The sequence below is a fragment of the Kogia breviceps genome, chromosome 2 (genome assembly GCF_026419965.1).
Source record: "Kogia breviceps isolate mKogBre1 chromosome 2, mKogBre1 haplotype 1, whole genome shotgun sequence".
Lineage (NCBI taxonomy): Eukaryota > Metazoa > Chordata > Mammalia > Artiodactyla > Physeteridae > Kogia > Kogia breviceps.
This window is the reverse complement of record NC_081311.1, coordinates 166,672,384-166,816,562: the sequence shown is the minus strand read 5'-3', so window position 1 is coordinate 166,816,562 and position 144,179 is coordinate 166,672,384. Positions and strand designations below refer to the sequence as shown.

Sequence of the window (144,179 nt, the reverse complement as noted above, 5' to 3'; positions counted from 1 at the left end):
ATTATAAATCAACCTTGCATTCTTCATATAAACCATACTTGGCCGTGATGAATTATTGATTATTATTGATTATATATTGTTGAACTCAAATTGCTAAAGTTTTGTTAAAAATTTTTGCATCTATGTTCATGAGGGATTTGGTCTATAGTTTTCTTATAATATCTTTGCCTGGTTCTGGTATCAGAATAATTCTGGCCCCATAGAATGAGTTGGGGAGTATTCCTCTCTCAATTTTCTGGAAGATTTTATGTGGAACTGGAATTATTTCTTCCTTAAATATTTGGTAGAATTTGCCAGAAAGCCATCTGAGCTTGAAGTTTTCTTTATGACAATTAAAATTTCTTTATTAAAAATGCAACTTATTTAATAGCTACAGAATAATTTTGTGATTTATGTCTTCTGTCTTTTTTTCTACATTGGTTTGGTTAGACATTTATCAATATTATTGACCTTATAAAAGAACAAGTTTTTAGTTCCTTCATTTTCTTTATTGCTTTTCTGTTTGTATTTCATTGATTTCTGCTTTGATCTTAAGTATTTCTCTTTTTCTAATATTTACTACTTACTGCTTCTACTGTATGCGCTCCTATACTAATGCTTTTTTCCTTTGCTCTTGATTTTCTAGTTTCTTAATATGGAAGTTGAGGTCATTGGTTTGAAACCTTCCTTTTCTTTAACATAGACATCTAACACAATAAATTTCCCTCTAGGTACTAGTTTTAACTGCATCTCACCAATTTTGATATGTTGTGGTTTCATTTTCATTTAGTTCAAAATACATTCTAATTTCCCTTTTGATTTCTTCTTTGACCCATGAGTTTTTTAAAGAAATGTGTTATTTGAAATCCAAATATTTCAGGATTTTCCAGAGTACTTTGTACTATTGATTTAAAATTTAATTCCACTGTATATAAGATACTTTTTAACCTACTGAGACTTATTTCATGGTTCAGAATGTATATCTTAGTAAATGTTCTATATATACTGGAAAAGCAGTATTTGGCTGTTAGTGGTGGAGTGTTCTATAAATATCAATTAGATCAAGTTTGTTGCTAGTATTGTTCAAGTCTTCTATAACCGCTTTTATTTTCTATTTGTTCTATCAATTATTGATAAAGGGGTGTTGATATCTCCTAGTATAATTTTGATGTGTCTAGTTGTCTTTCCAGTTATATTTGCTTTTGCTTTGTATATTTTGAAGCTCTGTTATTAGGTACATAAACATTAGTTACCAATTGATATGTAACAAATTACTCTTAAACTAAGCCTGTTAAAACAGCAAACATTTATCATCTCACAGTTTCTGTGCATCGGGAATGCAGGTGTAGCTTAGCTGGATGCCTCTGTCTCAGGGCTTCTAATGTGGAAAGAGATATCTAATTCTTGATTTTATAAAAAAATACTAATCAATCAATCATTTTGCTTTATATTCTATATATTCCATATAGGTCTAGTTTTGACTGTTCAATCAAGTTAATTAACTTGAAATTCTACCATCAATCATATTGTTGTAATCTTTCTCATAATCCTTACTTTTGACTCACTTCTGACTCCACCCAATAATTTTTCTGAAAACTAGAGACACGAGCTGCCCAGCAGCAGAACCCCCTGCCCCAACCAAATATGCAGAAGTCTTCACTGTAGAGCTCACCCCTTCCACTAGAGCAGTTGAAAAGGCAGATATTCACTTTCCTTTCCTGGACAGCTGAGATATGCACATGTGACCTTGTCTCAGTCAGATATATGCACCCACTGCTCTCTAACTTGGGACAGTGAAGAATTCTGATTGGGTGGAGGGGGCAGCAGCCATGCCCTTTATTCAGAGAAAACAGATGGCAGCAGTAGCATTCAGAGTCCAGAGCCTGCTGAGCACTCAGTGAAAAGTGGCAGCAGCAGTGGTATCCTATCCCTAGGCTGAGTCTGTGGCAGGATTTTGGCCATGGTTCTAGCTGACTATCCTTCCAATGTTTCTCACTAGTACACTGAGTTACTATCTCATCCTCACCCCCCATTTTTTTGTAATCCTTATTATCTTTATCCTCTATATCACATCTGGGTTATAAATTCTTTCATAATAATGATTCTTTGGTTCCAAGCACCAGAAATCTATTCTGGTTTATTAAGCAGAAAAAAAAAAAAAAATTAGAAAGGTAGTAGTAGCTCACAGAACTGAAGGGAAGGTTGAAAAGCCAGACTGGGGAAAAACCAGACTGAGGAGGGAACAGCAATCAAGGTAGCTCTGGTGGTAGCAGGAATTAGTCTATAGCCCCTAATTAGAGCTTAATTCACCAGGGTCCCAGCCTGGGAATGAAACAGTGGCAACCATCTTATTTTCCAATCAGTTAACTCAAAATTGGTCTAACCTAGCTCGTGAGCCTGTCCTTTTGCTTGGGGACAGTGACATGCCTTGATTGATGGTCATACCAAGGGCCCACAAAGGGAGGAAGGGTAATTCACCAAAAGGACATCAACAAAGGAGGAAAGAGATTCTAGGTAGACAAAAATATAAATAAATAACATGTCATAAATTACATGTACAGATACACGACACTTTAAAAATATTATATATAATCCTGGGTATCTATCCTTTTGTTTCCAGTGTTGAAACTCTCACAAACAAGTTTATTTTCCTCCGATTAAGAAAAAGAACGTTGTTGAATGAACTTCATAACAAGATGAATGGGCTTGTAAAGGGCGAACCATGACTCTCTCTACTCATGGGCCGGGAGGGACAAGAGTCAATGTCACAGATGCCTAAGGTCACTGCAAGACGCTGGGCATCCCCATGTGTTTTGCAGGAGCATGGCACAATCTGTAGTGTGGGTCAGAGAGAAAAACAGAAACGCAGCAAACAGGTACATACCATGCATTTATTTTGCTGTTTTCAATCTCAGGTAGCTTAGCAGAAATTAAATTTTGCAGTAACTCACCTGAGGCTGTAAAGGGATCGTTAATTTTTCAAGGATTCAGTAAATTTTCCTAAAGCCCTTTGGTTCCATTTGGAAGGGGAAAAAAATAGCATGAGAATATTTTGATCACTGTCCTGGAGCATGAAACCTGATTTAATACCCAAAGGTCACTGCACTGTTTTATTGTAGTAAACATTTCACTTCATGTTAAGAAGTTACAGGGTAAACTGAACAGCAGTTGGGGCAGCCCTGATTGTTGGGGTCTGCGATTTAGGTTCTCTGTCCTCCACGATATTGTTTGTACTGTACTAAAGAGTTCTGCAATGAAACCTCATGACAGCTATTTCCCCTGAGGCTTCTCTGGAAACAAGATACACACCTCAGGTGGCAGTCCCAGCAAAACGCATTTAAAATAACTAAATATCCCATCTGTTTCCATCCATCCGAGTTCTCTAATCTCTTGTGCTTTCTCCGTGTCCTTCTCACACTGGGTACTGGCATGTCCAGGGGTTGAATGTGTGTCTGGAGCACCCTGGCCCATCTCCCCTGACAAAGTTGGACGTTAGGGCAATGCATCTCTTTTGTACTATTTTGAGCAAAGTTGTGAAAGCTGCTGTTTAAGGGAAGTTACCCATCCAGGATTTGGAGAGGAAGCTGCTGGGAGGAAGGGATATTTAAAATGGATCATAAGGGACAAGTGGGGTTCACTGGGAAAAGCTAGAGCAACGGGGATGGAAAATGGGAGAACTCTGCAGAGGGGGAAGAGGGTCCTGCTTGTGCTTGAAACTGGACACGAGAGAGAGCGTGGCCCTTTCTGCAATTTGCAAAGGCTCAGAGTGTGTGTGAATGTATATGTGTGAGTGGTACACGAGTGTGTGTGTACGTGTGCGCATATGTGTGCGTGTGTGAGCATATATTTGAAGGTGTATCTGGCGGGCGCTGGCAAAAGGTGAAGCTAGAGAGATGAGAACCTTACTGTCACCTATTTGGTAATGTCTGTGATTTTAGTTCTTCATCCATACATTAATAAAGCTTCCCACCCCCCAGCGCCCCTACCCAGAGGACAAATGAGGCATTACAACTGGCTTCAAACAGCAAAAGCCTTTTCAGAGAACACTTTCCGGTCTGTCTTGGGTCTGTCTTGTTAGCCCTTGTTTTAAAATCAGACTTTAAAATAAGACCACCCACTCACTCATCTTGAATCTGAAATCTTGAGCCTCCTAGCAACTCAGAGCAGTAATTGTGGGTTCCTTCTCTCTGTGACAGTATGTTCCAGCTCCCTGCAGGCCTCACCCTCCTGAACTCTGCTCCCCTTTTAACTGACTACACTATGGAATTGGAATAGGTTGTTTCCTACATGTGCTAGTTTACTGAATATTTTTATATGTAAGGTGGCTGCTCTTAATTTAAAAATAAATGTATAGAACAATTATACATATCGCTCTCAAAAAATAGAGTTGTCTTTGAATTAACATCCTTGATTAAATTTTTGGAGATCAGTGGTCCTTAGAAGAAAGAAGATTTTCCACACTTGCTACAGATACTCTAATTGGTTGCCTTGCTTACAGGGAGAGTTATGGAACTTTCCTTTCATACGCCTTATCTGGGTTTACACACAACTGAAACATTTTCTTGAAGCAAGAGGGCAAGATTTGAAGGCACGTCTGGACGCGGTAGCCATAGCCTGGCTCATTTTATGTCCTTTCTTTGTTTTTCCCCTTTTGTTCTTCACATATTTCTAATTTATGCTATCTTGCTATTTTTTATGTATCCTTTCAAAGCCCCTTAAATCCATTCTGAGACAAAGTAGAGTATAAATTTTAAAAAATAAGTAGTATGAAAAAACATAAAATAAATCATGTACTACATATTTAAGCATAACATACTGGTTTTTCAGCACTGTGAAGGATTTTCGTTCATTTTATAGTTAAGGGGGCTTGAGGCTGAGAAAGGAGGGGCACAGCCAGGTCTCAGGAATATCAGTCCTGTATTTCTTTCACTACATCATAAATTCTAAAAGATGATTTTCTTCTGGAATTTGGAAAAATATCTATCGGGTTGGCCAAAATGTTCATTTTTATGGAAAAACCGGAACAAATCTTTTGGCCAACCCAATACAAACATCCCAAAGTAGATTCCATAGAAAGAGGTTTCCCTCTACTCTGTTTTCATTCCTCAGGGACCCATGAGTGCTTCAGTCAAATTCAACCACAGACAGGAAAGGGGCCGACATGTGCCTGTGAGCTCCCAGGAAAGCTAGACCCCAGACCACGCCTGCAGTGAGGGGCCTCAGGCAGCCAACCCTCCCATCAGGCAAGTTCAAAGAGAGACAGAGAGAGGAGTTTGGCTCCAGCTCTGGGAGATTAAGTAGCCCCTTCCAGGCTTCAGGGTGGCCAGGGGAGCAGCCATTAGGAGATGCATGTGCATTTGGATTATGAAGTGGGGTAGTGCTTAGGGGATGAGGCTGTGATGCATATAAAATAATGCTATTGTGAGACAGGCAGGTTTGGAAATTACAGGACAATTAGAAAAAGGGTTCTACTTCTTCTTACGGGTTTACACTAGTGTTTCTAAACTTATTCCCTCTTTTGTTTTTAAAGGCAAAAAATGTTCTCATGAACCCTTGAGAATAGGTTCATTGATGGCATTTTGAAAAACATTGATTTAGGTTGTACTTTCTCTGAGAATCGATGTTTGTCCTTGGGAGAGGGTGTGTGTGTGTGTGTGTGTGTGTGTGTGTGTGTGTGTGTGTGTGTGTACGTGCGTTCATGTCACACCACACTGATTCCCTCCTACGGAGTGATTTCCTCAGGACCAGAAGCTGGCTCCATAGTGATTCCATGCACTCACAGCCCTCCACCAAGGATGTCACAGAGGATGCAGCAGCAGGTGGAGATGACCGCCCACTGCCTTGCTTCCATCAGGAAGTGCGGCGAGGCAGGTGTTGCAAGAGGAACATGCCAGGGCTGGAGGGATAAGGAAGAGGATGACTCCAAAGCAGAGAGCAGACCAAGCTTGCGTAAACACATCTCCTTTTAGGGTACAAAGCAAGAGAGGTAAAGATAGGGTGACTGGGCAGTGGGGGAAGCAGATCTGCACCTTGGACAGCAGACAGTGAGACAGGTGACCCTTCGTCATTCTGAAGGCAGTGAGGGGTAATGGTGCAAACTGAGGCGCTCATTCGCTCTTTCTGCAGTGTTTCTAGGTGGTCTCTTTTACAAAGGATGCCCAAGACAGTCAAGAGAAAAGAACATAAAGTCTAATTTTTATGGGCGATATAAAATAAACTAGATATATCAGCATACCATTCAATATTATAACCTGAAAACAAAGACCAATTGAAAAACTTAGCTCCTAAACAGGATTTATGTTTAAATAAATGGGCATTAATGTACATAGGAATAACCTGGGTGTCTTGTTAGATGGCAGGTCCTGAGTGGGTAGGTATGGGCTGGGGCCTGAGACTCTGCATTTCTAATGAGTTCCCGGGTGAGGCTGATACTGTTGGTTCATGGACCACACACTTGGAATAGCAAAGTATTTTCCAGTCTCAGTTTAAAAAAAAAAACGAGAAACCTGTACCCTTCTAATAGATTACCTAACAGATTCAGAATACCTACCTTCTTCAGAAATTTTTATTTTTCTCTCTTGTGTACAATATTGTTTATCCGTATTTGCAATTATTAATAACAATATAATAATCCAACATTTATTAAGTGCTTAGCACATGCCAGGGACTAATTTAAGTACTTTATTTGTATTAACTCATTTAGTTCTCACAACAACCACCTGAGTAGCTTCTCTCATTATCCCCATTTTACAGATAAGGAAACTGAGGGAAGCTGATAAAGGAAGTATATTCCTAACAGTTTTTTTGGTTTTTACTAAATAAGATTTATTTTAATCTGCATTTACAATTCAAACACGATAGATGTCTATAATCATTTTGAAAATAAAATCCAAGACTTTTGTCCTTCTGAGACAGTCTATTAAGCTATAATTATCTTCACTTTAGAGGTTAAGAACCAACAACTTTGCCTGATTCATCCAGATAATTGAGGGAAATTATCCAGCCTCGTTTCAGCCCGCACATGTATTGAATAAACCATGAAGTTTCCAAATGATCATCTGTTGTCACTCTTTCTTGCTAGGGAAAAAATTAAAGTATCCAGAGGTATTTGCCTGCATTCCACATTCTGGCCATTCTAGCCACAACAATACAGCCACGGATTGGTGCATGGGCTCTACCTAGAGAGGACAACTGCCTCTGAAACAGCTTGACCTGAAAGATTGCCCAAAGGGCAGGTCTGTATAGGATGGGGTAAAGCATCTCCATCATATGTTTAATTTGGAGAAATGTAGATGCTAATTACAAAGTAGGTCACATGGTCAATCTGCATTCCAAATGAAGAAGAGCTTCCCCTTTTGCCTGGTGTTTTTTTCTGTTTGGGAACGTTTGGAACAAGGAGAATCTGGGTGACTAAGAAGATAGTTATTCATTTGTTTCCATCACGAATCCACATTACTAAGAGTAATTACTAAGAGTAATTGGTGCTCTCTTTCTTCCAATCTTAAAGAGTCAAATGAATACAACACACTAATAGAATTAGTTGGGTTATATCCAGTGCCTTGCCTACCACTATCCTTTAGACTTAAGCTGGAATAAGTCTTAAGGTGTTAATATATTTCTGTTTGGAATTACCTCTTGTGCTACATAGCACCTCCACCTCCCAATTTGTGCAAGACAGGTACAAATTTTTGCCTATTAATTGCTCAATTTGGTGGAAAATGTAAGGTATTTTATAAGGTCACTTAGCCTCTCAGTAATGGAGCCAGCAAATTATGAAAGACACAAAAGGAACTTTCAACTCCTGTTTTCAATACACATTGTTCGCATCTAAAAATTTATGTAAGCATATTTTATACATAAGTGAATGTTTTTAATTGCTCAGAAATACACTCTAGCCCTATAACTGAATTCAGAAAAGTCCTCTAATGATTATGAAACTTTAGCAAACATTTCAATATATTAGCTTAATAAAGAAAAGGCAATTCATAATTCTCAAACCTTTAGTTCAGCATCTACAAGCTACTAAAACTTTCTAATATGGTCTCTATAGGACAAGTTATTGAGTGTATTTTTGTTCATTTATTTTTGATTCCCTGATGGAAATGTCATCATTGTTTTGTCAGCATCAACAATGTAAAGTCACTAGGTAGCATCAGATTTGCAATAAGATGAGTTACTTATGCTAAATAATTTCAATATAGTAATATAAATCTATGTTTTACTTTCTTTAATTACTCAGTCATGACTATCTTGTTGTGTAAACCACAATCTCCTTTCTTTTTGTTCAGTCTGTATAGGGTAAAGGTAGATCTAATTAAAATAATTTATCATAGTTTGTATACTAGTCAGCAATCACCTAGATTTTTACTTCATAAGTTACCTAAAAAACCAACTTTCAAGATTCTTTACTTTGAGCAGAATGTTGATAACAACATTCACTATGTCATGCCAATCAGAAGCTCTGAGAGGTGATTATATATCTTTGATGAATTTTTAAAGGGGCAGGAGGAAGGAAGGAATGTTTACCTAAGGGAAACTTAGTAGACAAAAAAAAGAAAAAAATCTTTAAACATGGTATTCAGGAAGAGAAACCATTTTTTAATTCTTTGTAGGTAGAAAAAAGATATTAACACAACTGACTGAAGGACTACTCAGATAAAGCTAATAAAGTTCTTTTCAGAATTAAATTAAAAAAAAAAAAAAAGAAACTGAGAAGAAAAAAAGAAGACCAAAGAAAGAAAAGCTGCGGAGATAAAAATGGAAACGAGTTAAAGAAGGAGAGGAAAATAAAAATGAGGAAAGGCTATAATAAAAAGGGGAAAGGATCCAGCCTGTCACCACTCCTTCCAAATTGCCTTTCTAGGGATTTCCCTGGTGGCGCAGTGGTTAAGAATCCGCCTGCCAATGCAGGAGACGTGGGTTTGAGCCCTGGGCCGGGAAGATCCCACATGCCACGGAGCAACTAAGCCCATGCACCACAACTACTGAGCCTGTGCTCTAGAGCCCATGAGCCACAACAAAGAGAAGCCATCACAATGAGAAGTCTGCGCAAGGCAACAAAGAGTAGTCCCCACTCGCTGCAGCTAGAGAAAAGCCCGCATGCAGGAACAAAGACCCAACACTGCCAAAAATAAATAAATAAAACAAACAACAAAAAAACAAATTGTCTTTATAGACATGAGTTCTTAGATTACCATCTTTGTCTGAAGCCTTTTCATCATCGAGTCTTTTTGCGGCATGCGGGCCTCTCACTGTTGTGGCCTCTCCCGCTGCGGAGCACAGGCTCTGGACGCGCAGGCTCAGCGGCCATGGCTCACGGGCCCAGCCGCTCCATGGCACGTGGGATCCTCCCGGACCAGGGCACGAACCTGTGTCCCCTGCATCAGCAGGCGGACTCTCAACCACTGCACCACCAGGGAAGCCCTGCTACCTGATTCTTTATCATTGATTTTGAAGTCACAGTGAAGAGGGTGCACCATGAACACTGAGTCTAACTGGGAGCAGCAGTCATGATAAGTATCCCTAATGCACCTGTAGAAAACACAGGAGTCTGGATGCTTCCCCTTTCAAGTAATAAAATAGCAGAGCAGTGTGACAGTGCAAACATCCTTTGGTCAATTTGGAAGAACCACAAAGATGGATTCGTGTGAGGATTTATTTGCCTTTACCATGTAGCTTGGCTTTACCATACATGGATATGGTATTCCCACAGAGAGAAACCTGTTTGCTTACGATAGTGAAACGTCATTCTAGCACTTTGACGGTTTGAAAGACATTTATGTTAGGCTGTCCTGTTCATACATGATCATAATAAAGAAATTAGGCAATTATCCTTAGCACATTACAGTCAATGTCTCAAGTTTAGCCAAATAACTGTCATTGGCTCATTCATTCATTCAGCAAATATTTATTAACTGCCTGCAATGTGACAGCTGCTACTCTAGGAAGTAGAGATTTAGTCATCAACAAGACAGACGAAGTCCCTGACTATGAAGTATTTGCTACACTGAAAACCAATGAGGAAATTGCTTTTTTAGTCTGATACACGCTAGTTGATTTATTCTCTTATTTACTGATGAAGATTTTTCACTTTTCACAGAGTTTTTTTAACTCTCAAATAGAGAAGAATAGTGGGTGAAGAGAAATGATCCTGGGTAAGGCAAAAAAAAAAAAAAAAAAAAAAAATCCCAAAACCAACAACAAAAAACATGATCCTACCGGCCAACTGTAGCTAGGAGCCAAATTCCCTTCATTCAAGACTGTATGGCTTTCAACATGGGCAGTTCCCCAGCTAATCAAAATTTCAAAGGACACAGAAGACCATTTAATAGGATTATACCTAAACCTGTTATAGATTAAATTCTCTGGCTGTTTGACACCCTAGTAACTAGCACAGATTTGTATTTACAAAAAAAAGAGATGAGAAAAATTCCTTCTTGATTAGGAACAAGAGTGCAGAATATCCTGGCCCTCCCCCTTCCTCAAAATAAAAAGGGGGAGGGGGAGAACGAGTGCCAGGAAACAGAAATCCCACCTCCACAGTACTGTTGTCAAAGTTCAAATGCACCAAGAAAGCACACAGAGCCATGTCCCTCCTGATGCAAACCCACAGGCCCTTGTTTCCAAAGGCCTGTGGCCAAGACCTAACATTTCTCCCAGAACTGCAGAAACAATAAATATCCACCTCTAGGTGACACAAACGGTTAAGCATTGACAGAATTTGAAGCAGAAAGTACTAAGAACCTTGCCACCGTGTTGCAACCACTAATTTAACTGTACCTTCCAAGTTTGAGGACAGCTGCAACTGACACTAGAGACCCACCAGCAGGAAAGTTATGTGAAGAGAAAAAAATACAAACTCGCATTTCTACCTTAAAATGGATGGTATTGGAGGAGACGCAGACGGGATAAAATGAGAAGTAAGCAATATTCTTTTAAAACATGATAGGTAATACCTTTACCTAGACATGTGTTCACCTCCAAGCTAATTAACTTTCAGATGAAGCTGTCGTTCTAATATCGATTCAACAAAGATGTTCATAAATAGAATACTATGTAACTAAGAGTTTAAGCAAACAGCTTTTCCTGACACCCATGAAAAGTCTTAAAACTTATTTCTCTGTTGACTTTTACCATCTGGGAAGATGTTCTATGGCTAATAAAGCAGTTTTCCAAATGATTTGTTAATAAGATCAAGTCTCCTAGAAGGTTGGAGAGAAATCTTAAGAGCTAATTCACTTTTAGCTAAGATTGCTGATTCCTTCCAGATGGCTTATGTTTATACAGGTTTATTAGCTGATTCCCATTTGCAGCATCTTTTAACTTGACTTTATACTTATTTTTAGTAGACACTTCTAAGTCGACTTATTTACTACTCAACTGATTCTGTGAGCTACTACTGTAAGTATAGATTTTAAAATACAGTAGAACTGGGGCTTCCCTGGTGGCGCAGTGGTTGGGAGTCCGCCTGCCGATGCAGGGGACGCGGGTTCGTGCCCCGGTCTGGGAGGATCCCACATGCCGCGGAGCGGCTGGGCCCGTGAGCCATGGCCGCTGAGCCTGCGCGTCCGGAGCCTGTGCTCCGCAACGGGAGAGGCCACAGCAGTGAGAGGCCCGCGTACTGCAAAAAAAAATACAGTAGAACTGCCATTGAAATGTAAGATGGCAGCTGGTGTTTAGGCGCTCTGATGGGGAGAGAGGGGTGTGCTCTGCTCCGCCATCCTCAAGGGGACAAGACTTGACTGAATCTGTCACCTCAGAGGGTGCTTTGTTGCAGTCGTACTGGTTGGTGGACATACAGCTCTACAAACACATCTCCCATTGTAAAACAAATATTGGCATTTGACAGGTCACGTTTGTAACAGACATTCATATTTATTATTTATAAACATGACTACACGCTCACACGTGCTTAATTTGACTTTCTCATAATTTTAACAGGACAGGCACTAAAATATACTATTGTGTACCTGGGAAATTTTCCCCCAAATCTGAGGCATGATAAAAATGTACATGTCCTAAGAAATTGCTGTTGCTTCTTCATGCAGTGATTAACAGCTTAGGCTCTGATTCACTCAAACATTCTAGTTCTGCCAGTAATTAACCTCTCTAATTCTCAGTTTAATTAGCTGTAAAATGAGGATAATCATAGTCTGCCTATAGAGTTGTTATAACAATTACATGAGATTTTGTACATAAAGTGCCTCGGATAGTGCCTTGGAAAAATAGGGTTCAATACATATTAGGTGTTATTATTACCATATTTTATCAAATCTAATATGTCAGTGACTGCAAGATGTACCATTATGGAGTATACCACTATGAAAGAAAAAAAAAACACTACCAGTTCAACTATACAATTATGATGTAATGCTTTTGCTTTTTCATCACGTAGAATTTTTATTTTATATTTATTGAGATAGGCTTTTTAGATGGAGACAGATTTTATTTTACAGAACCCTTATGCATGTATGAAAAGGGAGATGTGAGTGAAAAAATGGTTATTTCTAAGGTTCTTCACACTCTGAGTCTGACTCCCTGAATTGCTTTTTGACTCATAATTGCTGATGGTCATGTTTTTCTTACACAGTATCCTCTGAGCATCAAAAGCGTTGGAGATGCCAGATCATCTTTTAAGCCACTGACACTTTTTCTACAAGTTTTCATGCTGGTGCTTCTTGGATCTCACGGAATGACAAGAAGAGAAGGTTTTCATTCAACAGCCAGAATGGATAGTTCTTTCTCAAATGACAATTGAATTGCTTGTTGACAGAAACATCAAGGAATTGCCTTTGTGTCGTCACACCACCAGGAATAATAATCCAGTTGACATATGCACGGCAATGTCACCCAAAATTGGTACATTAGAATCAATTAAATACAGAATTTTCTGTTACTTTTTTCCTTTTCTCATATGAGTAAAATAAGATGTGTCAACATCTAGAGTCAAAATGAAAGTAAGACACTTTCCTATAAAATGTAGGTATTGATTCTAACAGTGTCCATGAAGATCCAAGATTTATTTGTTATTTATTAATTTACCAAACATTTATGGAATATCTGTTCTATGGACACATATTCGGTAAGATATCAGGAATTCAAAGAGATTGTTTACATCACTAAGACCAAGTGATGGATGCAGCCCTTGGGCAATGAGAGAAAGCAAACAGGTAAGCACACAACAAATGCAGTGACTGAGGGTCATAAGAGATGCATGCACAAGGTATACTGGAGGCAGGAAGGAGAACTTGATGGATTCTGCTTGGACCTGAGCTGGGAAAATACAAATGAGTTTCCAGACCAGCAAAGGAGGAAAGGGAATTGTAGGCAAAGGGGGCTTTCCTCAACGGAAATGCTGTATCTTCTGATTTTTTTCAAATTTTCTATGTCCTGTCTGTGTTCCTTGCACTAATGGGTTGAAATGAGCATTTCTCTTTTTTCTTCTGGGAATTGTCTATTTATAACTTTTGTCTATTCTCCTCTTGGGTTATGTTCACATATGGACCTGTAGAACCTTTTATATATTATGGACCTTAGCTCACTCTAAATTATATATTTTGCAAACATATTCTTCCATTCTGTCACTTGTCTTTTAATTTTGCTAATAGCAACTTTTATATTCCAACAGTTTAAATATTTCCCCAGTCAGATCTGTTGATACTTTCCTTTATGGTTTCTGGGTTTTCGATTTGTTTGTGAAGCCCCTCCCTACCCTAAGACATATTCTAATACTTCTCATATATTTTTCTCTATCTGAAGGTTTTTTTTTTTTTTAACAACAAAGTCTAAAGCTAAAACTTATTTTTAAATACTGCATGTGGTTGGTATAACATTTTCCCCAAAAATGCATATTGAATTTAAACCTACCCTTGGATTTTCTGTTAGTTCTTACCAGATCATTATTAACTTAGAAAATTACAAGCAGGCAACTTTCAATAATCCATGCCAACAAAGAAAAGTAGCGTCACAAATGAAATAAAACTACTTTTTTAGTTTCTTTAAAAAAAAAAAAATTATTTATTTATTTATTTTTGGCTGTGTTGGGTCTTCGTTGCTGAGGGCGGGCATTCTTTAGTCGAGGTGAGCAGGGGCTACTCTTCGTTACGGTGCCGGGCTTCTCATTGTCGTGTCTTCTCTTGTTGTGGAGCACGGGCTCTAGGCACGCAGGCTTCAGTGGTTGTGGCACGTGGGCTCAGCAGTTGTGGCTTGTGGGCTCTAGAGCTCAGGCTCAGTAGTTGTGGCGCACGGGCTTAGTTGCTCTGCGGTATGTGGGATCTTCCTGGACCAGGGCTCGAACCCGAGTCCCTTGCATTGGCAGGCAGATTCTTAACCACTGTGCCACCAGGGAAGTCCCTTTTTTAGTTTCAAGTGTCAGAAATTTCTATCGAACTAACTCTGGTAAAACAAGATATTTTTTTGGCTCGCATTAAGCAAGAAAGGGCAGAGATAGATATGACCTCAGGAATGGGTGGATCTGGGGATTTAAAAGTCATAAAGACCAAGTCTGCCAGTTGTTTCTGCTTCTCTCTTTGTGCTGCTTTTTGTTTTTTGTTTTTTTTTTCCTCCAACTACAGACAGATTTTTCCCATATGGTAGGAGAAATGGGTGCAAAGCATTCCAGACACATATTCCCACAGTTCAACAACCAGAGAGGGAAATGTGTTCCCCACCAGCTCTAATAAAACCCATATCTCAGGATAGGAGTCTGATTATACTACCCTTTAGTCACTGGTTATTTCTTTCTCAGGCAATGACCCATCCCCAGAGCCACTCCTGTAGCCAGGCGGATCGAGCTCTATGCTATGGCTGAGCAGACCTGGGTCATGTTCCCAGCCCAGATGCCAAAGCAGCAGGATCTGATAGCAGAAGAAAGAGGGTGGTCACAGACATAACTGCCAAGAGATTCACTAACAATCAGTCCCTCTAATCTGTGATTTGCTACAATCAATAATCATAAAAGCAACACAAGCATTTACATTTCCCTACTGACTACATTAGACTTTTAGACATACAAGTTGTCTTTCTCTTTTTTTGATTATCTTAGGCTCATATTAAAATTAATTTCCATAACCTCAATACACAATAATTGATTTAAAACTTGGATTTTCACCCTTTGATCCCCAAGACAAGTTGTTTAACTTCATCTTGTTTAAGGTTTTTTTCATCTGTAAAATGAGGTCTTTGGTTTTATGATGTAGGGAAATGGAAAGAAGACAATACAAAAGAGAGAAAGGAGCCTGGGAGTCAATACTTGCCACAAATGGTTCCTAAATCTACAAATGCATGATAAGAGGTAAGCTTAGCTCATGGTATCATACACCTCTATCCTGTACGCCCTTCTCTATTCTCTATGTGTTACTTAAGGAAAAGAATCAGAATTCTCTATGTATGAGTCAGAAGCTCTCTCAGGAACAGGTAATAGAAACACAACTCAAATCAGGTCAATGGAGTAAAAAGGGATTTACCAGTTCCTACAACTGAATGGAGAGTACAGAGCACCGAAGGAAAAGCTGCAGCAACCAGTGTCTCAGAAACTGTAACTGGGACTCAAAGCTACCAGTGTTCTGTGTCTATTTTCTTCACTGCTTATCGCTGCTTCTCTTTGCATTTTTACTCTCATTATTTTGTAACGGGGGGCATGGCTGCCAGAAACCTCAAGTTAGCAGCCATGGCCGAAGGGTGTCTTTCCACCCCAAGAAATGAGTCTGGCCCTAACTGGGTTATGTGTACACGACTTGCGCCAGCCTCTGTTGGAATGGGAATTGGGCATATATTTATTCCTGTGGCCAGGGAGATGGCAACTATTAACTGAAAAATGGGGTGGATGGGGAGTAGTGTTGCCAGACTTAGCAAATACAAAGATGTCCTATATTTAATCTGGCAAGCCTAGGTGGGAGAGCTTTCTAAACAGGCAAAATTAATAACCACCACAGTTTACTCCACTGTTTCCTCAAGAACCTGCCCTTGTGTCCTTTGCCATTTTGCTCATACCAGTGGGCAGAGTCACAAGCAGAAAGATAACAGCTGATATCTCAGGAATCTGGCTCAGCATTAAGTGTGGAGGGGATTGGTTATATTATTTAGTCCTTCTTGAAAAATTCTTCCTTGGCTTTTCTTAAAGCTAACATGATTCTTCCATAAGCATCTTGGTGGCTGTGAGCTGTGCATTCTGTCTAGTCGCAAGATCACAGAGCTGGAGGGAGGTCTGGAGGTCCTGGCTGATCCTCTTGTGATTTGTAACTTTGGGTAACTTGGTAAACCACCCAAGAATTTCACACATGGTCATTTATAGATGGGGAGTCCTTACCAACTATGTTTCTGGAGCATAAAGGAGAGAGGCAGGAGGAAGGAGATGACTTGAGAAGCAATGAAAAAGATCTTAGATCAATGAGGAGCCAGCAACTGTCTCCCATAGAGGAGCAAAAAAAGTCAGGCTGCATTTTAGACAAACACATGGTTTAGAAACCATGAGTGGAAGGACCAGAGGGAAGTAGCTTGCATTGTTCCCATTGAGGGGTTCGGTTAGAGCAGTGGAAGAAGAGCCGGAAAGAACAGAGGGTAGAGTAGACCCGTTTACACAGTTCAGAGTGAAAAATCAGAGGGAATTAGTGGCTTGTATTTTCCATATTTAAATTCACTCCTGCTTTTAACTTTAACCAATGACATATCGTCAGTTTCTCCCACTGTCAAGAACCAACAAGCAGCATACACATCGATTTTGTAAAAGACCGCATTCAATATTCGCTGAAGATATTGTGCAATCTGCACATTCGTCATGTTCTCACTATTTTAATGATGTTTTTAAAGGAAAGTAATTCTCATATGTCTGTCCTCTTAATGTTTATTTTTATTGAGGGAGTTGTGTGCACAAGGATGATTCTACTGTGGTGTCAGTTTAAGTGATTTTTTAAAAATATGCATGATCCACATTCATTATTTTAGTTTACATGATTCCCATTTTGACCTTACCTTCAGTGAGGTGAGGTGGGAAAGTGTCAGATCAAGGGTTAGCTGACCTGTTCCAGACCTGCCTCTCACTTGCACAGGTTGGCCAAACGATCACAGACGTGGGCAGAACCTCAGATTCCCCACCTACAGCAGGAGGGCTCTTGGGCCAAGTGATCTCTCAGCAACCTTCCAAATCTAGTAACATCGGATTCGGTAGCTGAGGAAATTATAATTGAGACCATGGAAAGATAGTGACCTTTTGCTGAACGTGACCTCTTGTTAATTAAGCAGCACTCTAGGATGTGGGTTAAGAACATGGGCTATAGAATCCAGCAGACTTGGGTTTGAGTTCTGGTCCTGACATGTCATATCTTCCTTAGTCCCCACATTTCTGAGACAGAAATAGAACTACCTGCTCTGTAGTGTCATTGTGAGGAATTCATGAGAAGGAGAGCTGTAGGAAGCACTCTACAGAGGGCTAAGACCCTATGTAAATCCCCAATACTTGGGGGCTAGCACTACTGTTCATCACAGGGTGCATCACCAACTGGGCCGACACAGAACTAGAGAAGTTATTCCAATCATTTGTTCATTCACTCAGTTATTCATTCAAAAATACTATATCTGTCCAATAAATATTTGCAAGGGTCTGCCAGTAGGCATGGCCTCTGGCTACAGAATTCCATCCAAGCATTTTTATATTCTTACTTTCTGGCTCCCCCCAGAGAGTTTCTGCAATTGCAAGAAACATTTTGGTATGGTTATCATTATGGGGTCTTTAAAAGTAACCAGCTCTTGGCTTTAATTAATCTTGGCCCTAACTTTTTCATGAGAAGAAAAGTCAGTGAACCCGTGCTGCAGCATCTATTTCCAGAGCTGACGTGTTTAGTCATTTGCATGTGAAACTGTCAAAAGCAGGCTGGGTTACTGTCCCATGGAACATCTGCACGGTGTTTATCATTTTGGCATTTGAGAACTCCATCAATACGTGCAGACCCATGACAACCTCGAGATTTTGTTTCCAAATGTGTCATCGATGAATAACAGTCCAAACAAGCACAATCATCCAGACAACAATTTGGGTGAAACGTGAGGCTGGGAATTACAATGTGTTTCCAGGTGCTCTGGGGGTAAAAATCCTTTGCTATCATTACAAAACAATACAGTCTTTGGAAGTACAATAATGTAGGAAGGCTTTAGAATCAGACAACTTGCCTTTGTTTTGGAAGCACAGATTCAAGTCTGGCCTATGATAATCACTGGCAGAAGCAGCTTTCTTGATTAAGTCAGTCCCCTGAAAGAACATGTGTCTTTATTACAGACAGTGCCTTCTCCTAATCCCCATCTTAGATGCAAAGGCCAAGTTCCCCTCAGCTGAGCTCAAGGCTCTCTCAACCCAGAGCACAGTGCCTCAATCTTGACCACTGGTAATCTGAGATAAATTCAACTTATGCTGTCTCTGTTAAGTGCCCCAGTGGTTCTATCTCTTTTCAAAGGACTCGATCTTTTGTCTCCAGATGGTACGTTGGAGGTGTACAAAGACACTAAGGCGATTAGTTTTGACTAACCTCCTAGAACTTGTCGAGAACCTCCTTCACAGGAGGTTGAAACCATGCTGGTCATTTAGTCTGACTTGACTGAAAGAGGCATAGGATACAAATAGATTCTGGGAAATAAATCAACTTTAGGCCTTTTACTGCTGAAGGCTTAAAATAATTCCCCCAAAGGCTAATTATGTCTTTCTTTGCTCAGTAGTTGGGCTTAATAATAAGCACCAAGCATATGGCAGAGATTGGGCTGCATAACCCATCACAGCCTTCTGTTCAGCAGTGGAAGTGTTGGTCTGAAAGGAAACTATATACAGAAAGCTTATATATATTAATAGTTGTAGTATGTATTATTGCTGGAAACTATAAATGCTAACCTGACTTCTAAACATTCCTTTCAACTCACTAGTAATCAAAGAAGTATAATGTAAAATAACACTAACAATCTATTATTCATCTATCAGATTAATAGAGATTCTTAAATGATGACAATACGGAGGAGGATTTGATGAAATAAGCACTTTCATGCCGCATGGTGAGAATATAATTTAGGACAATCTTTCTGGAGAGCAATTTGGCAAGAGGTACAGGGGCCGTAAAAATATTCATATATTTTGATACCATCATTTCATTCCCAGGCATCTATCTTATAGTATAAACCATGGACAAAGATTTAAATGAAAGAATGTTCCTTGCAACACTATTTATAATAGCCAAATGTACAATGAAAAAAGAATGATTAGCAAATTATGTACATCTACCACATTTTATGAGATATTATGCAGTCATTAAAACTCATGTTGACAAAATCACATTCAAAGGCAGATGGGGAGTGAAAATAGGATACAGAACAATGGATACACCATGATCTTAACTGTCCAACACACATTGCAAACGAAATGATGTTATGTTTAAAAATTCAGCCATTTCTGAATTCCTAGATAGAAGCTGAAATGTGTATTAGTTAGGGATTGGGAGGGTGGGGAGGGGAAGTGCCTAAGCCATTGTCCTGGGGAAGCTCTGAACCAGCAGAAAAATCCAAATCCAATTACTAAAAATATTCTGTTTAATATTATCAAAGTCTGGAGAGGGCAGAAGCAAGAAGAACTACAACTCTGCAGCCTGTGGAAGGAAAACCACATTCACAGAAAGTTAGACAAAATGAAAAGGCAGAGGACTTTCTACCAGATGAAGGAACAAGATAAAACCCAGGAAAAACAACTAAATGAAGTGGAGATAGGCAACCTTCCAGAAAAAGAATTCAGAATAATGATAGTGAAGATGATCCAGGACCTCAGAAAAAGAATGGAGGCAAAGATCAAGAAGATGCAAGAAATGTTTAACAAAGACCTAGAAAAATTAGAGAACAAACAAACAGAGATGAACAATACAATAACTGAAATGAAAACTACACTAGAAGGAATCAATAACAGAATAACTGAGGCAGAAGAACGGTTAAGTGACCTGGAAGACAGAATGGTGGAATTCACTGCCACGGAACAGAATAAAGAAAATAGAATGAAAAGAAATGAAGACAGCCTGAGAGACCTCTGGGACAACATTAAACACAACAACATTCACATTATAGGGGTCCCAGAAGGAGAAGAGAGAGAGAAAGGACCCGAGAAAATATTTGAAGAGACTATAGTTGAAATCTTCCCTAACATGGGAAAGGAAGTAGCCACCCAAGTCCATGAAGTGCAGAGAGTCCCATACAGGATAAACCCAAGGAGAAACATGCTGAGACACATAGTAATCAAATTGGCAAAAATTAAAGACAAAGAAAAATTATTCAAAGTAGCTAGGGAAAACGGCAGATAACATACAATGGAACTCCCATAAGGTTAATAGCTGATTTCTCAGCAGAAACTCTACAAGCCAGAAGGGAGTGGAATGATATAGTTAAAGTGATGAAAGGGAAGAACCTACAATGAAGATTACTCTACCCAGCAAGGATCTCATTCAGATTCAATGGAGAAATCAAAAGTTTTACAGACAAGCAAAAGCTAAGAGAATTCAGCACCACCAAACCAGCTCTACAACAAATGCTAAAGGAACTTCTCTAAGTGGGAAACACAAGAGAAAAAAAGAACCTACAAAAACAAACCCATAAAAATTAAGAAAATGGTAATAGGAACATACATATCAATAATTACCTTAAACGTGAATGAATTAATTGCTCCAACCAAAAGACACAGGCTTGCTGAATGGGTACAAAAACAAGACCCATATATATGCTGTCTACAAGAGACCCACTTTAGACCTAGGGACACATACAGACTGAAAGTGAAGGGATGGAAAAAGATATTCCACACAAATGGAAATCAAAAGAAAGCTGGAGTAGCAATACTCATATAAGATAAAATAGACTTTAAAATAAAGAATGTTACAAGAGACAAGGAAGGACACTACATAATGATCAGGGGATCAATCCAAGAAGAATATATAACAATTATAACTATATATGCACCCAACATAGGAGCACCTCAATACATAAGGCAACTGCTAACAGCTATAAAAGAGGAAATTGACAGTAACACAATAATAGTGGGGGACTTTAACACCTCACTTACACCAATGGACAGATCATCCAGACAGAAAATTAATAAGGAAACCAAGCTTTAAATGACACAATAGACCAGATAGATTTAATTTATATTTATAGGACATTCCATCCAAAAAGAGCAGATTACACTTTCTTCTCAAGTGCACATGGAACATTCTCCAGGACAGATCACATCTTGCATCACAAACCAAGCCTCGGTAAATTAGAGAAAATTGAAATCATATCAAGCATCTTTTCTGACCACAATGCTATGAGATTAGAAATCAATTACAGGGAAAAAACTTAAAAAACACAAACACATGGAGGCTAAACGATAGATTACTAAATAACCAAGAGGTCACTGAATAAATCAAAGAGGAAATCAAAAAATACCTAGGGACAAATGACAATGAAAACATGATGAACCAAAACCTATGGGATGAAGCAAAAGCAGTTCTAAGAGGGAATTTCATAGCAATTCAAGCTCACCTCAAGAAACAAGAAAAATCTCAACTAAACAGTCTACCTTACACCTAAAGGAACTAGAGAAAGAAGAACAAACAAAACCCAAAGTTAGTAGAAGGAAAGAAATCATAAAGATCAGAGCAGAAATAAATGAAATAGAAACAAAGAAAACAATAGCAAAGATCAGTGAAACTAAATGCTGATTCTTTGAAAAGATAAACAAAATTGATAAATCTTTAGCCAGACTCATCAAGAAAAAGAGGGAGAGGACTCAGATCAATAAAATTAGAAATGAAAAAGGAGAAGTTACAACGGATACCGCAGAAATACAAAACATCCTAAGAGACTACTACAAGAAAGTATATGCCAATAAAATGGACCACCTGGAAGAAATGGACAAATTCTTAGAAAGGTATAACCTTCCAAGACTGAACCTGGAAGAAACAGAAAATATGAACAGACCAACCAGAAGTAATGAAATTGAAACTGTGATTAAAAATCTTCCAACAGGGCTTCCCTGGTGGCACAGTGATTGAGAATCCGCCTGCCGATGCAGGGGACACGGGTTCGTGCCCCAGTCTGGGAAGATCCCACATGCCGCGGAGCAGCTGGGCCCATGAGCCGTGGCCGCTGAGCCTGCGCGTCCGGAGCCTGTGCTCCGCGACGGGAGAGGCCAGAACAGTGAGAGGCCCACGTACCACAAAAAAAAAAAAAAAAAAAAAAAAAAAAAAAAAAATCTTCCAACAAACAAAAGTCCAGGACCAGATGACTTCACAGGTGAATTCTATCAAACATTTAGAGAAGAGCTAACACCCATCATTCTCAAACTCTTCCAAAAAATTGCAGAGGAAGGAACACTCCCAAACTCATTCTATGAGACCACCATCACCCTGATACCAAAACCAGACAAAGATACTACAAAAAAAAGAAAATTACAGATCATTATCACTGATGAATATAGATGCAAAAATCCTCAACAAAATACTAGCAAACAGAATCCAACAACACATTAAAAGGATCATACACCATGATCAAGTGGGATTTACCTCAGGGATGCAAGGATTCTTCAATATATGCAAATCAATCAATGTGATTCACCATATTAACAAATTGAAGAATAAAAACCATATGAACATCTCAATAGATGCAGAAAAAGCTTTTGACAAAAATTCAACACCCATTTATGATAAACACTCTCCAGAAGATAGCATAGAGGGAACCTACCTCAACATAATAAAGGCCATATATGGCAAACCCACAGAAAACATCATTCTCAATTGTGAAAAACTGAAAGCATTTCCTCTAAGATCAGGAACAAGACGAGGATGTGCACTCTCGCCACTATTATTCAACATAGTTTTGGAAGTCCTAGCCATGGCAATCAGAGAAGAAAAAGAAATAAAAGGAATACAAATTGGAAAAGAAGTAAAGCTGTTACTGTTTGCAGATGACATGATAATATACATAGAGAATCCTAAAGATGCCACCAGAAAACTACTAGAACTAATCAATGAATTTGGTAAGGTTGCAGGATACAAAATTAATGCACAGGAGTCTCTTGCATTCCTATACACTGACAACAAAATATCAGAAAGAGAAAGTAAGGAAACAACCACATTCACCATTGCAACAAAAAGAATAAAATACCTAGGAATAAATCTACCTAAGGAGTCAGAAGACCTGTACTCAGAAAACTATAAGGCGCTGTTGAAAGAAATCAAAGATGACACAAACAGATGGAGAGATATACCATGTTCTCGGATTGGAAGAATCAATATTGTGAAAATAACTATACTACCCAAAGCAATGTACAGATTCAATGAAATCCCTATCAAGTTACTGATGGCATGTTTTACAGAACTAGAACAAAAAAATCTTAAAATTTGTATGGAAACACAAAAGACCCCGAATATCCAAAGCAATCTTGAGGGTAAAAAAAACGGACTTTCAGACTATATTTCAGACTATAGTACAAAGCTTGATGACTGTAGTCATCAAGACAATATGGTACTGGCACAAAAACAGAAATATAGATCAATGGAACAGTATAGAAGCCCAGAGATAAACCCACACACCTATGGTCAACTAATCTATGACAAAAGAGGTAAGGATATACAATGGAGAAAAGACAGTCTCTTCAATAATTGGTGCTGGGAAAACTGGACAGCTATATGTAAAAGAATGAAATTAGAACACTCCCTAACACCATACACAAATAGAAACTCAAAATGGATTAGAGACCTAAATGTTAGACCGGACACTATAAAACTCAGAGGAAAACATAGGAAGAACACTCTTTGACCTAAATCACAGCAAGATCTTTTTTGGTCCACCTCCTAGAGTAATGGAAATAAAAACAAAAATAAACAAATGGGACCTAATGAAACTTAAAAGCTTTTGCAAAGCAAAGGAAACTACAAACAAGACAAAAAGACAACCCTCAGAATGGGAGAAAATATTTGCAAATGAATCAATGGACAAAGGATTAATCTCTAAAATATATAAACAGCTCATGCAGCTCAATATTTAAAAAATCACACAACTCAATCCAAAAATGGCAGAAGACGTAAATAGACATTTCTCCAAAGAAGACATACAGATGGCCAAGAAGCACATGAAAAGCTGCTGAACATCAATAATTGTTAGAGAATTGCAAATCAAAACTACAATGAGGTATTACCTCACACCAGTTAGAATGGGCATCATCAGAAAATCTACAAACAACAAATGCTGGAGAGGGTGTGGAGAAAAGGGAACCCTCTTGCACTGTTGGTGGGAATGTAAATTGATACAGCCACTATGGAGAACAGTATGGAGCTTCCTTAAAAAACTAAAAATAGAACTACCATATGACCCAGCAACCCCCCTACTGTGCATATACCCAGAGAAAACCATAATTCAGAAAGAGACATGTACCCCAATGTTCATTGCAGCACTATTTACAAGTCAGGTCATGGAAGCAACCTAAATGCCCATCGACAGAAGAATGGGTAAAGAAGATGTGGTACATATATACAATGGAATATTACTCAGCCATAAAAAGGAACAAAATTGGGTCATTTGTAGAGATGTGGATGGATCTAGAGACTGTCATACAGGGTGAAGTAAGTCAGAAAGAGAAAAATATTGTATATTAACACCTATATGTGGAACCTAGAAAAATGGTACAGGTGAACTGGTTTGCAGGGCAGAAATAGAGACACTGATGTAGAGAACAAATGTATGGACACCAAGGGGGGAAAGTGGCAGGGGTGGTGGTGTGATGAATTGGGAGATTGGGGTTGACATATATATGCTAATATGTATAAAATGGATAACTAATAAGAACCTGCTGTATAAAAAAATAAATAAAATAAAGTTCAAAAATCCCATAAATAAATAAATAAATAAAATTTAAAAAAAGAAACCTAATGAATCTCAAACATAATAAACAAGATGAAATCCCCCCCCCAAAAAATATATATATATAATCAAAGTCTGCCTTCACTTTGATAGGCAGTGAGAACCTGTACAGAGCACCTCCATGCATTCAAATAACAAGTATTTATGGAGCCTCCACTATGTGCCAAAGCACTGTGCTTGGTGAAGTGGAGACAGTATTAAGCAAAAGAGACACCGTTCCTGCCTTCACAGAACTTACAGTCTGATCAGTCATCATCATGATGCTGTCTACTGATATTTTTTTTCTCAATAGTAGCAACAAGTCAGGGAATTGGGAAAGAGATGTCCGGTGGGATATGTGTGATTAATGGATGCTGGACACAGCAATGTCAGCTACTCCGCTGTCAGTTTCCTTTCCTGCACTGAAGTTCCCTTGGGGGATCCTCAAGACATTTAAAGTCTGTTAAACACGACTGCCTCATGCTAGATAGGCTACGGGGAATAACAGGATGGGCTAGTCCCTACCCTTTGCGGCAAAGCAGGCATAAGTGAGCAGAAGAACCTTAGCAAAGTGCTCACGAGAGATGCTGAGAGAGAAGCGCAGAGAGGCTGCCAGTCCAGAGCAAGAAGCAAGGAGAGCAACTGGGGTGTGTTGGTGGACCATGCAGACTGGAGAACATATGAAGCATCTCTAGAACACATGAGACAGATGTAAAATCCTGGAAGGGAATATACCAAATATATCTTCGGGTAAGGAGGGTTCTAGGTATTTTCTTTTTTTTCTTCAGTCCACATATATTATTATTATATGAACGAAATAGAATTTTCAAAACCTCAGCCCTTAACGCCCTCATATCGTTTGTGTTCCTATTATTCTTTGTCTTCTTTCTTCATCTTTCATATTACTTTTCTTTTTCTTCCTTCCCTCCTTTTCCTGCCCACTGATCACAAGTCTTGTCAGACAGCCACATGTGTAAGCAGACTCTTTGGGGCATGACCTGTGTTTGGTATAAAAATAGCAATGCTCATCATGCACCGCTTAAGCATTTCACGTGTACTGACTCCTCTAATCCACACGACAACCCTCCTGGGTGGTAGTAACACTATCCTTCTTTAGCAGACAAGGACAAGAAAGCACAGAGGCATCAACCAAGCTGCCTCGTCACACGAGCAGGACTTCAATCTCAACACGGGCACTCAGGTTCCGGAGCACACACACACACCTAGCCACTTCACTGGACAGCTTGGGGGAAAACACAAAGCACCACAGTTACAATTCTTACCCCAAGACTGCTTAGTATCTCAGCTTTTATATGAAATTGAGGGTACAATTCCTGGGGTCCTAAGCCCATGTATCTGATAAGTGGTGTGACACAAATCTCAGCTTAGTGCTCTAGAGGGCACACTGTACCCACCAGCCGTGCCATACCCTCACCAACAGAAAGGCAGGCCATGGGACACCACTACTTAGCCATGTGATCCCAGGTAAGTTACTTAAGCTTTCTGACCTTCATTTCTCAATCTACAAACCGTGACAGTAATACCCACCTCATTAAACAAAGTTTATATATCCTTAGCATGATGCCTAGCACATAATTAGTTCTCAATAATGTTAGCAAACTTTGTGTGTTAGGGGACTCACGTGTCCTCATGTAGCTTACCTTCTAGGGGTCAGCAATCTGCAGCCTATAGATTAAATCTGGCCCACTGCCTGTGCTGTAAATAAAGTTTTATTGGAACACAGCCACGTTCATTTATTTACGTATTGTCTAATGGCTGTTTTCATGTTACAATAACAGAGCTGACTAGTTGCAACAGAAACTATATGACCTGAAAAGCCCCAAATATTTATTCTTTGGTCCTTTACCAAAAAAGTTTGCCAACCTCTGCTATAGACACACTAACTAGATGGGGTAACAAAACAAATATACAAAATCACATATTTTTGTCATGTTTTAGATCTATATCTCTGTTTTGTTTATTTTATGGAAAGCTAAAGTAAGGTTTACATGCTACACACATAGCATAGAAAATATATAACATAAAAACTTTAAAATTGTCATCTTAAAAAAAAATCACAAATACACAAAGTCATTTGGCAAGATGTGAAATGGTTTACAAGTTCCCCACATCATTTGTCCTTTCATGTGTCATTTCAACGTTGCTGCTGAAGGCTTCCTTCCTAGGCACTGATATTCTTATCAGGGAGGCAATGATCTATGTTTCAGCCTCTTGGTTCATACGTTTGGGTATCATCTGCCTTGCCCTGAGATGAATCAGAATGAAACATTACAGGCGTGAGAATGGGGAGGTTGTGGCTTCCAGAATAAAACAGCAGCCTAATGATGTATAGAATGTCTCCAAAGAATATTAAATTAATCACCCAAGATTGTGTATTATTGTATAACAATAATACATTATTGTGTGTTTTTCTGAACATCTGTGAGCTCTTTCTTTAAGGTGTTTGGATGGAGTTTCTACGATGAGGTTGTAGCAGGGAGAGCACTGCTACTGTCACACAGATGGCATATGGGCATCAGATGGGCACCAAGGACTCAGCATTCAGAGTTCGGTGGATTCTCTGGAATATGAATACCTGCTTCCCTGAGGAAAGGACACTGGGCTCTGTGGTTTGTTGAGAGGAGGCTTAGGTTGGTAGGAATGAAAAATCTGTTTTTCCTGTTGTGCTCTTTCAGAATCAAACAGCAGCCAAAAATCCCAGAGGAAAAAAATAAGATCTCTTTTTAGAAAGATAATTGAGGGGGAGGGGGAGGGGACCCAAAGTGTAGCGCAATCATACATAGTTACCAAGAAAGCGAGGGATTCCTCCAAAATTAAATTTCACATTGAGCGATGAAGATTACAGATCCTAACTAACCAGGGACTTGGGGGAACGTGGTTTGGAGGCAAAGAGATGACTGTGGAGAAGTGGAAACAATTTAGTCTAATGTAAAAAGCTGTTGTGTCTCAAGCATCCATCAAATTAATTGTGACAAAAATGACTTTTCAAGGAGGGTGCTTAACAGAAAGGCATAATATCAGGGTTTGGTTAGACAATACTGCACAAAGACAAGACAGTGAATCAGAGAAAGAACAGGGACTTTGAACTATGACAGACCTCAGTTTGAAGCCCAGATCAGCCACTCACCCTTATAGAAGCTCAAAGAAATTACTTCGCCTCTCGGAACCTCCCTCTCCTTTCTCTGCAGCTGGCCATGACTTACAGTCCACTCCAGAGAGAAAATGGCAACCCTCAGTCCCAACCCCAGGCTACTGCACTCCCTCCAGCTTCAAGCTCATCTACAGCCACACCTTTTCATGCCATTTTTCTTTTTTTTTTTTCCTTCTGAAGCCATGCATGTTGTTGTGGGTTTTTTAAAAACATCTTTATTAGAGTATAATTGCTTTACAATGGTGTGTCAGTTTCTGCTTTATAACAAAGTGAATCTGTTATACATATACATATGTCCTCATATCTCTTCCCTCTTGCATCTCCCTCCCACCCGCCCTATCCCACCCCTCTAGGTGGTCACAAAGCACCGAGCTGATCTCTCATGCCTTTTTTCTTCCAGCTAATGGAGGGCCTCTCCTCCGGTTCCCTTTAAGACCACCTGTGTTCCTGCCCTTCTCCCCTTCTCCCTCCCATCTCCTCTGGAACCCCAGTCTCTGTATCTCTGGTCTGTTCCTCCCTACCCATCTCCTAGTAACACAAGCAAATATTCCTCCTCTCTCCCCTAGAACTCCTTGATTCTCCAGTTGCCTCCAAATTCTGAAGACACACTGGGCTCCCAAACTCATTCTCAATCCCATTACTAGATCCAGAGTGGGGCCTGGGGAATTTGTGTTCTGAAAAGATTCTCCAGGCCATTTGAATATTTCCTTCCACTCCAACCTGCTTCCCAGATGAAAATCTCTGCTTTGAACTTAAGCATCTTGTGAATGACTAAGCCAGGCGTGGTCATTCACAAGATGCCTGAAGTCGCAGGTGTACACCCTTTCAGTTGTATTAGCTCTGCGCCCTCTTGGGAACCAGATGCATCTCTGAAAACTTAGCTCTACCAGGTACCTTCTGTTCTACCTAAGGAGTCATGCCAACTGTATTTGGCTGGGCCAAGGACAGAATTGATAGTACCCTTTGGGAGATCCTTTGCAGATTTCTATGGCAATTAAGTATTTTGACGTCTAACTTCCCACTCCGATGCAATTATACATATGCAATCCGCGTTTTCAGGTGCTGACCCTCAAATCCCAACAAAATCTCCACCAAGTATTTCTGGGAGTTCTCAGAGGTGACTCATTAGTGATTTGTGATATTGTCATTCTTTTTTCTTGCTTCATTCTCACTTCCCTGGGTGCCGCCATGTTCATCAGTCCCTCCTGAACCTGTTGGACCAGCTAAGACTTCTCCATGACTCTGTTTCCATCCCCTCTTCCGGATGCCACTGCCTTAGCTGGATACCACTTTGGCCAGACCACTCATCCAACAGGTTCTGCTGCCTCCTCCAGGAAATCACAGGCTTCTAGTGTTGATTCAAGCGGAACTTGATGCCCAGACTGCTGTTGGGAAGTAGGGAAAACGTGTCTTTCTCCTTAGATTCTCTTAGAGGGACATCAGAGCAACATGACTTGATTCATCAGCATAAAAGATGTTAGAAATAGCTTTTCGGGGGCTTCCCTGGTGGCACAATGGTTAAAAGTCTGCCTGCCAATGCCAGGGACACGGGTTCGAGCCCTGGCCCGGGAAGATCGCACATGCCGCGGAGCAACTCAGCCTGTGCGCCACAACCACTGAGCCTGAGCTCTAGAGCCTGTGAGCCATAACTACTGAAGCCCGCACGCCTGGAGCCCGTGCTCTGCAACAAGAAGAGCCAGGACAACGAGACGATGCTACGAAGAGTAGCCCCCACTTGTCGCAACTAGAGAAAGCCCGTGCACAGCAACGAAGACCCAATACAGTCAAAAATAAATAAATTAATTAATTAAAAAAAAAGAAATAACTTTTTGTAGTGAAATTAGTGGTATTCAAGATGGGTGCTTGGCTAGATTTTGATGAGCGTATCTGAAATACTTCTTAGCTGTTTTTGGTGTGTGGATTGAAGATCGGGGGATTTCCAGTGCCAACCAAAGATTATACTAACCCTTAGATGTAGGTTAAAATTAATTTACACACATATATCACATTGTTCATACTGAACTGTTTCAAAATAAAATACTACACAGGCAGTACAGCAGACTTAGACATGTTTCTAGTGGAGATCTGGAACAGGAGAAATATCCAAGGGACAAACACTCTGCTACCCACAGAATTGCCCTTCTCATCCATATTTAAGAATTAGTAACATTCTAATTCAAAGTATTGAGCCAGATTCCTTTTTCTAGAATGAGTTCTTTTTCTCTCAGGAAGTTGCTCAAACTCATTTAAATAGACTCTGGGTGGCCCATCCAATATTTCCCCAAATATGCCCAAACTTGGCATTCCACCTCAATGTAGCTCTTGAAATTTTGCTACCATGCCAGCATATGTATGTGTATGTATATATATATATATATATATATATATATATATATATATATATATATATATAAAGAGAAAAAAACATGTATGCTATGTTCTTTTTTCCAGTCATATTTCTTTCCTCTCAATAACTGAGTTGCCCCTCCTTTCTTTTTCAAGAATTGTTTATCATGGGGCTTCCCTGGTGGCACAGTGGTTAAGAATCTGCCTGGCAATGCAGGGGACAGGTGTTCGATCCCTGGTCTGGGAAGATCCCACATGCCACGAAGCAACTAAGCTTGTGCGTCACAACTACTGAGCCTGTGCTCTAGAGCCCACGTGCCACAACTACTGGAGCCCGTGCACCTAGAGTCCGGGCTCCATAACAAGAGAAGCTACCGCAATGAGAAGCCCGTGCACCGCAAAGAAGAGGAGCCCTCTGCTGGCCGCTGCTAGAGAAAGCCCGTGCGCAGCAACGAAGAACCAATACAGCCAAAGATAAATAAATTTATTTAAAAAAAGAAAGAATTGTTTATCGCATTTAAGGTTCAACGATACCCTTGTTTTACTTTGCTGTTAGAAGTGGAGAGGACCCATCACTCACTCCTCATTTATTAGTTCTAACCTATTTATAACGAGATTCAAGGAGTCGATGAGGAAAGTAGTACGGTGCTGGCAAAGTTGATTTGCATAATGTGCAGAGACACTCAGCCTCTCACTCCAATTTGAACTTATCCACTAAAGAGACTAAAAAGCTGGAGAACTTCAGACCTTCCCAGCAGGTGAAGGTCTAAAGCAGCTATAGAAGATCAGGCTATATGAAACAATTCCATCTGAAGTCAGGAAAACCCCAAAGGGGGGGAAAAAAAGTGACCCAAGGATTAGCATGAGCCATTGGCACATTGGACCCATCCAGGAAAGACCCCATGGACATGGGACTCTCATCCATGTCCTGCTCCAGGGTGTTGAGGTATGGACAAGGGGGTAGGAGGAGAATGCCCCCTCCCCATAGACTCCTGATCAAACACTTTGACCTCTAGGGCACAGTCATAACTTCCCTTCTGCCCAAATTCACTTTTCAAGAAGACATAAGGGGTCTTCTGTGTGAAGGAAATAGAAATTTCAGAGGGGGAGCAAAATGAAGTTAAACTCCCTCTTTTTGGTTCTCTCTAGCTTTCTTTCCTCCTAGGCAGCTGGAGGGTAGGATGGGAGTAGATGAGGGTCTCCTGCTTGGGAAGTGCTTCTTTTTGAAGACTTCACAGACAATGGTGGCAGGGGGGACCAGAAACAAGGGGGCCTGGAGATATAGCTGTCAGGACTGTCTATCTCAACCTTAAGTTAATGGGGTGAACAGAGTCCATAACTGTCCCATGTATCTGCCCACTTCCCCAGCATTTGGGCCTAAAGACCTAGGTGGATATTAAAAAGTCAGTAATAACTCTTAGGCATTTGTGCCTTCAGAACCAACTGAAGCATCTCCACCAGCCATTCAGATAACAGGGAGCCCAGGCATCTCTTTACTTTCCTTGGAGACCAGCATTTGACCACAGATAAGCCTTTCCCAAAGCACCTGCTTACGTTTCCAAATATATCCTGCATTAGCATTAACCCCAACTTCATTATCATAGGATGATTATTCTTCAGCAAAGCCTGTGTGCCATTTCCATCCCTCGCACTCACGTAACAGCAGTGGAGTTTGGACACATGCTTGATTGCTTCTGATACAAACCTGACAGTTGCTCATCAAATTCTTTTCTAATGGCCTAATGTTAAAGCCTTAGCAGACCTTATTAAGGAATGATTACCTCATTTGAATCTTTAATTATCTTCCACCTCTTTTTATGGATATAAACATGCAACTCCCTCATAGAACTATCATCATACTAGTATGTTCATTAAGTCCAACAGCTGTCCTTTACCATCGAGGCCCAGAACATTTAAGCACTACTTTTCTGAATATCTCATCAGTTGAATTATCTGATTTATTTTACACTTTTCAAAACAGTAAGCCCTAAGTTATGAGGTTTTGTCATATTGTTTACATTGAACTCTGCTCTTTCTCTGGTTATCTCAAAGCAGTGGATGCAAATTTTCATTTGGAGGTGTGAAATTCTGACTATTGGTCAGTTTTCAGAGGTGAGAAGAGCCAAATGATTGCTGATTATAAATTAAGTCCTGTTTAGTAAAATCCATATTCTGTCTTGATAAACTTTCTGCTAAACATCTCAATTAATAGCAAAATGGTTCTGGAGTTTATTCTGAGGTGACAAGTTTACTTTCCAAAAGCAGATTAGAAATTAGTTGGGTTTTTATTTTTATTTTTTCTTTTGCTTCTTCGAATTTTTAACTTTTCTGTAGAGAAGATGAATTTCTCGTATAACTTAATAAAACTGTTGTAAAGAAGTGAGTAATATTGTGAACACTTCAAATTACCATGAAAATGTTAACCCCAAGGGAGGACTGTCTGGATGGAGTTGCTGCCCAGCACTGACTCTGAGTGCAGCCTTTCAATGCTTCTATAGTTCGTTAAAGTGAGGTCTTCTGGGCTCATATGGCAGCATGAATCCAGCTTTGAAAACTCACTCTGCTCCAAACACGTACATGGATAAACACATGGATCAAATACAGAAATACAGAAAAAGAGTACTAAGAAATTCGACTGACATAAAAGGTGAGATTAATATCTTACTGGGCCAGTCATGGAAGAGAGATTTTTTTTTTTCTCTAATTCTCTGTATTTAAAAAAAAAATAATGGGGGGAAGGGAAATAGGTGAAGGAGGTTAAGAGGTACAAACTTCCAGGTGCAAAATAAATGAGACATGGGTATGAAATGTATAGTGTGGGGAATATAGTCTATAACTATATAATATCTTTGTATGGTGACATATTGTAACTAGACTTACTGTGGTGATCATTTTGAGATGTATAGAAATATCAAATCACTATATTGTATAACAGGAACCAACATAGTGTTGTAGGTCAATTGTACTTCGAAAATCAATAAACTCATCTAGAAATCAGATTTGTGGTTACCAGAGGCAGAGGGTGGGGGGAGGGGAACTGGATGAAGGCAGTCAAAAGGTCCAAACTAAAAAAAAATTATGTTTTAAAATTTGAGATAATTGTAGATTCACTTGCAGTTGTACGAAATAATATAGAGAGACCTTATGTACCCTTTACTCAGTTCCCCCAGATAACACCTTGCATAACTATAGTGCAATATCACAACCAAACTATTGACATTGCTATAATTCAATGATCGATCCATATTTCATACGTTATATGTGCACTTATTTGTTTGTGCATTTAATAATGTGCAATATTATGTTGCATGTATAGATTCATGTAATCACTTCCACTGTCCAAATAGATAAGAGGTCCATCACCATAAGGATCCCTTCTACTGCCTTTTTTTTTTTTTTTTTTTTTTTTAATGAAACCAAAGAGAACACGAGAGATGTAGAAAAATGGTTGTGTGGGGTTTCCTTTGCCCTTCCTAAAACACAGCTGCCCTGTGGTGGGTCTGCCTCTTTGCTCTGAAGGCCAAGAAGCTCCTAAGGCCATTCGTGGCGGGATGGTGGCGGATCATAGTTTTGGTTCTGGAGATTGTAGAGGAGATGGGACATCAGGGCAGAAGATGGGAGAGAAGAGCAGTCTTGTGAAAAGAGGAAGTCAGTTCCTGGCCTTGTCCCTCAAGCCCAGTGAGTCCAAATGGTGAAGGCGTTTTGTGCGTGTGCTCTGTTCACATTTTTTCCTTGAACCCTGTGATCCTTCATGAGACACTGGATTTCTGTTTTCTTCTTCTGCGGAATCCCTAGACATGTCGTCAGGCTGCTTTCTTGGGGGTGGTGGGTGAAGCAAACATATATTCTCCCCTCGTCTCAGTACTCGGTCACCTGAGCCAACTCGGGTGTCAAACTGACAGTAATGTTTTTATACAAGGCGTCGTATGTGATGTTTGCAAAGTAGTTCAAGTTGTTGAGGCCGTCCAGCCCCTGCCGTTCTTTGGACTTCCTCAGCAACTCATACCTTCTAAGAAACTGGACGTCTCCTCGGTGGTGATGAGGAATGGACTTGTACTTCCCTGTGTCACCTTCCGGCCGACTCACAGAATAGCCTGCATTCTGTACTCTGTTCCACAGGTCGTCATCTTCTCCACCCCAACCCCAGAAAACATTAGGAAAGCCATTGATCTTCCGAAACTGTTCCACTGTTAAGCCGCTCACTCCACCAAAGAACTCAGTATAAGGAAGCAGATACATATACTTATCCAGTTTAGTTGCAAAGTGCCTTGGCATCTGTCCACATCCATAATAGTTACAATCGCTTTCTGGTATATGATCCACATCACGAAAAATAAGACAGTCCAAGTCCTTCATTGCTTCTTGAAAACCCACATTAAAAACATGGCTCGATTAAAGGGTTGGGTGCCAACTTGCTCCACCACATAAAATGCAAACTGTAGGCGCTGGCGCCAGAGCATTCGAATCAGGTGTCGGAGCAGGACCGGGAGGTGCTCATGGCGGTTCTGGAAAGGGATAAGGATTGCCACCTTCCATCGAGGAATGCAATCCGATGGCTTCCAGTGACCTCCGAGCTTGATGGTTGGGTCTCTAGAGAAGAGTTAATGAATGGATGGCATCCATTCCAATTTCACTCATGTTTATGGCTATGGGGCCCTTCATGGAAGGGAGCCTTTCAGGGCCGGTATGGTTTGCAAAGTAGGTGAAGTCTTCAGGAAGAAAAGTTGTGGTTTGTAGGAAGGTTTCGCTGTGGTTCAAGTCAAGAGGATAATCTGAGTCATTCACGCTGCTGTTCCTCTTCGCGTAAGCGCTCCGAACTACGGGCTCGTAAACCTGAGCGCCGATCGTTCTCATGTTGTCCCGGATGAGAATGCCTTGAGTCTGCATCGTGAGGAGGTAGGTGTTCACTGCTAGTGTTGGAGGGTCTCCTGCAGAGGCGGGGGATGGCTGTGGCTCACCGCGGGGACCAGGACACTGGCAGCAGAAGCCCTGGCAAGCACTCCCTGGCGTGAGCCCTCCCAGAGTCCCATTCTACTGCCTTTTTATGACCACAGACACCATCTTCCCCGCCCATCAATATCCCCTGGCAACCAATAATCTGTTTTCCATCTCTAAACTTTTGTCATTTCAAGACTGTCAGATAAATGGAAGAATCACAGAGTATGTGACCTTTTTGAATTGCCTTTTCAAACTCAGTATAATTCATCTGAGATCCATCCAAGCCATTGCATGTATCACTTCCTTTTTACTACTGAGTAGTATTACATGGTATGGATGTACCACAGTTCGTTTATCCATTCCCTCATTGAAGGATCTTTGGATTATTTTTAGTGTTTGACTATTACAAATAAAGCTACCATGAGTTATGTATATTTTGTGTGTGAATGTTAAGTTTTAATTTCTCTGGGATACATGCCCAGAATTTTTTTCAATCTCCAAAACTGAAAACATAATAGGATGAAATCATGTATCTCATACAGTTCTCACAACTAGTCTTTGAGCCTGATCTGGACTACTGTACTCATGTTAGAGATAGAGAAACTGGAATTATAAAAATGATTCATCAGATTACTCCAAATGTAAACTTTGAAGTTGGAATTCTTTCTCATTAAGGCCTTGTTTATTCTTTAAGGCAGCCCTTTTAGAAAGGCAGTTTTCTCCATACCCTGAAACATGATGTTATCTGCTATCTCTGAGATTTTTCATCGTAGTTTAGGTACTGATACTTAAAATATCCAAATTCTGCACACATTTAGATGTCTGTGATTTTGAAAATCGATCCCTATCGCTTTTCTCTTAATGAAGAGAGCAGCCCAACCACTGCAGACAATGAGGAATGCATTAGCACCAACTGGGGAAGAGCAGGAATTCTGCAAACCCTTCATCTGAAGCTAGCTAGCAGCCAGAAATTCCTCCTCCCCATAAGCTAGAAAACAGCTGTCCCTGAAAATTGTTGCTCCAAAGAAGGAATTACTTACACTCTTTTCTTTAACTCAGAAGATCAAGGCCTGGCAGAATGGAAGACCAAATCATTTGTGTGTTTATTCACAAAGGGCAGATTTAGCATCCCTGACCTCTAACTGGCTACAACCTGCAAAAGCAAAACTGGAAACCAAGAACCACCGAAACCTAAGCGTCCTTATAGCTTCCTTTGACTGTTTCATTTTATTCAGTTGGGCTACTCACTGATTACATTTTTGTCAGTGTTTTTCTGTGTAAGAGGAGATGAAAAGACTTAAAGACTTAAACCTGTGATCAGCAAAACCTAAAAAAAAAAAAAAAATTCTAAATCCATCAATCCCAAAATGTGCATTTCAGAAGATAGGGAGCCGGTCTAATTTAACAATATGCTAAATGGGTAAAATATTTTGCCTTAGAATTAAACTCGTCAGCAGTGAAACATGAAGCTTCTACAGTCTGTCTGGAAAAGACAAGAAGTGGTCGGGCTCTGCTGTGAGAGCCATGAACTCAGCTCGGAGTGGGCAGGGGACCGAGGGACCTGAATATGCCACTTACAACAACTAATTCAGATTAAGTGAATTAAATCTATATCTACCTTTCCTGGATTCTGGGTTTGACTTACATATGAACAGAATTGATCCTTGCCAATGAGATGGGATTTCACAAAATAAAACAAAAATGACAATAACAGCCAGCATAGGGCTAAATGCTTCACAGGGATTATTTCCTTGAATCTTCATGATACTCCTATGAGGTAGGTATTATTATCCCTATTTTACAGTTAAGAAAACTGAGACTTAGGATAAGTAACTTGCTTATGATCTCATAGCTATTAAGTGATGAATCTAGGCTTCAAATCTGTGCATGTCTAATTGTTGGAATTCAAGTTATAAACCATATGCTCAGGTTTTTACTCTTAAATTTTACCATTAGAAAGCCATTTTTTTGGCATAAGACATAGTCCCTTGTTAATTGCCAATCTCCTTTGAAGGGATTACATGTTGAGGCGTTATCAATTACCAACTCCATTGTCAATGAGTTCTTCAAACCCTTACAGCTTGATAACAAACTGGGAGGAAGTGCTTCAAGGAAACAAAGGGGAGTGGGAGTGGGAAGTCTAAAGGAGGGCAACGAAGTTGTAGAGAGGCTCTGGGACTCTACAAGAAGGATGGAACCAGAGTCACTATGACTGCCAACAAGCCTGTCTGAAGAGACAGATTTAGAGCCAGCCCACTTTTATCCTTCTATCTGTAAAAGATATTCACACGCACACAGAACCAGCCCTACTCACTGCCCATTCTTTTATGCTATAATTAACATTATTGATACTTTTAGGAGTCAGTAGTACGTATCCCCCAAAACTGCCCATATGCTTTCATCTACTCCTTTGGGTCTTACACTCCAATCTTCTTGCCTCTGTTGATATTCAGTAACCTTTGATGAGTAAGGAACCCATTTACAAATTAAAAGGATAGATAGGAGTGGAAATGAACGTGAGCTGAGGATTTGTTATGCACCAGACACTGTGCCAGAGATTGACATACATGACCTCATTAAATACTCTCAGCAACCCACCCAGGATGGTGTATTATCTCTGTTTTACATAAGCGGAAACCAACAACCAGAGCCCACCCACAGTCTCACAGTTTAGTAAAAAACCAAGCACAGCTCTTTCCAGACTCCAACTTCCATTTTTGAGCCACTACATGATAAAGTAAATGAACTACAAAATAAATATCTTTGAAATGAATCCCATATTAAAATTAAAACAATATTCAAAGGGGAGCAGAAAGAGAGCTGATATCTCGTATGGATCTTAGTAGTCAGGACATAAAAGAAGGTTGGATTGGCCTGGAGGGGGGAAAAATAGTGAAAGTGATGGTAAAGAAAAATTAGCCAACCAAATGCCTCGGTTGACAGTCACTTGTTTGGTGTGGTTGAAAATAGCACACACTGGTCATGATCAACAGAAAGATGGCCGAGATTTCGAATCGTCAAATCCTTACCTGAGAGGTGGACATGTGCAGTTTACATTCTAAACAAAGGTACATTTCTTGTTACAGTGATGGTTGGGGCCCCAAAGCCCAATGTGGTCTCCTGGCGAGGTGGGATAGGCCACCGCGAGCCCTGGCTCCCAGTTGGCCTTCTAATAGCAGCCAATCAGGAGACAGTCCTGGCCTTCTCATCACCCTGTTACAAATGAAGCTTTCCTGGTTCTCTGCCAAAAGTGAGAGCTTTTAGCTTTTGCATCTCTCATTGGAGTTTTCCCTCCAGTCCTTAGCATTACTTTCTAAATGAAGGAAAGGATGCACAAGAAAGTGGCCAAATTATGTCCTTGTCTCATTCCCAAGTGCATTTCTCTTGGCTTGAGGAAGAAAGCTTTGTTCTTCTCTTCAGGTAAGTGTTTAATCCCCCCCCCCACCCCTTCACCCTACTGGTGAAAAAGGGATTTCTATCCTAGGGTTATGGAAATGGCCCAAAGCATGACACCTAACACTGCACAGCAGTTTTTCAGTCATCTATACTCATAGCCCGGGAGAGGAGGACACAACATACCACACATTGTCATGTGGGGACTTTGGAACAGAGTGAACGGTCGGGGGCTGTGGGAGACTGCAGTTGTAATATCAAAAGGGTAGTATCAAATCAGGTCCCTGCTGAGTTCCATGTGATTGGCTTATTTGAATAATTCCATGGGCAGGCAGGGAACTAAAGCCTGCTACTCAGGGATGAGCAGGCTCTGTGCCTGGTTCCCATGATAAGGCTAGAAGACCTTATCCATGGGAGCTGAGTCGGGTGGGGAACTTGTGGTTAGGCCATTGGAAGCACTCTCAGTTTCCCTCAGATGTCAAGGCACATCTGTTGGGCCTTATACCACAGTAGGAATATCATTAATGGAACAAACAAAAATAGAGAAGGAACTATACAAGTTTTGATTTGTGTATGTCCTTCTTCAATTCACATGCCCTAGAAGTAAAGAATCATACTGTTCCTCCCCTTTTGTTCCCCTTCATGAAGTCTTGAAAAATACTTTGTCCTTTTTTTTTTTGTAATATTTATTTATTTATTTAGGCTGCTCTGGGTCTCAGTTGCAGCATGTGGACTTCTTAGTTGTGGCATATGGACTTCTTAGTTGCAGCATGTGGACTTCTTTGTTGCAGAATGTGGACTCAATTGTGGCATGCATGTGGGATCTAGTTCCCTGACCAGGGATTGAACCCATGCCCCCTGAATTGGGAGCACGGAGTCTTACCCACTGGAACACAAGGGAAGTCCCTACTTTGTCCTTTTTGATGGAACACATCAGTAACTGGACACTTAGTTAGTGTCATTGTTTGAGAAAGCTAATTTTTATCTGAGCAAATGCTGCCATCCAAGTTTTTAAAATTAATTTATCAAATAGTTATAGATACTCTAAGTACAGACCATTTGTATTGGAGCTGTATCAGTCAGAGTTCTTTGGTTGCAGGCAGCAGAAACAGAAGTTGGTTGATTTTAGCGAGAAGTAATTTATTGGACTGGATTTGAGTAGCTCAGAAATGCACCCCCCCAAAAAAAAAGCTTAAGGAACCCAGATTCAGAAAGAGCAATAATTTGGGCAGCTCTGCTGAACTTCTCAGCAGGAACGAATGGACACTCTATTGAGGGCAGCATAGTAGGAATGAATTAGCTCTAATACCGTCACTGGCTTTAACATTCACATTCCAGGAAGAGTCTGACTGGCACAGCTTGAGTCTTGGCCAAGGGAAGGGGGACACATTGAGTGAACACTGAACCCAATCTGCAACAGGCTGCGGATGGCTTCTCAAAGGAAAATCAAATGACTGTTTACCCTAAGAAAGGAAAAGGGATTCTGAACAGACAAAACAAAACAAAACAAAACAAAAAGAGGTATTCATTTCTAGAGATACTTTATCACCTTATGTGAATTAGAAAATCAATGTTTATGAAATGAAAGAGGTAAATCATATTTTGGCTCATTTGTGGTGCTTTCTACTGTGTCATTTCTGTTTGTGTATATACTTTCTCATTTCATCAAAATGAAGCATTTTCAGTGCCTCAATAACTGGTTGTACGGTAGATTTGTTATGAATTTAATCCTCAAATGGGTCAATCTGCCTTTAAGCCTTACCTCTTAGTCCAACCACAAGAATGGGTCTTTTAAACTTTTTTCACAGAGAAGTAGGGATAGGAGTGGATCAGTGGGAACTCAACATGTTGAGTGATTTAAAAACTATTTAGGGGCTTCCCTGATGACACAGTGGTTAAGAATCTGCCTGCCAATGCAGGGGACACGGGTTTGAGATCTGGTCTGGGAAGATCCCACATGCCGCAGAGCAGCTAAGCCTGTGTGCCACAACTACTGAGTCTGTGCTTTAGAGCCCGCAAGCCACAACTACTGAGCCCACGAGCCACAACTACTGAAGCCCGCATGACACAACTACTGAAGCCCGCGTGCCTAGAGCCCATGCTCCACAACGAGAGAAGCCACCGCAATGAGAAGCCCACTCACAGCAACGAAGAGTAGCCCCCTCTCGTCGTAACTAGAGAAAGCCTGCACGCAGCCACAAAGATCCAACGCAGCCAAAAAAAAAAAAAAAAGTTTAATGAAAGCATTAAAAAAAAATTTTTTTTGGCCACACCACCTCACAGCATGCAGGATCTTAATTCCCTGACCAGGGATTGAACCCGTGCCCCCTACAGTGGAAGTGTGGAGTCTTAATCTCTGGGCTGCCAGGGAAGTCCCTAATGAAAGCATATTATGTGCACATTGCAGTGCTAGACTCATGCACAGTAAAAAGATAGATACACACAACAAAAAGTACAACTGCCTATACCTAAGGAGTTTACAATGAGCAGATGCACACACAATTAAGTGAAAGTTCAAATAATAAATATGTAGCCCAGATGCCAGCAGAAACTCCACATTCCTTTCCCTCCCAAAGTTACATGAAGAATCCCACGGGACTTCCCTGGTGGCGCAGTGGATAAGACTCTGTGCTCCCAATGCAGGGGGCCCGGGTTTGATCCCTGGTCTGGGAACTAGATCCCACATGCATGCCGCAACTAAGAGTTTGCATGCCACAACTAAGGAGCCCGCGTGCTGCAAGTAAGACCTGGTGCAACCAAATAAATAAATAAATATTAAAAAAAAAAAAAATCCCAGAGGCTTGTATACTCAAGGTCACTTTTGAATCTTAGTATATACTACCTCTGGAATCTTATTTTCACATTTATTTCTGCCCTACAATTGCTTCCTTTCTCTGATCTGTACCAAACCAGCAACACTCACACTTTTTTAAAAAAGGCATATTTGAGTATAGCAAACTTCACTCAAACTTTGGAGAAAAGAAGAGGACTCACATCACAGAAGAGTTAATAGGTTAAAAAGTATTCGATTTCTATATTTTTAAAAGTTCTTTGGATATTTCCAACAATTAAGTCCCCAGCATCCTGCTATGTATTTTAGCGCTCTCCTTCTCTCATTCCTTGCCAGTAATTTGTCCCATGTTATTATGCAAAGCAATTCAGCTCTCCTTAATTCAGCCCCAGTCCTCTCTTGGCAAATCCCAAGCTGTTAGACTCAAGCTCTAAGAAGAAGCTGGCTATGGGGTGGTAGGCTGGGTGAATAATTAAAGTCTTGCAGAACAGCGCACCAGTCCTCTGCTCTCAGAGTTGCAGGCTCTGTTCTTTGCCCCAGGACTGTGGCCCAGGATACAGTCTTCCATTGGCCAAGTAACTGAAAAATCTGATACAGAGCTTTCCAAAGGTGGTTGCTGGGACCAGAAAATCAGGATAATTTAATGCCTAGGTAATATATGATCACTATGCAATCCCCGATGGAAAAAGAAACAACTTGTACATCTTTCCTTCTGCTTCCCTTATCAATTATCAAAAGAAAGTTTGCTCTATTCAGAACCTGCAACTGCCAAAGCAGGGATTTTCATTTGAGCTAGGGAAATGCACTCCAGCTCCCAATCCAGGTCATTAATAAATATGAATATACAGCCAACAATCACCAATTATTTGAAGGAAATGAATAACATGAAAGAGAGGGAGCAAACTCAGAGAGTGGAAGAACTAATTCCTAAAGAAACAGAGTTAATAGAAGAAACCAGAAATCAGAGTTAATAGAGTCAAGAGTATGTCACATCCAAAGGAAGAACAGATGGCTGTGAAAAAGAATCTATCAGAATCCTTGGAAATTAAAAATATGATCACTAGAATAAACAACAGATGGCCCAAATAACAGAATTTACATAGCAGAAGATAAAGTTAGTAAATTAAAATATCTGGCCAAGGAAATCTCTGAGTGTGCAGTAAAAAATAATAAGATGAAAATAGGCACAAAATTAAGAGACAGGAAAGAAAGACACAGGAGATCCAACATTCACCTAACTGGAGTTCTAGAAGGGGAGAAAGACCAAGAGAGAATAACCAAAAAAGCAATTAGGTAAGCTCATGAAAAATGCTCAACATCACTAATCATTAGGGAAATGCAAATCAAAACCACAATGAGATACCACTTCACACCAATTAGGATGGCTATGATAAAAAAAAACCAGAAAACAACAAACATTGGCAAGGATGTGGAGAAATTAGAACCCTCTTGAATGCTAGTGGAAATGTAAATGATACAGCTGCTGTGGAAAATGGTATGGTGGTTCCTCAAAAACAATTAAACATAGAATTATCATATGATTCAGAAGTTCCTCTTTTAGGTATATATCCAAAAGAATTGAAGGCAAAGATTCCAACAGATATTTGTATACCAGTATTCACAGCAGCATTACAATAGCCAAAAAGGTGGAAACAACCCAAATGTCCATCAATGGATGAATGAATAAACAAAATGTGGTATATCCTTATAATAGAATATTAGCCTTAAAAAGGAATAAAATTCTGATACATCTACAACATGGAGAAACCTTGTAAACATGCTTAAATGAAACAAGCCAGAAACAAGGGGACAAATATGGTATGATTCCACTTATATGAAGCCCTTAAGAGTAGTAAAATTTGTAGAGCCAGAAAGTAAAATGGTGGCTACCGGGGGCTGGAGGAAGCAGGGAATGGAAAGTTATTGCTGAATGGTTCCAGAGTTTCATTTTGGGATGATGAGAAAGGTCTGGAGATAGTGGTGATGGTCACCACAATGTGAATGTACTTAAGGCTTCTGGATTGTGCACTTAAAAAGAGTTAAAATGGTAAATTTTATGTTATGTACATTTTAACACAATAAAAAAATTTAAAGCAAAACAAATATATTACAGATTGTGTTTGCATTTAATTAATAAGACATTTTTAAAAAGAAAAAAATTATGTAAAATTTCTGAAATAGTTCATTGAGCACTGAGCAGGAATAATTTAAACAAACCTAGACACACCATGGTGAATTTTCTGAACTCTAACACTAAAAGAGAATCCTAAAAACCATGAGAGAAAAAGTAGATTACCTACAAAAGAGCAGGAATCATATTTGCATATTCTCTACAGTACAAGATGCTAGAAAACAATGGAGTGATGCCTTCAAAGTTTTTGTTTTTTAATATTATCTTTCTCCACATCTTTATTGGAGTATAAATGCTTTACAATGTTGTGTTAGTTTCTGCTGTAAAACAAAGTGAATCAGCTATATGTATACATATATCCCCATATCCCCTCCCTCCTGAGCCTCCCTCTCACCCTCCTTATCCCACCCCTCTAGGTGGTCACATGCACCGAGCTGATCTCCCTGTGCTATGCAGCAGCTTCCCACTAGCCATCCATTTTACCCTTGGTAGTGTACATACATCAGTGCTAGACTCTCACTTCATCCCAGCTTCGCCTCCCCACGCCCATACCCTCAAGTCTGCTCTCTACGTCTGCGTCTTTATTCCTGCTCTGCCACTAGGTTCATCAGTACCGCTTTTTAAAATTCCATATATATGCGTTAGCATACAGTATTTGTTTTTCTCTTTCTGACACTTCACTCTGTATGACAAATTCTGGGTCCATCCACCTAACTACAGATAAATCAATTTTGTTCCTTTTTATGGCTGATTAATGTTCCATTGTATATTTGTGCCACATCTTTATCCAGTCATCTGTTGATGGGCATTTAGGTTGCTTCCATGTCCTGGCTATTGTAAACAGTGCTGTAGTGAACATTGTGGTACATGACACTTTTTGAATTATGGTTTTCTCAGGGTATATGCCCAGTAGTGGGATTGCTGGGTCATATGGTAATTCTATTTTTAGATTTTTAAGGAACCTCCATACTGTTCTTCATAGTGGCTGTATCAATTTACATTCCCACCAACAGTGCAAGAGGGTTCCCTTTTCTCCACACCCTCTCCAACATTGATTATTTGTAGATTTTTTTGATGATGGCCATTCTGACCAGTGTGAGGTGATACCTCATTGTGGTTTTGATTTGCATTTCTCTAATGATTAGTGATGTTGAGCATCTTTTCATGCATTTGTTGGCCATCTGTATGTCTTCTTTGGAGAAATGTCTATTTAGGTCTTCTGCCCATTTTTGGACTGGGTTGTTTGTTTTTGTGATATGGAGCTGCATGAGCTGCTTCTATATTTTGGAGGTTACTCCTTTGTCAGTTGCTTCATTTGCAAATATTTTCTCTGATTCTGAGGGTTGTCCTTTTGTCTTGTTTATTGTTTTGTTTGCTGTGCAAAAGATTTTAAGTTTCATTAGGTCTCATTTGTTTATTTTTGTTTTTATTTCCCTTACTCTAAGAGGTGGGTCAAAAAGGATCTTGCTGTGATTTGTCATAGAATGTTCTGCCTATGTTTTCCTCTAAGAGTTTTATAGTGTCTGGCCTTATGTTTAGGTCTTTAATCCATTTTGAGTTTATTTTTGTGTATGGTGTTAGGGTGTGTTCTAATTTCATTCTTTTACATGTAGCTGTCCAGTTTTCCCAGCACCACTTACTGAAGAGACTGTCTTTTCTCCATTGTATATTCTTGCCTCCTTAACCAAAGATAAGGTGACCATATGTGTGTGGGTTTACCTCTGGGCTTTCTATATTGTTCCATTGATCTATATTTGTTTATATGCCAGTACCATACTGTTGTGATTACTGTAGCTTTGTAGTATAGTGTGAAGTCAGGGAGCCTGATTCCTCCAGCTCTGTTTTTCTTTCTCAAGGTTGCTTTGGCTATTTGGGGTCTTTTGTGTTTCCATACAGATTGTAAACTTTCTTGCTCTAGTTCTGTGAAAAATGCCATTGGTAATTTGATAGGGATTGCATTGAACCTGTAGATTGCTTTGGGTAGTATAGTCATTTTCACAATATTGATTCTTCCAGTCCAGGAGCATGGTATATCTCTCCATCTGTTTATGTTATCTTTGATTTCTTTCATCAGTGTTTTATAGTTTTCTGAGTACAGGTCTTTTGCCTCCTTAGGTAGGTTTACTCCTAGGTATTTTATTCTTTTTGTTGTGATGGTAAATGGGATTGTTTCCTTAATTTCTCTTTCTGATCTTCTGTTGTCAGTGTATAGGAATGCAAGAGACTTCTGTGCATTAATTTTGTATCCTGCAACCTTACCAAATTCATTGATTAGTTCTGGCAGTTTTCTGGTGGCATCTTTAGGATATTCTACATATAGTATTATGCCATCAGCAAACAGTGACAGCTCTACTTCTTCTTTTCCAATTTATTTATTTATTTATTTATTTATTTATTTTTCTTCTCTGATTGCCATGGCTAGGACTTCCAAAACTATGTTGAATAATAGTGGCAAGAGTGCACATCCTTGTCTTGTTCCTGACCTTAGAGGAAACACTTTCAGTTTTCACCATTGAGAATGATGTTTGCTGTGGGTTTGTTGTATGCAGCTTTTATTATGTTGAGGTAGGTTCTCTCTATGCCCACTTTTTGGAGAGTTTTTATCATAAATAGGTGTTGAATTTTGTCAAAAGCTTTTTCTGCATCTATTGAGATGATCATATGGTTTTTATTCTTTATTTTGTTAATATGGTGTATTACATTGATTGTTTTGCGTATATTGATGAATATTTGCATCCCTGGGATAAATCCCACTTGATCATGGGGTATGATCCTTTTAATGTGTTGTTGGATTCTGTTTACTAGTATTTTGTTGAGGATTTTTGCATCTATGTTCATCAGTGATATTGGTCTATAATTTTGTTTGTGACATGTTTGTCTGGTTTTAGTATCAGAATGATGGTGGCCTCATAGAATGAGGTTGGGAGTGTTCCTCCCTCCACAATTTTCTGGAAGAGTTTGAGAAGGATGCACGTTAACTCTTCTCTAAATGTTTGATAGAATTCATGTGTGAATCCATCTGGTCCTGGACTTTTGTTTGTTGCAAGATTTTTTTTTGTTTTCAGTATGTGGGCCTCTCACTGTTGTGGTCTCTCCTGTTGCAGAGCACAGGCTCTGGACACGCAGGCTCAGTGGCCATGGCCCACAGGCCCAGTCGCTCCACGGCACGTGGGATGTTCCTGCACCGGGGCATGAACCTGTGTCCCCTGCATCGGCAGGCGGACTCTCAACCACTGCGTCACTGGGGAAGCCCTTTTGGAAGATTTTTAATACAGTTTCAATTTCATTACCTGTGACTGGTCTGTTTATATTTTCTAATTCTTCCTGGTTCAATCTTGGAAGGTTGTACTTTTCCAAGAATTTGTCCATTTCTTTCAGGTTGTCCATTTTATTGGCATATAGTTGCTTGTAGTAGTCTCTTATGATCTTTTGCATTTCTGCAGTGTTACTTGTAATCTCTCCTTTTTCATTTCTAATTTTATTGATTTGCATCCTCTCCCTTTTTTTCTTGATGAGTCTGGCTAAAGGTTTATCAATTTTGTTTATCTTCTGAAAGAATCAGCTTTTAGTTTTATTGATCTTTGTTATTGTTTTCTTTGTTTCTATTTCATTTATTTCTGCTCTGATCTTTATGATTTCTTTCCTTCTGCTAACTTTGGGTTTTGTTTGTTCTTCTTTCTCTAGTTCCTTTAGGTGTAAGGTTAGATTGTTTATTTGAGATTTTTCTTGTTTCTTGAGGTAGGCTTGTATAGTTATAAACTTCCCTCTTAAAACTGCTTTTGCTGCATCCCATAGGTTTTTGATCGTGTTGTTTTTGTTGCCATTTGTTTCTACGTATTTTTTGATTTCCTCTTTGATTTCTTCAGTGATCTCTTGGTTATTTAGTAATGTACTGTTTGGCCTCCAAGTATTTGTGTTTTTTACTGTTTTTTTTTCCCTGTAATTGATTTCTAATCTCATAGAGTTGTGGTCGGAAAAGATGCTTGATACAATTTCAATTTTCTTAAATTTTCCAAGATTTCATTTGTGACCCAAAATGTGATCTATTCTGGAGAACGTTCTGTGTGCACTTGTGAAGAAAGTGTACTCTTCCGCTTTCGGGTGGAATGTCCTAAAAATATCAACTAAGTCCATCTCGTCTATTGTGTCATTTAAAGCTTGTGTTTCCTTATTTATTTTCTGTGTGGATGATCTGTCCATTGTTATAAGTGGGGTGTTAAAGTCCCCCACTATTATTGTGTTACTGTTGATTTCTCCTTTTATGGCTACTAACATTTGCCTTATGTATTGAGATGCTCCTATGTTGGGTGCATATATATTTATAATTGTTATGTTTTCTTCTTGGGTTGGTCCCTTGATCATTATGTAGTGTCCTTCCTTATCTCTTGTAACGGTCTTTATTTTAAAGTCTATTTTATCTGATATGAGTATTGCTACTCCAGCTTTATTGTGATTTCCATTTGCATGGAATATCTTTTTTCCATCCCCTCACTTTCAGTCTCTACGTGTTCCTAGGTCTGAAGTGGATCTCTTGGAGACAGCATATATACGGATCTTGTTTTTGTATCCATTCAGCCAGTCTGTGTCTTTTGGTTTGAGCAATTAATCCATTTACATTCAAGGTGATTATTGATATGTATGTTCCGATTACCATTTTCTTAACTGATTTGGGTTTGTTTTTGTGGGTTCTTTTTTTTCTCTTGTGTTTCTCACTGAGAGAAGTTCCTTTAGCATTTGTTGTAAAGCTGGTTTGGTGGTGCTGAATTCTTGTAGCTTTTGCTTAGCTGTAAAGCTTTTGATTTCTCCATTGAATCTGAATGAGATCCTTGCTGGGTAGAGTAATCTTCTTTGTAGTTTTTTCCCTTTCATCACTTTAAATATGTCCTGCCACTCCCTCCTGGCTTGCAGAGTTTCTGCTGAAAGATCAGCTGTTAACCTTATGGGGATTGCCTTGTATGTTATTTGTTGCTTTTCCCTTGCTGCTTTCAATATTTTTTCTTTGTGTATAATTTTTGATACTTTAATTAATATGTGTCTTGGTGTATTTCTCCTTGGATTTATCCTGTATGGGACTCTCTGCACTTCCTGGACTTGACTGACTATTTCCTTTCCCATGTTAGGGAAGTTTTCGAATATAATCTCTTCAAATATTTTCTCAAACCCTTTCTTTTTCTCTTCTTCTTCTGGGACCCCTATAATTCGAATGTTGGTGTGTTTAATGTTGTCCCAGAGGTCTCTGAGACTGTCCTCAATTCTTTTCATTCATTTTTCCTTATTCTGCTCCCTGGCAGTTATTTCCACCATTTTATTTTCCAGCTCACTTATCCGTTCTTCTGCCTCAGTTATTCTGCTATTGATTCTTTCTAGAGTATTTTTAATTTCAGTTACTGTGTTGTTCATCACTGTTTGTTCGCTCTTTAGTTCTTCTAGATCCTTGTTGAATGTTTCTTGTATTTTCTCCATCCTGTTTCCAAGATTTTGGATCATCTTTAATATCATTACTCTGAATTCTTTTTCAGGTAGGTTGCCTATTTCGTCTTCATTTATTTGGTGTTGTAGGTTTTTACTTTGCTCCTTCATCTGTAACATAATTTTCTGTGGTTTCATTGTTGGTTTTTTTTTTTTTTGAATGGTGGGGCTGTATTCCTGTCTTACTGGTTGTTTGGCCTAAGGTGTCCAGCACTGGAGTTTGCAGGCAGCTGGATAGAGCTGGGTCTTGGGCTGAGATGAGGACCTCCTGGAGGCCTCACTCTGATTAATATTCCCTGGGGTCTGAGGCTCTCTGTTAGTCCAGCAGTTTGGACTCAGAGCTCCCACCACAGGAGCTGGGCCTGACCTCTGGCCTGGGAACCAAGATCCTGCAAGCCATGTGATGTGGCAAAAAAAAAAAAAAAAAAGGAGTAATACAATAACAAAGAATAAAAAACAAAACAAAATTAGAAAGATAAAAAAATATATAGGAAAAATAAAAATATAATTGAAACAATTGCAACAAGATAAAACAAAACCACAGCAGAAAAAAGAAAAAATGAAAAAAAAAGGGGGGGGAACAAGCCAAAAGGAGCAGAACAATAACAAGGTATAAACAATAAAATAAAATTAGAAAAATAAAAGATTTATTAGAAAAAATAAAAATATAAATGAATCCACAAGGTAAAACAGAACCCTCCACCTCCAATCTAAATGAGGAGAAAAAAACCCAGCCTTGCCTATGTGGGGTGGAGTTTAGGCAGGGGTGGAACTTAGGCAGGGGTGGAGTTCAGGATGGGGCAGGACCTAGGTGGGTGGGGGGTGACAGTTTGAATGTGGGGCAGGGCCTAGGTGGGGTGATGTTCAAGTGTGGGGCGGGGCCTCTGCTTAGTACCTGAGTGTGGGAGGGGAGAAGCAGTACATCCAAACAAGGGCCTCCAGAGTGTGGAGTTCTGGAGTTTGGAGGTAAGGTCCTGGGTGAGGGTGTGTGGGTGGGGTTTAGGCCCAGTGCATTGGAGGGCGTCTCAGAGGATGTCTCCAATTGTAGAGGTGGGGCCCTGGGTGGGGGTGTAGGGGCAGGGCTTGGGCTCTGCACAGCAGGAGGGAGGCTCTGAGGGCAGAGGATTAGACCCAGGAGCCCAACAGGCTCCCCAGTGCCTAAGTGGACAGGGAAACCACTGGCCCTGTTCCCTTCCATTCCTGCGTGCCCCCTGCCCCATGTCTCCTCCAGGGTCTCCCCCGTCCCTGCTGGACCCTTAACCGTGGGTGGGTCCCGCTGGGTGTAGGAACTCCTCCCCTCCCCCAGCCACCCCTCAGGGGTGCCGGTGCCAGAGGTCCAGCCTTTACTTTTGCTCCCCCTTCCCTCCCTCCCACTCCCTCAGGACCTGCACGGCTGGAAGGGGCCTAGGTGGGCAGAGTATCAGGCCCGGGATCTCAGCAGGCTCCCAGGGGCCCAAGTGGGCAGGGGAAACATGGTCATGCTCCTTTTTGATCCTCTGCCCTCCCAATGGTCCCCCAGTTTCTCCCTTCGGGCATGGGATCCCTTCCCTTCCCCCAGCTGCCCCTCAGGGTTGCCAGTCCCCTCCTGCCTCCACTTCTCCTCCTCCCTTGCTCCCCTCCACAACGCATGTCCTACCCAGTTGCTGGAGGTTCTTCCCATCCCCTTAGGTGTCCATGGTCCCCCACTGGTGCCTGGTAGGTGCCCTAGTTGTGTGGAGATGAGAATTCCACATCCTCCTAGTCTGCCATCTTCTGCCTTCAAAGTTTTAAAGGAAATTATTTTGAGCCTAGAATTCTTTCTTCAGCATAATTGTCATCCACATATCCATGGAGGGAGGGAAAGTTTAGACATTTATGGTATCAGTTTACCACTTAAGAATCCTTCCTAGAACAGTTGTTAGAACATAAGGCAAACTAAACAACTGATTAAAAAAAAAGTACAATTCAAGGAAAAAATAGATACTAATAGGAGATTTAATTAAAAAGTAAATAATCGTTGATAACATGGCTATAAAACACTATAGTTTTTTAAGAAAAGATAAGAATGATAGAAAATAATTCATAATAATTAGAATTTAAAATTCAGAGTAATTTGAACAAAACCTGAGAAAGGGAAAAGGATATAGAAATTAAGTTAAGAGATTTGCCTTGTTTGAGGAGAGTGAGATTTTAGATACAGATTAAATATCAATTTCAAGAGATAATGTAAGTTTAAATATAGTTATTAAAAACCTAAGAATACTGAGACAATAAGCATAAGACTTAGAACTTTCAAATACCATGCATAAAAAAAAAAGAGTCTTATTAGCAAAAGTGGAAAAACAAGGACCCCAAACAACACAGGCAAAACAAAACCAAACCAAAAAACAATCAAAACCAAAGACAAGAAAGCTTTTCAAACAGAAAGCACAACCCAAGAAGGCAAGAATAGAATAGATTGATTGACTGAACAAGCATATGAAGCACTTGCCTTGTCCTAGGGACTGTTCTAAGTGTTTTACAAGTATTAGCTGATTTAATCAAGCAATCAAGCATGCTGGTATCTCAATAAATGTGAATGGATTAAATTCCTCAATTAAAAGAGATTCTTATGTCTTAAGTTGTGTTAAGGCAGAGAGAGAGAGAGAGAGAGAGAGACAGAGAGACAGAGAGACAGAGAGAAAGAGAGGAAAGAATACCTTAAAACTGAATTAAATTTTTGAAGATGAAAGGTAGGAAAATTACAACAAAACAAGACAAACAAACAAAGCGGGAATGGCAATATTATTATTGAACTAAAATTCAAGTTGAAAAGTATTAAATGAAAGAAAAAGAATTATTTTATGATGATAAGAGCTATAAACTATTAAAAGCCTTGGGAACACCTACTTATGAGCCTCAGAATAATATCAAAACATTAATCTAAAGCTATTAGGAATACCAGGATTTGAATTGATTCAGGGGGTTGAAAAGGGAGGGAGAGAGTTTTGGTAAAAAAGAATTCCCCAACAGTACTCATAACCGAGCAATAGCAAGGCCACCTCCACCAAAACTGAGGGTCAGTGGAGAAGGAGGCTGAGGGGGAAATAAGATTAGAAAGATAGAGCAGGTTGAATGGCAGGTAAAGAAGTCTAGATTTTACCCTCCAGGAAAGGTGAAGGTGAAGAGGAGCAGAAGAGAGAAGTGATGAAAGGTGATCTTTTGGAAGTTGGGGCAGGAAACAGTGTGCAGGTCTGGCTGAAGAAGAAATGGAGTATTCACAAAACAGGCCCAAGTGCCTGCTTACTCTTGGTAAATCAGTAGTATATTTTCTTGTTATCCTTAGGTTCCTAGCCTATCACAAAGTCTTTGGAAATTGAATTCAGTAAAGTATATGAGAGCATGCTGAATATTGAGGTGCTATAAGTATGTAATATTAATATTAATTATTCTCATTCATTCTATAGTATTATGTTTAAATACTTAGAGTCCTCTAAATTATGATCAATGTAAATTGGTCCCTATAATCCTTATCCTGTAGGTAATTGGAAGCTTTGAGGAAATTGATCAAAGTGAATTCTTTCAACAAGAATCCAAGAAAAGTCAGAGTATGAGCAATTACAGAGGCTATCCAAGCATATCTGCTTTTCCTCTCCTTTCTTTCTGTGTACTCTACACAAGGCAGAGTTAAGATCTGGGAACTTGGGAAGGGTCCTACCAACTAGGACGACATTTTTCTCCTGTGGGAGAACCTTTCTTTTTTTAGAATATTAAATCAGCTTTATAAATTTAAGAAAATGTTGATACCTACATTTTTAAGGAAATATAATTCCTGACTCTATAGTGCTTAGGATATGTGGAGAAACAGGCTATGGAAAATAGATTTGCCTGGTTTTAGAAACTGTTATCAGAGATGGTCTCCCTGTCAGTCACCTGCATCAGCGGAGGGGAGCCAAAACAGAGAATCCCAAAAGCAGATCATTCAAAAACACATTGCTCTTTAGTTCAGGAGCACAATCAATTACTTTTTCTTCTTGCAGCTAGTTCTTCTAATTGCATATTCCCTAGGCTTATGTTCAAAGTCATTTTCTATCCCTGACCACGCACTAATTTATAATGGGAAGAATGGCCCCAGTATGCTGGTTGGCAATGGTACATGAGCCTGGGATTAACTAGTTGCTACAGATAATTACAAATGGGTAATTCACAGTCAGAAAATTGAGAAAGCTTTTTTTTTTTTTTTTTTTTTTGGCCACACCCCACAGCTTGTGGATCTCAGTTCCCCAACCAGGGATTCAACCCAGGCCACGGCAGTGAAAACCAGGAGTCCTAACCACTAGACCACCAGGGAACTCCCAAGAATTCTTAAACATATATATTTGTTAGGAGCCAACAGTAAAATTTCTTTGATATCTGTGATTCTGTGTGTGTGTGTGAGAGAGAGAGGAGGAGAGAGAGAGAAATGAAGAAGGATTTTATGATAATTTTATGGTAATCCTTTAACACTAAAAGGCAACTACTAAGGTCTTGCTTTTAGGAATTGAAGTAACTCCCTTTAGCTACTTTCTAACTTTGAAAATGTGAGGATATTTATTTTTAAATGAAAAAGTTCAATGATAATCTTTAAGTAAATGATTTTAATGTCACATACCAGAAAGAGAAATATTTATTAAATACGAGGCATCGTTTCTTAACTGGTTTCATCAAGAACAATCATTTTCAGGGTTTTTTTTTTTTTTTTTTTTTTTTTTTTTTTTTTTTTGCGGTATGCGGGCCTCTCACTGTTGTGGCCTCTCCTGTTGCGGAGCACAGGCTCCGGACGCGCAGGCTCAGCGGCCATGGCTCACGGGCCCAGCCGCTCCGCGGCATGTGGGATCTTCCCGGACCGGGACACGAACCCGTATTCCCTGCATCAGCAGGCGGACTCTCAACCACTGCGCCACTAGGGAAGCCCCATTTTCAGGGTTTTTATCAAAACCTCACATTAGTACTGGCAACAAAAATAACACAGTTTAGAATCTTTCTGACTTCACCAAGCACCTTTGTGAGCTACTAAGAGTATTTATTAAGATAGATATAATTATTATTGAAGGGTATGAGCTATTTATCTATTTTTCCATAACATCTATAAATATAATAATGTAGAAGGAATTGCTATAATCAACATGTATACACAATAACATTTTCTTGGCAGGTGGGAATAGGTGGGTAACCTATTCTTTGTGAGTCTTTCTCAAATTATAAGGCTAAAGATAAGATGGCTATTGATACTTGGTAATAGCAATTGAGAAATTAAATAGATACCAGCTCATAAAACCTTATATTGGAGACAACTGTCATTCCACCCACCTCTCATTTTCTTGCTGTTCACTTCCCCTTCTCAGAGAGGATGCCTGGTTGTGACTGGCAGGGACATTAGAATAATGTGTCCTTGCCTGTCGGACCATGTGAGCTGAGTGGACCAAGGTTGAAATCTCACCAAAGCTGAGGCCATCGCGTTCTCTTTTCTGGTTGTGGAAGTACAGGCTAGAATGCCATTTGTAATCAGAAATGGAAGCTGCTGTTTTAGGGACATTTGTAATGGGATATTTTCCCAAAGACAAAGTATGAAGCAGGTGCAGCAGAGACAAGGGCCATGGGGCCAAAAGGACAGGGAAAGAAAGAAAGTGAGAACGAAAGCAAGAATTTTACTAATACCTCTCTGGTTCTGTAAAATTCTGCTGGACTTGCTAAAATCGGGCACCTTGAGATGTGTTTGTATCCTTACAGTAAACCTCTCTGTAATTAGCCCAGCTTAAGTGAATTCCTTCTTGCAACTATGCATAAGAAACTGTTCAACTACTATGTTAATTTTCAAGCTTCTAAAGCTGGCAATAACTTACATTTTCCTGCCAGAAGTTGAGAGAAGCAAGCAAATCTGACACCAGAAATGCAGTTGCCTCACTATTGGTTTGTACCTCAAACCAGCTTAGGGAAGCAGTGCGTAAACCTTATTTTTATATGGCCATAGCCAACTTACCCTACTTAAAAGGATAACCATAACACTAAGGAGTGGCCAAGTATTTTTAAATTATTTTCTTTTAAGTGGTGGTCATACCAAGTGTAGAGATTATGTGGAGCAACTGGATCTTTCATACATGGTTGATGGAATAGTTAAATGATACAATCACTTTGGAAAACGACTTGACAGTTTTTTTGAAAGTTCACAATATAGCTACCTTATGATCCAGCAATTCTACGCCTAGATACTTACCCCAAAGAAATGAAAACACATATCTATAAAAAGATTTAAATAAGAATATTCATTACATTATCATTCATTATAGTATAAAATTAGAAACAACCAAATTGTCCAACAGGAAAAAGACAGGCAAACCAATTATGGCATAATCACGCAATAGAATGCTACATAGCTCTAAAAAGGAAGAAACAACTGATGCAGGCAATGACATGCATGAGACTCTAAAAGACCTCGTTGAGTGAAAGAAGTTAGACCCTGAATTACATAGGGTATGTTCAATGACAAGCAAAATTAACATATGGAGATAGAAATCAGAGCAGTGGTTATCTGAGGGGAGTGGTTGCAGACTTTGAAGACAATTTTCTAGGGTAAGAATTTTCTAGGGTGACAGTAATGTTCTATGACTTGACTGGGTGTACAGGTGCATACATTTGTCAAAATTCACCAAACTGTACACTTTAGATCTATGTGCTTTACTGTGAGGGGAAAGTCAAGATATTATTTGACCAAAAGAAATATAGGGGGCAAAAAACTGCAACTAAGACAAGAGTCAGTAAAACAGGAGCACAGCTGCAGAGCGCCCTCAGAAGAAACAGGCTCTGGCATACTGTTCAACTTCAAGGTTCCTGACATGTCCGCTTCCCCCAGAGGCCTTGATAATAAATACTTACCATGAAATTCAAGCACACGGAAAATTCAGAACATTTTCATGTGTATCGACAGTAATAGTTTTGAGGGCAAAACATACAGTAAAGGAGTGCAGTCCCCAGCCCCCAAATGCAGTGTTCAGTCCCCAGCTCTGCCACTATTTATGAGACCCTAGACAAGTTAGCTAACCTCTCAGCTGTCAAATAGTGATGATAATAATAGCAGTCATCTGGTGGGACTATGAGGATGAAATGACTCACACATGCAAAGCTCTTAAAAAGTGTTTGGCATATAAGAAGTGCTTGATAAATGTTAAGAGTCCTACAGGTCTTTCTTAGAAAAGCAAAAAAGAACTCTAAAGTGGATTCTCATGCATGGACTCACTGTTGGGCAAGTTTTAACATATCTAAGTAGAAAAAGATAAAAAGACCTTCGAAAACTTTAATCTGCTTGTATATTTCTCTGGAAATGTCCTTGGCAGTTTTGCGGGCATCCAGCAGTGATGGTTTTCCATTCAGAGAAGAGGCACTTCTGAACTTGATACAGCTGTTTGCAGGTAACAGAGAGACTGTGAATTCTAGTCAAGGTTTCACCATGTTACCTACCAAAGTCAGATGGTTTGTAAAGGAGCTTTGGGGTTCAAAGCATTTTTTCCCACACCAATGATTGTAAAGTCAACATTCCACTAACTGAGGCTGTTACTATGTCTCCTTGTTTTCTCCAAATTAGATAAACTGTAACTAGTCAGAATACTAGTGGAATTTTTTTTTTTAAGATTTTTTTTGATGTGGACTATTTTTAAAGTCTTTATTGAATTTGTTACAATATTGCTTCTGTTTTCTGTTTTGGTTTTTTGGCCTTGAGGCATGTGGGATCTTTGCTCCCCCACCAGGGATGGAACCTGCACCTCTTGCACTGTAATGCGAAGTGTTAACCACGGGACCACCAGGGAAGTCCCACTAGTGGAATGTTGAATAGTGCATTTCCTCTTATTGGTTTGTCCTTCATTTAGATCAAAAGCTACGAACATCTTCATTTCATTTCAGATTTTACCAACGGTATCCATGAATTTGACCTCAAAATGACTACTTTACTACAAACTAGATTAACTTAGCCAGCTATATTACCAGCAATAGTTTGTCTTTGTTCTGAGATAAATATACTGTCCTAAAAATCTGATATAGCCCTCTTGACAAAAATTTGATGAATTCCCTAGCAGGTATAGGAATCCAGAGACATTACTTCCTGAAATGGATACAGCCATATAATGTATCTTATTGAATCAGAAATATTTCCCAGTTGATTATTGGATGCATAAATCTAATCAGAGTTATCACCTATCAAACTGAAAACATTAAACTTACAAAGCCAAATGGAGCCACTGGCAAATCATAAATATTGCCATGGAATCTGCATATGGGAACTCTGTTGTCCTGAGTCAGGACTTAGGAGAAATGTTAACTGTTTCAGGGGACCAGGAGTAGGGCAGCTGGGCTCTCCGAGAGACAACTCCAGATAATCAGGTTTAGGAAACCAAACTGCCCTTCGCATCCGAAAAGTCACCCTTCCAAGCAATACATGACAAAGAGTCTCCTTCAGACTCCCTCTCCTTTCTCTGCTGGAGCCGGTGACCTCCAAAGCTGTAGACAAAGCAGCTTTTCTGCTGCATTGAAAATAAAACAAACAAACAGCACAGGAAGGTGACCCAAGGTGATCAAGAGACTATTAGGCAGTTCTCACTGATCATAAGAATGTAAAGTTGAGCTCTCATTAATATGCTGTTGCTGCTTTCATCCTGAGAGAAAGTTGAATTGGGGGTTACCAGGAGAAAGCAGAGCCATCCCAGGGTGAAGCAAAGAGGGTTTCTTTTTTTTTTTTTTTAAATTTTAGAGTGGCTTATCAAATACTGTATTATTCTCCTCTTCTCTATGGCTCATTATGTTTTTCTTTGTCTTGTATGTACACTTAGACATCAAGCCACCAAACACCTTATGTATTTCTAGATAATTCAGCTTCCAGATAGATTATGTTCTTTTCCCAAAAGCATACTCATACCAGTCAGATCATGTTTCCTACTTTTTCATTTGGAAACCAAGGTCACCAGTATGTCCAGGATGAAAACACTGACCCATTTTGTGCAGGCTGCCTGTCTTCATTCCTCTGTCATTAAGGGGGGCAGACATTTTGCTACATTGGTATTCTCTGCCATAATCTGTATGTTAGTTGACATCCATTTGGTTGCCAGTGAGAGAAACAGTCTCTGGCTGAGTTAAGTGAAAAAGGTAATTTCCCACTAGCCATCCATTTTACAAGGAGATCGGCTCGGTGCTTTGTGACCTAGAGGGGTGGGATAGGGAGGGTGGGAGGGAGGCTCAAAAGTGATGGGATATGAGGATATATGTATACATATAGCCGATTCACTCTGTGGTACAGCAGAAACTAACACAGCATTGTAAAGCACTTATACTCCAATAAAGATGTGGGGAAAAAAAAAAAAAAAAAAAGGTAATTTATTGAAAAAATGCTGAGGCAGCTCTCCAAATCAGGGGATGAAGAAAACAGCCAAGGCTGTTGGAAACCTCAGCACCAGAGATCTGTGGACCTTTCCTCTACAGCAGGGGTCCCCAACCCCCAGGCCATGGAGTGGTACTGGTCCGTGGCCTGTTAGGAACTGGGCCGCACAGCAGGAGGTGAGGGGCAGGCAAGTGAGCGAAGCTTCATCTGTATTTACAGTCACTCCCCACTGCTCCCACTACCGCCTGTCAGCATTATGGTGAGTTGTATAATTATTTCATTATATATTATAATGTAATGATAAAAGAAATAAAGTGCACAATAAATGTAATGAGCTTGCATCATCCTGAAACCATCCCCCAACACCCCCATCCGTGGAAAAAGTGTCTTCCACAAAGCCGGTCTCTGGTGCCAGAAAGGCTGGGGACCGCTGCTCTAGAGCACTGGCATTAACGTGAGTCAGCTTCAAGTGATCCCATCTCTGTATGTCTCCATTCAAAACCGGAGATTCGGGCTTCCCTAGTGGCGCAGTGGTTGAGAGTCCGCCTGTCGATGCAGGGGACGCGGGTTCGTGCCCCGGTCCGGGAAGATCCCACATGCCGCAGAGCGGCTGGGCCCGTGAACCATGGCCACTGAGCCTGCGCGTCCGGAGCCTGTGCTCCGCAACTGGAGAGGCCACAACAGTGAGAGGCCTGCGTACCACACACAAAAAAACAAACAAACAAACAAAAAACCGGAGATTCCAGAGAGAATCTGATTTGCTTAGGTTTGGTTGATTGTCCAAGGCTGTATCAATCACCTCTAGCCAGAGGGGAAGGCTACTTCATGTAACTTGTCTATCCAGAACAGTTTCCATTCGGGTAAGGGAAAATGGCCGTGCTCTGAAAGCTGATAGAAGCCCAGGAACCCTCTGGCATGGTATAGAGAGTGCCAGACTAGCAGCGGATTATAATATACCTACCGAGTGTGACAGACTAAATTTTGAAAAAGAAGACTTCTATAGCCAAGTAAGATACATCCACCTCCCAAATAATAGGATAGAAGAAAGAAGGGCTCTTTTAAAATGCCAGCCAGTTAGTTTATGGTCTCGATCAGTGCTGCAGAGATGGAAAAGGAAGGTATCAAAAAAAGTAAAATAGCTGACTTACTATCTACAAAAGATTAACAGCTTTGCCAGGCATCGGCAAGTGTAGAAGTAGGGCAGAGTCAAATGTTCCTGTGGGGTCCACACTGATGAAAAGGGGTTGACTGAGAAGATTGACCAACTTCTTTCCACTGTGGGGAAAAAAATCACCACCCATCACGATCACATCTGGTCAGTCTAAGGAGGTGTTTGGGAATCCAGATGGCTTAAGGTTTATTTTCACAAACTGAGACAAACAAAGGATTCTGGGACTAAAAAAAAAAATAACCAAATTTCCAATTCTTATCAAAATGAGGGATATCACAGACCATCAGTCTCCTCTGAGGATTTATTCAAGTCCCCCTTTTTGGAGTAGGAGATACCAAAAGGCCCAGAAAGAAGCTGTAACTTGGTGAAGGTTAGCATCAGTAGAGTTGATAGGGCCAGAATATGGGTCAAACTCAGGAAACAAGATGTCGGCCAGCACAGGAGGCAAGCCAGTTTCAGAGCTAGAGTTGCCTTGTCCAAGCATCAGGTTGGCTCATCCTCTCTCTGAACACTGGGAGAGGTAAGTGCCTGGCTGGGAACCACAGCCCCTCCTGGCCTGGGGCAAGAGCTGCACCAACCCTCACAACCAAGCCTGAATCTGGAGGAGGGGACTAGGAACTGAGTGCAGGACAGTTGCTTCCATACATGTGGAACCAAGACCATTGACTGAAAGAATCTAAGGAGGTCATAAAGACATGGCTAAATTCTAAAACATATCAAAATAAAAATAAGAAAATATCTTTCTAAACCTATAAGAAAGAAAATCACATTCTTTACTGGTGTGTTAGAAAAACCTGTCAGAGTCTCACCTAGTTTCTAAGCATTTCAGTGTGAAATTTATCTTTCTGTTTACCCATGACCCTGGGTAAGAATTTATAGAATGGATAGCCTCTCTCATATTTAAATTGTGTCATCTAGGCCTGTGAGAGATTCTATCCTGATAAGATTTTATTAGTGTAGTGCTTCTAAACCATATTAGACCCAATGTCTCCTTTTAGAGCAAATATTTTATAACATCTTCTCTCCTATCTTGAGATTATAATCACAGATGATATCTTACCTTCACACATAATTTTAAAAAAATATATCTATATAATGCCATAGCTGTAATTTTTAAGGAGAAATAAAAGGAAAGTAATTAATCATAGAATAACACATATTTCGATATGTAAAAAGTTCAGAAATGACTGCATGAGAAGACGGCATGAAAAAGTCAGATGTTCGCACCTATATGTAGAATTGCCATGATTTCAACAGCTAAAAATGCCAAGTGCCAACTGATATAGGTGCCATGCTGGCAACTCCAGTGCCCCAGTTTTTTGAAGTGGCTAACAACCCTTGTTTAGTTTCCAACAAAGCCAAGTGTACTCTTTCCCCCATTTGAATGGTAGTTGCACTCATGGAAAAATTCAGTATATATTTAAACTGTTTCCAAAATAGTCTGTGTTTATATAAAAATAGAGTAAGGCTTTAGGCTTCGATCATTATAAACACATTTTTCCCCTACACTGATGTCTTCTGGGACATTCAAAATTCGTGCAGCTCATGCATCCCTTATTCACTATGCAAGACTGTCCTGTATATTGCAGAATGCACAGAATCCCTGATGCTTACCCAGAGTCTGGCAACTGTGCCATTCATTGTGGTAGTTAGAAAATTCTCCTCCATGTTTCCAAATGGTCCTTAGGGGAAGATATCCTTGAAAGTCACTGCACTAGGGCATCTCAGTATGAAATACCACTTAAAATATAAGGATCAATTAATTGCCCTTTTGTGTCATCATCATACTTTTAATGATTTTAATTAATCATATTAATTAATTAAGTTATTAATTAAGTATTAATCATAATACTTTAAAAAATTTCAAGCAACAAGACTGGACTCTGGGAGCAAGGAGAGAGAGGACAACTTGAAGATCCCTCATATGATTTAACTAGAGAGCAAATAAGAATATTTTAAAAATTAAACATTTGATCCAAAAAACTAATAACATTACTGTTGAAAACCAGAATCATGTACCAACCTATACAGGCCAAACCTGCCAGGTTTTAATCAAAAGGCCAGAATGGAAAGTCTTTCACCCATTTTTGGATCCTCATCTATCCTCATCTACCTCATCACTAACATGGCATCGGATCCTAATCTCTCCTGTGTTTCTGACCTTCTAGAATACTTTGTGTCTGCGGGTTAAACATTTGATGTTAACCATCTGTGACTTTTGTATAATTGAAGTGTTAAGCCCTTTGAGGGCAGGGATCTTTTCTCCTGTTTCTTGTGTTCCCTCACAGGAACTGGAACAAGACAACAGATTGGTGAACACTTCCAGGGAGAAATAGATGGGAAGAACTACTCCCAGAGATGCCCTAATCAAGAACATTCTCTGTCTCCAGAGAAAGGGGATCTGGCAGGATGTGCCCAAGTGGATTTCATAGCAATTTCAGCATTGAACGACGGAGATAACTTGTGTTTTTAGTTCATAAGTCTTCAGATCAAGAATTGCTGTCCTGGAAGAGTACAAGATGGAGATAACTTGTGTTTTTAGTTCATAAGTCTTCAGATCTAGAATTGCTGTCCTGGAAGAGTACACCTGAAGCACCTCATCAGCAGTTGGACCTGATTTCAATAATGAAATCCTAGATTTCAAGTCTAATGCCATAATGACATGAGACTTTTGAGGGGCATGTAAAGACTATAGTAGATTTGAAAAAAAGGGGTCACAATTTGTTTGAATTTCCTCCCATTAACACTTGGTCCTGTAACTTGTTTTTGCCAATGGGACATTAGCAAATGGGAAGCAAAGAGAAGCTTGAAACGTGTTTGCATGTTGGGTTTGAAATATTTGCTTGGAAACCATGTAAGCGAACTTGAGCTAGCCTCCTAAAAGATGGAGCATGTGGAAATAGGCCCCAGCCCTCCAGCCCATCCATGAGCTGACTGCAATCACATGAGTAAGCCTGAGTTAGACCAGCAGGACTGCCCGTGTGAGTCCAGCCCAAATGGCCAACTTGTAGAATCATGAGCTAATCAACGATTGTTGTTTCAATCCACTACTTTGTGGGGATGGTTTGTTATGCAGCACAGATTAACTGATACAGTAACTCTACAGCACCTAGTGATGAGAACCTCAGCACCATGAACAGCTTGTGTTCCCTGGCTCATACTGTAGGATATTTCATTATCTGGCTCGCTGGAGACATCCAAGATACCAGCTTATCAAAAGGAACACTGACCTCTCTGATTACTGACTTGTTTTATATATCCAACTTTCACACATAAAATTTTCAATCTTGCTAAGTTATCAGATCCTGAAACTGCCTGAGAAAAAGAAACTTCATGGTCCAGTACACATAACCGACATTTTTAGGCAGTTTCTCTAACTTTAATTTTACCTTTGGCTTATGAAATCTTATATAATGGATCAGTTGTGCTCCCTAAAAGCTTTGGAATTTTATCAAATTACAAGTTGTTAGTTGACCCCATGCATCTCTCCCCATTATCCTGGCTTACTGCAAGGTACGTGTGATTAAATATCATTAACCAAAGAGAACTGAAGAAGTCTCATAAATAGACATGCCAACCCTTCACAAATACAGTTCACAGGCTCTTTCAGAAAAGAAATGCTGGAGTTTTCTTTTGGCATTTCTGTTACCGAATTCAATCAGGATTGTGTGAGATGAAAAGGGTACTAAACTAGGAGTTACAAAGCCTGGCTTCCTGTCTAGACCCTTCCATCTGTTTGCCGTGAGCTCTCAGAGTAATTTAACCTCACTAAGCCTCGGTTTTCCCATCTGCTGCTGGGAACAATAAAACCTGCCCTGCCTTCCTAGGTGTGAGGAATAAACAAGGGGATGATTTGGAAGGGGTTTTGAAGACTGTGAGATGGTCTACACAGATCAGCAGTATCAGGTGTTGTCTGGCCCACAGAGCCCTTGCTTTGCAATGTTTCCTCTAATGCTAAAATTTTGCCCATAACAGTAACATGTTAGTGAAGCAGTAACTGCAGTGCTCACCAGACAGAAGAGCAAGCGATCTGAAGCACCACCTCTGTAAAGCTCTCCCAAGCCTTGCCGCACTGACTGTTGGGAAGGCAGGGCTTGGTCCCCTCCCCGGGGGCTGTCGCCTCCACCTTCAGTTCAGAACTGTGCTTCTCCCCACACTGCAGAAGGTCTCCACAGGATAAGGGGTCTTGCAAGGACATGTGTGGACATCCCAGCCCTCATGCCCAAATTCCATCCACACTCCCCGAGAACACTTTCCCTTAACCCACCTCGTTCTCCAGATGTCCACCCAGGGAAGATGCCTGCATGGGCCCTGGAAGCAGAAAGCAGGCCTGGACTCTCTGGACAGTGGAATTCTGGGGTCCTGGATACCCAAGTGGATGTGGTGAAAAAAGGGGGATTGGAGACTTCCTTGGTGGTGCAGTGGTTAAGAATCCACCTGCCAAAGCAGGGGACACGGGTTCGAGCCCTGGTTCGGGAAGATCCCACATGCAGTGGAGCAACTAAGCCCGTGCAACACAACTGCTGAGCCTGTGCTCTAGAGCCCACGAGCCACAACTACTGAGCCCACGAACCACAACTACTGAGTCCGCGTGCCACACCTACTGAAGCCCAGGCGCCTAGAGCCCATGCTCCACAACAAGAGAAAGCCACCGCAATGAGAGGCCTGCACACCGCAACGAAGAGTGGCCCTGCTCGCCGCAACTAGAGAAAGCCCGCGCACAGCAACGAAGACTCAATACAGCCAAAAATAAATAAAATAAAATAAATTAATTAAAAAGTAAAAAAAATTTAAAAAGGGGGTGATTGGGGCTTTAGGTGGAGACATCCTTCTAACCTAGGGATTGGCATGGCTGGGGAAGGGTTGGAATGAGGGCCCCTAAAGCCTGAGGTCCAGGGCAGGAGCTCCTCCTTCCCAGGTCTAAGGGCTATTCAGAGAGAGAGAATGAAGAGGTCTGCTTTTAGGTAAGTCAAGTTTGAGGAGCTGGTGAGAAATCCACTCGTAGATATCCTGTAGACCTTTGGAAATGTGGATGTAAAGTTTGATCAAAGAACCACAGGCCAGGGCTTCCCTGGTGGCGCAGTGGTTGAGAGTCCACCTGCGGATGCAGTGGACGCGGGTTTGTGCCCTGGTCCGGGAAGATCCCACGTGCTGCGGAGTGGCTGGGCCCGTGAGCCATGGCCGCTGAGCCTGTGCGTCCGGAGCCTGTGCTCCGCAACGGGAGAGGCCACAACAGCGAGAGGCCTGCATACCGCAAAAAAAAAAAAAAAAAAGAACCACAAGCCAAAGAAACCTGAACATCACTAAGCTAAAGAAATGAAATGAAGTGGGATTTCCCACACAAGCTGACACATGGTAGAAAGTTGTCAGAGACAGCAGAGGCTTGCAGTGCCCCTGAAATCACTGCTCCTAATAAATAGCACAGAGGTGGTTGTCTTTCCCTCTCTTGGAAAGGCTGCTTTAGTGAGATATGTGACTTTCCAGTGACCATTAGGGGCACTTGAAGGTATCCTAAGATAGATTAGGTTTGACTACAAGTGCCGAAAAATATCAATTACTTATATAGTAGCTGTCAGCAGGAAAGAAGAGTAGAAGATATACCTCTCCCTCTCCCTTTACCAGAACTTAGACACATGATCACATCCGACTGCAAGGACTTGGAAATACATAATTTATTTCAGTCAACCAGGGTCCCTCCCTTCTAAAAATTAGGGCTTCCATTATTAAAGAAGTAGAAGATAATGGAAACTTAGGGACAATTAGCTGACTCTGCCACAGGTTGGAAGAGAAGAGATAACAGAAGGAGTTGCCTTAGCAACAGCCTCACGTTGCTACTGATTCACTGAAAAGTCCTGGGCCATACGGCCACCTTTATGTTCTGGTCCCTCTGCTGCTTGTTGAGGAGGGTGCGGCAGAAGCCTTCCCAGCTCCCCCGTCCCATTTCTTCTCAAATAAGCCTGCAGCAGCAGCAGGCTACTATCTAGATACTGAGCGGGAGTCACGTCTTAATTTGTCCTTGCACTGCTCATCAAAGGCTACTTGTCTCTGAATGAGCTGTAGCTGTAGCCGTTATTATGCCCAGAAAGGCTGTGAAGTTTCCATGGATCAGCAGTTTTGGTAGTTGACTCTGCCTGATCAGATGTAGAACAAATCATAAACTATTCAACATGTAAACACTGAGGATGTGCTCTGCATGGGTAACTCCAAGGAAGTTTGGTTTGGCTAAATGCGTCCTGGGAGGGTTTTAACCCAGTCCATGGATTAAAGGAGGGAGGGGCAGCTCTAAATCCTATCAGCAAGGTTGGAGAGGGTGTTGAAAGGGGGCTAAGGAGTACAGGAGTTATTTTCCATAGATGAGTCTTTCCTATGAGAGTCTGCTGTCTTCCTTCCTGATTAGCCCCTCACAGTCAAGGACTTCCTGGGTGCCCATTGAGAAAAGACTTTGTCACACAGCAGTCCAGGTGAGGAACGATGGCACGACAGATCCCTTGGAAGGAGAGCAAAGCTGCCACTCAGGCTGAACCCTAGCGTTAACTTGCCTCACCTAGTAACTCTTTTCCCAGAACAACTCTTCTTGGTCTGTTTTTTCCACCACTAGCCACTCACTGAAGGGCCAGGATGGTGGAGCACCATTCTGGCACATGCATGGGATTTGGAGCCACAGGTTACAATGCCAGATCTGCTATTTACTAATTACATAGTCTTAAGCGTTGTAACTTTCTGAGCCTCGATTTGCCTACCTGTAAAATGACGGGGAGGGTGACGTAGCTCACACGATTGCTATGAAGCTTAAGTAAGGTAATTTGCATAAAATCCTAGATGAGTTCTGGCCCATTCAGGTCCACAAGCTATAATTTCCTTCCCCGCTTTCTCCTCCCCCACTGGAAACACTGCGGCATATGTGAGGACTGCCCCAGAAAACCTGCTGTGTCTAATAGTCCTTGCCCACCCCCACTGCCTCCAGCAACAAATCTCCTGTCTTGCTGTTTCTGACTGTCTGGTTGTGCATCCTCTTCTGCAGCTCTTTGCTCACCAGTCACAGACTGTCCTTTCTCCACAGCTGCCTGGCCCCCATCAACTTCTCCTTGCCCCAGAGAGGCTCATGGAGGAAGTCTTTAATTTCTCCGACCACAAAAACTGCTTGTTAGCTAAGCAATACGTCAGCCCATATGAACGGAGCCTGGCCAGTCCGGGGTGTTAGTAAATTCGCAGCTGTGAAAACATGCCGTGCCGGTGGCTGAAAGTCCCTCAGTGCTGAGGGCCCTCTGGAACACCTCACAGTGGCTGAAATCTTCTCTTGGATCAGAGCAGGATGCAGGTCTAAATGGACAGACTGGAAACCTGACTTGCTTCCTTAGTGAGACAGAAGCGGTGAGACCTGCGTCTGCCTCATCTTTTTTTTTTGCAGTACGCGAGCCTCTCACTGTTGCAGCCTCTCCCGTTGCGGAGCACAGGCTCCGGATGCGCAGGCCCAGCGGCCATGGCCCACAGGCCCAGCCACTCCATGGCACGTGGGATCCTCCCGGACCTGGGCACGAACCTGTGTCCCCTGCATCGGCAGGCGGACTCTCAACCACTGTGCCACCAGGGAAGCCCTCTGCCTCATCTTATTCTTCCTCCTCACAATGCAAGGAGTCCCTGAAGCCAGCCCTCTGCTGGGGCTCACATCCAGGTCTTCACAGCGTCTCCCTCAGTCATCCTCTCCTCTTCACTGTCAATGCTGCCCTCTGGATTGGATCGCTCCCATCACCATACAAACATACTTGATCATCTCCCATTTAATAAACAAACAAAACAAAACAGAGACCCTCTCCTCACCCTCCATCACCCACCACGCACTACCCCATTTCACAGACCCTCTTAGAATAATTGTCAGCACTCTCTGTCTCCCTTCCTGATGCCCGTTCCCTCCATGACACAGTCTAACCTGGTTTCCATTCCCTTCTCTCTGCTGCCACTGTTGTTATCAAGACCTCCAACAATCTCCGTGTTGACAGCCCCAGAGGAACGCTTTTCGTCTTCATCTCCCTTGACTTAGCATCAGCTTTCAGTGAAGTGGACGGCTGTCCTTTTTTAACTTTTCCTGTCTTGGCATCCATAATCCCAATCATCTCCTGGTTTTCCTCCCAGGTCACTAACCGCCCTCTCTCCGGCTCCTTTACTGGCATATCCTCTTCTATCCAACCACTAAATACTGGAGTAGCTCACTGCTCAGCCCACAGCCTTATTTGCTTCTTTTTTATAGCCTATCTTCAAGGGCAACATGTGTCTCATCCATTCTCATGGGTTTAGATCTCTTTAAATGCCATTTATATGCCGAATATTCCTCAATTCATAAATATTCCTCAGACTTCTCTTCTGAAATCCAGACTCAGCTCACTACTAGAATTTTCCATTGGATGTCTCATAGGTATTTTCAAATGGTCAAAGTGGAACTTTTGATTCCCTTAAGCTCCTCTTTCTTCCTCAGCCTTCCTCAACCAAGAAAAAGACATAATAACTCTATCCAGTTAGTTGCTCAAGCCAGTAATCCCTGTTAAATGTAAGCTCCACAAGGGAAGGGATTTTTGTCTATTTTCATGGTTGACGGTCCCAAACAACTAGAGCAGTGATGGACACATACTGACTCAATATATATTGTCGAATGAATGATTCCCGCCATTTTTCTCATGCCTCACATCCCATGCGTCAAGTCTGATTAATTAAACTTCCAAACCATATCCCACACATCTTCATCTCATGCCCACCATTCTGCACATCTTTCTCCTAGATGTCTGAAAGAGCCTTTCTTTTTGTCTTGCTGCTTCCAGTATTTCTCCTTGCCAATCTGTTCTGTTTACAGCATCAGATGATATCCGCTCTTGGCTTAAAATCCTTCAGGGACTTCCCATTGGGCTTAAAAGGAAATAGAAACTCCATTATTTGGCCTACAAAGCTTTGAATGACCATTGCCTAACTCTTCCACCTCATTTTACAACCCTTTCAAATTTTCTCATTAGGTTTTGGTCATTGGTCTTCCATGAATTCCTGGAAACTTCCAATCTCTTTCCACCTCAGGGCCTTTGCACTTTCTGCTTCTTTTCCTAGAGTGTTCTTCCCATCGCTTTCTGTATGGAGGGTTGTTTCTCAGCCTTTAAGTTTCAGCTTAAATGTCACTCTCTCAGGAAACCTCATTGACCATCCCCCTAAAATAGCCCGCCTTGGTATTTTTCTTATTACTTTTTCTCCCATTATTAACATTAAAGAGAACCTATCATTATTTTGACCATTTGTTTGTTTAAATGTTTGTCATCTCTCCTCATCTTTTCCCCTACTCCTCTCACAAATGTAAACTCCATAAAGTTAGAGACTACGTCTGTCCTGTTCACCATCATATGCCACTGTGTCTGGTCTGTAGCATTTGCTCTACATTTACTGAATAATAAATGAATGACTCAGATGTGCTTCACCTATCAAGTTACATGTGCATTCCTGAGATATCTGTTCCTACCTTCACATTCATTTGAATGTTAAGTAATTGAGATACCACCTGAGGTACCCATTCTTTCAGATTTATATATAATTGAGAGGAACTCCCTCTCCTGCAAAAGTCCAATACCCTCGTCAAGATGTTTTCGAATTCCTGATGTCTTAGGTTCTCAAGAGCAATTCTGGTTTTAATTTTTTGCTCCTGGAAATTCTCAATCTCATTCACATCTCTTCTCATGCAGCTGTTCTTAGCTCTCTGCTCCAAGTTGACCCATATGAGAAACTCAGCTTTCTCTTTCTCATTGGCCTCAAACACCACCAAACCAGACATATGAGGATACAGCAGATTTTGTTGAAGTTGGAGCACTGGTCAGGATGGAGAAGAGGCAGCCAGGGAAGCAATAGAGTGTTTATACTATGGCACTATAAAACAGACGGCTTTACATTTCGATATTAAACTTTGCTGTCCTTAAGTGTCCTTTAGTCCCCAGCAGTAGTACCACCACCCTGCCATTGTTGATTTTTCACTGGTGCCATTTCTCAGCCCCTCTCCTCCTTTGCCTTTGCTTTTCACCTCATTTCTTTTGGAAAGTGGCTTAACGCTCTCTTCCCGTTCTTTCAAACCAGAGGAGTGGTGGGAGGGGGCAGGATGGGAGGAGAAAAGGGACACTTGTCTTCCAGATAAACAGAGGGCGATCTACTCCAGAAAAATAGTCCAGTCTCTTAGGAACAGTGACTTCAGGTTATTGGGGTTTTAAAAAGCACTTTTTAAAAACTCCACTTTAGGGTTTCCCTGGTGGCACAGTGGTTAAGAATCCACCTGCCAATGCAGGGGACACAGGTTTGAGATCTGGTCTGGGAAGATCCCATATGCCGCAGAGCAACTAAGCCCGTGAGCCACAACTACTGAGCCCACGTGCCACAACTACTGAGCTCACGTGCCACAACTACTGAGTCCACGTGCCACAACTACTGAAGCTCACGCGCCTAGAGCCTGTGCTCCACAACGAGAGAAGCCACTGCGATGAGAAGTCCGTGCACCACAATGAAGACCCAACACAGCCAAAAATAAATAAATAAGTAAATAAAATTTTTTAAAATTCTAAATAAAAAATAAATAAATAAAAACTCCACTTTACCTACACATTCTGTGTGCCAATTAAGAGAAGTATATTTATTGCCATATGTGCCTCCATTAATAGTGATATAGGGGACTTCCCTGGTGGCGCAGTGGTTAAGAATCTGCCTGCCAATGCAGGGGACATGGGTTTGAGCCCTGGAAGATCCCACATGCTGCAGAGCAACTAAGCCCGCACGTCACAACTACTGAGCCTGCGCTCTAGAGCTCGCAAGCCACACTACTGAGCCCGTGTGCCAAAACTACTGAAGCCTGCGTGCCTAGAGCCTGTGCTCCACAACAAGAGATGCCACTGTGATGAGCAGCCCGCGCACAGCAATGAAGAGTAGCCCCCACTCGCCACAACTAGAGAAAGCTCGCGTGTAGCAGCTAAGACCGAACGCAGCCAAAAATAAGTAAATAAATAAGTAAATTTATTTAAAAAAATAGTTATATATATATATATATATATATAGAGAGAGAGAGAGAGAGAGAGAGACGGAGAGACAAACAGAAAGACAGAGCAAGAGAGAGACAGAGGACAGAGAGAGAGATTTGGGGCAATTGTTTTTGTTGTTTTCCAAAGAGCTCCTGTAGCTAGGCAAGAATTCAGTGAACTTGACTCTCTGTGAGTCAAGACTCTGGAGCCTGAGCAATGATTCCCCTTGACTGGGTGTGCATTCACCTCACCCAACCCCTTCATGCTGATACCTGTTACACCTGGGCTCAGGTTGGCCAAGTAACCAAACTGGCAGAGTGATCTGGGGAAAGGGTTTAAAGACATTTACACAGGTTCCAGTTAAGGTCAGAGCCAAGGAAGAGTAAGAATCCTCATCTGGATGTACAGTTTGGGACATCAAAGGGAATGGTCTGACTTGATTTCCAGAGAAACACTCTGAGCACATAGGAAAACTCACACATCTCAGAAACAATAAAGAAAATAATAAAAGGGCTATGCTCCTCTGGTGAAAGAGATTGAAACCATTTTCTCTAGATGAAAACAATTGAGAAGGTCGTGTATAGATTACCCAAGAAGCATACTAGCTGACTCTCCAGACCCCAGAGCCAAGAATACTCTCAGACTTCAGTCTGTGATTGAAGTAGCTTCCCTTTGTTCTAAGTGCAAGTTGATATATTCTAGACCATTCAGGCCCCCAAAAGTTGGTCTCTGAATACGAAGAATTTATACTTTTAGAGAGAGTTCTGACCCACTGCTGGCTTGCTTAAATTATGGGGAATGGGGCCATAAATAGAATGATCTGCATTGGTTTTTGTGTGGGTTACTGAGTGACATACATGCCAAGTAATCTAGAGAGGATGGAGGTGGGACTGTCCCACCATCCCCGGTGAGGGGGAAAAGGAGAGGTCATTGCTGTTCTGTGCTCTCTCCTTCCCCACCGAGAGCAGAGGGGGCCAGTCTTCGCTCCCAGCTCACTGTCTCTCCTGAAGTGTCCCCTTCGTAAACTATCTGAAAAATCAAGAGAAGCTGAGGTGGATTCTTTGCCTTTGAAGGGATCTGTGGCCTGTGCATTGGGACGAGCCACAGTACCTCTGACAAGAATTGCACTCTCGCTCTCTGAATGGGCTCTACGGCCCACTGTTCTCCTACCCCTTCTCTGCCTCTTGCCTTCTCCAGCACTATGCCCCTAGGCCAGGTCAGCGGAGGCCACCTGGTCAGAGCTAATGACCTCCTGTTCCTGTTCCTCCCCTCGCCTTCAGGCATAAGTCACTCAGGAGATCCAGAGTGAGGGCTGGAGGGCTTCTGCGCTAATGACTGTGGCCAACAGGTGACCCAAAGTCTTCATGTCCCCTTCATTGAGTAGTTTTGTAGTCCAGGCATTGCTATGGCTCCTCCCTTCCCTCAACTCCCTCCAAATTCAATCCACAGGCAAGGCTTGTCTATAGATCTCTCAAAGCCTGCTCCTTCCCTCCACTCCTCCTGCCACCAGCCTCACCCAGACCTAGACTCCTGCATCGGCCAATTCGGCCAGTTCGGCCAGTTCCAGCCTCTTCCTTTCCCTTTTTGCTTCTCTTCCTGGTTTCCACACACCAGCCCGAATGATCTTTTAAAATGCTAATCAGATGATATCACTGCCCTTCTAGAGTCTCCAATGTGAAGGCAGCTTCAGCATTTCTATACAGGTTGTAGAGAAATTGTGGAACAGCAATTAAAGAATGAGGAGAGGAAGGACTGGTGGGGATTATGAGGCAGTGGCAGGGAGGCCCCAAAGCACTTTGAGTAAAATCCACTGTATTCCACGGCTTTAAAGCACCTGCATGGAGTAGCCCTTCTCTTTCTTTCTGCCCTCAGGTAGTCCCATTTTCCCTTTGTTTACCAGTCCTTCCCACAAACCAAGCTTGCTCTGACCTTGTTCTGTCCTTCCCACAGGTCCTCTCCTCCACCTCTGCTACTGCAGGACTGGATGCTCCTTGGCCAGCGTGTCACCTCTTCAGAGAGGTCTTCTCTGACCTCCCTGTCTAAATTAAGAACCAGCTCCCATTCTTCCTTCTTCCTCCCTCTCATTATTCTGTGTCACCACACTGTTTTCTTCATAATACTTTTCCCAATTTTGTCAGTCTTCCTGACTAGACTGTGAGTTCCAAGATTGCAAAAAGCATATCAATTTTGTTCATTGCTATTCCCCAGCTCCTAGCACAGTGCCTGTCATCATAGGCACTCAAAAAATATTTGTGAATGGATGAAGGAATGAAATTTACGCTGGCTGGCTGTATTATTTCTCTTCTGGTCAAAAGAATCGTGTGTAGCTAAATTAAGAAAGTGGCAATGATTAATAGCAAATTTGGGCTCTGCACACAGAGCTTCAGAAATTCAGGTGCATAATCCTAAAAACTGGAGTTGAAAATATAGATGTGTTATCAAAGGACAGACTGATGGTGCCTGAACCCAGAGAACAGGTATCAGGGATTTGGGAAGGGACACTAAGAGATATATCACCACCACATTTGAAGTATTGAATACGTCTAGAATCATATGGTTTAGTGCAGGGTTTCTCAGCCTCCATACTATTGAAATTTGGGGCTGAATAAGCCTTTGTTGTGAGGAGCTGTCATGTGCATTGTTGGACATTTAGTAGCATCTGTGTCTTCTACACACTAGATGTCAGTATCACCCCATCATCTGTGGTAAACAACCAAAAATGTCTCCAGAAATTGCTAAATGTCCCTGGGGAACAAAATTATTCCAGTTGAGAACCACTGGCCTAGAGGAACACTTAACCATCTTCAGGTGAATTGCAGTGAAACTTTGGGTGCCACAAAAGAAGGAGACTAGAAAACTAGATTGGTAGTACCTTGCTTTTTATTCCTGGCATGAGGGCTAGCACAAAGTATTCAAAGGCCGAAATGTGTAATCAATCTAGCTTTAGCTTCAGAAATAGACAAAAGATCTAGAAGATGAAGCTTGAAGCTCACTAGAGATTTCCAAAAGAAGAAGGAGGTGAATTAAATATGACTAGATAAAATAATTCATGCAACAGAGGAGGATTTAATTACGGGTGACTGCAGTCTATGAATGTGAATCCAAAATGTGCCAAAGGCACATCATGCAGTGATGACTGAAATAATCATAAATGACTGGCTTATAAACCAGGGCTTCCTGGATGGTACATGTGGAATGAGCTGCACATGACAGTGGCCTTAGTCAATAGGCAAATCCAGGTAAGCAGTCCAGAAGCTGACAAACTGATGGTATCATTGGCCCATTGTACTGGGATGAGAGTGCTTTATAAATTGTCTTGACGTCAGTCCAAGCACTTAGAAAAGCAGAACTAAGGTTTCAGGTCTTCGGTCTGGAAGGATGTGGCATGTGCGGAGATAAATGGAGTAGAGAGAAATGATAGGAATGAGACAGAAGTGAAACATGCTCTACCCACTCGAAATAAACGACCAAACTGTACTGCAGCAATGCAAATTTCGACACAGAGAAGGCTGCAAAACAGTTAAGTAAATCAGCGTCGAAGGAACTTGGAATGGAAAAATGATTACAGTACAGAGCCCTCACAAGGAAAACAGGAAACACGCTGCACTGGGAGGAAAGCACAAAACCTTTCTCAAACAGACAGTTCTACATGCAAATGGAAACTTGAAAGGAGATACGGAGCCACCAACTCTCACACAAACACTCAGTAACCACATAACAGCTGCCTGATGCAGAGCCGAGTCTGTGAATATGTCTTTGAAATTATCAGTGGCAACAGCTGAATAGGACAGAAGCTGTGAAGGCTTCTTCTCTGTTAAGAGAGGCTTTTAGAAAAGATGTGGGAGACCACAGACTTCATGATTTCAGCAGCAAGAGAAAAGTGTTTTGAAGCTCTAAGCCATAGCTTGAATGTAAGAACCGCTAAGCAAGTTATGTTTAATTACAAAGAAATCAGCAGAAAATTTCAGTGGGGAAACCGTCCTGCAAATCTGTGAGGTTAAATTGCAAAGGAAAATGTTAATGGCTGAAGCAGGCTATCCAAATAATTTAAACATCTTTCCGGAAAGCATCTGACACCATTCTTTGTTAAAAAAAAGAAAAAGAAAAAAGAAAACCCTAATCTGCAAAAATATATTCTGGCATTTACGAGGCAAGCTATTTTGACCACAAGGAGAAAAAGAAGCCCCCAAACCAATTTTGAGATAGGCTATCGGATTACAGTCAATATCCTGGCATGGCAGGAAGAACACTGAGGCTCATCTGAAATACCGTGTGCGGCTGTGATAAGGACATAAATATGGAGAAGGTGGAGCAGAGAGCAACCAAATGATAAAGAGACTCAAAGGTGACATACTTTACATTAGCACGTATCTTGCAAAATCAGCAACTGCACAGCACTTGGTCAGCAAAGAAGGGGATTTATGAGAGAATTTCATTGAGATGTTAGGGAAAAATCCAAAGGGATTACCGATAATGCGGCAGGGCTGCTTAACTTTGAATTTAAGACCAGGGTCTGCAAATTCAGGTGAATAAAAAAAAGAAATTAAAAATATTTTTCCTGTTTGTTGTGGGAAGGTTTGGGGTTTCTGAGGTGGGGAGAGGAGTCTTGAGGGGTGTTGAATGGGAAAGAGGAATTGTCAGAGCTGTGGAAAGGATAAAGAAGAAGAGCATGGGACTGCCCTGGCGGTCCAGTGGTTAAGACCCTGCACTTCAAGTGCAGGGGGCATGGGTTTGACACGTGGTCAGAGAAGATCCTGCATGCCACGTGGTGGGCCAAAAAAATGAGAAAGAAAGAAAGAAAGATGGAAGGGAAGAAAGAAAGGAAGAAGAGCATGAATTTTACAGCATCTTGGACATGACAGTATAAACTAGAGAAATAGACATTTTCCTCCTTGGGTCCACCCTTGGTTTTATACATAAATACTTCCCTTCGTGGGTCCACCTCATAAGTGAATTTTGTATAATCCTGCTCTACAATGTAGAAAGCAACTTGTTTCACTGTGATAGAGAATCTGGGTCACATAGATCAGAGCTCCTAATGTCCTCTCTGGCTTCTTTCTTCTGTCGTTTCAAGGCCAAGTGCTTAGCCAAGATTCAGCCCAAATTCCATCTCCTCTGGAAAGTCTTTGCTGGCTTCTCCATTGAAAGCGATCTCTTCCTGTTCTGAACTCTTCTACCATGCACTACCTTTCACGTTCATTTGACACTGTTCAACTGCCAGAAAAAGGAAGCCAACTCAATTATAAGAAATTTAGAGGCAGGAACAATATATGTTTTGTGTTTTCCCTTAATACCTTTCATTGCACATTTTGGTAGAGGTGTTACTCCTTTGGTAAGAGTTGTCTTAAAAATGAGTTATGTTTGGTTGATGAAGTACACACAGACTCCTCGTAACGAGCTCATTGAATCTTATTATCCTAGGAGAGCCATGCAGTGGGGTTCTGTTGTGGTAGTAATAATAGCTACCGTTTATTGTCCCATTACTCTATACTTAGCGTAAGTTATGACAAGAACAAAGAAAAAAAAAAGAATCGAAAGGACAGTATGTCATTTTGAGTGGTGAAAAGAAGCAGGAACAGATGAAAACTGGCAGAGAACTGGGATCTAATTCTAATTAAGATTTTAAAATGGAAGAGATCAATTTTCTTAGAAAAGAGAAAAAGGACTTTTAAATGCTAATGTACAGCTATATTTACACTACATTATTTCATTATGTTTTCATTTGGTGATCATACTCTACAATATACGAGTGTGTACCTATACATATGTAAATGTATTTTTTAAAGTTCTAGAGGGACAGACACCTGCTAATAACTGTGATTTCCTCTAGAGAATGAAGTAACTAAGTGATTGAGTAAACCCAAACGAGACCTAATTTATGTGACCACATCCAGTACAGGGTGTGAGAAGAGAGAGAGAGGGGAGAGAGAGAGAGAGAGAGAGAGAGAGAGAGAGAGATGATTGAGGAATTTTGATTTACCTCTATTTGTGGATTATTTTTATTTTTATAAATGCGTATTCACATGTGTATCAGCCAGAGTCTGTCAGAAGAAATAAACCACCCCAACTATTTTAACAGTGAGAATTTAATATAAATAATTTAAAAATAGATATTACAGAACTGAAGAGGCAAAAAGGGGACCCTGAAATATCACAGGGGTAGTAGCTGCACAAAGCAGCCATCACCTAGGGCTGGGGAACAAAGAGAGGAGGTTGGGATTGTTACACTTTAGGAGTTTGGAGCTCAGCTGGTGCTACTGCCTCAGGCCCTCCCAGGACAGATTCAGACCTCTGACAAAGTGGTGTCTGCAAAGGTTGGGAAAACTGCAAACTGGAATCACCTGCCTCTGGGGAGGGCTTAGGGTGAAGGGCCATAGCTAGGCAACACCACAGGAACAGGAAGCAAGCAGGAAGCCACTAGTTCTTCCTCTTCCTGCCACCTTTCTGTCTCCCTTTGGCGCCCCCGCATGGAGACAAGTGGCTGAGCATTTTTCTCAGTCGCAGGGCATGTGCATAGCTTATTAATTAACCTATTTACAGCTTATCGATTACGCTGTGCTGCAAACTCTATGATCCTGGGGGATGAAGTAAACAATTCAGGTCTATCATAATCACAGGAGTCAGAAATGGCTTCAGAGAAGTTATAAATGGACCCTATGCTTATGTGGAACCAGTTTCCTTGGAGAGGAACATTAGTTTGGTAGAGAGTACACACAGCTAGGAGCCAACATTTTTTATTCTCTTTCTGGCTCTGCTACTGAGTGGGCAGTCTTATATAAACCACATAATCTCTTGTAAAATAACAGTAATAAAAATTAATTCTTGCATGGTGCTTATCATGCATCAGGCACTAAGTGTTTTACGTATATTAACTAATTTAATCCTTGCAACAGTTCTATGAGGAAAGGGACTTTAGTTACTTCACCTAAGGTCACAAAATAGTGAGGAAAAGACCAGAGTATGAACTCAGCAGTCTGATACACAAATTTTCTCTTCATTACCAAGCGTTGCTGCCTCGCAAACATCTATACGAGGCTTATTACATGCCAGGTACCTTCCTATACCCTTAAAAGAGATAAAACCCCTCTGAGGTAAGGACTGTCACTCCCTTTTTACAGATGAGGAAAATGAATCCAGGAGGCTCTCTGGCCTCCATTTCTCTGTCTGTCAAATGAGGAGGTTGGATCAGCTGACACTGAAGGATGTTTCTGCAAGATGCTAAGATTCTATTATAAAAGAACTCAAGGGTCCTGGCTAAAACTGAACTAGAAAGACTCAGCTTACACATTTGCTGATCTCATCATCCCTATGATCTCACAAACTTGATAATAGCCCAGTCGTGTACAGAAGTACAAAAATTGCCAACTTGACACTAGTTATTATTCCCCATCATCTATTCTCTTGCTAGGAATTAGATGGGAAATAAAAGGAAGGGGGTCAACAGCTTTAATAGAAAAATTCATTTAAGATAGTCTATTTCTCGCTTTTGGCAAGTAGCTCCGAGACCATATCCACATCTGACTATAACCCTTCGTGTTAAATTGGGAAGGGGATAACACAAACCTTTTATTACCTTGCTCTTCCCCATTTTTATATTGTTTGACTTTTAGATTTTCAGTCTACCACAAGCCTTTGAGATAGGTTAGTATTTTCACAGCAGAAAGGTTCAGAGACTAGGGAAGCTCAAGATCTTGCCTGAGGACACCCACCTGGTAAAAACTGAACTGGGATTTGAACTTGTTATGAGTTTTACCTAAAGTGACAGTATCAGGACTGCTAAGACTAAAATTGATCTTGTCTTAGAAATCCTTTTTTTTTTTTTTTTAAATAAAAACTCTCCTGTCAGTGTATATAACCTTGTAACTCTTGACAAGTCAGGGATAGGGACATTGATAAACCTCCAGCCCCTCAGCCAAGTGACCTGACACCAATGAAGCACTGGCAGCATCACTGTAGCAAGTCACAGGCCAGCCACGTACCACGCTGACACCGTCTGGGGCCCACAGATCTCTATTGTCCCTAGGAACTTCACACCACACTACGGGGGGCATGGTATGTGAAATATGGCAAAACCTTTAAGAACCTCAGGAGGGCTTCCCTGGTGGCGCAGTGGTTGAGAGTCCGCCTGCCGATGCAGGAGACACGGGTTCGTGCCCTGGTCCGGGAGGGTCCCACATGCCGCGGAGCGACTAGGCCCGTGAGCCGTGGCCGCTGAGCCTGTGCGTCCGGAGCCTGTGCTCCGCGGCGAGAGAGGCCGCAGCAGTGAGAGGCCCGCATACCGAAAAAAAAAAAAAAAAAAAAAAAAGAACCTCAGGAATTCAGTGATGTTTTTGTAGGACAGACACCCATCTTCTTAGAAATGTTCCTGTGAAAAAAATTGTGCAGGTAGGCAAAATCAGGCCCTCTCTGTTCACCAACAGATGACTTTAGCCAGCACGTTTACGGTGCCACTTTTATTAAAAAGTTCCTAATAGTCTTTTGGACCCTAATCTGCTGGGAAATGAGGGTTTCCCGCAATAACAAGAGGCCTGTCTCAGAGAGAGATGTTGATTCCTCATTTGAACATCTGTAGAACCCCTTAAATTGTTTAGACAGGAATGAAAATGAAGGGAGGAGAGCAAACCTCCCCAGGGAATGGTCCTGGAATGCAGGTTCCATGTGATTTACTCTAAGAAGAGTTCAGCAGAAAGAGGATGGAGAGCTGCTCCAGTTTCTCCCCCTTCCTGCCCAGAAAGGCCAGAAGTCCTTTGGGAATCCTATGCTTCCCTACACAACACACCTCCCACAGCTTGTGCCCCATGTCTGCCTCCAACTTGGAAATGAATTACTGTAATCAGCTATCAAGGTCAACAGCTAATTGAATCCAACACTACTGAAGGGAAGTTGGAAGGCTTTGGGAGTTTGTTACATCGGGTTCAAATCCCAGGTTCTCCACCGACTGTGCAAATCTCTGCAGGTACTTTGAACCTGGGTTTCTTCATTTGACAAATGAGGTAATAATACCCTTCTCATTGGCTAGTGTATTTGTTTCCTATGGCTGTCGTAACAAAGTACCACAAACTAGGGGCTTAAAATAACAGAAACTTCTTCTCTCATACTTCTGGAGGCTGGAAGACTGAAATCAAGGTATCAACGAGACTATGTTCTCTCTGAAGGCTCTAGAGAAGAATCCTTCCTTGCCTCATCCAGCTTCTGGTGGCTCTTGATGTTCCTTGGCTGATGGCAGCATAATTCCAACCCCTGCTATCTTTTTTTTTTTTTTTTTTTTTTTTCCGTACGCGGGCCTCTCACTGTTGTGGTCTCTCCCATTGCAGAGCACAGGATCCGGACGTGCAGGCTCAGCGGCCATGGTTCACCAGCCTAGCCACTCCGCAGCATGTGAGATCTTCCCAGAACGGGGCACGGACCTGTGTCCCCTGCATCGGCAGGCAGACTCTCAACCACTGAGCCACCAGGGAAGCCCCCAACCCCTGCTATCTTTGCACGGCCTTCCCCTCTGTGTCTCTGTTCTCCCTTCTTATAAGGACATTAGTCATTAGACTTAGGGCCAATCCAGGACGATCTCATCTCGATCCTTAACTAATTACATCTTCAAAGACCTTATTTCCGGGGCTTCCATGGTGGCGCAGTGGTGGAGAGTCCGCCTGCCGATGCAGGGGACGCGGGTTCGTGCCCCGGTCCGGGAGGATCCCACGTGCCGCGGGGCGGCTGGGCCCGTGAGCCGTGGCCGCTGGGCCTGCGCGTCCGGAGCCTGTGCTCCGCAACGGGAGAGGCCACAGCAGTGAGAGGCCCCCGTGCCGGGAAGGAAAAAAAAAAAAAAAAAAAAAAAGACCTTATTTCCAAATAAGATCAAATTCTGAGGTTCGAGGTGGACATGAATTCTTGAAGTGGGGAGGCACTACCAACACAGGATAACTGGTTAGGGGGTTGAATGAGAAGGTTGCAGTTAAAGCACCTCATATAACACCTGCACATTATAGGTCTTTAGTAAATACAGGGGTGGATATTATTTTCTGTTATTACTGCTGCAGCTGGGGTCATCTTTGCTTTTCTAGGGAATAAAGAAAAAGGTGTGATTTGGGAATGAAAGGACAGGGCTGAGGAGTAGCAGGGGAAGGGGCAGCGGAGAAAAAGTAGGAGGTTTGGAAAGCGGGAGGAGAAAGTGCTCAAGGGACACTCGTTGCCTGGGCTTGCTTGGTTCCTGTGCCCTCAGAGGCCAAGGCCTGGGATGCACTCGGCATTAGGCAGGAAAACTGGACACCTCAGCCTGGCCCAGGCCAGCCACCTCCCATTGTGGCCTCACTTCCCTGAGCAATAAGAAACTGAAGAATCTGGGGAAAGAAACTCTCTACGTGCCCACTTCTTCCTCTCCTTCTGGTACAGGTAATTCAGAATTTTTCTTATGGGAGTGGGAGAAGAATTGACTCTGGAAGCAAGAGTCGCAGAGTGTAGAGGCCTCCTCCCTGAAAAGTAAGTGAATCTCAGCGCCGAGTGTGGAGAGAAACTCCTGTTATTTCAGAAGATTCCTGAGTCCTGGAAATGAACCAAGCATAACAAAAATATGAAGTCAAAGGCAGCTGGAAAAGCTAGGCCCCTTCCTCCCCAAGGCCAGAACGATGGGCATCCTGGATGCTCTAAAATTAAGTCAGTGCAATTCTGAAGACACCAAAATTTCATCCTGATGTAAATTTTACACTGCCAAGCACTGTAGCTAATGGTTTGATATAACTGTGGTACATGTTTAGGTCACTGGAAGAGATCGAAGAGCAAGAAGTGAGTCATGGCTAAAAATCATTAAGTATAAAGATTCTCTTGAAGTCTAACTTCTTTCCTCCGGAGACCAGCCCTAGCAGCCTGTCAGCCAGGTGTTTGTTTTTTTGTAAGTGTTCATGAACACTGAGACAGTCCAAGTTCATGGGCTACTTCTCAGAATAATGTTTTAAACAAAACAAAATAAAATAAATAAAATAGTACAAAGCAAACTAATAATATCAAAAGACAGTTATTAAAATACCAACAGCAAAACTACAGATTTGTGATATAGCCCATATGTGCTTTTTTTTTTTTTTCAGTACGCGGGCCTCTCACTGCTGTGGCCTCTCCCGCTGCGGAGCACAGGCTCCGGACGCGCAGGGTCAGTGGCCATGGCTCACAGGCCTCGCCGCTCCACGGCGTGTGGGATCTTCCCGGACCGGTGCACGAACCCGCATCCCCTGCATCAGCAGGCAGACTCTCAACCACTGCGCCACCAGGAAAGCCCTGTGCTTCTTTCTTAATGTACTAAATCACAAGATCTAGCAGCAGGTCCTACAGCTACTGTAATTTTGGAGTAAGGAGGGATATAAACGATATTTCAAGATCTCTGCAGAAACCGTGGTGAGCTCAACAAATATCTGTGATTTGCTGTCCACATTCATAATTGAAGAAAATGCTAAATTTCAGTTGGAGGGTAGTGGAAATAAACACAGTTCTTTGCTCATCCAAGTTCACAGAATTCTATTCTTAGGGATCGGTGGGCCCCATATTTAGAACCCCTATTCTGAGCAAATTTTTCAAAAGTACCCAATTTTTGGTGGGGCTCTGCCAGCAAGCCCAAGTACCAATTCCGTTATGTTGGCAAAGGAGGCCCCCTGCTGGCCAAAATACGCATGCCATTCATCCCCAAACATTTAATTGGCCGTGTTAGAAAACAATGGGTCACGCAATTAATTCACTGACTCACATCAAGAAACGAAGCGCGCAGAAGGCTGCTTGTCAGCAGGCCTCGGGGTATCTAATCAGTACAGATTTAAAAGCCCCATTTGGCTTAACGGGCAAGTGCTGATGGCTTGTGCTGTTGTTCATTAGCAGAAGAGGTGATGCCAGCCTGGACTGCTGTTTCTAAGGGGGCCGCTTTCTCCTCTCCCCGTCAACAACAAATGCGGCAGATTGCTTAAAGGTTAGATTTCTCCAGGGGATTTGTCTGACCGGGGTCTTTAAACTCTGCTTTCAGTGCTTGGAGCTTGGAGCCAAGGGCAAAAGAAGAAGAGGAGACACGAATTCAGGACTTAGTATGTGCTAGAAACCAGGCTAAGTTATTTTCACTTAAGCTATTGCAGTTAATACCTCAAGCAATCCTGCATGAAGTTCCTATTATTATTATTTACAGAGGTAACTGAGGCTTGGAAAGTTGTCACTTGCTCATGGTCACTGTGAATGAATGGCTGTGTGGCCTAGGGGGATGCGTAGCACATCTGATGCCCAGTTTCTGCCGCCAGAGGCAAGGAGATTCCCACACCAGTGCCGACTACTGTTAGCACAGAGTTCTGGGGCCTGTTGTCAGTTTGAGCCCGAGGCTTCACTCTTACTGACGGCGTGAACTTAGACAAGTTTATCAATCATTCTGTGCCTCAGTTTCCCTATCTGGAAAAGGAGGATAATAACAGTACCGGTTGTAAGGGTTGTTGTAAAGATTAAATGTAAAACCCACAGAACGGTGCCCAATATCTGTAGATATTCAAGGACTGATAGCTATTATTACTCTGAGAAGATACTGCCTCCTGAACATAAAAGCAGCAACACAGCAGCCAACAGCCTAAACCAGCGTTCCTCAACTACAGGCAGTTTTGTTCCCCGAGCGGCATTTGGCCATGTCTGGAGATATTTCTGGTTGTCACAACTAGGGCCCATCTGATGCGTAGAAGCCAGCGATATTGCTAAACGTCCTACAGTGCACAGGACAGCCTCACCACAAAGACTCATATGGCCTCACATGTTAATAGTGCTGAGGCCGAGAAACTCTGACCTACCCTGAGCACCAGTGAGGTGGAGAATATTTTGCCAGTTACGATGAGGGGCTAGGTTGAAACCGGAAGCCCCCATCCTAATGGAGGGAGGCTAGGTAGTAACCAAGTAAATAAACAGGAAACTATTAGATGACAAGAAATTCTGTGATAAAAATAAAGCAGAGTGGCAGGCAGAGAGTGATGCAGTTGGGCTCTTTCGAGTGGATGAGCAGAACGTTTTCTTAGAGGAGGTGGCGTTTAAGCGGGACTTGAATAACAGGAAGTGACCAGACACTGAAGATCTGAGCAAAGAGCCTGGCTGGCAAAGGAACAATTCCTGTGAAGGTGTCAAAGCAGGGACAACCTTGATGTGACTGAGGACAGAAAGAACAGGAAGTTAGCAAGTAGTGGTAAGGAGGGAAATAGGGAGTCAAATAAAATTCCAATAAGGCCTCACAGACGGCTTCCTTTAGATAGTCCTACTTCTTGATGTACTTACTCCCTAGGAAAAAATATTGCCTCAAAGTATTTGACAATAACTAAAATATGTGATTTGTTATGTGATATAAGTTTTAAGTTGGTTTTAAAATTGTTGTTGTTGTTTCCTTTAGGAAGCAATAACAGGGAGTCTCTTCCCTGGCAATGAATTAGTTAACAAGGTCAATTATTGGATTTGGTTACTTCCAGTGTGAGATAAACCATATTGTGTCTTCCTGTTCTCTGTAACATGGGGTTTGTTCAAATGCAGTACCATAAGAGGAAGTTTAAAAGAAGGGAGACCAGAACACAGTTCCATTTTGCTCCGTTTGAGCCTTTCAGCTGCCCTGAGTAGAATGTAATATTTTGAGAATCAATAAAGCCGGGATAGGAGGTGGGGAGGAGGGCAGGCAGAGTGCCAGCCTTGCCCATAGCTACTCTGCACTCACAACATCAGAGGCTAAGGAAAGGTCCATAAAAGGAATTGATTATCTAATTCATCCTCTGTTCCTGGTAAATTTCTCACATAATGCTGAGCCAGAGTTGTAATTTATTAAGCAAGTAAACGAAGTAAATTTTGATAGAATGTCTAATAGACTGGTTTATAAAATGGAGTGGGAGGGGCACGCAGAAGGAGGTTTCTATTTTTGAAGATGGGATAAACTATATTCAGGGTCCTCCAGGCAGAAATGCGTGTGTGGTGTAAATAACAGGGACTGAGCCCCCAGAGGTCTGGACAGATTGTTTAGAGCATCCTTAAACAACTCTAGAATCGAAAGTTTTCTCCAGTACTCTGTTACATTTAGTTTAAAAAATTTGCTGGGTATTGTTTAGGACTATTACCAGATCCCAGTTAGAAAGCACATGGGCTCTTAAAGCTAGCTCTCAGTTAGTGAAGCTGGCAAAGCAAGCCAGCCAGCTACCAGAGTCAGCACTGGTTCATGACTCAAGTAACCCAATTAGGGCAAATTGCTGTCTCCTCCTCTTCCTTAATCTTAGGACCCCTAGTTTTATTCAGGACAATAAATTGTACCCAGCTGAAAGACTATGTTTATATTTCCCACCACGACCAAAGTTGTATGTGGCCATATGACTAACTCCTAGCCAATGAAATTAAGTGGAAGTGTTTTGTGTAAACTCTTGGAAAGCATCTTAAAAGACAGCTGATGTATACACTTAGCTCATTCTTTCCTTTCTCCCATTCTGTTGCCTGGAATATGGATATGATGGTTGGAGCTCTACCAGCCATTTTGTGCTATGAGGACAGGGTCATCCTCTAAGGAATGCAGTGGTGACTAGAAAGAGCCTGGATCCCAAAGGCCTTTGTGGAGTTGGCATACCAGCCCAAAGAATCCTATCTCTGGACTTCTGTTGCATGTAAGAGAAATCAACTGCTTCTATATTACTTAAATCATGATTTTAAAGTTTTTGTTTTAATGCGGTCAGAACTAATCCTAAATGGTACACCAATATTTGTATAATGTACCCGTATTGTGAGATTGAATGACCAAGATTAAGTACTCTCATAAAGTCTTATTTTATCTAAGTTTCTTAAAATTATCATTTTGAAACAATAAACAATTTATAGTAAGATTGACACTATATAAAGTCTTAGCTGACCAATTTTGATTTAATCTAAGGGGTATTTTAATGCACCTTGGCAGATCTCATCAAATGAAGAGAATGGAATTCAGGTGTTCTATGGCCTTTTTCATTTAAAACTGGTTTAAGACATCTGCAATAATTGGTGTATACAGGACTAGAGAGAGACTAGAGAGATCTTCAGGCTCCTAGAGCAGCGTATCAATAATTCTCAGTTTATGACACCAAAAGATCCCAGAAGTCCCTCTATCTCTTGAGCCTCCTGATCTCCCGGATGCAATCGTGTGCACTGACTGGCTCTACAGTAGCCATCCCTGGGGTTAAAACAAGAGAGAGAGTTCTTTGAAGCTTGTGGTAATCATTATTGCTGCTCACCAAATGCTTCTCAGACTCTGCCTTCCAGCCACATGCTAGAATTGTACTTCCTGGATCTCTGTGGTTGAGTAGGGCCATGTTCTGGCCAGTGAATTGTATGACCTCCAAGTCTGGCATGTATTGCTGATGTGAGACCCTTCAGAGTTGTATTTTTCATTTGCCATAGTATCAGGTAGTGGCTGCCCATCACCTGTTTCCAGGAGGGCAGGTGACGCCACCGCTGAGCAGTGTCCCCAAGTGTCTCTTATTGGACATGTAGTTTGAACAAGAAATATATTGTTTTTTGCTTCAATCCACTGAGATTTGGAGATTGTTACTGCAGCATAATCTATATTATCCTGACTGATGCATTACACCATCCAGAAAAAACCTTCCAAGGATGGCAGTAATCACAGAGGAACTGAATGATATAATCTATGGTTCCAGCGATCAGAGAAGACATGAGGGTAAAAGCTCCCTCTGATTTGACTCATACATTTAACCCTTTTAACATCTGCAAATTCTGTTTAAAAAACTTTTTTGTTGAGAAGTTACCTATAACATTTCTATGTACAAAAAATCTATCTGTCAGTAAGCAAAGCAATCCTCCTGTTTCTCAGTGACTTCAGACCCTATCAAACTTACTGCCGATCCCGCATTTACATTCCATACACAACTGGCTCCACCGTGTGGTGTTCAGAATAAATAACATTTATTATAGGACTATAAAAGCAAGGTCACGTAGCCAGTAATACCATATACGCCTTGAGGGGGGACTGTACATGATAAAAGAAATTACATCCAGCTTGCTAGGGCATTAAATCAAAAGCAAGAGGGAAAATGTTTCTGTCACATGAGCCAGGAAATGCAACAGTAGTGAGGCTCGCTCATTTATTTGTTTATTCAGCTAATATTTACTGAGCTCTACTATGCACCATATAGTATTCTGGGCCCTGGGGATACGGCAGTGGACAAGATAGACAAAGCTCCTGCCTTAGTTGGAAAGACAGACAATGGAACAAATCAACAAAGTAATATTGACTACAATGTTGGATGTGACAAGTGCTATAAACCCAATTAGATCCGGGTTAGGGCATAGAGAGAGATGGGGAGGGGTTCTTTTAAAAAAGGTTGACAGAAATAAAGGCAAACAATCCATATTTAGCTCTCCCAAAGTTCATTTAGATAAATGACCCAAAATATCAAATACATATAAATATGAACATTCTCTTGCAGACATAAAAGGTTAAAATGCTTCAAGATGCCCAAATCTTGGTTTCTAAACATGATCCTGCCTCAGACTCTTCAGGCTGGTATAACAAAAATACCATAGGCTGGGTGGCTTATACAACAAACATTTATTTCTCACGGTTCTGGAGACTGCAAAGTCTAAGATCAAGGTGCCAGCAGATTCACCAGGAGCCGCTTTCTGGTTCGTAGGGGGGCCACCTTCTCACTATAGCCTCACATGCAGAAGGAGGGAGCTCTCTGGGCTCTCTTTTATGAGGGCACTAATCCCACTCATGAGAGCTCCATCTTCATGACTGAATTCCTTCCAGAGGCCTCACCTCCTAATAACATCCAACTGAGGATTTCAACATATGAGTTTGGGAGGGACACAAATATTCAGTCTATAGAAATTTCCCTGAAAAATCATGACTCCTTGGAGAAAGCACTGATTTTTCAAATCTGAGGCAGGAAGTGGACAAGAAGAGCCTGGGACATGTTGTTGTGCCAGAAAACACAGAAGCATTCAGACAGGGTCGTGATAGTCTTTAACTTGAAACAGCAGATTACAGGGGATCCCACTGGCAAACTGGGGGCGATTTAAGCACCAAGAAGAATAACTACTGTAATTGATATTACATTGAATGATTAAAATTCATGAGTTTGTGGTGATTTTTTTAAAGGGAAGGGGGCTCTGTTTTATAGAATGCCAGCAAAAGGTATTACAGAATTAGAGAATCATTTTGCTAATTATAATGGAATATTGATTCATGTAAGGATTATCTTGTATATTAATTTCCTGTTGCTGACGTAACAAATTACTACAAACTCAGTGGCTTAAAACAACACAGATTCATCATTTTATAGTGCTGGAAGTCAGAAGTCTAAAATGAGTCAGCATATGCATAGCACAGGGAGATCACCTCTGTGCTGTGTGACCGCCTGGGGGGGTGGGATAGGGAGGGTGGGAGAGAGGGTGATGCAAGAGGGAGGAGATGTGGGAGCATGTGTGTATGTATAACTGATTTAGTTTGTTGTAGAGGGAAAACTAACACACTATTGTAAAACAATTATACTCCAATAAAGATGTTAAAAAAAAAAATAAATAAAAATAAAAATAAAAACTGAAAAAGAAGAGAAAAGGGTGTCATCTATTAACAACTAAACTCTCACACAAGATTGTCATGAGCGTCTAGAGAGTGGGGTTTCTCTAACTGGAAGGTATAAAAAAAAAAAAAAAATAAAAAAAAAAAATAAAATGAGTCAGCATAGCTGTGTCCCTTTTGCAGACTCTAGGGGAAAATCTGTTTCCTCCTTTTCTAGTTTCTAGATGCTGTCTACACTCCTTGATTCTCACATCACTGCAGCCTCTGCTCCATTATAGCATCTCCTTCTCTCTGACTCTGACCCTTCTGCTTCCCTTTTATAAGGACCACTGGGATAACACTGGGTTCACCCAGATAATCCAGGATACTCTCCCCATCATGAGATCCTTAATCATATCTACAAAGTGCCATTTTGCCATGTAAGATAAAACATTCAGAGTCCAGAGCTAAGGTTGTAGACATCTCTGGGAGCCGTTATTCAGCCTACCACAAATTGTATGTATGTGTGTACATATATGTATATACATGTATATGTAGATACAATGTGTGTTATACATTATGAAGTACACAAATCACTTACAAGATATTCTTAAATCTAATTAAGCCTTTAGCCCAAACTTCCAGGTTATAGAAATGACACCATAATAAAATAATCAAACACATTCAGGATATGGGACATGCTGTACGTCTACTATCCTAGACTCCTCAAAATTGAAATGTCGTAAAAAGGATGGAGGATATCCTAAAGATTTTAAAAAGACTTAAGAGATAATAACAAAATACAATGTGTGAACCTTGCTTGAATCTCAGTTCAAAAAGATATTTTTAAGACAATTGGTAGAATTTTAAATTTGGTTTTAAATATTAGATGATATGGAATTATTGCTAATGTTCTGATGTTTATATAAGATAATGTCCTTATTTTGGGGGAATGCATGTTGAAATATTTAGTAGTAAAGTATACGACGTCTGAAACTTACTTTCAAATGGTTTAGTTAAAAACCGTGTGTGTGTGTGTGTGTGTGTGTGTGTGTGTAAAGAGAGAAAAGGAAAAAGAAAGAGATAGCAAAATGTTAATGTTTGATGACTCTAAGGGAAGAATATATAGTTGTTTATCATAAACTCCTAGAGAAAGCATAGGAGGTAATCTCCTTGACACTGGTCTTGGCAAAGATTTTTTTGGATTTGACTCCAAAGCAAAGGCAACAAAAGCAAAAATTAAGTAAGTGGGACTACACAAACTAAAAAGCTTCTGCACAGTAAAGGAAACCATCAACAAAATGAAAGTGCAACCTGTGGAATGGGAGAAAATATTTGCAAACTACATATCTGATAGGGGTTAATTTTCAAAATATACAAGGAGCTCATACAACTCAACAGCAAAAACGAAACAAAACAAACTCAAATAACCCAATTAAAAAATGGGCAAAGGATCTGAATAGACATTTTTCCAGAAAAGATACACAAATGGCCTACACGTACTAGAAAAGGTGCTCAACATCACTAATCATCAGGTAAACACAAGTTAAAATAAAAATCTAATACCTGTAAGGATGTTTATTATCAAAAAGTCAAAAGATTAACAAACACTGGTAAGGATGTGGAGAAAAGAGAACACTTGTGCACTGTTGGTGGGACTATAGGTACAGCCACCATGGAATACAGTATAGAGGTTCCTCAAGAAATTAAAAATAGAACTAACATATGATGGAACAATCCACTCTGCATATATATATCCAAAGAAAATGAAAATGAAATCATTATCTCAAAATGATACCTGAACTCCCATGTTCATTGCAGCATTATTCACAATAGTCAAGGTATGGAAACAAACTATTGACAGATGAATGAATAAAGATATGGAATATTTGTGTGTGTTTGTGCGTGTGTGTGTGTGTGTGTGTGTGTGTGTGTGTGGTAAATTATATAACGGAATATTATTCAGTCTTAAAAAAGAAGGAAATCCTGTCATGTGCTACAACCTGAATGAACCTGGGGGACGTTATGCTAAGTGAAATAAGTCAAAGAAAGACAAATATTGCATGGTATCACTGATAAGTGGAACCTCACCCCCTCACTGCAAAAATTAAAAAGACAAAAAAAACACGTTGAACTCACTGGGAGCAATTGGATTGTAAGATCTGTAAGGATAAAAGCTAGTGAGGTCAAGACAAATACCATAGGACCCCTACCATAGAACCTTAAATGGTCAAAATCTTTGGTGAAACGACCCATCACAGTAGGGATAAAACAGCTATATTCAATAACACGGATAGGAAAATTTTTCTGGGGTAGAAGGTATGGCAATTTACTTTATCTGTATCTAACGTAATTTGGGGGGAAAATTTAAACATCGGTTAGAGACCAAAAGTGACCCAGTGCATCCAGCCTTTCAACCATCTCTAAGAAGGAGCCAGGCGCACAAGTAAAGCCATGTTGGATCAGCTTGGCCTTCACATAAATATCCCCAAGTGACCTCAGTCAACACCACATAGAGCAGACAAACTTTCAAGTCAAACCCTGCCCAAATTTATGAGTAAACTAAGTGATTGTTATTTTTAAGCTACTAAATTTTGGGTTTGTTAAATGGTAATAAATAACTTTCAACATTACCGCAGTCAGCTTTGATAGTGTCCTTGCTTCCCAGCCCAAGAATATGTCTCAAAACAAGCAAGAATATACTCTTGCTTGTTTTCTGCATAGGCCTGGAGACCTACCCGTCTCCTTTTATTGAGAAACCATATACAAATAGCATTATTTGGGTATCAGGTACTTTTTTTTAAGAAACAAAACATTACAGTCACATTCCACTCCCGTCCTCCCCAGGTAGTCGCTACTATAATGAGTTTAGTGCCACATTAATCTCTTGCATTTTAAAAAAGTTTTACATTTATGTATATTTTCACAAATAAATCACAGTGTATTTCACTGATTCTAAATCACACATTCACCATCCATTTTAAAATCACTGGAGATGCATCTTACAACAGATGGCAAGTGATAGTTTAACTGGTTGCATTTTTTTTCATTTTAGCAATATGTGCCTTACTGATCTATTATCTGTTTCATCTAAGATTAGATGAAACATAGATTAGCTCTTTTATACCTTATAAGAAATTTAATCATTTGAGCTTATTTTCCTGCAAATTACTTTTCTTGCTAAATATTTTAGCAAACTTTGTTTAGGTATAATTTGCATTAAAATATATAATAATGTAGGGGCAGGACAGGAATAAAGACATAGACATAGAGAATGGACTTGAGGACATGAGGAGGGGGAAGGGTAAGTTGGGACGAAGTGAGAGAGTGGCATGGACATATATACACTACCAAGTGTAAAACAGATAGTGGGAAGCAACTGCATAGCACAGGGAGATCAGCTTGGTGCTGTGTGACCACCTAGAGGGGTGGGATAGGGAGGGTGGGAGGGAGACGCAAGAGGGAGGAGATATGGGGATATGTGTATATGTATAGCTGATTCACTTTGTTTAAAAAACAATATATATATATAATTTACATATAACAAAACGTACCCATTTTAAGTCCATAGTTTGATGAGTCATGATAGCTGTACAAAGCTGTTTTAACTTTTCATTATTAAGCTATGAGCATTATTTATATATTCTGGATACAGGTCCTTTGTCAGATACATATGTATTACAAAGTTTCTCCCAATTTGTGACTTGGCTTTTCATTTTCTCACTGCTGTCTTTCAAAGAGCAGAAATATTAATTTTAATAAATTCCAATTTATAAATTTTTCTTTCACGATTCACTTTTTGTCTCCTAAGAAATCTTTATCCCAAGACAGCAATATCTATGTTTCCTTCTAGAATTTCTAGAGTATTAGCTTTTGTTAAGTCTATGATCCATTTTGCAATCTAAATTTTGCACTAAAATTGTGTATGGTGTGAGGTGAGAGATGAGGTTATTTCCTATTTGAATATAGTTACCTATTTGTTAAAAACTTTTTTTTTCTCATTGAATAACTATGGCACCTTTGTCAAAAATCAGTTGTACAATATGCATGGGTCCTTTTACTCTATTCTGTCCACTAGCCCCTAACATTTCTTATAAAACAGGTCTTCTGTCAACAAATTCTCTCATCTTTTCCTTGTCTGCAAAAGTCTTTTCTCACCTTTTCTGAAGGATATTTTTGCTGAATATAGAATTCTAGGTCAACAGGTTTATTTCTTTCAGTACTTTAAAGATGTCATGCCAAGGCCTCTAACCTGCATAGTTTGAGAAAAGAAATATAGTCAGAATCTCTGTATGGAATGTGTCTTTTATTTTTCTCTAGCTGCTTTTCTAATTTTCTCTAGTTTTCAACAATTTGATTATGATGTACCTCAGTGAGGTTTTCTTTATGCGCTTCCCTGCTTGTTGAATTTCTTGGATTGGTGGGTTTATAGTTTTCATCAATTAGGAAAACCTTCAGACATTATTTCTTACATTGTTTTTGTCTCCCTTATCCCTACTTCTAGGAGTCCAAATACAAGTATGTTAGAAGACTTCATATTACTTCATAGGGGAGTAAGTTACTGTTCTATTTCTTTTTTCTCTTTGTGCTTTAGTAAGCCTCACTGATTTTTAGCCCTGTAGTGACCCATCTGCCATAATTCCATCTGTTCTTTCTCATCCAGCTAGTGACCAAAGAGGTAATCAAATAGCAGCAGTGATTTTTAAAAATAAATCTTACACATACTTGAATTATTGGTATAAGTGTATTAACCACAAATAAAATAGTTAAGGACTATTAATTTAAAAATGTGTAATTTTTTCAATATCTTCTTTATTGTCTATAAAATGAGTTTGTGTATATATACATATACATGTAACATTAAAAATGATACTGAATATGATGCCAATGATGGGCTGCTGTAATTTTTTTACTTTGACTTCTACAGAACGTGATGACAATCTGTGGAAAATGCTTTATTGTATCATGCCAATTTACTACAAGGAGTATTTCAAAATAATACAAAAGTAATCCACAGACTTGATTAAGTGAAGATCAACTGATCTGAAAATTTTTTCTTCCTTACTTCTTCACAGTAATTGCTAAAAGTCCAATAAGCTGATTTTTCCAAGATCGATTATTCTAATAACTTTGGGTGTTCAATCCGTGCAATGGTCCAGTCAGGCTTTACTCCTTGTGTAAACTCCCTCTGAAATCTAGGGAAAAAATTATAAATAATGTGAATCTTATATCAGTCCAAATACTTCCTGGATAACTACATAATTTGCAAGTATATATTAGAGGCAGTTGTTAGCAAAAAGCTAACAGTTAATGGTAAATAAAAATCAAAAGTTTAATCTACCAATTTGATCACAAAATATATCCCCACAAAATCAGAAGTGCATTCTCAACTAAAATGAGTATTTTTAATGGACTGATCTACATACACTCCAACATCTGCCAGTCCTTGAGAGGAACTTCAATGTTATTCTATTGTTAAGTACTAGCCATAATATACGCCTAATATGAAGAGAAATAAATTGGAATATGGTGACAAAAACAGCACTTTCATGGAAGTTGGTTTATGTGATTAGACTTACTCATAGCTTGCACTAAGACCAGTCTCGAAAATAGCAGTGTTTATGAACTGCCCGTGGTCTTAGTAGGGAATATCAGAAGAACCAAAGGTTAGTGTTGATTATAGTGTTCTAAATGTCTCTTAAAAAAGAGACAATTCGGTAGATTTAAATTAAATATTTAAATATACAGAATATTTTGGGTAATTACAAATAAAGCAACATTCAAAACAGAAAAAGAAAAGGAAAAAAGCACATCTCCTTCAAGAAAAGTGAAAAAAAATGAAGATATAATTCCCTTTACCTTAGCAAAACAGGATACATTTTCTTTCCTAGGTCGTTTTTGGGATTTGTTCATTATTTTAAAGCAAATTTGTGTAACTCTGGTGACATAACAGTATTCTCTTTTAAATAGATATTAAACTATGACATAACAGTATTCTCTTTTAAATAGATATGAAACTATGTCTCCACTGACTCGCTTGACTTGTTCACTGTTCCAAATTTTATTAGCACAATATACACTAGAGTGTCTCTTTTAAATAGTCTGTTAACCTCCTGTTAGACTGTACCTCCTTAAGGGCAGGACCCCTTCAATTCTGTAGCTGAACCCCTACCAGAGTACGTGGCAAATAGGAGATGGTCAATAAATGTCTAGTGAGTGGATGGTCTATGTGCCAATTATGGCAGATTTTATTTTCCAAAGATGGTCATAACTACATCTTGCATCCCACATGCTCTTCTGCAATGTGACCTTGCTGCTGCCCCATGAAGGGGTGGAGTCTCTCCATGCCCTTTCACCATGCAGATCCTGTGACTGCTTGGACCAGCAAACCATGGTGGAAATGATGTTGTTCCAATACTGGGCATAGCCCTTTACTGGTCTAGCATCTTCTGTCTTCTGCCTCTTGGAAGCCAACCACCATGTAAACATGTGACTAGCTTAACACTACCACAAGCCCAAGCCATAAAGAGAGGCCTTGGAGGATGAGACGTCACGTGGAGAAGCCAGGGAGCACCATGGTGCTGCCCACATGAGTGAAGAAGCCATTGTGGAAATGAACCCCTAGCTCCGGCCACCCCACTCGATGCCAGAGGGAGTAGAGAAAACTCCACAGCTGAGCCTTTCCAAAATGCTTGAGCAGTAGAATAGCAGGCAAAATGAATGGCTGTTTGATGCCACCGAGTTTTGGAATGGTTTGTAATGTAGCAATAGACAGCTGAAATACAGTTTAATTAAATTCAGCAATATTACCTCTTCCTAATTTTTGAACACTCCTGTTTCGTGGCCAGTGTGTCTTTCTGACTTCCTCTCTTCATAAATAACGTGTCAAATTTCAATCTTTTTCTCCCTAAAGCTCGCTTTAGTTTTCATACCTTCACACTACCTTCTATTTTCTAGAGAAAGGAAACAACGAAATGTGATTAGACTTACTCATAGCTTGCACTAAGAAGTTGTTTAGTTTCCACGTTCTGATCCCCCAACTTAACCTGGAACACACTGGCTCCACTTATAGTTTCACTGGGGATATTGGCACTGGTTAGATACCAAAAGCACATCAGGATGTTAACAAACTTCCTTCCTTAGAGAAAAAACATACACACATACAAATACAAATCACAATAATCTATCATCCTTATATCCTTAATGAAATCAGCAATTGGCAGTAATTATACAGCTGTTACAGACCAAATTTGGGGCTCATTCTAATCTAACTTAAGATACCTGTATTGACACGTTTTTATTTTTAGAAAATTCTCCTGGGGTTTATGACACCTTCCTCTCTGGATCACACTAGTAAGAACTACTATTTACTGAGCAGGTACTTTTTACCAAGTGTACTACATGGATTACTTTCAATTTGTGGCATTTTCTAAAATTATGATAACAGATATCTATTGTCAAACCAAAAATGAGGGGGGGGTGACACTTTTTGGCTGCTATGTCATTAACTTAACCCCAACTGCCAGAAAGAAGCCTTCTATTCTACCCCTAATTCACTTTACTATGCCCAGTGATTATGAGAATGTCCTGTGCAAAAATCAGGTAGTAACCATGGTGCTAAGATGCAATTTGAAATATTAGGAAGAAGAAAATATTTATCATTAAAAGTACCTTTACAAATGTTTTAAATTAATATGTGTGTGAAAATTTTTTCCCTATTAACTAACAGTCCTCGGTCAGAACTGCCTTAGCAAGTGTGTAAGCAAAGACTAGATTTCCTGTGTGCCTAGCACACAATACACTGCAAATATCTGTAGAAGGAGTAAGTAAGTCAGTAAGTTTTCAGGAACACTATTGGGAAAATAGGACAAGGAGAAGAACAAGATAAATGCTAAAGTTCCTTTCAACTATTTTCATCGTCTCCAAATAAATCCAATTTGGGAGTTCTGAGTTAATGTTACTTTCAAAACAGTCTTTAGCTAATATTATTTACTTTTTCTTTTACTCTTTACTCCTACTTAACATACAGCTAGACACAAAATACTCAATTGTTTTCCTTTCAGTTAGGAAATCTGAAACACAAATATTTTCATTTTAAGATATGGGAGCAGCTTGTCTTAGACAATTTTCATTAACTTAAGTTACAATGCTCTCTTCTGTGAATTAAATAACATTGGGGAAAAGTTCTAGACAGAAAGGCATAAGAAACTATTACCATATCCCAAGTCTTCCAGAGCTGGGGTTTTAAAGAATGAATATATTATTTTCTCTGCAGTTCTATAAATATCCACTTGTACCAACAAAATGTCACTATTCCATGATTATTCACTAGTTTAGCTTATCTGGACAACTGTGGGTCATTTAAAGTTGACTATGCTCCAGCATTACCTTGCTCATCGTAGTAAATGGAGATGTCTCCTGTTGATGTATATACAATTTCATCTATGTCAGCAGCAAGGGCATTTTTATGGTTGTCAGGGAGTGAAGTAACCTTTTCTTTCAATACACGTAGTGTCTAAGTATAGAAAAAGCAAACCATAGTTCACTTGTTGAATTTTCGAAAGCTTTTCAAAAAGTGGAGTGAATTCATCATGGAATGAATTTTGTAAAAATATTTTTAAATTTACTGCCATATTTATTCATTTTCAAAAGCAAGGCTGAGGGGCTTCCCTGGTGGCGCAGTGGCTAAGAATCTGCCTGCCACTGCAGAGGACACGGGTTCGAGCCCTGGTCCGGGAAGATCCCACATACCACGGAGCAACTAAGCCCATGCGCCACAACTATTGAGCCTGCGCTCTAGAGCCACAACTACTGAGCCCGCGTGCCACAACTACCGAAGCCCGTGCGCCTAGAGCCCACGCTCCACAACAAAAGAAGCCACCACAACGAGAAGCCCGCACACCACAACGAAGAGAAGCCTCTGCTCGCCGCAACTAGAGCCCATGCACAGCAACAAAGACCCAATGCAGCTAAAAATAAATAAATAAGATAAATAAATTTTTTTTAAAAAGCAAGGCTGAAAGGGATCTGATTATTCAATTAGGTAATTCCTAATAGAACTGTTCTTATATAGAATTCAGTTCTTATACAGAATTCTATATAAGAACTGAAAGACATCATATTAACTTACTTATGCCTTAAGTAGCAAGTCATTCTATACTTTTATATGACCCCAAGCACCCAAAAGGCAAGATACAGGGACTCTACTTTGGCTGATGGCATGCATACTATTTTATTTTATTTTATATTTTTTTATTTAAGGGTGATTTATTTTCCTTAAGGGTGGCAGTGGGAATAGTCACAGATTTCTAATACAAACCAAATACAAAAATCAAACAGCCATAAGAACAATGAAAATCTAAATATGAAAAGCTAATCTTTTAGAAGAAAAATAAGGAGACTTTTTTTTTTGTCAATGGTAATGGATATGTAAGGATATTGACAACAACACTGGAATAGCAGAGGAATTGAAAATATTATACATTGATCAATGGGAAACTAGCTAAATTAATTATATTGCATATACACAATAAAATACCATGAAGAAAGCAAACACATATATAGTCTTTGGATGAACCATATACCATTCTAAGTGCTCTACATTACATATACTATCTCACATGATTTCCCAACAATACTACTACTATCCCATTTTACATATGAGACAAGAAGTAAGCATGCATACTATTTTAAAGCATAAATAAGGACAACATATATCATTCTACTGCAAGAGAATAATACATTTATTTTTAAAGGAAAAATAAAAGTATACTTTACCTCTTTGGCCACAAGTTCTTCCAATAGATCAAACTTACTCTGTGACAGCAGCTTGGACACATGAGCAAAAGCCTTAAAAAAACAGTGGGGGGAGGGTGGTGATTATTATTTCAAGATATCATGTGAAATACCGTACAACGTACAATGCTCATACTTGAATGGCTAAGTATAACAAAGACTATTTTATGATAAAGGCAATAGACAATGTCAAACACTAGACAATGTCAAACACTAGATATCGGTGTTAGGCATAACTCCTCCAAAGTTGGTTGACTCTTCTTTTCTCATATGGCCTTCCCACATGGACAGTAGTAAGTGAGCAGATTGCTAATTATGTATCTACTCCAAGGACCTGGGAAAAGATTGCGTGTGGTGTACATACTACGTCCTCAAAAAAAAATCTCCTACATATTTCCTTTTAAAATAATGATAAAGTAATCAACCATTGTGACTGTTATATGATCCTCCTCTTAATCATGAATACAACCTAGACGGTACTGGGAGTCTGGAGATGTGGGTTGCAGTTGTACCTCATTAAGATAGATAAGGCAGGTTTGGTAAAGCAGGAGAAAAGATAATGAGTCTGCACAATCTAATATAGTAGATCCCAACTTTGAAGTACGAGATCCCATTTTAAAGTGGGAGGGACCCAACTGCAATCCTCCACATTCCTAGCAGTGAGGAATGGAATTGTGCATTAAGACTCTACCTGTCTTCGAGAAACTTGCAGTCTACTTGAGGAGGGAGCCAAGAAAGCTGACAAGTTCAAAAATTATGACAGTAATAAGCACAGGATGATTTGGGAGCATACAGGTGAGCACTTAAGCTATCTGCGAGGAAAAGAGAGGGCTTCCTAAAGGAAGTACTATCTAAGACGAAATTTCAAGAACTGGAAAGAGAAAGAGGATGCACAGGTGTGTCAGACAGACAATACTCATAACTGTTATGGGCTGAACTGTGTTCCCCCAAATTCATACGTTGAAGCCCTAACTCCCAGTACCTCAGAAGGTAACTATATTTGCAGACAGGACCTTTAAAGAGGTGATGAAGTCAAATGAGGGTGGGCCCTAATACAATCTGACTGGTGCCCTTACAAGAGGGAATCTGGACACACACAGAGATACTAGGGCACACATGCATAGAGGGGGGGAAAAAAAACAAATGTGAGGACACAGCAAGAAGGCAATCATCTACAAGGAAAGGAAAGAGGCCTCAGAAGAAACCAACCAACAAGGTACCAACGCCCTGTACTTGGACTTCTAACCTCCAGAATGTGAGAAAATAAAGTTCTGTGGTTTAAAGTAACTCAGATTGAGGTATTTTGTTGTGGCAGCCCTAGCAATAATGGAGTTGAATTTTGAGGAAAAGTACACTTCCAAATGGATTCAAGGATCCCTTGCAAACACTTTAGAGGCTCTCAGGGTTCAGAAACACTGTATGTTTTAGTAAGCCTTTGTGTGCAGAAGATGGGTAAAATTTGTTAAGAAGAAACAAAGACCATAACCATCATGTTGAAACCCAGCCATAAGACTCTAGTTTGTGTGGCCAAAGAAGATCACACCTGTGCAAATTATCCTATAAGGTAATAATGAACCATTAGGAGGCTGCCCTGATAAGGCTTTGGTGATATAAGATTGCCTAACCTAAACAGGCTTCTAGCAAATAGCCCTCTTTTTCATAGAAAAGGCCAAAATATGCTAGCAAGATACAGGAAAACAGACAGTACATGGTTAGTGGTTTGAGGGCAGTAATAGGGAAGGTATCATGTCATATGTGCATATCAATGGAAAGTAGGGTTTGTGGAGCTAATAAAGCTGTTTAAGGATTGTATATCACCAGGCCACCTATTCCTCTGGCTCACATGATGAATGCTTGCCTAGATTGGTATAAAATAAGCTACAGGATATATCGTATAACACAGGGAATATAGCCAATATTTCATAATAACTATAAATGGAGTGTAACCTTTAAAAATTGTGAATCACTACATTGTATACCTGTATTATATATATATATAAAATATATAATATTGTACATCAACATACTTCCAAAAAATTTTTTAAAATAATAAATTTTTTTAAAAAAAAGCTTTCCTAGATTGTACTTAACCATCTCAACTTCTAGTAACTCTGGAGGACCAAGACTGCTTATAGAGTGGGTTACAGGACAATGCACCTCAGCACTTGCTAGCTATACATCCTTGAGCCAATCAAGTATGTTTCACCTTTTTAGAACTTGATTTTTATCATCTGAAATTAGACTAGAATAATGAGCACGAAGGTCCCTTTTTGTTTTATGTTCTATGATTTAAAAAGAAATATCTTAAAGAACATGATCTAACTGATAACTTGATATTCACATCCCAAGATAACATCTTATTGATAGGAGGTTAGTCTAAGGAGAAAGGGCAAATTGAGCCCATGAGAGTAGATAATCTACCTAGTGTTTTTGCATCAGATTATTCCCAAACCCTAGAATTACATCTATGCAAAGGAAGGTATAGTTGCCTTAAGAGATCTAGTAGGAAGAAGGTTTTTCAGCTATGTCCTTTTAAGTCGTATGTGTCGAAAAACTAGTTTGCTTGATCTGAAAGGTATGTTAAAGTAACCGCTGGTTTAATGGAAACACTAAATATTTGCCATGGATGACCCAACATTCTTTTTGGAAATCAGAATGGTTAAATGCACAAAAATTGACTTAGATGAGGCAAGACTGTATACAAACTGGCTGATGAAGGGGCGCAGATACTACTTAATAGCAAGGATGAGGGCTAAAATAGCTCACAGCTGGAGGACCTTTAGGATCAAAGAGTGACTAAAAAGCATCCCATGCTCCTTTGTGTTCAGAGAAAACAGGGACTTAGGCTTGAATCCTGCCCATAGTGGGGAGGTGACTTCCATTCCTTATTGACACAGAAATAAGCATGAGGTAGACAAGCTCAAGTCATCAGCAGAGTGGTGGAGAACAGTAGCAGCATGCCCATTTGCCTCTGCAAGGACAAAAGATTTTGAGAACTGACATGAGCAGAGGTTTAGCCCTTACAATGCTGTTAATCAAGCTTGCTCTTTACTTTTTAATTTTTTTTATAAAAACATAAATCAGTAAGGAGTTGACTCGGGGAAGCAAAAGCAGGAGTTAATATTGACATTGATTATAAAGTTGAAACATTTAATTTACAACTGACAGGTCACATAAATAAATATCAATGGCTGTGTTTATAGAAATAATCTGAAAAAAAGCTAGGATTAATTATAACAATACCAGCATACTATCAATATTGTCCTTTTCATTCTGCAGAAAATCACGTTCAGAAAAAAATAAAGCCATGTCGCTTTTAAGTGGCAGAAACAGGCTTTGAATCAATTTCTGACTCAAAACCTGTAGAGAGTAGAAAAAGTAATTAAGGGACTTCACCTTGGTGTCTCCATCGAAACCCTATTTCTCGGCGACCTTGCAACAGAAGCAGAAGCTTAATTTAAATCAAGAAGTGGCCGGAGGGCTCTGTGTCTGGGTCACTACCCACATGTTATCATTTGAGACCCAGTGGAAACCTCACCGCTAAACACTTTTGCAGGTCTAATAGTTGAATGCATGAGAGGCGGAGAGATTATCTGTAGAGAAATGAACAAACCTGCTTCGCTCCTTCTGAGAATTCTGCGATGCTGAACTCTTGGTCGAAATAGGCCCAGATAAGGAAGGAGTAAATTCGAGTCCGAATCCAGCTGATGGGATTGGAGAACCCCAGGATGATCATCTTGGTTTTCTGGCGCTGCTGGGGCTGCTCCTCGGTGCTGTAGGTTCGCCGAGGGCACGAAGGGAAAGCGGGAAGGGTTGTGGGGAGTCCCAGAGGGCTGAGCAGGGGACGCTGAGGAGCCCGAGCAGGCAGCGCCAAGGCCGCGGAGGCCCAAGAGACTCGAGGAAATTGGGCCGCTTCCGAGCCGAGGCGGCGGCGGCAGAAGCAGCAAAGTCCAGCCAACGGCGGCCACACGTCGGCCGAACCGGGAGTCCAGAGTCGGGCGGCCGAACCCGGCAGAGGCCGAGAAAACAGCAAGCGGGGTAAAAGACTGACGGCCAGCGCCATCTTTGTGACCTTTCACCCTTTGCCTGTGCAGTAAGGAAACAAACTCGGCGGGAAACCACCTCGGCGGGACTCGGAGAAAGAGAGTGGAGAGTCAAGCTGGCCTGTTACTGCACCTCTGGTGAGTTCGCCACTTCCCTGCTCTCCATCACATGCCCGTCGGCCCTTAGCTCCGCGCTCGGAACCCGCCGCTCTCGCGACTCAGCCGGACTCGTGGACCTTTTCTCTCCTGGACCTGTTTCCGGGCGGTCCGCGCGGTTGGAACGTGTTAGGGCCGAGGTTCCCAGTACTTGAAAGAGGACGGGCGTGAGCAACCATGGCCGGGCAGTGCTTCCCGGTAGCCCGGCTCGAGGGCGTTTCGCAGGAGCAGTTCATGGAGCACCTCTACCCGCAGGTGAGGCCCTCTTGCGGGACAGAACCGCGGGAAGCCGGTGGATACCAGTCCGTAGCGCTCCAGCGGCTCCGAATTGGTTTCTTGGGATCCAGGGTGTGGGAGGAGGTGGCTGTCGGCTGAAGGTGGCTGGTTGGCCCGGCGGCCAAGGGAGAGGGCACATGGGGGATGTTGACCGGCTCATCTGTTAAGTTTTCCGTTCCATTTCTGGGGAGCAGGTTGACGGCAGAGCGCTGGCTACGAGAAATATTTTGCCTAAGAAGCCCTGCTAGCTGCTTAGCGGCCTTGCGGGAGTCTGATTACGGTCTTCTACCGTTACCATGGCAACCCAGGGAGGGTTTCCCACCCTCCACCCGCCGCGGTCGGGTTTCCTAAAATCTAGAGGAGGTTTCTCCCAGCCCCAGCCAGTGGGTTGAACGGCACCTGTCAGTCTACGCGAGTTACTGGATCTGAAGAAGTTTTTCACTGCACTGAGCCAAAAGGGGAAGCAATGGGAATCCCCCGACAAACTTCCACTGGTCTTGGATTCTAACTAACATGGGTTCTAGTTCAGACGTTCGATTCTCTTATACATATAATTCGAACCTTAGTTCTCAGAGAAAATACTAATGGGGAACAAAAGTGTTTTTACTTGCCGTGCTTTGCAAGGGAATCCAGGCTTCAGAAAAACAAAGAATAAAGAGGCCAGCAGATATTTACAGAAAAAATAACCCACAGGTTTACAGTTAGCCTACTCATGATAAAGAACCCCCCACCCCCCCGGCAATTTTAGTTGATGTTTACACCTATAAGGTGGTCATTGAGCTGCAGTCCTGAGTATTACAAAAGTCAGGAATGAAGTTTTTTTTCTTTTAGGAGTTAGCAACCTATAGGGAGGATTCAAGCCTTAATTTATTTGGGAGACTAGTGCTAGATAGGTTGTTGTCCTCCCTACCCCACCGCAAGACACATTAGTATAAGATGCCTTCAGGACAGTATTATGAAGACCAAATGATATATGTATGTGGAAATGCTTTGGAAGATGAATAGCAAAAAGTGTTTTGTAATTTAGGCTTCCCAGAAAAGTCATACAATATGTCACAAAGCATCATTAAGCTTCATAAAGTGGAAAATTACAAACAACACTCTGGTCACAATGTAATAAAACTAGAAATAACGAAATTGCAAAACAAGACAGTTTTACCTGAAAACACTAAAGAAAAGCTGTGAGGGGGTATAGTCCCATCAGATTTTTAAACATGTTTTAATATTTAATAGTGTGGTACGGGTGCATGAATAGACAGACCAGAGGAATAAAATAGAAAGTCTGGATGAAGATAGATGTGTGTATACACACACACAAGTATTTATCCAGGCTCTGGAGATATTTATATGTATATGGAAATTTAGCATGTGATGAACATGACATTTTAAAAATCACTGGGGCAAAAAAAAATAAAAAATAAAAAAAAATAAAAATAAAAATAAAAATCACTGGGGCAAAGATGAACTTTTAAATAAATGGTGCTTAGACAAGTGAGTGGTCACAGTCATTTAGAAAATGATAAAATTAGATTTATATCTGACACCGTACACAAGAGTGATCTCCAGATGGATCAGTGATCTAAATAAAAAAAAGAAACTACATTAAGTACTAGACAAAAACATGGGTAAATTTCTTTGCAATCTAGGTCTATGGAAGGGCTTTCTAACTATGACTCAGGTGTGATAAATGATTAAAATTGTACATAAAATACAAACTGGGAGAAAAATATTTGCAACATATATTTCATTAAAGGGCAGTAAAAGCCCATGTATGTAAAGAACTTTTAAAAATTAATGGGGGGAGGGCAAAAATCTGATTAAAAAATGAACAGTTGACAAAAAGATTAAAACGGCATCTAAACACATGAAAAGATGTTCAGTTTTATTCATAAGAGAAATTAAACTGAGATACCATTTATCTATAATATTGACAAAAATCAAAAGGCTTTAATAATAATATTCTTTGTGGGTCTGTGAAGAAACTGGTACTCTCAACGTTTTATGCCAAGTAGTACAACCCTCATGGAGGGGAATTTGGCATATCTAACAAAACTATTCATGTGTTTACTTTATGATATAGCAATTCCTCTTTCGGAATTTACTCTGGGGATACATTTCCAACAGTATGAAAATTTCTAGTGTTTATTATGCTTGCGAATTATTACAAATAACCTAAAAACCTATGCATAGGAGACTGATTAAATTGTCCATTTACACTAAGGTGTACTAAGCTGTAAAAAAGAATGAGGGAAATCTGAACTGATAGTAGTGATTTCCAGGATATATTTTTAAACTTTTTTAAAAAAGCAAATTACAAAAACAATACATAATAAGACACTTTTTGTATAAAAAAGAAGGGGAAATAAGAAAGTATATATTTTTTGGTCACTATGCAAAAAAGAAATACACGGATGATAAGCCAGACATTAATGAGACTGGTTATCTATAGGGGATGGGTGATCATAGATGCGGTGACCTTTTTTGTATAATTTTGACTTTGGAGATCACGTTACTGTTTTATATTCTACAGTAATAATCATAATAAAATTAACAAGGATGAGGAATGGTTCAAAAAAAACCAACCAAACTCTAATATAGAATATAAAAGTAACAAGTGAACCTAAGTAAGGGAGAGGAGGAGAAGTAACCTAAGTCACTTTTGAACACAGTACTTTGATTATATATCAGTCTAAAACCAAAAAGAACAGTAAACAATACTGAATTCTAGTTTGTAGACCTTTTTTTACAGTGGTATAACTTAGCAATTGCAAAAGCACTTATTGTGAATTCTGGGATTGTACAATTGATTAAACATTGAGGATGATAGGAACCAGGTTTCCCCACTAAGAGAAGGGAGTTTACAAATATATAAACAATGAATATTAGAATAAATCTTGTGGTATAAATCAGAATTAGGTATCTGTATTGGAGGTATCATGGTTCATTATACATTTATTAATTGTCTGTGTGTATAGTACATATTGAGAGAGAAAGATAAATAGATATAACTATATGCATATGCAGAATATGTGTGTGTATATATATATTTGGGGAGGAGAGAGTGAGTATATACACACCTTCATGTGTTTCCTAGCTCTGTCCACTGAGAAGGCCTAGAAGTAATGACACACCAATAGTCATAAGCACATTCAGCACCCAGATCATGGTTTCTAAACAGCATTCCCTGTGGCGAGCATTGCCCTCTGAGGAAGGCGCCACTAAGACCCTCATAAGCCTCAGGGCCCGATTGTACTCTCCTTGGTATGCATCCTGGACTTTATGGTATGAACGTAAAAAAGGAGATGGCCTGTGGCCAAATCGCTCCAGGGACCTGCTCAGTTACTGGGAGTCCCTGGTTGTTCCCTAAAGCTAGGAAAAGCAACCCTGGAGGGGAAATTGGTGCCTTTGAGGGAGAAGCCGAGAAGCCAATCAACCAGCTGATGCCAATAAGGCGTGACTAAGCGGAGAAGCCAATTAACCAGCTGATGCCGATAAGATGGTGACTAAGCAAATTCCCTGCTTTAGGGGTATATGGCTATGCTTTGTTATTAAACTTGCCTTGCAACGATCAGTTGCTTGTGCCCTTCTGATCCCATACCTTGGTGCGTTCAGTTCCCTACCCCCTCTCGTCGATTGTTGCTACACTTTGAGGACCCGCCGCGGCTGGCGGCAAGTGGCGCCCGAACAGGGACTTGACAAGAGGGACATCCGAATCTCGGTAGGTGAATCCCCGGAGTGAAGAGTGAAAGTGTGGCCACATAGTAAAGTTGATAGTAACTCGGGGCAATAGTCAGAAGTAAAAAAATATGGGACAAGAAGTATCCAAGAAGCGACCTGAAATCACTGATCAAGAGAAGGAGTTGTCCACCAGTGCTTTCCAGGCTTTTACAGCTGGAAATTATGATGTCTGTCTGCAACATCTTGCCTGCCTACAAGATATAAACAAAGACGATTATAAAATAATTTTGAATACGGCAGTAGCTGAGTTTCTCAAAAGTAACCAGACAACAACAGATAGTTTAAGACAGACACTTAACCAGTTGAATCAGGTGCACTCGGCTGTTGAAGAAATGGATGGACTAGATGATCTTGAAAACAGTATGTTGTATTACAATCAAGCAGTCATCCTGTATCATGTCCGACAGTATACAGAAGCCATATCCATTGATGAAAAACTTTATCAGTTCATAGAACCTTTTGAAGAAAAATTTGCCCAAGCAGTGTGTTTTTTGTTCGTAGACCTGTATATATTAACCTACCAAGCTGAGAAAGCTTTACATCTTCTTGCTGTTCTAGAAAAAATGATTTCACAGGGCAACAATAACAAAAATGGAAAGAATGAGACTGGTAATTACAGCAACAAAGATGGGTCTAATCATAAAGCTGAAAGTGGAGCTCTAATAGAAGCTGCAAAGTCAAAGATACTATTTTTGTGTTGAAGTATATGTAGGAGGACAAGGGACTTTACTGGCCGGCCATAGTTTGAAGGTAGTTAAAGCTGTTACAAGTTTGACGTTTCCCTCCTCTTTTCCTTTTGATTTTCCCCAATCTGATTTTGAATTCTCAAATCTGGTGCACCTTAAATTATAATAATGGTACCATTTTAATTTCTTCAGTTTCTGTTACTAATAATAGTTTGGTTTTTTATAAGCATTGGGATTTTTGGGAAGTTTGCATTGTCTTATTCTTATCAACCAGTTATTACTTGTGTTACATCCTCATATGCCTTGCTAATAGGAGATTTACAGATTGAGTTTACTTCTAGTTCCTTAGGATATAATATAACTTGTCAGAATTGTATTTTTAGTACTTGCCTTCTGCCTATGAAAGGAACTTTTTCTGTTATGATGTTAAAACAACCTTCCTATGTAATGCTGCCTGTAAATATTTCTGAACCATGGTATCATAGTACTAGCATGCAAGCTTGGCTAGAATTATCTGAAGCTTTAAAAAGACCTAAACGATTCATTGGAATATTAATATGTAGCATATTAGCCTTAGCCGCTTTAACAGCCACAGCCACTACTGCCAGTTTAGCATTAAGTAAAACTGTACAACAAGCACATTATGTTAATCAATTGTCTAAAAATACCAGTATTGCATTAGCATTACAAAGTCATTGTTACTCAACTAAAAACTGGGGTTGATGAGTTAAAAAATGCTCTCATAGGTTTAGGAGACCAAATTATGGCTTTAAAATTGAAAATGCGTTTGATTTGCCATGCTAAATATACTTGGATTTGTGTGACTCAGCACGCTTATAATGAAACTGACTGGGATTGGAACAAAGTAAAAATGCACTTTTTAAGTGTATGGACTGATGGGCACATTAGTTTGGACATACAAAAACTTAATGCGGAAATACAAGCAATTCAAGAAGCTCATCTACAAGAAGACGGGCCCCAACAATTAATTCAAGGACTCTTGGATCAGTTTCAATGGTTAAACCCAATGCATTGGTTTCAAAATGGACTCACCGGATTGATTACCGTGGGGTCATGTGTATTGTTGATGTTAATTGCCTTACCTTGTTTATGACGCTTTGTTGTTGGCCGTCTCGCTGCTCTTCGTCAGGAGGTGTATGGGTTGAAATTGCATTATCAAGCTTTAAAAAAATAAAAGAGGGGGAAATGTGGCGAGCATTGCCCTCTGAGGAAGGCGCCATTAAGACCCTCATAAGCCTCAGGGCCCGAATGTACTGTCCTTGGTATGCATCCTGGACTTTATGATATGAACGTAAAAAAGGAGATGGCCTTTGGCCAAATCGCTCCAGGGACCTGCTCAGTTACTGGGAGTCCCTGGTTGTTCCCTAAAGCTAGGAAAAGCAACCCTGGAGGGGAAATTGGTGCCTTTGAGGGAGAAGCCGAGAAGCCAATCAACCAGCTGATGCCAATAAGGCGTGACTAAGCGGAGAAGCCAATTAACCAGCTGATGCCGATAAGATGGTGACTAAGCAAATTCCCTGCTTTAGGGGTATATATATGGCTATGCTTTGTTATTAAACTTGCCTTGCAACCATCAGTTGCTTGTGCCCTTCTGATCCCATACCTTGGTGCGTTCAGTTCCCTACCCCCTCTCGTCGATTGTTGCTACACTTTGAGGACCCGCCGCGGCTGGCGGCAATTCCCCACTAGAAGAAACCAGAGCTGCTTGAAGAAATGACTAGCAGGCTGGGACAGAGATGTAAAAGGATACTGGATTGTGTTATTTTTCCATAAAGTAGGAAGTGCTCGGGTAAAACGTCACAAGAGGCAGCTCGAAGGGACTCCTGCTGACCAAATCTGGGATAACTTGAGCATCAAAATTATATCAGTAGACTATAACTCAGTGAATAAAATAAGTGAATGGAGAAGTTAGAGCTGATTTTTACATTATAATACAAACTAGTACATGTAGAAAGTGATGGAGTTTTTTTGTTAATAACGATTTTTACAGTCATCGTAGCAATACTTGATTGAGGCAGGAATTACCAGTTGATCAAAATTAACATCATAAATCATAGGGACGATATCATGTGCTACCTGATGTATTGCACTGAGAAAGACACTGCATTGCTTTTGTGGTACATTCTCTCCAGAAATGAGTAACCTGAATCTAATCATGAAGAAACATCAGATAAACCCGAGTTGAAGGGCATTCTACAAAATAAGTAGCCTGTACTCAAATGTCAAGGTCATAGAAGAGAGTCTGAGGAACTGTTCCAGAGTAAAAGAGATAAAGTAATTAAATACAATGTGGTATCTCAGAAATAGGGAAAAAAATATAGAGGATATTATAAGGACAATTAGCAAAATTCGGATACAGACTGGATTAAAGTATTATATCAGTGTTAAATATAATTTTGATAATTATTCTGTTATATGAAAGAATGTCTTTGTTCTCAGAAAATATACTCAAGTTTTAGAGATAAAGGAGCATGATGTCAGCAACTTACACTGAACTAGTTTAGAAAAAATTAAATTACCTTTAATATGTTTCTCTCTACACATATAACAAGAGTGAGAGCAGATGGTAAAGTAAGTGGAGCAAAATGTTAAATTAACAACTAGTGACTCAGAGTAAATGGTATATGGGAGATCTTTGTAATGTTCTTATAACTTTTCCATAAGTTTAGAATGGTATCAAAATAAAAAGTTGCAAACAATATTTGAGTATAAATCACAAATTTTAATCAGTCTTATTTTTTTCATAAATAACACTCTAGAGAATGCTTTAAATAATACTCAGATTTCTCTTGTTTCTAAGCTTATGGTGGCACTTCTGTTTTGTTTGGTTTTGTTTTCCTAATGTTAAAATTTTGTTCTAACTCTATTACATGGGCCCTCTTCCTGTTTTAGTTACAGCATGAATTGTCAGAAGGTTTGATTTTGAGCATCTTGGGATAATGAATCATTTCTTATTTGTTTTCATCCCTTTATTACCAAATACAGCTCCTGATACGTTGTTGGTTTTCCCTAATTTTTGGTTGATTTTTTTTCCACGCAGAGAAAACCTCTAGTGTTGGAAGGAATTGATTTGGGGACATGTACAAGCAAATGGACTGTGGATTACCTAAGCCAAATTGGAGGGAGGAAAGAGGTGAAGATTCATGTTGCTGCAGTTGCCCAGATGGACTTCATTAGTAAGAACTTTGTATATAGGTATCTTCTTCTGAGGTTTACTCTGGGGATACACATAACTTTTTTTAAACCTTTAAAATATTTTTGCATTATTATACAAAGACCATATGGCATTTTCTCTTTTGACTAGTTTGATATAATTGTGGAGTAGCTTACTAATTTTTAAAGAGTGACTTTTAAAAGACAAGAATTCTGAGCTTACATAATTATACAAAGACATTTCCAAAGACCATTTTAAAAATATGGTGTATACCCAATACCTTCTGGAGTCATGGAAAGAGCAGAATTTCTGTAACTAAAGTTAGATTACATGTAAAGCTCGGTGTACTGTATTCATTCAATGTTTCATTAATTAGTTGATCCTCCCACATTAGTAATTGTTACCTAGAGTAATAAATTCTAAAGTTTTCCTTTATAACCTATTTTGATTTTTAAATGCCCTATTTTGGGAAGATTTTTAAATTCCAGATTGTTTTTAGATAAGTATAAGCTCATGTTTTCTTTTTCTCCCCTCTCCAGAAATATAAGACAAGTGGTTGCTATGTTTGGTATAATCTTTTATCAACTTGGATGCATCAGGCTTAATTTTCTTTTTTGTCCAAATAATCTTAAATACTTTAAATGTCCCTCATGGTTGTCATTTTATGCTTTGGAATGTCTTAAAAGTAAAAGATAGTTAAATGCTGCAGAATATCTAAACTTGAAAGCTTTAAAATGCTACAGTCTTACAGATTTAATATGCTATTTGTTCCCATGAATTTATTCCCTTGAGTTTCACTAAAAATGTTAAATTTAAAAACAAACAACTTTCAAATTCTGAGCACGTGCAGTTCCCAGCAAATTCAGTCTATTGAAAAACCATGTTGTTCACAAAAGACTGATTTTTAAAGAAAGGTGGCTTTCACTGTTCCTTCCAGAGTTTAAAGATGAGTTAAACAGAGCTTCTAACGTCCAGGACCATTCTTTTCTCAGTAGAGTTTCCCAAGTTCATATAGCAGCTTGCCAAAGCATTTCTCGGTTTTTGATCCTTTGAATATTTGCCATTACAGTTTTGGTTTTTAATAGGCCATGGATTGAATTTAATTACCATAAATTTTTCCAAGTGGAAGAACTTTTTATTTTTTATTAAATCAAGAAAGTGCTAGAATGATGAGCATTTTTCAACCTGCAGTTAATGATGTTTATTTTCCAGGGAGCCCAATGCTGTAACAAATGGGTATTGAAACTTCATCTTGAGTTGCCTTGATTTTATGTCATGTCCTATAAACTTTTCAAAACATGTTTTTGAAGCACATATATTATGTAATAGTTCCTATTCCAGCTTCCTCTAAGCCTTTCACTACAGCTACTAAGGAGTTGCAAGATTAGTTTCTTAGAGTAAGAAGGAAAATAGATTTCGTCATTTTTGGCAGTTATCAGAGTAGGAAAGAAGGGAGGCATCTAGACCAAAGACAGAGACTAGAAAGTCAGAAAACCTATGAACATATATAATTATTATCAGTTCAGTTTAAGGTTGCATTTCTGCTTTTTAAACATTTGAAGATAAATATGTTTACAAGTCTTAGCTTTTACTTCTCTCCTCTTGGTAGTTCTAACTGTTCTTCCAGAGTCAGTATACTATAAAAAAGAAGAGCCTTGTGTAGTGAAAGGATACTGTTGGTATTCTTCTGGCCATAGATTTTTTTTTTTTAAGTCTGAATCTTATATAAGCTTTGCTTCACTGCTTCTACCTATCACATCATCTGACTCCTGTCATCATCCTGCTCTCATTGTTTGTTATGCTTTCATCATTCCTGATCTTGATTTTTGCGAAGCAGCCTTTCCAAAATGGGGAGCAGAACAGTAAAGATTTTTTTTCTTCTTTTTCTAAATGTTGGTAACTACTGCATGCTGCTCCATTATCATTGTTGTTTACCCCACCATCTGTCCTTTATTGAACACTTACTATATATCAGGTACTGTGCATCCTAGATTATATTACTCATTTAAACTTCTGTGAGGTAGATTTTTAAAATAATTATACAGATGAGGAAATGGAAGTTTAAAAACGTTAAATAACTTACTCAAGATTGTATAGCTCGAAATGATGGAACTAAGACTTATACCCAAATTTGCCTGACTCCACCATGTCCTAATAATCCTAACCCCTCTTTGATACTACCTCCCTTACTGGTCTGTATGTCAGTCCAGACAAGTGGAACTTCTATAGCAGATGCCCTTCTTATTGAAACATGCATAGGATAGATAAGGCCTTAAGGCCAAGGAACTTAACAATTAATATATGTCATTTCCTCTTCTCTCAGCTTAGTTTCTGTAGAAGCTCTGACAGGTACTACGACCTAAAGGAGAAGGTTGCTGGGGGCACCCGAGTTCTGTTTCTCTGGACTGAGCTACTCTATCTGGCCTCTTCTTGTAAAGGTCTTGGGTTCTCTCTAGTAAGAAAGCTAAGCCTTAGCAACTGCACCAATTTCAGAGGTAGTTTTGGCCCAGAGAGGTTTCCACATTGTTCCCAAACTCTTCAAAGATGCTTTGGTAGGAATGAAGAGTGTATAGTGAGGTCAGAGATGGAAAACATTGAACAAATAAATTTGTTGATATTATTAGCCAAAACTATAATAGTAGATTGGTCTGAGTAGATGACAGACTCCTTTCTTCTCTCTTGGAGTGCTCACTCTACATAATTATCAGCAGTGTGTCCTCAAATTCTGATTGACACCCGCTAGTCCATAATCTGGCATCAGACTCACTTACCTTTGCAAAAGGATACAGGGTAGGAAACAGTATTCCAGCAGGATAGAATCAGTGGGAGTCCTTATACCAATCCAGAAGCCATTTTTTGGCTCACCAAGTGACAGCTTACTTGTAAGGGAACAAGACTGACTAGAGGTGGATGCAGAAACACCCTAGCTTAGTTAAGCCACTAGCCAGAGCATGAAATGGCTCATGACCTTAGCTTCTCAGTTCCTTCAAGGAATATACTCAGTTACTGAGTTACACTGCACACAGAGAAGCCAAGTCCTCTGCTTCCTAACAAGTGGTTATAGTCCACTCACCATCCTTCTAGTCTAGACATAATAAATAAAGGGTCTTTTTATTTTTATTTTTTTTGGCTGTACTGTGCAGCATGCCAGATCTTAGTTCCCCGATTAGGGATTGAACCTGTGTCCCCTGCAGGGGAAGAGTGGAGTCCTAACCACTGGGCCTCCAGGGGATTCCCAAAGGGTCATTTTTTACAATAAATAATGTTACCTGTTCTTACAGCTGACATTCTACATTTATCTTAACCCAGTGTGTTTCTAGGAAAACATTGCAAGGTCATCTTCTTACAAGGAAATCTTACCTCCCCAGTACAGATATCAAGTGGAAAGATATTTGGTAATAAGAGTGAAAGATTACAACTCTTAATCAGAGGTGTGGAGGATGGAGTACAGTGACCCAGATGCTTTTGAAGTCATTGTCTCGATGTTCCTGATAAGGTATCATCTGCAGATAGGGGGTAGTACATTTGATTCTAGAAGATTGAATGGATAGGATGTGACGCAGAGAAAAGATAGCCCTTCAGGCTCAAGAGCGTGAGGTAAAGGAAACAAACTTTGCTTCTGCAGTGTTCAGCCCTGTTCACCAGGATGGAAGGAGACAGGCATTTGGGCAGAAATATTTAAGAAGAATAAAATTTGGTCACTTCACTGGAATTCCTGAGCTATTCCTCAGAAGCCTGAAACAATAGAGGGTGGTACAGGCGGATGAGAGCAGTTTTGTGTGCTAGTGCCAGAAGGCAGGTAGGTTGGTGAGAAGCAGAGGGGCTTTGTCTTCATTGGACTGTTTGCTTGTTGTCTCTTCCGAAGTAGCATTGGTATTGATAGCTTGCCCCATTCATCACAAGACTTGTTTTGCCAGGACACTTGAAAATTAGTAGCAATAAAAGCTTGAAAGTTGGTGTATTTCCAAAGGTACCATATATACCATAGAACCAGAAACATTTTCTTAACAGCAACTTGTAATAGGATTATATTGATATGAGAAGGATCCATCTGTACTGTAGATCTATTTGAAATCAAAATTTCGGACAGCCTAAGTCAAATAAGCTCAGTGCTAAATGAATTTTGAAAATTCAGAATTCCACGTAATAGGTTATAATAAAAATTATGGATATTGTAAAACAGAAGATAGATCGAACTCCAACAAGCAGTGTGTATATATATATATATATATATATATATATATATATATAAAATATACACACACATATATATATATATTTATATATATATATATATATATATATATATATATATATATATATATATATATAGTGACTAGAGTATTACTAGATGATTTATTGTTACGAAGTCCAAGGATTCTTTTGTGTTTATTTCAGAACTTTACCTTTTGGCAAGTTGGTTCAGAGGGCAGCTGAAGAAAAGCATAAGGAATTCTTTATTTCAGAGGTAATTGCTTTTAACACATTTTCTTAAGAAAGCATTAATATGTAAATACTAAATTATTTTCTTATGAAAGAATATTAGATATGTAAGAACTATAGCCTTCCATATATCCTAGCTGTGTTATTAGGTCTCAAACCTTGTCCAAATTATCTTTCTGTGCCTCAGTGTTCTTATCTATGAAATAGGAATAACAACGGTACCTATTTCATAAGGTTTTTGTGACAGTTAACTAAATAAAATCTATACAGTACTTAGCACAGTGCCTGACACGTAGGAATCACTCACTAAATGTTAGCTATTAATATTACTTCCTCTGAAAACTTTCTATATTTTATTATTGTTATTATCAATGTGATTTCTATTGTGTGTATTTACTATAATATTTGCTCAGGATTAAATGCAGAAGAATTCTACTTATTTACATTATAATCCAGCTTTAAATAATTCAATTTAAATGTCTTGAGGTAAGGCATTGAGGCTTTTATAAATACATTAAAAAAATGTACTCTGTTATCTCAAAAGCACATTTGAAAAATAAACTGCTTTTTAAGCTTTGAAGAAAGCTATTGTCTGCATCTGAGCCAGCTGGGCTGCTGGTCAGTTTGGTGGTAAAAAGTGTTGTGTTTTCACAGTTCTCTCGGGTGATGTTTACACTAGATCCACCAGTATACCTACAAACTCCAGAAATCTGTATTCTATAGTATGACTAGAATATCTACTAAAAATGAATCCATTAGCTGTACCTGAAAAATGTTTTTTAACTTTACAGCCATGCTTTAACATACATGTTTAGTTGTCCTTTGGTATCAGTCCTTTCCTGTCCAAGGGTAATGAGTGGCACAGATGTAAATAGCCATGAAATGTCAAGTGAAGTAAGAAACAGAGACAAGATAAAGGGATTAAAGTCTAAAAATTAGGGTGAGTGTGTAAGTAAGATGAATATGGACTATTAGTTCAGTTCTCTAGGAAGCATATGCTCAGATGGAATTAGGACTACAAAAGATTTATTGGGAAGTAATTCCTGTGAAAGGAAAGGAGAGGATTGGGTAGAGGGTGCCATCAGACGGTGATACAGAGCTGACAGTCTCTCTGAGCGAAGATGACCTCTTAGATGAGTCCTGTCTTGGGTAGCAATGTTTAGGCCTTTTACCATCTTGCTTAGTCTTTGGCCGGGGCTACCCCACAAAGAGCATGACCTTTAGTTCAAAGGGTGAGGTGGACTTGCAGGAGTTAACAGTTGGCAGCTGTAACTTAATCACACTCCTTGCAAGTAAGTTATGAATCCTTTCTTGAAGAGGGGTCTGCAGTGCATCTCTGTACCTGCCACATGAATTTACCTTTTAAATCCTGAAACATTAGAACTGGTAGAAAATCTTAGAATTTTAAAGAACATACTTGGACATCTATTTAGCCAGTAATAAATTTATGGAACTTATCTGATATGGTACTAGTTAAAATTTTAAAAACAGTGAACCTAGGAGTTTAGTAAAATTTATGAACAGAGATGTATAATATATTGTTAGGGTAAATAAGATATATTTTGAAGTTTGTGTTGTAATGGTCAATGTAAGTATAAAAGAGGCAGAATTCTTGAGTTGGGTTGCCCCTGTGCTTGACCTGATATATCCCAGTTCTCTAATTATTACAGGAAATGCAGGCAATACAGTGCTTCATAATTCAAATAGTTCCCTATTAGAGGTACTCAGTGAAGTTATAACTGACAATTTTTTAAAGCATCAACTTAAACTTATTACTATGAAATGACATATTTCTAATTCGTACATGAGCTGACTCTTAAGGATTTGGGTTGAGAATTATATGATTAGCGATAAACTTAGCTTTATAAAATGCAATGTTTCAGATTAAAAAAAATTATTTTTAAAAGTATAAAGTATTTTATGTATCTTCTATTCTACATTTATATTATATTAGTTTGTCATTGGCCCTTAGCAATGCTCTGAGATCATATGTGCTATACAAATGGGAGTTCTTTTAAATCTTAAGACACTGTTAAGATTGTAAATAATTTGGAGTATAAAGTCTAAATTAAGCATTGTGGCTTTAGATGTGGTATGTGTGTGTCGCCTTTAGTATTTATTTTACTTAATGTTTTGTGGATCCTGTCGTTTTTACAAGCGGCATATAGAGACATTTCTTCATACAGCCACCAGAGAGCATTAGTAGAAAGGGTAAGAAAATGGAACTTTTTCAAAATTGGCTTAAGAGGATTAGCTTTTCAGATTCATTTCCTTCCATCTTTACTTTCTAATATTTTTAAGTGAATATTGATGTTGTTTTTCTTTGGGATGTTTAAGGATGAGAAGTACTACCTACGATCACTTGGAGAAGACCCTAGAAAGGTAAGAATTCTGAATGTAACAAGTTGTCTAATCTCTCCACAATTAAGAAATCTGTTCTACTGTATATTTTACAGATGACCATTCAGCTAATAAAATATAATCTAAAATAATTATAAAAATCCTGGATAATTCATACATATGTATTCAGAATCAAATTGATATGGACACAGTGTTAAGGAGTGGTCCCTAAAATGATCAAGTCAGATTCTATTTTTTCTCTTTATGGCACTATTATTTCTTTACCTTCTTTTATTCTTCTCCCTTAGTAGTACCCACAGGCTTTATGTAATTGATAACATTCAAGTTGATGACTCCTAAACTTAAATATTAGAGTAGATGGCAATTGTATGATTCTTGCTAAAAGTAGGAAGAACTTTTCTGTTAGTGAAGCATATTAAGCTTAACAATAGTGATATTGCTGAATGTCTTGGTACATAGTCTGTCATTCCTTCAGTTGAAAGATCATGTGTTGGCTATGGTCACATCCTAGTATTTTAAAGCAGTGAGCAGAGTTTTGCCCCATTCCTCCTTATTATCATGGGCTCTGATGGGCAGCCTTAGATAAAATAAGCATTATGCCAATATTGTGTTTATTATTAAAATTCTTATTATGTTTCTCTCAATGCAGGATGTTGCAGATATCAGAAAGCAGTTTCCTTTATTGGAAGGAGATATTAAGTTTCCAAAATTCTTCAAAGAAGAGCAGTTCTTTTCCAGTGTTTTTCGAATTAGCTCACCAGGGTTACAACTTTGGACCCACTATGATGTATGCTACATAAATGAGAAATCTAAAACTACAGTAGCTCTTTAGAATTTATGGACTTAACATTCACAGTTTCAACTTTCTGGAGGTTACCCCAAAGATCTTTGACATGTAATTTGCTGAAACATGAGGTTTGAAAACAGGTACTCTGCAAGGCAGTGGTATGGGAGTGAATTATTTTAGTTAATGCCAAAGCCTAGTTAATTTCTTATATTTGCATTTCTCTGTGGTCTTATTCTTGGTTCCTCATTATATATATACTTAGTTTTTTGAAGTGTTTTTTTTTTTTTTTTACATGTGAAAAGTGGACACCAGATGAGGGGGAAAGCTGTGAAAGTGGGAAAAATGTTAAGGTTGTAGTATGAGGATGTTGAAGTGATACATGATTAGATGGAGCCATTGTTGAGGAGAAAGGCAGACGTTTGTGGAGAGCCATTTCCAATTATAAGAATTTGGGGACACCTGAAGGTCTTAGGCTATATTATCCCTTGAGAATGTCAAGTGTCCACTGTATTTTTTGAGTAGCAAGATGTGTAGAGTATTGATCTTGATCATTCTACGGTGTTACAATTTTATTTGCTTAAACATATGTATATAAGTATCTAAAAATATTAAAAATCTAGTATTGTGTTTGGTTTGGTATTGGGTGGAGAAATTTAGAAAGCTTAAAGCAATACCTAATAGGTTTCTAAAGATAAAAGAATATTTTGAAAAGTTCTGAATTAAATTTAATAAAGTTTTAGAAGTGTGTTTTACAATTAAGCTGAGGCCCTCGGGAGGATTTTAACATAGTAACTCTATAATTAAATGCGATAGATATAAAGTCTTAGCATATTTTTTAAGGTTTTATTTACATGAATGATATGGTGAGAAAATGATGTTAACTCAAACTTCTTAACTGTATTCAATGACTATATTTTATGTAGTATCCATTTTATCTTAAATATTATAAAGTTTTTCTTAAACATAAAAATAAGTCAAAGGAATGCTAGTTATATAGTTAAAGTTTACATAAGTCAAGGGTTAGTGGTAAAAGGAGAAATGCTTAGGTAGAAGTGATATGTACTCAATAAATAATCATGAATATATCTTGCTTAGTATATATTTTAATTCCTTAGCTGAGAATTATGTAGCTCTGCCTTTTAACATTTTTCAAAATTTGTACTAATGTAGTGTACCCTTACAAACACAGGAAAAGTCAGGATTGCTCCATTATTAATAGGTTCATCAAGAAAATTTGCCAAGTTATAGTCCTATAGAAATAATTTGGAAATCAAGATACATACCTATAACCAAATAATGGTTGGCCATATAGTAAAAGAGTTTAGCAGTAGTTGCAGTAGTACCGTGTATTTTCCCAACACCTGGTTTTCCTAAGTGCTTTCAACCCGTTGTCTAATTTTGGCCTTATAGCATTCCTTGACAGATAAGTAAAATAGATACTTACCAAGGGGCGCCTCAAATAGGTGCAACTATACTTGCTGTCAGAATGGTGGGGCAAAGGCAAATAGTTTTCTGACTTCAGATTTCCTAATAGTTTGCCAGTCCTTCCCATTTTAAGACAGTGTTGGAGAAATAACGACACAGTTGTGTAACACAACTGTTTTCCTTGTTAGATTAGAATATTACTATAAGTTTTAGGTAATGTGAGTCAAGCTTTATTAAAGGATAGGATTTACGGTTAACTGTTTGGAATACCATTGGTTCTGTGTATTTGAATTTTAGATACTGCTTATTCATAAGTTCTTATTTGTCTTCAGGTAATGGATAACTTCTTAATACAAGTGACAGGAAAAAAGCGTGTTGTACTATTCAGTCCTCGAGATGCCCAATATTTATATTTATCAGGTACTATTTTTTTTTTTTAAGTTTAAATTTCTGAAGTTTTATTTATTCAGTTTTTTTTTAATCTCTTCATTCTCATAGAAAAACTTTGTAGGGCTTCTTCCTAATTATGATGTATTGTATTCTCCGTTGTGTACATGTATACATGTGATGATAGGCAATATGAAGAATGAGATTTTCAGATTATCTTGATTATATTACATGGAAGTCAATGGTTATAAATAAAAGATGGTTATTGAAAATTGTCTTAGGTTTCAGGAGAATAGTAATCATTCTCACACTGTGAGTACACAAAAGTAGTTGTACAGGAAAAAAATAAATTTTCAAATTTATATTTGTGGTTACTTTTTAAAAAAATGCTAACTGCTCAATCTATATTATCCTTTTTTGGAACTTTTCAGGTACTAAATCAGAAGTACTGAATGTAGATAACCCAGACTTAGCTAAATATCCACTGTTTTCCAAGGCTAGACGGTATGAATGTTCCCTTAAAGCTGGAGATGTATTATTCATTCCTGGTAAGATTTCTAGACTTCAGTAATTTGCTGTTTATAATATTTGTACTCTGTCATCCATCCATTATATGATTATTTTAGTAAAAAAATTTGTTAGATGTATCCTGTCATATACAAGATGATTTTTATACACAGATGTGTGTGTGTTTAAAGTATGCTTAGACAAATTCTTACAATATTAACAATCTTGTTTTCAAAGGCAACTTATAAATATATTATTATACTCTAAGTTCTTTTATTAAAGGATATCAAACAAGATACTTTATATCTGGGAGAAGATTATACCTCATTGTACTTTTAAAATCATTTTGTTTCTAAAATATTAACATGTTTTAGAACTGTCACTTAAGTATTTACCAAGAAATAGTAAATATATTTCAAAGCCAAGAGAGATTAGAGATTTTATTAAATATCAAAATGTTACAGTCTTAATACCTATGATATCTTTTGTGTGCATTATTTTTCTAGTCTGAATTAGTGTCACTTAATTTTTTTGAACAGTAAATAGGCATTAGTTATTGTTAGTAACCAGTGATATAATTAACATCTGTAATTATTATGCAAAACTGAATACCTGAAGATTATAAAATTATAATTAAGATTAAGGGATGCATTAACAAATTCTATTTATATAGTTTTATTTTCCATATCTAAGTTAATATGTTTATAATAATAACTTTTCAGTGATAATGAAATTAAGTTAAAAAGTATTAATAATAATATGATGATTTCATTTGGGACTAGATTATAAATTCTTTGAGGACAAGGAACCATGTTTTGTTAATCTTTGTATTGTCCTGATAAAATGTCCTTCACATAATTATGTATAAAAATTTGATACCTTGACTTCTTAATCTTCATTGAAAACAACCAGCACATTTATTTTTAACATCTTTATTGGAGTATAATTGCTTTACAATGGTGTGTTAGTTTCTGCTGTATAACAAAGTGAATCAGCTATACATATACATATATCCCCATTTCTCTTCCCTCTTGCATCTCCCTCCCACCCTCCCTATCCCACCCCTCTAGGTGGACACAAAGCACGGAGCTGATCTCCCTATGCTATGCGGCTGCTTCCCACTAGCTGTCTGTTTTACATTGGATAGTGTATATATGTCCCTGCCACTCTCACTTTGTCCCAGCTTACCCTTCACCCTCCCCATGTCCTCAAGTCCATTCTCTACATCTACGTCTTTATTCCTGTCCTGCCCCTAGGTTCTTCAGAACCATTTTTTTTTTTTTTTTTTTTAGATTCCATATATATGTGTTAGCATCCGTTATTTGTTTTTCTCTTTCTGACTTACTTCACTCTGTATGACAGACTCTAGGTCCATCCACCTCACTACAAATATATTTCTTTTCTTTTTATGGCTGAGTAATATTACATTGTATCTATGTGCCTCATCTTCTTTATCCATTCATCTGTCGATGGACACTTAGGTTGCTTCCATGTCCTGGCTATTGTAAATAGTGCTGCAGTGAGCATTGTGGTACATGACTCTTTTTGAATTATGGTTTTTCTCAGGGTATATGCCCAGTAGTGGGATTGCTACAACCGGCACATATTTTTTAAATCCATTGCCATTACTTAAATTTTGGGGTTTTGTGTCTTGAGAGCATGGTTAAGGGTGATGCAGTTCTCCCTTATTCTGTATACAACTTTAAAGGAAGAAAACAAAACAGAAATACTGAACATTTGCATATATTTTGAACTAAGAGCAAAAGTCCCATCTTTGAGTGTAAATTTAACAGAATGGTTACCTTTTTTTCCTGTTACATTGACTATGGGAAAAAAAGGTTCTGAAAGAAAGAGTAGTTAAGATTAAAACCATGTTTGGAACCTTTTTTTTTTTGCGGTACGTGGGCCTCTCACTGTTGTGGCCTCTCCCATTGCGGAGCACAGGCTCCGGACGCGCAGGCTCAGTGGCCGTGGCTCACGGGCCCAGCCGCTCCGCGGCATGTGGGATCTTCCCGGACCGGGGCACGAACCCGTGTCCCCTGCATCGGCAGGCGGACTCTCAACCACTGCGCCACCAGGGAAGCCCCTGGAACCTATTTTTGTAAATCAAAATATTTTAAGCTTTTGTTTCTCCTAGAGCACTCAGAATAAGTTTGTTTCTAAAATTTAGCATCTTATAAATCTTCCTTTCTCCTTTCCACAAGGTTAAACTTTTTTTGGATGTGACTAGTATTTCATCTTTATTATATTGTAGTGTTGCTTTAGTATTTCTGTAGCACCTGTGTTTTGAAAATATTTAGACTCAATTGAAAACAAAGTAAGCTTTCTAGTGGAAGTAAAATATTAATTAGCTATATGATAAAAGTTTACTCATCCTCTCCACAACCAAAATATTTGCTTTAGTTTTATATACTTATTATAAAGGAGCTGAAAGAAATATAAGACGATTATAATTGCCCAGTGTAAAACTGGGCTTCCCTGGTGGCGCAGTGGTTAAGAATCCACCCACCAATGCGAGGGACACAGGTTCAAGCCCTGGTCTGGGAAGATCCCACATGCCGCGGAGCAACTAAGCCCGTGCGCCACAACTACTGAGCCTGCACTCTAGAGCCCGCGAGCCACAACCACCGAAGCCCGCGTGCCTAGAGCCTGTGTTCTGCAATGATAAGCCACCGCAATGAGAAGCCCGTGCACCGCAACGAAGAGTAGCCCCTGCTCGCCGCAACTAGAGAAAGCCCACGTGCAGCAATGAAGACCCGGTGCAGCCAAAAATAAATAAATAAAATAAATTAAAAAAAAAAAAGAAACGTAAAACTGAGGAGGCTACAGTGAATGCAGATTCAAGCAAGTTAGAAAACCAAATGCAGCTTGCACAGGAAGTCTTTGAGAACAAAAGTACTGTACTGAGTCAGAAAAGACCAGAGATACTCCTCAAATAATTGAAATGTTCTGTGTATAAAAAATGAACACTTTTGATGTGGTTGTATGGCTCAGGAAGTGTAAACAAGTAACACAAAACACAGCCCCAAATTACAGAACTACAAAACAAATATAACTTTATTATGTCTTTCAAGTTAAAAGGAAAAATTGCTACTTCCAAAGGTTTTAAACGTAGGGTTGTGCTATTGACGCTTTACATTGGTTGGCAATTCATAAAAGTTAAAATGATTCTGTTAAAAGCTGGGAGTGTGCTAACGAAGGGATCTAGTTACAAGAATTATTTCTTGCATTGGCTATAATGCAATTCGTGATATTTCACTGACATTTTGGGTTTTTTTTTTTAACTGTAGCTTTTATTTTTAACTTTTTTTTTTTTTTAAACTTCTCCAGCTTTATGGTTCCATAATGTAATATCTGAAGAGTTTGGAGTGGGAGTGAATGTCTTTTGGAAGCATCTTCCATCTGAATGCTATGATAAAACGGATACCTATGGAAACAAAGATCCTACAGCAGCATCAAGAGCTGCACAAATTTTGGACAGAGCCTTAAAAACCCTGGCTGAATTACCAGAGGAATACAGGGACTTCTATGCACGGCGAATGGTCTTGCACATTCAAGACAAAGCCTATAGCAAAAACTTTGAATAAATATTGAAGTGAATGCAGTGAGCATAAACTTTTAAATACAGTTCAACTCAAATATTGGAAAAGTATAACAAGATGTAAATTATTTTTTTTAAGATTTATCCTTTGTTAAAATAGGAAAGATAAATCAATCTCAGATTTACAGATTAAATAAGTATGAAGGCATGTTTGTGTGGTTTCTACTTAATACAGATTGTTATGGTTGAAAAAGTGCTGCAGTGGGACAGCTCTTTAGCTTTCAGGTGCAAATAACTAAAAATCCAACTTAAAATGACCTAAACAATAAGAAAATGTATTGAATCATTATACATGAAGTCTACTGATAGAAAGGGCTTCAGTATTTCTATTCCAGTGATTCAGAAGTGTCACCAGGAACCTTTGGGTTTTTTTTTCTCCCGTTTTCAACTGCAGCATTGGCATCATACTGGTGCTGGCTACCCTCGTGGTCATGGGATGGTTGCCAATAGCAGTTGGGGCTGTGTGCATGTTCATTTATATGAAGTGGAGGAATCAGGGAGGATTCCAGGGGTCCTCTCTTAACATGCAAAAGCTTTCCCAGAATTTGCCGCCAGATGCTTGGGTATCATTGATCTAAAGTGGCTTAGACCTGTCCATCCCTGAGCCAGTCACTGGTAAAGGATATGGAATACCTTGGGTCAGTTGGGGCTACTGGAGCTGGAAGTAGAACCCACTGCCCCTGAGACACATGAGGTATATATATGGGGGCAGAATGGATAATTTTTAGAATCAGAATCCAGATAAGGAAAAAACATGGGCAACGAACAATAAGTACGACGTTAATCTTTTGAGCTTTTTATGACATATAGATGCCTAGGCCCCATCTTTGTAGACTCTGATTCAGTATTTTTGGGGTTTGGCATAGGTGTCTATTTAATAGAATTCATAGATTGTTTTGATGCATAATTAGGATTGAGAACAACTGGATTAGATGATAGTGATTTGGACTATTAGTTTTGTGATTTGTCCAAAGCAAATGTTTAATTTGATCCTGGTGCCCAGTAAAAGTTAGGTCTGCCCTTTTCAGTTTTTGAATGTCATAAAATATTCAAATCAGTTTTTATACCTATGGCTAAACTTTAGCCTAATTCAAGTTTCCCCAGTAGATGTTTTCTGCCTATCCCCCTTTTAAAAAAATTTCTTTTAAGAATGAATACATGAGAGATCCCAATAACATCATTATTGAAGACAGTCAGCGATTGTATGTGGATCTATGCCATTCTTTGTTTTGCACCTAGTAATTGTATTGCAGTGTCATTGAAGAAAGACCATATATATTTACTGAATACAAATGTGCCCATCTAAAGCAATCTGAGTACATCGATTTAGTGCATTTTAATTATGGAGAAAACTTTCTCTTTTAAAAATAATTCATCCACTCATACCGTGTTTGGAGTTGGATTAATTTCAGGAATAAAAAGAAAACTACAACAAATAAGAAAGGAAAAGTATATAAAAAATTGTTCTCAACTTCACAGGCATCTTTGGGAAGAGAGAATAAAGTTACTCAGGTCAACAAAAGTTAAGTCTGTCAAAAAAATTGTTTTATATCTCATTATTAGATTTTGATTTTTATTATTTCTTAGGTTAAACAAAGAACTTCTTTAATGATTTTCTTTGGGAAGAAAAAAAAAAGCAAAACCCCTTTTAGTTGGAATAGTATTTAGAGTCAGCTCTTTAATAAACCTTTTTTTTTAACCAGTAAGAGAATCAGTGCAAAATATGTATGTCCACAGTCATATGGAAAACTAGGAAGTAAAGCTGAGATTACAATTTGCCTAACGAATATTCATTTTAATTCAGTTTATTTGGAAAGTAAACTGGACGACTTTAGGCAAGTTAATCTCTTAAGAAGCTTATTTTCCTCATCTTTAAAGTAAAACTTGAACTTTATAGGATTGCTACAGAAATAAAGGAGATAGCTCAAGGGCAGGAACATAGTTGATGGCTGGTGCTAGCTTCCATTTAATATTCCTTTGCTGAGAGATTTGAGGTAGTTCCTATTGCAACATTAAATTATAATATCTACAATACTGATGAATCCTTTGGGAGGTTTTATTTATTTTGGGGGGGGTTTAAAATTCCTGGTCATAATTTTTGATGTTTGGGTCTTTTATGTTTTTTTGGTTTCTTTTGGCCGCGCTGCTCGGCATGTGGGATCCTAGTTCCCTGACCAGGGCCTGAACCCGTGCCCCCCCTGCATTGGAATCGCAGTCTTAACCACTGGACTGCCAGGGAAGTCCCCTAGGGTCTTTTATTTTAAATGCAAAATATTTTAATCTTTTTTGCCTACCTGGCTGAGACCAAATGAGATGTTTTTCATTTATAAAATGGTACACAGCATGTTAGCTGCAACTTGTCAGGAATTCCAAATCTCAGAATTTTGTTGCTGAAAGGGATCTTAGAAATCATCCAGTCAATCCAGATTGCTTAAATGAGTGTCTAGGCTGACACAGCTGGGTGACAGAAACTTGAAATTATAGTTGTGGTGCCCAGATTAGTAACTCTCCATTCTTACCCTTAGTTGCAGCTCATCTCAGATACTTAGGGATACATTATATAGTTATTCTCTGGTTACAGTTCAGGGGCACAAAGGAATTTTTTTCCTCTGCCAGCAAAACAACTCACTGTGCTGCTTGCTACACAGACAAGAGATACAAAGTAAGACTAATGAACAGGTAGACAGCAGAGTGTAATATAAAAATGGAATAATATGCAGTCAAAGAATGAGACAGGTATATGTACGTACTGGCAAGGTATTTTCCCAAGTGAGAAAAAGGTTTGAAACTATGAGTACAGTATGATGCCATTTGTGTAAAAGGTATGCTGTAAGTAAACATTTATTTGTATATGCATAGAATTATCTCTGCAAGGATACATGAGAAACCAGTGATAGTGACTGCCCCTGAGGTTAGACAAGTAGGTGGGCAGACTGGAATTTGCAGTTATTATCTGATTTTTTTTTTTTGCCCTGGTATATATTATTCTTTCAAAATAAATTTTAAAAATACACGTGAAGATTGTAATTATTTTCTTCTCACAAACGTTAACAGTACATAATTACATCTGAATTCTATTTATTCAGTTATTTCAAACTTGTTACTTCGATGAAATATCAAAACAAGGGAAACAAGGTCAACATGGCTTATTTCCTTTCTATCCTTTTGAACAGCAGCTATGTGAACATTTGGAAAGAACCTTAGTAATGAAGCTTTTCTTACCCATCTAATGTTGTCAACAGACATCAAAGCTTAATCTAAGAAGTTGACCCCCCCCCCAAAAAAAAATGCAAGAAGCAGGAATGCACTTCTGGATGGAGTTGGAACTGTGCTGCTGTGACTCCTTCCCCCATTGCTAAAAAACAGATATAGTCAGGAGGAACTAACATAGATTGGTAGTCACCCACATATCTCTGGTGTTACCTTACAGTTTTTTCAAGTATACAGGCCATGGGTGTTTGGGTATCTTAAATACACCTAAGTTATATTGTATTTTTTCAAGTTCCATTAAATAGGATACTAAAATGACCATCCTAAGTGACTCTGCCTGTCTCTACGATTAAGAGCTACTTGGCCTCTCTGCCTTTGTAAAGAGCAACCTGAATTCACAGATGTCTATCTACATGAATATCTTATCCTCTAGAGCATGTTTCTCTTAAAAGCCCTTAAATGAAGTGTAACAGAATAGCTCTTTTAAGAATAATACCTTTTGTTTCATATTTTTCCTCTTAAGCCTTAGTCTGTTACACATTTCCATCCTCACATGCTGAACTGTTTTGTCTGTACTGTATCCTCAGTGCCTAGACCTTCTTTGCCCTTGGTGGGGCTTAGAGATTGCATGAATGAAATGAAAAACAGATCACACCATATTCTAACCAAGTCTCTTGACGACAGCTAAAGGAATACAGGTGATTAGTGTAGAAAAGGAAGAACTTACTTATTTTTGAGAGATTTTGTTGTCTAGGAAATCCAACAGAAGGAAATGATGCTATTTTCTGTGGAGCAATTTAAAGGAAAGAAGAGATGTATTTTTATAGGAAAGGTTCAAAGTTGCCTGTATGAAAAAACATGGAGGTTAATGAAAACACACACAAACCCAAACTGGCAAAGTGGAGAGAAACTGCTTCCTTCCAAACAACGATCTAAAGTTTTAACAAATCTAGTAACAAACAGCACATCCAAACAGACTTCTGTGGATTAAATTTAATACAACCGTACATTCATGCTGTGGCGGTAACAACTTTCACATTATTTGTTTGACTACTTTTCTCAGTTGACTCTTTCATGACACAAACACAAAGGCACAATCCAAAGGATACACTAACATTTATAATAGTTTTAAACAAATGTGGAGAAAGAACAAATTTTAAGTATTAAACAAATATTTGAATATGGATCAACTTGAATATATTTTCATTAAAGAAAATATTTTTAGTTTTCAACACTGTCTCATTTTGATGCAATGGCAATTCCAGGTGTCCCAGAGAGTTATTCTTAATATCCATTCAACATATAACAATTACAATTAAGCATTTACATGACTGGATAGCTACAAGGACCATATTTTAAATATCTCAGATTTTTAAATGAATCTTTCTGCTAAAAGTCATATGTTTTCCATTTTAGTTAATCCTGTAGAAATAAATGCCTTTCTTTCCCTCATTAAAGTACTCAGTAACTTATCTATGTTACATTAGATACACATAAATTTAACCAAGGATTATTAAACGTATTGAAAGAAGCCTTCCAATCAATAATGGTGCTTTAAGACAAGGTAATAAGTCAAATGTTAGAATCAGGCTGACTTGTTTCCTTGTTGGGAATTTTGGGTCTCAAAAGAAACAGCAGGTATTTAAAAGAAACCAAAGCAATATAAAACTACTGTACTTCATCCTTAAAAAAAATACATTGAAAGATACTATTCTGAAGTTCATAGAATCTAAGCATCTGGTAAGTAAAAATCCTTTCTTATAAGTCTCTGAATATATGGAATATATTTATAGAGTCATTAAAATATAATTCTGGGACGAAACCAAGCAATTAACATTTTAACTATTGTTTTATATATTTAGACCCTCTGGGTTATTGATATTAAGCTTCAGACTTTTCTTTTTCAGTCTGAAAGCAGCATGTTACTTCCCTGCTTAATTATTTCATGACCTGCAAAAGCTAATTATTAATAAACAATTTTTAAAAAGACCACTAACCTTTTATTGTAATCTTTCAATGTTAGTTGACATTCATTAGATCTTGGTTTCTCAAAATGTATTTATCTAGGTCAAGAAAAATGGGCAAAAGGAAACCTCACCCAAATCATGGAGCAGAGTGTTAAGCAAATTCAGTCTCTGAGCCAAAATTAAGTCATTTGTGTCTTCAAACTTTCTCTTTCAACTTTTCACATAGCAATATAATTTTACATTTTGGCCAAGGAGAGATGCTTTCTTTGGACAGACAAAATCATGCTTCAGGAGAAATAGTGACTTAGTTCTATAGAATCTGTCTCCTTTTCAATAGGGCACTACCAAATAGAGTATTATATTTTACCTAAGTTGCTCTCTTTCAAAAGATGATAGGATGAAACAATTTAAAATCTGTACTATATTTTTACCCAGTATACATAATTATGTTCAATCTGAAACAATTTTCCAAAAGAACTGTTTTTTTGCCAAAATGCAAGAAACTCCAAAATGTCTTATCCAGAAGTTCTCAATTAAAAATTAAGCCACAGTGCTTAAGTGTAGTATTTTTAAAAACTAACTTTACACTACTGCACATTCTTAGATATGTGGAAACAAATACATTTTGACTCTTAAGAAAAAACACTTGATGGCACACTGAAGAATGACACCATAAGTTTATAAACATAAGAGGCAGGGTATAGTTATTGCAAGTTGATGGAAAACATCAGTGTGCCTTCGCTTTGTTTGAAGAGAAACAGTGTTTCCACTCAAAAGTTTTCAGTGCCAAAATACCTAATTACCCTTAAAGTATCACCAAAATTGGTTTTAAACATTACTCAGAAAATAAACTATTTCCAACAATAACAATCTTAATTGCCTTTTATAAGGACTACAACTTTCATTCTTAAGGGTCTTGTATCTCCCTGTAGGATTATCACAAACCACCTCTTGGATTTCAAATAAACTAATTCTAACCCAGTCCCAGTTAAAAACTATCCACATCCACAAGGAACACTACTGCACATTACACTCATAGTTTAGGAATGTGTGCTTCCTCCCCCCCCCACCCCCACCAAAAAAAACTTGACAATGCATCTATGAATTACATCTCATTATCTGAATGTATAGCACAAAGTGCTTCTGCTCTTCTGCATTAATAATACTGCAGTCTCAAAATACTTCATGAACCCTGAAGTGATTCTCTATGGAAGGAGCTTCGTTTGCAAAATGAATTTGGCTAGTCACCTGCATACCAAAATCTCCAAGTATCTGAACAAATTTCTTGTGCTCCTTTCCAATCCAAGATCTCATTGGATCATGTACTTGGTAAGGTGTTACGTGGGTGTGAACAATAATCCCTGTTTGTGCAAATTCTTTCAAGACTTCTGGATAAGTAATCCAAGTATTGCTTCCCCCAGAATGACCACCATCCAGCCAGTACATTGTTTTTATGCTTTTGATAAAAGCATCAATGTTCTTGTCTTTCTTGGCTTCTTTCAATTCAAAAACCAACTGATTCAAAACAACACAACCTTTACTGAATCCAATCAAAGTAAAAGAAGCACCATTTAGTGATGGTGGATAAAAACGCATGGCAGACTCATCAAATTTTTCACAGGTCCTCTCTTTTTCTCCCCGGCAACCATTAGTAGTATGAGAAGAACTGGACCTACAATTAGATGCGTTGGTGTCCTTATTCAAATCTTTCTCATTCTTCTTTGGTAGCAAACTCTTCTGACTTAAGTTAAAAGCATTAACTAATAACATATAAAGGTGCTTAAAAGCTCCAAAGTCAGTATTGTGTTCTGGAGCACCAAACATATTGCTTTTTACAAAATTGTCATAGCAGCTGAATTTGTGCAAATGCATTCGGGAACACTTTATCACCCAAATATAACTATTGGGAAACCGGTGGGCTAAAATGGTGGCAACATTTTCTAGACTCCAGTTTTCCCACTGATAATTCTCAGGATGACGAGTCATAATTTCATGGTAATTCTGAAAGGTAAGAAAGATAAAACAAATATTAAATACACAGTTATGTAAAATTATTTCCACAAAATTAGTTTCCCATTTTTATTGGGGAGGAAGTATATAATGACCTATGGTTAATGTATTAGAAATGAAAACTATAAATCTATTACCTTCTGGTTGTAAGATTTTAAACAAATCACTTCTTCAGTTTACGCCTCAAATCCATCAAACACAGGGTTATAAGATAAAGCTAAACAGCACAGTAGAAATTTTAAAAATAAAACTTTAGAACGATTATAGATTTTTAAATGGATTCTATTTAGTATACACATGATCTATTATTCCTAACACATTAACTGAAAATGAAAATTTGGTTTCTTAGATTTTTTGACCAACACAGAATTTTAAAATATTTTCCTATTAAAGCTGCTATCCTGAACTTCTCCCTCTTTGGATTACTCTAGCAACCTGAATGCTATGTTTAATTTCAATTTTAGTGATACAAAGCTGCAATGAACATTACAGAAAAATCTTCGTGTACATCTGTGATTACATCCTTAAAAATAAATTCCCAGATGTGGAAAAACTAGGTCAAAGAATATTCATAATTTAAGGTTGACTATATAGACTACAATACTGTCTTCCAGAGAAGTATGTATAATTTTTCTTTTATCTTTGTTAAATTTCATTGGCACAGGATAACATTCTAATTTGAATTTATTAAAAATTTAAATAAAGTTGAAAGTTTGTTCATATATTTATTAGCCATCTGTATTTCTACTTGTGCCTGTTCATATCTTTTGCCTTTTTTTAATTTGGCTTATTTATAAGTATTCTATATATATTAATAACTTTTTATGTTCTAGGACGTGCATGTAAGTTTTGTTTTCCTTTCAATTTTTATTCATAATATCCTTAAAAAAGGGAAGTTCATTCAATTTATTTCATTTATTCTATAAAATTTATTGGATACCTACTGAACAGTCATGGATCAGAACAGATGAAAGCCCTGCCCACACAGAGTGCACATTCTAGTCCAGAGATACATAATAAACAACTCCATGAGTTAATAGAGCAGCACCCTCCAACAGAAATATAACATGAGCCACAGGTACAATTTTCTAGCAGCTACATTAAAAAAAAGTAGAAAGTTAACAGGTGAAATTTTTTTTTTTTTTGCCGCACCCTGCGGCATGGAGGATCTTAGTTCTCTGACCAGGGATTGAACACATGCCCCCTGTAATGGAAGCATGGAGTCTTAACTACTGGACCGCCAGGGAAGTCCCAAAATTATTTTTAATTATACATTTTATTAAGCCCAATACATACAATATATTATCATTTCAACATGTAACCAACATAAAAAATACTGAGATTATTACATTTCTTTTTCTTTCTAAGTTTTTGAAATCTAGTGTATATTTTACACTTACAACACATCTCAATTTGGGTGCTAAATTTTCATCGGAAATACTTGATCTGAATTTAGATTTCATAAGATTTACAGTTGCAAAAGTAGATTCACATACCCAAGTTGCTCAAATACACTTCAAAGTTTTCCAGGAACTGAACTGAGTATCAGTTTTTAGATTTAAATTTAAAGTTAAATACAATTTAAAATTTTGTTCTTTGATTACACTAAGTTTCAAGCGGTCAATAGCTACAAGTAGCTAGTGGCTAGACAGCACAAGACATTATACGGTGATAAGTGTGATGGATAACTAAGCAAGAGAAAAGGAGCGCAAAGTTTTGGAGTGGGTGGAAGATTATTATTTAAACACAGGGTAGTCTCCAATAAGGCAAGAGTTGAGAAAGGCCTGAAGGAGCTGAGGGATTGAGTCATGATTATTTCAGTCATAAGGAACTGCAAAAGGACCTGAAGTGGAGCCATCGTTGGTATAACCAAGATACACCAGTGAGACCAGTGTACCTCCAGTGAAGTGAAGAAGGAGCAAAAGTGATCACCAAGAGGGTCACCGAGACTGCTGGTGAAGGGGGAGGTGCTGATCATGCCTTGTAAGATACCCTGAGGACTCTGGCCTTTGCTCCCATAGGGTGTGGAGTAGATGGCTGACATAATCTGTTTGGAAGGATTACTCTGACTCCTGTGTGCAAAGGGGCAACAGTTTGAAGCAGGGAGACCAGTAGGAGGCTACTTAAGTATAACCCCAATGAGAGAAGGTGGCTCGAACCACAGTGGTAGTAGAAGCAAAGGTGGTAAGAACTGGTCAGATTCTGTATATATTTTGAAGGTAGAGTCAACAGCATTTGCTAATGGACTAGGTATAGGGTGTGAGAGAAGAGAAATAGAATTGTAATTTTTCCTTATTTCTAACAATCATATACCAAACATTTAAAAATGCACCTTTCTTTTGACCTAGTAATTCTACTTCTAGGAATTTATCTCAGGGATATACTTGCACACATGCATAAATAAATCTGTCTAAGGACATTTATTCCTGCTTCAGAAGAATGAGGCAGTTCTATAAGGACTCATACGGGTTGTAAAATAAGGGCTAAAAAAACACCTGAATGCTGAGCTATCATTTGTGTTTTAAAAAAAAAGTTTGTATCAGCATAGAATGTCTCTGGGAGGACATATGAATCAGTAACAATGGTTAGCCTTAGGGAAGGGAAATCGGAGACTGCCTCCAGTCATCCAAAGGGATGAAAAGGAGACTTATTTTTCAATGTACACCCTTAAATAAAATGAATTTTTAGCAATATACATTTTTCTATTAAAAAATTAAGACTAATAAAAGTAATACTACAAAAATCTAGTCTACATGCAAAGGTATAAGGAAGATATAAAAACCACCAATCCATAAAACCACCATTAGAAATAATCACTATTAAAATTTTGGTGTCTAGTATTCCAGTGTTCTTTAGTATACATACACATACACAAGTATGTATGTAAGAGAGCGTTCTTTATTTCTTCCCTCAGCAAGATTATACACAGTTTTCACTTAAAAATGTTACAGGCATGATTCCTTATCAATAAGTATAGATTTGTATAATTTTTAGACTTACCATCAAAAAGATTAATACCAATTGATACTTCCACTGGAAGTATACAAGAGTGCTTATTTTCTCACATCCTTACCCACACTGGCTATTAGCATTAATTAAAAAAAAATCTTTGCTACTAAGATAAAATGATATCTTACTTTTAATTTGCATATTTTAATTCCTAATCAGGTTGAACATTTTTCTATGTTTATTGGCAATTTTCATTTGTTAATTCTCTATTCATATCCTTTGATAACTTTCTCAACAGGATGCTCAAGTCCTTCTTAAGTTTTTACCTCATTAATATTAAGTTTGTCAAATATGTTAAAAAAAATCTATTCCCAGAAGGCCATCATTTAATTTTTTTTTTTTTTTTTTTTTTTGTGATATGCGGGCCTCTCACTGTTGTGGCCTCTCCCGTTGCGAAGCACAGGCTCCGGACGCGCAGGCTCAGCGGCCATGGCTCACGGGCCCACCCGTTCCACGGCATGTGGGATCTTCCCGGACCGGGGCACGAACCCGTGTCCCCTGCATCGGCAGGCGGATTCTCAACCACTGCGCCACCAGGGAAGCCCAATCATTTAATTTTTTATGGATTCTGCTACTGCCTTCCGCACATCCAGATTTGTGAGATATAAAATTATCATAGGAGCTTAGATCTGAAAGGGCTCATCTAAATCCTTTTTTTTTTTTTTTGATAAATATCTCTTTTTTAATTTCAGTGAGACAGCAAATTTGGGCCCTTTCCCTTGTCCCTACCTATAAGAAATCTACACTCTTTTTCTGCACAGAACGCTTTTGTCCAAAAAATGAAGAATTTGCAATTCAGGCACCAATGTAAAGAATAGAGGGATGAACGTGAAAGGAACTACCCCCACACGCAGAGGTGGGCATGTGCGCACACACATGGGCATCATCAGAAAGGGAAGGAACAAATTTCCAACACAAATTGAAAGGTGGAAATATTCTTGTCTATTGAACTTTGACTTCCATTTCTTCATATATTCATCAGTGGGCATTTGGGGGTCACTAAGCACAGTTCACAGTCCCTCAAGAACACAGTCCAGTGGGAGAGACAGAGATAAATAATTACAAGGCAATATAATTACTGCTGTAAAGCAGGGATATGTGAAGAACTGTGAGGGGACATAGAGAAAGGGAGACTCAAGCTATGTTTTGGGACATCAGGGAAGGCTCCACAAATACATGAGCTCAGTTTTGTAGTATTAGTAGAAATTCCAGAATTATGCAGTAGAATTCCTATTATGTCTGAAGTAGGAACATTAGTCAGGTCTTCATAAAGACACCCAAATATTAGTTGGGAAGAACAGAGCCAAGGCTGAATTATTCTATGGATTCCTAAATAGTTAGATATAAGTGCCAAATACAAAAGAAAGCACAAATATCTAAATCATTTTTATAGCTAAGGAAACTGAGCTCCTACAAACTATACAGTTATTTATATTATATAGTTATTTAATGAGCTAAAATGAACAAGATTTTATGACTCTGTTTAGTCTCTACCACATAGGAGGTGGTAAACCTAAAAACTTGGTATTTTCTTTGATTAACCTGAGGTTACATGATCAGAGGAGGAAAATGCTCATACTAAGTAAATGTATGTATGTACTAAAATGTAAAACTAAGATTGTTACTCTTGTGTCTAAGAAGTCCAGATCTAAGAACAATGGATAAGTACTCCTATATTCTAGAAAGAGACACCAGACATCCCCATAGGACTTGCTAACAGGTAGTCAAAACCAGTTCTGCAACCCAGGCTACTATACAAGGCCAATCTACAGAAGAGGTGGAAGAACATGGGAAGAAAGGGTTTTCTTTTGAGAGTTTTCATCCCAGTTGGGAATGCAATGCACTTACTCTCCCTGTAGGGGTTAAACGGTAGGAGGCATGCTTCCTCATCCCCGGTGAGGCAGGTGGCAAGAGAATCTCCTGGAGAGATTAAGGGGTAGTTACTCCACAGGTAGATGCTTGCTGACCTGCAAAAACATAAAGGCCCATCCCACACTGCTACTGAAGTACTGGTACAAAGGATTTTTAGGAAAACTTGACATGTGTCTCCATGATAAAGACTTAAGTTAGGTGGACTATTGTTATAGCAGAGTGAGGAGAGCTATAGAGGGTACGAGCTGTACCTCCATAAAAAATGGGTCAAGGGGGCATCTTCACTGAGCATAAAGTGGACATCTCACGTAAGCAAGCTAAAAGGACCGTAACAGGAATAGCCTAAGAAGGCTGCTCGGCATCTCGACATAGCACATGAAGCCCCAGGGTACATGGTCAGATGTGAAATAGTAGTGTGTGTGTGTGTGTGTGTGTGTGTGTGTGTGTGTGCACGCACGCGCCCATGGTTCTTGGCACAGAGCTCCTAAAACCCTTGGAATTTCATGGGTGATAGGGGTTGGTCACCAGAAAGACCAAGACATGATGAGAAGTCTGGAACTTTCAACCCCACTCCCCATTCTCCAGAGAGGGACTGGAAATAATGTTAATGACTGATCATACCTATGCAATGAAGCCTCCATAAAAATCCCCAAAGTACAAGTCTGGATAGTTTCCAAGTTGGTGAACACAAGGAGGTGCTAGGAAAGTGGTGCACTCAGAGACAGCATGGAAGCTCTGCACCTCTTTCCACATACCTTGCCCTATGCATCTCTTCCATATGGATGTTAACCTGTATCCTTTTTTTTAAAATAAGTTTATTTCATTTATTTATTTTTGGCTGCGTTGGGTCTTTTGTTGCTGTGCGTGGGCTTTTTCTAGTTGTAGCGAGTGGGGGCTACTCTTCATTGCAGTGCACATGCTTCTCATTGCAGTGGCTTCTCTTGTTGCAGAGCATGGGCTCTAGGTACGTGGGCTTCAGCAGTTGTGGCATGTGGGCTCAGTAGTTGTGGCTCGCGGGCTCTAGAGCACAGGCTCAGTAGTTGTGGCACATGGCTTAGTTGCTCCGCGGCATGTGGGATCTTCCCGGATCAGGGCTCGAACCCATGTCTCCTGCACTGGCAGACAGATTCTTAACCACTGTGCCACCAGGGAAGACCCACCTGCATCCTTTATCATATCCTTTCATAATAAATGGGTAAACAGTATGTAAACTGTTTTCCAAAGTTCCGTGAGCCATTCTAGCATACTAACTGAACCCAAGGAGGGGGATCGTGCAAACCCCAATCTATAGCTGTTCAGTCAGCAGTACAGGTGATAAACTGGGACTTGGCAACTGGCATCTGAAGTGGGGAGGGGAAAAGACTTGTGGGACTGAGCCCTTAACATGTGGAATCTGACACTAACTCCAGGTAGATAGTATCAGAATTGAACGGAATTATAGGACACCCAGCTGGTGTTGCAGAGAATTGCTTGGTGTGGGGGGAAATAACCACACATCTGTTGTCAGAAATATTCTGAGTGTGGTAATAGTGTGAAAAGCAAAGGAGAGTCACACAGAAGTGAGTCTTTTCCTACTCACCAGGACATATAGTTAGGGGATGGTCATCTATATATCCTAGTGTTTAGGAAAGCAAAAGTTTTTAAAAGTTAAACTTGGAAATGACCCAAATGTTCATGAACTGCTGAATGGGTAAGCAAATTGTATGTCCATACACAGAAAACTACTTGGCATTAAAAAAAAATAAACTCATGATAGAGACAACAGAAAGAATGAATTTCAAAAGCATTAGGCTAAGTGAAAGAAGGCAGACACAAGACTCATACTACATGATTCCTAACTAATGAAAATCTAGAAAAGGCAAAACTATACTGAAAAGAAAGCAGATTAGTGGTTGCCTGTGGCTGAGAAAAGAGACTGACTAAAGTAGGGAACAGGGGTACTTTTTAGGGTGATGAAGATGTTGTATTACATGATTATTGCGATGGTTACATAATTGTATTTGTTGAAATTCATCAAATTGTAAACTTACACTTAAAAATAGAAATACCGGGCTTCCCTGGTGGCGCAGTGGTTGAGAGTCCGCCTGCCGGTGCAGGGGATACGGGTTCGTGCCCCGGTCTGGGAGGATCCCACATGCCGCGGAGCGGCTGGGCCCGTGAGCCATGGCCGCTGAGCCTGTACTCCACTACAGGAGAGGCCACAACAGTGAGAGGCCCACGTACAGAAAACAAACAAACAAATAAAAATAGAAATACCTACAAGTCTGTATCCTGAGGATTTAAAAAGCAAGAAACTCAAGAAAATTAGACAGTACCTACTTAAAAAAATTCTGACCCCCCTCCAAAATCATTACTGATAAGAAAAACATCAAGGGGTACCTAAAGAAAAGTGAATTACTACGGCCTCAGCATTCCTGTAATTCAAAAGATAAAAGGGCAAGCATAGAATAAAAAAGGACATACAATAAAAGATGACTACGAGAAGAACATCAAAACAGTAATGGTAATTAGCATTTAATATTACACTGTCAACCAGATCCAATTAACATCAAATAATGAATCTGTGTTAACATGAGGCAAAACTTCTAATGGTATCCTACAAAGTTCTGTTTGGCCCTAATCTGTTCAATATTTATCCAAATTAAAAATAAAGATATAGAAAGAATGCTTATTTAATCTATATATGCTATAAATGAAAATAAAGGTTCTAAAAGGATCAATGCACTAAAAGATGAGCTGTACCTCACACGGTAACTTTCATAAGAATAGACATTAGGCTCAAAAGAATCAAGTGCAAAGAGAAGGAAATCTGAGCCTAAAAGCCCTTCATATAATAATAGCCAAGTAGCACTTAATACATTGTTCAAAAGAACTTACACATGTTTATTCATTCAACAAGCTATCTACTGAACACCTACTTCATGCCACTCACTAAGCTTTGCAGATGTAACAGTGAAGAACAGACGTGAAGCGTGCATCATACTAGTGGAAGACAGACAAAATCCAAAATGAATAACTAATATAGTAATGAAATGGATAAAAATAAATGATCCTAATTATTTATTAGGAGAAAAGTTGACAGGGATCCTGTGCACATGTATGATTATTAAATAGGATGGTCATCAAAGGCCTCACTGTGAAGGCAACTTTTGAGCAAAGACTTGAAATAGGTGAACTAATGAATCCTTACAAACATCTGCAGGAAGATTGTTCCAGGCAGTACATGCAAAGCTTGAAGTCAAGTGTGTCTATCATGAGCAATATGAAGAAGGCTGGTGTGGCTGGAGCCTTCTATGGAGAGTAAAACAGATAAAGGAAACAGTCAAAAAAGCAGCAGGGTGGGAATTCCCTGGCGGTCCAATGGTGAGGACTCCGAGCTTCCACTGCAGGGGGCACAGGCTCGATCCCCGGTCAGGGAACAAAGATCCTGCGTGCCAAGCGGTATGGCCAAAAAAGAGAAAAAAAGAAAAGAAAAGCTACAGGGTGGGAAAGGTAAATAGAGTGAAGGGCCTTGCATGCCGTAAAGGGACTCTGGCTTTTACTCTGAGTGTCACGGGAAGCTGCTGGTGTGTTGAGCAGAGGTTGGTATGATTTGACTTAGGTTTTTAAATGATTATTCTGATCACTTCTAGATACATTTAGAAGGTAAAGCCACTTTATTTGCTGATGTATTAAGAGAGGACAAAAGGATAATTTCAAGATTTCTAACCTGAGTAACTAAATAGGAAGTGTTTCCATTAACTGAGAGACAAGATGATGACTACAGGAAGAGCAAGTTTAGGGACAAAGATCCAGAGACTTTAGGTTTGAGATATCTATTAAATGTCCGAAAGGAAATACGTGCATGTAACTGGCAAGTCTTAAGTTCCAGGAATATGTCTAGGCTAGAACACAAATGTTGAAGGCCGTCAGAGTATAGGTAGCATGTAAAGCCACAAGACTGAAAGAGATCACAAAGGGAGTAAAGGTAGTCAGAGGAAAACTCCAAGAACTGAGTGCTACAGAACTCCCCAATAATTAAAAAGGTCATCAGAAAGATAAGAAGGGAGGGTAACTCATTGGGTATTCACAGATTTAGTCCTCATTGATATCCTATACATCATTATTCCCATTTTGTAGTTGAGGTGGCTGCAACACAGAGAGATTTAACAATTGGCCAGATATTTCATAGCTAAAAAGTGCAGAATCAGGGTTTAAAATTAGGCGATCTGGCCTCAGAGCCTTTGATGCATTATTATTCTCTATTTCTTCTCTAAAAGCCCTGGGTTTTTAGAGGATTTCATACTCTGCATAAATCAACAGTATAACATCGTCCAAAAAGCTAATGGAATCTCAGGCTACATAAAGAAATGGATGATGTCAAAATGAAAGGAGGTATCAATCTAACTATATTTAGCACTTTATAGACTTCACCTGAAGATCTGTGCTATATTCTGACTTGCACACTTTAAAAATATTTAGGGGCTTCCCTGGTGGCGCAGTGGTTGAGAGTCTGCCTGCCGATACAGGGGACGCGGGTTCATGCCCCGGTCCGGGAAGATCCCACATGCCGCGGAGCGACTGGGCCCGTGAGCCATGGCTGCTGAGCCTGCGCGTCCAGAGCCTGTGCTCCGCAACGGAAGAGGCCACAACAGTGAGAGGCCCGCATACCGAAAAAAAAAAAAATAAATAAATAAAAACATTTAGTAGGTGTTCAATGAAGGTTAGTTAGCACACAGTAGCTGGTCCACAAAACCCTGGAAGTCACTGTCAGCAATGCCATGTTGATTTTCCAAACTGAGCAAAAGGGCATCAACTGAGTACATTAAATTCCTCCTCTTAAATCGAAATACTAACTTTGATTAGCAGTCAACTAGACCAGTCAATTATTTGGAGGGCAAGAGAAAAAACTACATATACCTTCATCATCATCTGACTCAGGGCACAACGTTTGTAAACATATTTTTTAAAGCATTAATTTCAAACACAATAATTGTTTAATAAACTAATTATTTCACGGTTTAAGAAACACATCCAGCCATATTTTAGCTTTACCTGTCTATACCAGCACTACCCAAGAGAACTCCGTGATGATGGGAATGTTCCGTGGAAATGCTCTGTATCTGCACTGTCCAGTACAGCACACACAAACCTTAGCGGCCACTGAACACTTGAAATGCAGCTAGTGCGACGGAGAAACTGGATTTTTAATTCTATTTAGTTTTAATTAAATAGCCCCATGTAAGTAATGGCTACCCTATTAGACAAAGGAGTTCTAGATTAAGATCTAGGTTAAGGCCCAGCTTTCCAGGACAACATAGCCATGTATATTTGCCTGCAGCCGCAAAATTAATAATAAAGATAAAATCACACACAAAAACTAAGTACAGAATTTAGGTGAGCATCAAAATACTGACATGCTTAGCAATTACTGTCCCTTTTCTTCCACCCATTCTCCCCTTCTTAGGGTTACTGAGAGTGTCACACCCTAGTACTAGTATTTTGTCTGTTTGCTTTTTAATAACTGCCAGCACGCTAATTTAAAAGCCCTCTCTCCGCCTCCTGCCCCCCTCCCCCACCGATCCTCTGAGAAACCAAGTTATAGAATAAATACACATTGTCTCGTTTCTAGGTCTTAAATTCCACCCCCTCGAAACCTGGACTGACGGCTGGCTCTTTCGAGGTCGTAGCCCTCCAAGGACACCTCCTGTCTAGGGCTCTATGAGGAGGGGGTCAGGGCGTGGAAGGGGCGGTTCTGGATTTCGTGGAGCCACCCCGTTTAGCGCAATGTGTGAGTGTGTTCAGGCGAGGAAAGGAACCGGGCCCCAGCTACGAGGGAGGAATCTCGAGAATTCGCATATGTACAACAAGAAGGAGCAGGTGCCCAGGCAGGCCGCAGGTTACCTGCACATCCCCGGGGAAATAGAGTACGTGATGCTGGGGCGGTGGTTGCGGCGCCTCCTTCGCCAGGTCCCCAGGGAGGTCCCGCCGTTCCAGTCCCTCCCCGGCGGCCGCCGCCGCCGCCGCCAGCAGGACCAACTCGTTGCCTCGCTGTGGGTCGGCTCCCGGCACCGCGGACAGCTGCACGCACTGCTGCCTGAGCTGCTCGGCTGACGGGGAGCCAAGCGCGCCGCTGCGGCTGCTGCTGCCACCCAGGTTCATGGTTCCGGCCTGAGAGCTGAACGCTGCGACTCCGATTCCGAGCTGCGGTAGCAGGAGGAGCAGCGGCGGCGACCGCAGAAGCCCGAACCCCCACATGGGTCGCCGCCGCCAGAGCGGTTCCTAGGGTGTGGGAGGGCCTGAGGGAGGACGTTCGGCCGAACGCCCAACGGTTTGCGGGAACGACCCGGGCAAGAGCCGACCCCGAGGGCAACAACGGCGTCAGAGGCCGACGTCCGCGCGCAGCGTGCGTAAGGGAAGGAGGGGTGTGCGCGAAATCCGACTCCGGTTCCCGGAGGGGGCGATGAGGAGGGGGCGTTGCCCGAGGAAGGACGTGTGTGATTGGTGGGTTCTGCCGCGGCCGGGAAGTTCGAACGGAAGTCTGGGAAAGAGGCTGAAAAGAGGAAAGGAAGCGGGAATGAACCGAGAACCCCGAGCAAGAAGGGCGGCAGTTGTGATACAGGCGCAGCAGCAGGTGCTGCCCGAAGGTCGCTTCCAGTACGGGATAGAGAGTTTTGAGTATACCATGCTCCCCTTTCGGTAAGCTCAACTTTCAGGTAAGGGTTTTCTAGTCCTTCGAGCCTTAAAAGAGATACAACCCCAAAGATTAGAGTAATTCTGTCCTGTTATAGAAATCTGTGGGAAGTTTTCTGCATGCCCTGGATGAAGGGAATCTCCCTCTTCTCATACTCTCGAGTTTCTTTGTAGGTACACAAAGATTTCTAGGTTCTTGGGAATTTATTTAGATAAGAAGTCTAATTCATCTCTGATTGGTGGCAGGGAGCAGGGCACATGGGGGAAAGGCGTTAGTTGTTAAACATTTGCTGTCGGTGTTTGCAGTCAACGGGATTGCTATTTTAAGGTTTCCAAAAACCAGCTTGAACAGTAGGAAAGTCAAAGGTGTCCAGCAACAATCTGTGGCCAGTTGTGTATGAATAAGATTTGGACAAATATATGCTAAAGACAGGGAAGGGAGGGGAGAGTCCAGTATTTTAAATTTAAGTGCTTGTGAGGCAAGGCACTGTAAAGAAACTTGTGGGAGAGAATATTAGTGAGAATTTAAAATATTACAGCCAGCATTTATTGAGGCATACTATAGGCCAGGAATTGAACTAGGCACTTCATATATTAACTGTTCTGAATCTATATATTTGTGTGCTTAAGCACACATACTGTTTTCTTTACTCCACATATCAAATATTAATAAATAGGCTTGAAATAAGAGCACAAATTAGCAAATGATAAAATGTAACTTTCATATATATATACTTATATACTTAGTGACTTCATAGAGGTGTAATATGCTAGCCTACTCTAAATTATTGAGTTCCATCTGATATCATAATAGTGTAACCAATCAAAATTGTTTATTATTCTAAGTATATCTATCTACTGCGTTCTAAAAAATAAATGGTTAAAAAGAAGCAGAAGCTAATTATATAATAATGAATATATATTAACCATATTTTGGCAACCAGCCTTCATTCTATTTTGTGAATCACATGCACGTTGTTACTGTCTCTTGTTAAGTAGAAGATTACTGAAATGTAATCCAAAAGCCCAAACACGTTCATGTACTCCAAATGCAGCTTTTGATTTTTGTGGTCTTGTTTTTAGGTTGACATTTTAACTGACTCTGTCACTATTGATGGGGATGGGGAGTTCTCGTGTTTTGGAAAGAAAATTAATTGTAGTAACCATTAAATATACAAAAAGTTATTTCAATAGCTCTAGGGTAATTGAAGTCTTTGAGAAATACAAATAAAGATTTAAAGGGCAGAGTAAAGAAACAGACAGAAGTGAGCACAAGTTTTTTCCCCCACAGTCAAGGATTTACACAACCCTACAGGAGCCACTTCTAGAAAAAGTAATAGCTCTCAATTCATCGGTTGAGGTATTATGTCATTTATTGTAAGTCATTAACATTGTAATTCCTTCTGATAGGTCCCAGTGATATTATTGAAGTATCTGTTTTTTTTCTCCATCCCCTCTTCCTTTTCCCAGGAAGACCAGTTTTGTAAATCACTACTTTTCTAACAACCATGGGCACAGACAGCCCAGCACTTCCTCTCTTTATTCTCCTTAAGAGCTGGGCTTTGCTTCCTCTCTGGAGGTCTTACACATACAAAAGTACTGTAACCAGTTGTTTGAGTTTACTCCTTTCTAACAGATAGAGATCTCCACTAAAAACTATTAGAAATAATAAAGTTCACCAAGGTTGCAGGACACAAGATCAATATACAACACTTAATTGTATTGCTATACACTAGCAATGAATAATCTAAAAAGAAACTAAGAAAACAATTCCATTTACAATAGCATCAAAAGGAATAAAATACTTAGGAATAAATTTAATGAAGGAAGAGACTTGTATACTGAAAGCTACAAAACATTGTTGAAAGAATTTAAAGACCTAAATAGCAC

The 144,179-nt window shown here is 39.6% G+C and overlaps 3 protein-coding genes and 1 pseudogene across 6 annotated transcripts; 1 reads left to right on the top strand and 3 right to left on the bottom strand.

The window, feature by feature from the left end:
• Positions 1–34,240: 34,240 nt before the first annotated feature.
• LOC131751586 (beta-1,4-galactosyltransferase 5-like) lies at positions 34,241–35,269 on the bottom strand (annotated as a pseudogene).
• A 57,834-nt stretch (positions 35,270–93,103) lies between these two features.
• On the bottom strand, positions 93,104–102,734 carry MAIP1 (matrix AAA peptidase interacting protein 1). Of its 3 annotated transcripts, XM_059055507.2 has the most exons (5): positions 101,578–102,734; positions 97,947–98,018; positions 96,558–96,684; positions 95,160–95,307; positions 93,104–93,364 (listed from the first exon to the last, which is right to left on the bottom strand). In XM_059055507.2, the coding sequence occupies exons 1-5, from the start codon at positions 102,025–102,027 to the stop codon at positions 93,286–93,288; spliced, it is 876 nt and encodes a 291-aa protein (XP_058911490.1). In that variant the 5' UTR covers positions 102,028–102,734; the 3' UTR covers positions 93,104–93,285. The 3 variants fall into 3 exon arrangements, with proteins under 3 accessions (XP_058911490.1, XP_066882626.1, XP_066882627.1); XM_067026525.1 differs by lacking the exon at positions 95,160–95,307 and having other exon boundaries at positions 101,578–102,726; XM_067026526.1 differs by lacking the exons at positions 93,104–93,364; positions 95,160–95,307 and adding an exon at positions 95,036–95,122 and having other exon boundaries at positions 101,578–102,726.
• TYW5 (tRNA-yW synthesizing protein 5) lies at positions 102,070–123,697 on the top strand. 2 transcript variants are annotated; one of them, XM_067026524.1, is made up of 8 exons: positions 102,070–102,145; positions 109,925–110,079; positions 114,437–114,506; positions 116,819–116,863; positions 117,492–117,629; positions 119,387–119,474; positions 119,873–119,989; positions 123,279–123,697. In XM_067026524.1, the coding sequence occupies exons 2-8, from the start codon at positions 110,048–110,050 to the stop codon at positions 123,533–123,535; spliced, it is 747 nt and encodes a 248-aa protein (XP_066882625.1). In that variant the 5' UTR covers positions 102,070–102,145; positions 109,925–110,047; the 3' UTR covers positions 123,536–123,697. The 2 variants fall into 2 exon arrangements, with proteins under 2 accessions (XP_066882625.1, XP_058911488.1); XM_059055505.2 differs by lacking the exon at positions 102,070–102,145 and adding an exon at positions 102,279–102,418.
• Positions 123,698–127,737: 4,040 nt separating this feature from the next.
• Positions 127,738–141,999, bottom strand: C2H2orf69 (chromosome 2 C2orf69 homolog). The gene is made up of 2 exons (XM_059055495.2): positions 141,501–141,999; positions 127,738–130,727 (listed from the first exon to the last, which is right to left on the bottom strand). The coding sequence occupies exons 1-2, from the start codon at positions 141,852–141,854 to the stop codon at positions 129,900–129,902; spliced, it is 1,182 nt and encodes a 393-aa protein (XP_058911478.1). The 5' UTR covers positions 141,855–141,999; the 3' UTR covers positions 127,738–129,899.
• Between the last annotated feature and the right edge of the window lie 2,180 nt (positions 142,000–144,179).

Coding starts and splice junctions, on each gene's coding strand:
- MAIP1 (XM_059055507.2), bottom strand. CDS start 102,027: ATGGCGCTGGCCGTCAGTCTTTTACCCCGCTTGCTGTTTTCTCGGCCT. Junction 98,019..101,577: donor TCTCAGAAGGAGCGAAGCAG/GTTTGTTCATTT, acceptor TGTTTTTTTAAG/GCTTTTGCTCATGTGTCCAA. Junction 93,365..95,159: donor CTTCTTAGTGCAAGCTATGA/GTAAGTCTAATC, acceptor TTTTTTCCCTAG/ATTTCAGAGGGAGTTTACAC.
- TYW5 (XM_059055505.2), top strand. CDS start 102,341: ATGGCCGGGCAGTGCTTCCCGGTAGCCCGGCTCGAGGGCGTTTCGCAG. Junction 116,864..117,491: donor TTGGAGAAGACCCTAGAAAG/GTAAGAATTCTG, acceptor CTCTCAATGCAG/GATGTTGCAGATATCAGAAA. Junction 117,630..119,386: donor AACTTTGGACCCACTATGAT/GTATGCTACATA, acceptor ATTTGTCTTCAG/GTAATGGATAACTTCTTAAT.
- C2H2orf69 (XM_059055495.2), bottom strand. CDS start 141,854: ATGTGGGGGTTCGGGCTTCTGCGGTCGCCGCCGCTGCTCCTCCTGCTA. Junction 130,728..141,500: donor ATTTCCCCGGGGATGTGCAG/GTAACCTGCGGC, acceptor CTTACCTTTCAG/AATTACCATGAAATTATGAC.